General features: G+C 41.1%; 2 protein-coding genes and 1 long non-coding RNA gene across 11 annotated transcripts; all 3 read left to right on the top strand.

Moving 5' to 3' along the window:
• Positions 1-3,135: 3,135 nt before the first annotated feature.
• On the top strand, positions 3,136-6,547 carry LOC118386492 (uncharacterized). Of its 4 annotated transcripts, none has more exons than XR_004826232.2 (8): positions 3,136-3,224; positions 3,349-3,489; positions 3,594-3,686; positions 3,803-3,868; positions 3,969-3,999; positions 4,238-4,288; positions 4,405-4,514; positions 4,740-6,547. It is a non-coding gene; the product is annotated as an uncharacterized LOC118386492 (long non-coding RNA). The 4 variants fall into 4 exon arrangements; XR_004826230.2 differs by having other exon boundaries at positions 4,405-4,488; XR_004826233.2 differs by having other exon boundaries at positions 4,405-4,488; positions 4,813-6,547.
• Positions 6,548-13,448: 6,901 nt separating this feature from the next.
• On the top strand, positions 13,449-48,473 carry LOC118386114 (tissue factor pathway inhibitor-like). Of its 3 annotated transcripts, XM_035773546.2 has the most exons (6): positions 13,456-13,622; positions 39,420-39,623; positions 44,668-44,844; positions 46,497-46,553; positions 47,416-47,613; positions 47,929-48,473. In XM_035773546.2, the coding sequence occupies exons 1-6, from the start codon at positions 13,535-13,537 to the stop codon at positions 47,964-47,966; spliced, it is 762 nt and encodes a 253-aa protein (XP_035629439.1). In that variant the 5' UTR covers positions 13,456-13,534; the 3' UTR covers positions 47,967-48,473. The 3 variants fall into 3 exon arrangements, with proteins under 3 accessions (XP_035629438.1, XP_035629437.1, XP_035629439.1); XM_035773545.2 differs by having other exon boundaries at positions 13,449-13,622; positions 39,423-39,623; positions 47,416-48,473; XM_035773544.2 differs by having other exon boundaries at positions 13,454-13,622; positions 47,416-48,473.
• Positions 48,474-53,780: 5,307 nt separating this feature from the next.
• On the top strand, positions 53,781-111,895 carry LOC118386115 (calcitonin gene-related peptide type 1 receptor). 4 transcript variants are annotated; one of them, XM_035773548.2, is made up of 13 exons: positions 53,781-54,150; positions 86,845-86,951; positions 88,166-88,319; positions 96,773-96,913; positions 101,405-101,517; positions 101,829-101,920; positions 102,072-102,198; positions 102,403-102,556; positions 102,676-102,736; positions 103,040-103,106; positions 103,793-104,011; positions 104,695-104,736; positions 107,715-111,895. In XM_035773548.2, exons 2-13 carry the CDS (start codon positions 86,877-86,879, stop codon positions 107,934-107,936), a joined length of 1,467 nt encoding a protein of 488 aa, XP_035629441.1. In that variant the 5' UTR covers positions 53,781-54,150; positions 86,845-86,876; the 3' UTR covers positions 107,937-111,895. The 4 variants fall into 4 exon arrangements, with proteins under 4 accessions (XP_035629441.1, XP_035629443.1, XP_035629440.1 ...); XM_035773547.2 differs by having other exon boundaries at positions 53,782-54,150; positions 86,842-86,951; XM_035773549.2 differs by having other exon boundaries at positions 53,782-54,150; positions 86,842-86,951; positions 96,803-96,913.
• The last annotated feature ends 32,284 nt before the right edge of the window (positions 111,896-144,179 follow it).

Below are 144,179 nucleotides of genomic sequence, written 5' to 3' on the forward strand. Positions count from 1 at the left end.
CATAGATGGTGCTTGAGCGTGAACCCCCTCCAGTCTCCCTGCGCACCATCCCTCCCAATTCCATAGGTTCGGGAGAGAGGGTGCAGGAGGATGGAACAACCAGACCCCGATCTAGACGCCCACGAGTAGCCAGCATGTTGTCCACCCTGATGGACATGTCCACCAGCTGGTCAAAGGTGAGGGTGGTGTCTCTACAGGCCAGCTCCCGACGGACGTCCTCGCGTAGACTACAACGGTAATGGTCGATCAATCGCTCCATCCAGCGCCGGCAGCCAAGGTCCTAAACTCCAGAGAAAACTCCTGTGCACTCCTCGTCTCCTGCCTCAGATGATAGAGGCGCTCACCCGCCGCTTTGCCTTCGGGTGGGTGGTCGAATACTACCCGGAAATGGCGGGTGAACTCCTCAAAATGGTCCAACGCTGCATCCTCCTCTCTACACACAGCGCTGGCCCACTCCAGGACTTTCCCGGTGAGGCATGAGATGAGGGCAACAACTCTTCTCACCGTCCGATGGTACTGGGGAGACCGTGGCCAGATATAAGTTCAGTTTAAGGAGGAAACCCTGGCAGCCGGCAGTATCTCCGTTGTATCCCGTGGGTAGGGATAAATGGATCTTGTTCCGTTCAGGAGGGGAAAAGGTGTTCAAGGGAGATCCCGGTTGTGGTGGTGGAGGTGCTGGAGAAACTCCCTGTCTTTCCCAGCGGTCCATATCCTGGACAATGCGATCCATGACGGCGCTCAAACAGTCAATCTCCAGGTGTTCCTCCACCTCCATGAGCGTAGTGTCCTCTCCTGCTGACTTCATATTTTTTCGGTCAGAGATTCTGTCAGAGTAGTGTGTATAGGTGGCAGGGAAGTCAGGCGCAGGAGAGTGAAACGGAGTGTAAAATGGAGTCTTTTAATGAATGTCCACGTAACATGCTCCATAACACTAAATAAGAACAGATATAAACAAACATGGGTACGAGGACCCTTCGCGCACCTATACCACAAACAACACCAACCATAAATAATCTCTGACAAAGACATGAGGGGAAACAGAGGGATAAATACACAACAGGTAATGAATGGGATTGAAAACAGTTGTGTGGTAATACAAGACAAAACCAATGGAAAATGAAAAATGGATCAATGATGGCTAGAAGACCGGTGACGCGACCGCCGAGCACCACCCGAACAAGGAGAGGTAACGACTTCGGCAGAAGTCGTGTCTGTCTATCAGGAGTTGATGCTGTTGCTATGCAACCTCTTGCTATCTTGTTAGTGTAACAAATTACTAGCTAAACATTTTATGATTTTGGGTGGGTTTGTAAATTCAATCTGGAGTTGATTCTGCCGATAAGAATGTGGTGATTGACAGAGTTGAAAGCCTTGGCCAGGTCGATGAATACAGCTGCACAGTATTGTCTCTTATCGATGGCGGTTATGATATCGTTTAGGATCTTGAGCGTGGCTGAGGTGCACGCTTGACCAGCTCGGAAACCAGATTGCATAGAGAAGGTACGGTGGGATTCGAAATGGTCAGTGATCTGTTTGTTAACTTGGCTTTCGAAGACCTTAAAAGGGCAGGGTAGGATAGATATAGGTCTTTAGCAGTTTGGGTCTAGAGTGTCTCCCCTTTGAAGAGAGGGATGACCGCGGCAGCATTCCAATATTTGGGAATCTCAGGCGATACGAAAGAGAGGTTGAACAAGCTAGTAATAGGGGTTACAACAATTCTGGCTGATCATTTTAGGAAGAGAGGGTCCAGATTGTCTAGACCTGCTGATTTGTAGGGTTCCAGATTTTGCAGCTCTTTCAGAACATCAGCTATCTGGATTTGGGAGAAGGAGAAATGGGGGAGGTTTGGGTAAGTTGCAGTGAGGGGTGCAGAGCTGTTGATCAGGGTAGGTGTAGCCAGGTGGAAAGCATGGCCAGCCGCAGAAAAATGCTTCTTGAAATTCTCAATTATCGTGGATTTATAAGTGGTGACAGTGTTTCCTAGCAGTGCAGTGGGCAGCTGGGAGGAGGTGCTCTTATTCTCCATGGACTTTACAGAGTCCCAGAACTTGTTGGAGTTAGTGCTACAGGATGCTACAGGATGCAGTCAGGTCTGGAGTAAACCAAGGGCTATATATTTTCCTGGTTCTCATTTTTTTGAATGGGGCATGCTTATTTAAGATGGTGAGGAAGGCACTTTTAAAGAATAACCAGGCATGAGGTCAATATCCTTCCAGGATACCCCGTCCAGGTCGATTAGAAAGGCCTGCTCGCTGAAGTGTTTTAGGGAGCGTTTGACAGTGATGAGGGGTGGTCGTTTGACCGCATACCCATTATGGACGCAGGCAATGAGGCAGTGATCGCTGAGATCCTGATTGAAGACAGCAGAGGTGTATTTGGAGGGCAGGTTGGTTAGGATGATATCTATGAGGGTGCCTGTTTTTACAGATTTGGAGTTGTACCTGGTTGGTTCGTTGATAATTTGTGTGAGATTGAGAACATCAAGCTCAGATTGTAGGATGGAAAAGGTCTGTTGTGGCCCTCTCCTACTGTTACGTCAGCAGACGGATCAGCAGGGCTCCATGTGATGAACCAATCCAATTGGCAAAATAGGTATAGTGGCCAAAGAATTTGTCCGATGGGCCTCTTAAGCTAACAGTCCGATGTGCTCTAGACAGCTAGCGGGCAGCGGCAAGCAGGCCAGCGGGTGGGCATTCTGGGGACGTTGCGACGGAGGAGCCAGTTGAAAAAAAAAATTTACTTAGGAAAAAGACAGGTGCTGCTGACAATATTTCCATTGTTGTCGAGCCGAGACAGAGGACATGTCTCTGTATCTCATGTATCTGATACTGTCTGGTTGAAAGGATTATGGCATGTAATACTATTTTTGGGCAGACAGCATTAGATTCATGGAATACAAAAACTCAACAAAAAAAGAAACTTCCTTTTTTCAGGACCATATCTTTCAAAGACAATTTGTAAAAATGAAAATAACTTCACAGGTCTTCATTGTAAAGGGGTTAAACACTGTTTCCCATGCTTGTTCAATGAACCATAAACAATTAACGAACATGCACCTGTGGAACGGTCGTTAAGACACTAAGAGTTTACAGATGGTTGGCAATTAAGGTCACAGTTATAAAAACTTAGGACGCTAAAGAGGCCACAGGCCCCAGTCTGCAATGGCTCAGACTGGGGCATCCAAATCACAAAGTCCACCCCTGCCTGTGTTCAGGGACACAGTGGTAAGTAAAGGCTACATTAAAACATTACGTGATCCTCCTGCATTGATGATTGCCAACCACAACACATTTGCATTCATCAGAAGAGTTATAAACTGCAATTGTGTGTCTCTTTCTGCACGGTTAGTGTTTAAGGTGCTGGCCCTTAGCTTCTCGTCCTGCACACACTCAGACATGGTGTGGCAGACGGTGTGCTGGAAGCTGCTGGAGACCGTCCAGAGTGCTAGCTGGAGAGTGTGCTCACTGAGCTTGTGCAGGCTGTTAACATGTAAGGGAAAGGGATATAGCTAGAGGTTAGAAAAAAGTGTCAGTGTCTTTGTCCCATCTCTTTCTTTCGTATTGTAAGTATTATTTTTCCTCTTGGCCTGACAGGGCTCCAGGATCATGGGGAACCTGGTGTTGAAGAACAAAAAAGCCCAGTTTGTCGTCACCCATAAAATGCTCCTGGACCAATATAAGTATGAGGTGAGTTGGTGAACTGGGCAATCAGTCATTCATTCTGTACTATGAATCTAGTCATCCATCATGGTTGGAATTGAAAAAGGCTCTGTTTTAGCTGAAGTCTTCAAATTCATTCCCAGAATCATGTTTTGAGGGTTCTTCTGGGCTATCTGGCAGAGCACAGCGAGAGGCCACTACTTATACAGGTGAGTGTACAACAACGTATTTACTGTTGTGATGATTTATGTGTATTTATGACAATGTTGTTAACTGTGAGTGCGTGCGTGCGTGAGTGCGTGAGTCCAGGGGCTGCAGTCGCTGTGCTAGAGCTGGATAGGTAAGAGATAGTGGTATTATACTCAAACCCATAACCCTGTAATACCTCGTTATACACTACATTTATGAATAAAATGTCTGTGAGACTGAAGTTTTATATTTAATTCAATTCATTACGACTTAATTAATCTTCCCACGGGCAGTTACAAAGGCATGGTATAGTAGTGTTGTATTAACAAGGCTCTATGTTCCTGTCCTGTGTGTGTATGAACCAGTGATGATTCGCTCACCCCTTATAGATATATCAGCTGACCAGGAGACGAGCCGTGCTGTTTGGAGGGTAATATACAGTATGTACTGTAGGTCTCTCCATGGGTGGGAGATGGACATTTAAGCTTATCAACGCAATCTTTATTTTGCTGACTTGTTGAACGATTGATCAATTCACCCTTCCATCCCTCCCCAGCCTTCTTCTCCTCCTCTGAGGGTGGAGCTCAGTCTGAGAGCTGTTGAGGGACTGGTTAGGAAGAACACTTCTACACCCCGAGAGGTGAGAGGTCACACATGATTAAGATGGTAAATGTTTATATCCCCTTAGAGGTTCATCACGTAAGCAAAAGGGAATATGTTACATTATCTATGTTAATTTACATTAGCACAAATTGTCCACCGATATTCATGTAATAGCTTGCTGTATGAATGTTTATTTCCCTTCAGGCACACACATTTGTTCTTTGCTATTATAAAAGTAATTTGTGTAGAATGTCCTTTTCCCCAGTCATTCACCCCATCTCGTTACAGTGCTTATGCATATTTGGTGGCCTGACTGCATCCAGACTATGTCAAATTCCGAACACAATTCCCTCCCTGGCAGATATGAACTTAATGCGAGTACAATGTGACTTTTGTGCATCCAGACCTAATGCAGCTTGGAGTGATTGGAAGACAGAAGTCGCATTTAAGTGCTTGGTGTAACCGAGGCCATACAGCAGATGCACCATATCCATTACTTTGAGAGTTTGATTTAATATAACTGTTTGTGTTTGTATTGCAAGGCCACAAAACGTGACCACCTCGAAGCATGCCCCTGGTAGAGCCGGGGGCGCTGTTTACCAAGCCACCACCACGCGCCTTCAGCAGGCCGGAAAAGTGGGATTAATCTATTTGTCTTTGTTTGATCCATTTGTTTGTTTCAGTTTTCGTAGTTGAATACTTTGACCTAATTTTCAACAAAAATGCACTGAATTGGTAGAAAAGTGATACTAAACTTAATTACCATGCACAATTTTGACATAGTGGAAGAGAGACTATATATACAAAAGTATGTGGACACCCCTTTAAATGAGTGGATTCAGCTATTTCCTCCACAACCGTTGCTGACATAGACCAACATTGGCAGTATAATGGCCTTACTGAGGAGCTCAGGGACTTTCAACATCAAATTTCTCCCCTACTAGAGTTGCCCCGGTCAACTGTAAGTGCTGTTATTGTGAAGTGGAAACGTCTAGGAACATCAACGGTTCAGCTGCACAGTGGTAGGCCACACAAGCTCACAGAATGGGACCGGCGAGTGCTAAAGTGCGTAAAGAATTGTCTGCCCATGTTTACAACACTCAGTACCGAGTTCCAAACTGCCTCTGGAAGCAATGTCAGCACAAAAACTGTTTGTTGGGAGCTTCATGAAATGGGTTTCCGTGGCCGAGCATCCGCACACAAGCCTAAGATCACCATGCGCAATGTCAAAAGTTGGCTGGAGTGGTGTAAAGCTCACCGCTATTACACTCTGGAGCAATGGAAATGCATTCTCTGGAGTGATGAATCATTCTTTACCATCTGCCAGTCAAAAGGACAAATCTGTGTTTGGCGGTGTGGAAGAACTTGACTAACCTGCACAGAGCTCTGACCTCAAACCCATCAAACACCTTAGGTAAGAATTGAATGCCAACTGCGAGCCAAGCCTAATCGCCCGACCTCACTAATGCTCTTGTGGCTGAATGGAAGCAGGTCCTCGCAGAAATGCTCCAACATCTAGTGGAAAGCCTTCCCAGAAGAGTTGATGTCTATGATTTCTTAATGAGATGTTCGACGAGCAGGTGTCCACATACATTTGGTCATGTTGTATACATACTGAATTTATACTGTTTTTCATACTTAGATGGACAAAGATATGTGTTGCTTTTACACATATTTGTAAATAGGTTTTGTAAGATTCAGTTGATTGGTCAGTTCATTGGGTCCATTTTCTTTTGCAATATGATGACATTGGTTAAAAGAGTAAGAATTTTATATAATATAATTGTACAAAAACATTCTCAGTTGGTTGCATAAATAATGATGATTACTAAATGCTACATGAAATGGAAATATCAAAACCGAATAGAAACCTCTTTGTTAATATGTTTTGGCAATAATTAATTTAATGGTGAGGGATGGAATAATAAATGTATCTTTTGTCACGCTGGATGTTTGAAATAATAAGTAAGTATGATGATTTGAGACATGGTTCTTCAGTAGTGGAATAAAGACATTTAGCACTTAAGTGTTGTAAAGAAATACTTTTTGTAAATACTGTGGTTGTATGATTGTTAATAAAATTGTACATATAGCAATTTTAAATATTGTCTCATGTGTATAGGCTGCAAGTACATTGAAATTAAGTTGTTTTCAAGTTGTTGAAATAACAACCTGAAAAATAAATATTTTCAACTTTCAACCAAAACCAAACAGACTGGAAGTTGGGCACAATCATTTTTTCAACTACATTTTGCTTGGTGGGATATCTTGCAACTGTTCATCACATTCCAAATTATGGAGAGAGAATTTCATTTGGTTGCCAAAGAAGGCCAAATATGAAAGGTTACAACTGTGATGTGTTAAAGGTCCTGAACGGTCATTCTGAACAGTACTTTTTCTCTCATAGCAAACTACCAGGAAGTTTGGAAAGACAGGCTGAGTGGGCAGGAGGCTTATATTCATGAGGTTGCCTTGACTGACAGCTCTTCGAAACGCCTATGTCAAGAAACGTGTATGTAGGGCTGCAGGAAAATCCATCTCAAGCTAATTTGGTAATACAAAAATCAACTCGAACAACATTGAATGATCCTTCTGATGTGGTTCACAGCAGCACTGACAGATGTGTTGACGTGACAAATGTGTCTGAGTTTTGAATGACCCTCCCCCCTTTTGTTCCCTGCTGGCTGAAAACCGAGCTGGCCAGTAACTACAGTGCCTTGCGAAAGTATTCGGCCCCCTTGAACTTTGCGACCTTTTGCCACATTTCAGGCTTCAAACATAAAGATATAAAACTGTATTTTTGTGAAGAATCAACAACAAGTGGGACACAATCATAAAGTGGAATGACATTTGTTGGATATTTCAAACTTTTTTAACAAATCAAAAACTGAAAAATTGGGCGTGCAAAATTATTCAGCCCCTTTACTTTCAGTGCAGCAAACTCTCTTCAGAAGTTCAGTGAGGATCTCTGAATGATCCAATGTTGACCTAAATGACTAATGATGATAAATACAATCCACCTGTGTGTAATCAAGTCTCCGTATAAATGCACCTGCACTGTGATAGTCTCAGAGGTTCGTTAAAAGCACAGAGAGCATCATGAAGAACAAGGAACACACCAGGCAGGTCCGAGATACTGTTGTGACGAAGTTTAAAGCCGGATTTGGATACAAAAAGATTTCCCAAGCTTTAAACATCCCAAGGAGTACTGTGCAAGCGATAATATTGAAATGGAAGGAGTATCAGACCACTGCAAATCTACCAAGACAGCCACGAGTCTCTTTGAATACATCTCTACTAACTTTGCATACCTAGACTGTGCAATATTTTCCCATTATTCCTTGCAGAATTGGTCAAGCTCAGTCAAATTTCATGGTGACTGATCATGAACTGCACTCTTCAAGTCATTCCACGGATTCTCTATGGAATTTAGGTCGGGGCTCTGACTAGGCCACTCAAGGACATTCACCTTCATGTCCTTCAGCCATGTTACGGTTGCTGTGACGGTGTGCTTTGGGTCATTGTTATGTTGAAATGTGAACCATCTTCCCTGGCAGAGGGTTGCAGGTTCTCATCAAGAATCTGTCAGTAACTGGCACTGTCCATGTTCCCTTCTATCCTGACAAGTGCTCCCGTCCCCCCTGAAGATGAACACCCCCACACTACAGTGCTCTTCTGTAGGCATGGTGTTCTTTGGGTCGAAAGATGTATTGCGTTCAATACAAACATATCGTTTTGAGTTCAGGTCCAAAAAGTTACATTTTACTCTCATCTAACCGCAGCACCTTTTGCCACTTGGCCTCAGAATCTTCTATGTGCTTTTTGGCAAAGCTCAAATGAGACTTTATGTGGCTTTTTTTCTTGCCACCCTCCCGTAGGGGCCAGATTTGTGGAGCGCTTGTGATATTGTGGTCATATGCACACATTGATCAGTCTTTGCCATAAAGGCCTGACGCCCCTTCAAAGTCACCATTGGCTTCTTGGTAGCCACTCTGATCAGTCTCCTCCTTGCCAGGTGTAGGCATGGTGTTCTTTGGCCCGTTCATCCAGTTTGGAGGGACGGCCTGATCAATGCAAGGTCTGGGTAGTGCCATACGCCTTCCACTTCTTAATAACGGTATTAACTGTGTTCCGAGGGATAGACACAGCCTTTGAATTATTTTTATATCCATCCCAACTTGTACCTTTCCACAACTTTATCTCATAGATCTTTTGAAAGTACCTTTCCATAGTGGATTCTTTGCTTTAAATTGCACTACTAAGCAGTGGAGCCCTCTATGAACTGCTTTTACTCTGAAGTCGCTACAATTGATCACAGATGGAAGCCAATTAGCTTGAGTTGTGATCTGGAAGGTGGTTGGTTACACCTCAGCAAGTTTGTAATTGCAATTCTAAGGGGGGTGCTCACTTATCCAAATAGGGTATATTACTGTTATACTTAGAAAAATAATTATAAGGTTTATTTCTACATTTTTATACTTGGATATTGTGGGTCACTGTGTGTAAATAAACCCAATTGTATGTGTTTTAATCTCAGGCTGTAAGGCAACAAAAGGTGAACATTTTGAAAGGGTGTGGTGACTTTCTGTACCCACTGTATTATTCCCATGCCTCTCTATTGGTCTCTGCCTACTTACAGGAATCCTCTGAGGATCACTCACCCTGTACTCATCTTCCTCTATCACTCTCTTTACCCTTGTGCTTTGACTCAAGACAGTCAAAGAATCAAATAAAAACAGACAAAACTTTGTCTTGCCAGACCTTTCAGAAAGAAGAATTACAAGAACACTTGATTGAAAAAACTCTATATTTAAGAATTATGTTAAACATGTTTCTCACAAACAAGCATTTTCTTTCCCCAATAGGCATTTTTTGTACTTCCCAGTAACATTAACACGTAGATGTGATTTGACCCCATTGGTCAAAATTATCCCATCAGTCTTTTTCTCCACATGTTGAACACAATGTACGTGTGTGCTTTCTGCAGATGTACTTGTTGCATTCTACACAAGTGGTGCCGGTTTTACTGTCTTGGCGAGGGGGGGGGCAAGGCCCTGGAACAATTTTGATTACATTGGAAGCTGACAGTCTACCTTGACTTCGTTGTGTCCATTCTATAGTACCATCTTTAGACTTCCACGTCCTTCTTCTCTGGATGATGGCTGTTGCGTGCTCTCCCTCTCATCTGATAGACTGGATGGTATGGAAGACCCCTCCTCTGAATCCTCTTCACCAAAGAAAGATTCACAATCTGGATCATCAACAGCATTGTCCTCGATCTCTGAAACCTCTTCTCCTATTTCACTGTCACAGTCCAGAATTTGTGATAAGTCTTCATTGACTGTAAATCTTTTGGAGCTCATTTTTGACTGTCTGTCAGAGATCTGCTGCTCTCGCACTGAGAAGGAGAAGCTTGGGAAACTCCCTTTCACCCAAACATAATTATAAAAGTGCAATCAGAACCAGTCAAAGCTAAAAAATACGTCAAAGACCCTTGTTTATTTTGGACCTGTGCCAATATCGATACACATGAAAGCCTCCGGGTCAAAATGACCCACAACATATTTGTATACAAAATCTGCACAGACATTCCACAACACAACACATCAGTGTGTCCACATTTTAAAGTTAGATTCATGACCCTAAATGAGGAAAAGTTATTTAATTTAATGGAGAAAAAGAGAGTTCAACTAGAATTTTAGACAACTCAAAAGTGGAAATGGATAAAACTGACTCACAACATAACAGGAGGGTTAACTGCTTCAGCATACTACACTTTTGGTACTACTCTGACCCTGGCAACCCCAACCTGCCTTTCTCTCACCAGACACACACAACTTTCTCCACTGATACTACACATTCCTTTGTCTCTTCACTCCTATACACTGCAACATGACCATAAGCTTGGCACTTAAAACATCATAGTATTTCAGGAACAAAAAAGCTCTCACAGGAGGGTATTTAACACATCCTAACTTGACCTTGTCGGGCAAAGACTCTGCATCAATACTTAGCAGGTCCGACTGTAGCTGTGTTCGAATACTCATACTGACCACACTAACCATACTATTTGTGATTGAATTGAGTATATAGTATGCTTATTGGTCATAGTATGGGTATGGTTAACATGTCAAAAATGCCCAGATGTCGTATTAAATTCGCCAAAATACAAAGTATACATGCAGTGGACACTATTTCTGTGGTTTTAGGGCCCATAATGCAATTCTTCAGAAAATTGGGGTGGCTTCACAACATTTTCAGATTTGAAGAAAATTGCCGAAAATGTGCAAGTCCAACGAGTATGCCCAGGTCCAACGAGAGCGGATACAAATGCATTTCTTGAACTAATTATGACAAATGTTAAGCAATGTACAGTAATAAAGTAATGACTTTTCAAATAAGTTACATTTCACGTTATGTTGGCTGACAATTTGTTTAGCTACACTATCCTTACAAACCGCAAAGCATTACAGCAGTATGTACCAGTATGTTAGCTAGTTACCTAACATTAGTTGGCTACTACTACATCGAACCTGCCAGGCAGTATATTAACTATCTGCTATCTAAATCAAATCAAATCAAATTTTATTTGTCACATACACATGGTTAGCAGATGTTAATGCGAGTGTAGCGAAATGCTTGTGCTTCTAGTTCTGACAATGCAGTGATAACCAACAAGTAATCTAACTAACAATTCCAAAACTACTGTCTTATGCACAGTGTAAGGGAATATGAATATGTACATAAGGATATATGAATGAGTGATGGTACAGAACAGCATACAGTAGATGGTATCGAGTACAGTATATACATATGAGATGAGTATGTAGACAAAGTAAACAAAGTGGCATAGTTAAAGTGGCTAGTGATACATGTATTACATAAGGATGCAGTCGATGATGTAGAGTACAGTATATACGTATGCATATGAGATGAATAATATATATGCCATTTAGCAGACGCTTTTATCCAAAGCGACTTAGTCATGTGTGCATACATTCTACGTATGGGTGGTCCCGGGAATCGAACCCACTACCCTGGCGTTACAAGCGCCATGCTCTACCAACTGAGCTACAGAAGGACCACTAATAATGTAGGGTAGGTAACATTGTATAAGGACCACTAATAATGTAGGGTAAGTAACATTATATAAGGTAGCATTGTTTAAAGTGGCTAGTGATATATTTACATCATTTCCCATCAATTCCCATTATTAAAGTGGTAAAGTGGCTGGAGTTGGGTCAGTGTCAATGACAGTGTGTTGGCAGCAGCCACTCAATGTTAGTGGTGGCTGTTTAACAGTCTGATGGCCTTGAGATAGAAGCTGTTTTTCAGTCTCTCGGTCCCAGCTTTGATGCACCTGTACTGACCTCGCCTTCTGGATGATAGCGGGGTGAACAGGCAGTGGTTCGGGTGGTTGGTGTCCTTGATGATCTTTATGGCCTTCCTGTAACATCGGGTGGTGTAGGTGTCCTGGAGGGCAGGTAGTTTGCCCCCGGTGATGCGTTGTGCAGACCTCACTACCCTCTGGAGAGCCTTACGGTTGAGGGCGGAGCAGTTGCCGTACCAGGCGGTGATACAGCCCGCCAGGATGCTCTCGATTGTGCATCTGTAGAAGTTTGTGAGTGCTTTTGGTGACAAGCCAAATTTCTTCAGCCTCCTGAGGTTGAAGAGGCGCTGCTGTGCCTTCTTCACGACGCTGTCAGTGTGAGTGGACCAATTCAGTTTGTCTGTGATGTGTATGCCGAGGAACTTAAAACTTTCTACCCTCTCCACTACTGTTCCATCGATGTGGATAGGGGGGTGTTCCCTCTGCTGTTTCCTGAAGTCCACAATCATCTCCTTAGTTTTGTTGACGTTGAGTGTGAGGTTATTTTCCTGACACCACACTCCGAGGGCCCTCACCTCCTCCCTGTAGGCCGTCTCGTCGTTGTTGGTAATCAAGCCTACCACTGTTGTGTCTAACTAACTACCCAACGTTTATTGACTTGATTATTCACATCATTCTTAGCTAAGCTGTTATACTTTTCAATTAACATTGTTAGCTCTGGCTATCTACTCCGATTTCAGAGCACTCTCACTCTGAATAACTAACTGATGAATGTACCAATGCTCACCACCCGTTGCATATGGCTGTTTGTCTGTAAAAAAAACATAGTTAAATTGTTGCCAACAGCACAGTTACATTCACCGATGCCCTTGATAACATGAAAACAGCATAACCACCTCTGCTAGGGCGAATAAAATGGTCAGAGTGAGGTGTTCTCTCATCTGTGTCTGGAAGTAGCTAGCCAACGTTAGCCAGTTAGCTTTGGTGCTTGACTGCTGTTGAAAGCTCGGATCAACCCTACCCCTCGGCCAGAGCGTCTAGTGTGCGTTCAGATGCTCCGAGAAACGTACAGTGCTCTGTATTTAAGAGCCCCCCAGAGCGCACTCTGGCAGTCCAGATTGAATTTACAAACACACCCAAAATCATAAAATGTTTAGCTAGTCATTTGTTATGCTAACAAGCTAGCAAGAGGTTGCATAGCAACAGCATCAACTTTCGGTAGACAGGCAAAGCTCTAATACGCTCAACTGAAATGATACCATTCCTTTACAGAATACTAAAATGAACTAACAGTATGTAGTATATGGTCTGTTAGTATGGGTATTTGAACACAGTTATTGTCTTCTCCATTTCACCACGCTCTCCACCGAGTTTGCGTCGCACCAAACGGCGGGCGTAACATTATGAATACAATTTATTCATGTAAATGTTTTCCTAGCTATTTATATTACCTGAAGTGTAGGTTAACATTCATACACAAATTCAACACCGCAATATCATCAGTACAGTAGGAGTGAATAACAACAGTGATGATAATAATACCAGAAATTTAGTCATATATTTTAATTTCGAAAATATGAATATAAACAGTTTTAAGAATTTGTGTTCAGCTCACTATCAAGGTGAGTACATATAGCCAGTAGTCTATTATCAACCGGAAGTGCATGGGTGAACTGCTACCATCAGCCTCTTGAAAAAAAGTTCATTACTTTTCACACCACAACTTTACTGTAGTCTACTCTCCGAACCTGATATGGCTGCAATGAATAGCTGGTTGATTTCATGCATTGTTTTAGTTCATTTCGCTTATTTGGGATCTTGTGATTCGGGCTCTGAAATAGGTAAGATACGTATTTTTTACTTATTTATTAATCATTTTCTCCATTGTGTGCCCATGCAACGATCTACAGTTGTTTTGTTTTTTCAAGATATATGTTTTACAACATTTCTCCCGAATAGACTTCATGTGTCAAGAAGCCCGTGCGTAATTTGGATTTCGCAAATTCAATATCACTTGATTGCGCGTGATATCCCCACAATTGATAAACAGAAAACGGAGTTATGCTACATTCACGTTTTAGTTCGGTTATGTTGTTGCAAATAATGTACCCTCATCATTGTTAATAGTTAATCATAAGGGTTATTGGGTTTGTGCACAGATGTGCATGTCATACAATAGCATAGGCGGCGCGTGAGTTTGATAAAACATGCACCTGTAATAAAGCATTCCTTGTATCGCATTTGCAAACGTGTCTAAAATAGCATACTATTCCTAATCTGATGAGTACTGTGGATTAGATAGTTAATTATAATTTAGGCTAATAATATAACTCAATTACTTGAAAGCATGGCTGAGCGCGTAGACTTTGGGCCTATGCTCGATACATGTATTATTTCTATGCACGGGTAAAATGTTGCCTTTTATAAACACATTTCATGCAATTCTGCTACACAAATCCGACAGAAATTATATTTTAGCCAACTCTGCTGACACTGACAAACACGGCGTTATCTGATCCATATAATAGGCCCACGAGAAGAGGAGACACAAATACAATATGATGTTCATCTAACCTGGAGGAGGAAATGATTCTCTGAAAACAAACTGTCAAGTGGCACTGACCCAACAATGATCAAGAGTGAATATGTGCACTCACCAGGAATATGGCTGATGCTTTCTGCTGATGCCAATAACATAGGCTATATTGGTCACTCAATTAAGTTGAGCATTTTTTAAAACTAAAAGACAGATTCGTCTTTACACATTTACAGCATAGTACTGTAACACCTGACTACAGCAACAAACTGTATTTCCAGAATGTACACTGCATTACTGGAAGCACGGTGGTTAGATTTATAGTGCAGGCATGTATTTGAATAAGGTATGTCAATAGCGATTTTGTAACTTGTATTTCACTGGCCTAAAGTAAAATTACCGTATTTTGTAACAGTTTAATTAGAATACAATAATTTTGTATTTTCTATTACCATAATAAACTTTCAAGTTGCCCGCTTAACTTCAACAACATCCTCAGTAACGGTACCATAACATTCTTTCTGGCTATGACTGTGATATGTTCTTGTTTATCTTCTTTAGTTTAATGCTGTAAGTCACTCTGGATAAGACCGTCTGCTAAATTACCTAAATGTAAATGTGAAAATTAGCACTTGCGTAGCACTCTGCTGGGTAGGTCTGATCATTTCGTTGCAGATTTGGATGAGGGCCTCTAGCGGGTCCTTTGTGGTGTTGGTTGGTTCTCGGTTGTTCACAGCTCTTGACATGCCTACCCACTGACTGCCTGGTGGCCCCATGTATTGACTTGGAATGGGGGATGCTGAGAGTGGTGAAGACGGTTCGGAAGGTCTGGACTAAGGCTGGCTGGTTTTCTGCTGTGCGGTATCAGGAACAGGGTTGAGGCCAGGGTTCGCCGATCACCAGAACTAATTTACCATTCATGATTCATTAGACCAACACTACGATCAGACCCGGCTGCAGAAAATGATCATCTAGGTAGAATATTTTCAAAATTGTGGACGCTACTGTATAATGATATAAAATACAGGATATGCAACACATCTGCCACCAACAAGTGTCTGGTCAACAACCAATAAGCAAAGCTTACTGACAAATTACATAATGGTTTTCACTTTCAACACCGCAATCTGCACAGTTTGGTTGCTGGAATTATATTTTGGACAAATGTGTGCAGGTAGCCTACAGGAGAGTAACCTCATCAGCTTAAAAAATTGTGAATGGTTGTGTTTATGCCACACGTAAAAGGTAATACATTTTAAAAAGTGAAATTACAAATATTTAGGCTATTGAAGCATTATGGGTTCTAGGTGCTCAAGAAATAGCCACTCGGGTTGGAGAGGAGGCAGAGCATGTGTTAAGCTTTCCTGAATAACTGGGCCTGCTGGGAACATATTTGGTCCACAGGCGGCTGGTGACACCTTAATTGGGGAGGTTGGACTAATAGTAATGGCTGGAACGGAGTCAATGGAATGGTATCGAACACATCAAATACATATTTTCCATGTGTTTGATACCATTCATTTCACTCCATCCCAGCCATTATTATGCGCTGTCCTCCCCTCAGCAGCCTCCTGTGGTGTGGCCACATTATTGGGACGACTTGGGAGCATGATGATCCGCAACAGACAGTGCATCTCAGTATCAGCAATTTAAATACAGCGAGACTGGCCTGCTATTATGTCTTTCTATACCTTGTAAACTGTCAAGAGTAGACATTCAACTGATCCAAATTTTAAATAAATATTCAAATCACAGGCCTTTGTTGCTGTTATTCTAATTGCCATGTTCACTGCGGTGTAGAGTAGAATTGTGTACTAATTTGAAACAATAATGCAATTATTTTTTGCAATGTGGTGTTGGAGGCTAGTCTGGGTAGGATACTTGTATTGTCCATAAACAACATCAATAGGGGAGTTTTTTGAGCTGCATGTCTCATGTCTTCACTGTTCTTTCATTCGCAAAGACTTACCATGGCCTCTCCGCTTATATTGAAAATTGGTGCAGCTTTAGATGATTTTATGTGTGGTATAATTGCTAGTTAGCATATTGCAGATCTGGAAAAACGATCCACCCACCACTGTTCCATTATGAATGGTGGCTAAAGGGCAGGATAGACAGTTAGACTGGTAGACTGTATTGACTTGACTGGCATAGTTAGCATGCGGAAAAACGTTGCGCATAAGCAGATAAAGAAATTTGTCTAGGATGGAAGAAATTATACAGTAAAACCTGCAAAATGGTGAATGTAAACCTGGGAAAAAACACACTACTCTCCCTTGTGACCAATAAAAAAACCACACAACCCTCCCCAACGCAAAAAAGAAATACATACATAAAAGTTAGACAACCCTCAACTATTTTGGACCACCTGCCTCCGAAACTTGCCTAGTTAAATAGAGATAAAAACAGTCAGATGAACTCATTGAAACGACATAACTTCTTTCATACTGGACACAACAACATAAGAATGATATCCATGAACTCATCTGACTTTGGGTAAGTAGACAAAATCTCACACAATCCCTTTAAGGCCCCTTCAATTGTCTGGTGTGGGTGAAAAGCATAAACAATCTCACTCTCATTAATTTGAGGGGAAATTTAATTAGCTGTTCACTCAGTGTTTGATGTGGTTCGTTATGCTAAAACCCCAGGCCATATGCAAAGGGGAATTCCATAGTAGTTTGATTTCAGTAACGTCTACTGTAACTGTTGTAATGTATTGTTGTGAGTTTGAGGTAGGCTACTGTTGCTAGATCACATATTTTTCCAGGAGATCTGTAAAAGAGCAACTTTTTGGGGTGGTTCTACCAGTGAAAATGTGTTAGGATTTCAACACTTAGTCAGTGTTCGGCCCCAATTTTCTATTTTTATGGGACAGCGTCCATTTAAATTGAGCATAAATCTCACCTGCAGGCAATTTAAGCTGCAGCATGCTTCTTGGGTTTGTTTTGTCCGTAAACCATCTGGTAAACTTTTCAGACCTGCTTAACTACACTCTTAGAAAAAAGGGTTCCAAAAGGGTTATTTTGCAGAGAGATAGGGTTCAACCATAAACCATTTTGATCTGAAGAACCCTTTTTGGGAGACAAGGGTTCTTGTAAGGTAAAGGGTTCTACTTAGAACCTTTAACATCCTAAACTTTTTTGGAAGAAATGGATATTTGATGATTCTTTGGAAGGCAAGGATTCTACATAGGACCATATACAGTTGAAGTTGGAAGTTTACATACACTTAGGTTGGAGTCATTATTTTTCAACCACTCCACAAATGTCTTGTTAACAAACTATAGTTTTGGCAAGTTGGTTAGGACATCAAACTTGGTGCATGACACAAGTAATTTTCCCAACAATTATTTACAGACAGATTATTTCACTTATAATTCATTGTATCACAATTCCAGTGGGTCAGAAGTTTACATACACTAAGTTGACTGTGCCTTTTAAACAGCTTGGAAAATTCCAGAAAATCGAATGGCTTTAGAAGCTTCTGATAGGCTAAGTGACATAATTTGAGTCAATTGGAGGTGTACCTGTGGATGTATTTCAAGGCCTACCTTCAAACTCAGTGCCTCATTGCTTGACATCAAGGGAAAATCAAAATAAATCAGCCAAAACCTCAGAAAAAAAAATTGGTTCATCCTTGGGAGCAATTACCAAATGGCTGAAGGTACTACGTTCATCTGTACAAACAATAGTATGCAAGAGTATAAACACCATAGGACCACGCAGCCGTCATACCGCTCACGAAGAAGACGCGTTCTGTCTCCTCGAGATGAACGTACTTTGGTGCGAAAAGTGCAAATCAATCCCAGAACAACAGCAAAGGACCTTGTGAAGATGTTGGAGGAAACAGTTACAAAAGTATCTATATCCACAGTAAAATGAGTCCTATATCAACATAACCTGAAAGGCCTCTCAGCAATGTAGAAGCCACTGCTCCAAAACTACCATAAAAAAGCCAGGCTATGGTTTGCAACTACACATGGGGACAAAGATCACACTTTTTGGTCTGGTCTGGTCTTCTATGGTCTGATGAAACAAAAATAAAACTGTTTGGTGATAATGCCCATCGTTATGTTTGGAGGAAAAAGGGGGAGGTCTGCAAGCCGAAGAACACCATCCCAACCGTGAAACATGGGGATGGCAGCATCATGTTGTGGGGGTGCTTTGCTGCAGGAGGGACTGGTGCACTTCATAAAATAAGTGGTATCATGAGGAAGGGGAATTATGTGGATATATTGAAGTAACACCTCAAGACATCCGTCAGGAAGTTAAAGCTTGGTCGCAAATGTGTCTTCCAAATGGACAGTGACCCCAAGCATACTTCCAAAGTTGTGGCAAAATGGCTTAAGGACAACAATGTCAAGGTATTGGAGTGGCCATCACAAAGCCCTGATCTCAATCCTATAGACAATTTGTGGGCAGAACTGAAAAACCATGTGCTAGCAAGGAGGCCTACAAACCTGACTCAGTTACACCAGCTCTGTTAGGAGGAATGGGCCAAAATTCACCTAACTTATTGTGGGAAGCTTGTGGAAGGCTACCCAAAACGTTTGGGCCAAGTTAAACAATTTAAAGGCAATGCTACCAAATACTAATTGAGTGTATGTAAACTTCTGACCCACTGGGAATGTGATGAAAGAAATAGAAGCTGAAATGAATGATTCTCTCTACTATTATTCTGATTTCACATTAAGTGGTGATCCTAACTGACGTAAAACAGGGAATTTTTACTAGGAATAGTGAAAAACTGAGTTTTATATATATATATAAATGTATTTGGCTAAGGTGAATGTAAACTTCTGATTTCAACTGTATAATATTTCTGAGTATGCTCTATTGCAGGGAGATTTTCAGAATGTTTTGTTTTACTGTAATAGTGTTTTTGCGTGTACATTGATTGATTGATTAATTTTATGCTACAGAAAGATAAATAACATACCGTTTTTTTTTACTAATACAATCTGGTAGTAATTTGATTTATTGGAACCGTTACTGAGATAGTTGTTTCAGTTTAGATGAGTGAGAGAGTTTCAGTATTCAATATTTCTTACCCTTGCAGTCATTTTGAATGCAAGTTGCAGCTGAGAAACAAGTCAATTTTTGGGATATTCTAACTGGCTGGATTCCAATGGGAATTACACATCACTTTGCAAGCCAGCGTAATATGATTTGCAGGCCTGATGTGGCCTGTAAACCAGGAGTTTCCTATCACCACTGTGTTCGGGTGTAACTAGGCCCTCAAAGAAAGGCCTTATGAAGTATGTATTGTCATAAATAATTCAATGCGAAGGCTAATAAGGCTGGTGGAACTGTTCATAGATGGTTCCAGGAAGAACAGTTTAGATGATAAAATGGTTCTTGGTAGAAATCCACATAGGGTTCTACCCAACACAAAAAAGGGTTCCCCTAAGGGACAAACTGAAGAACGCTGTATGGTTCTACAGAGCACCTTTTTTTCTAAGAGTGTACAGCAATCAATTTTCTGGCCTGCTGTCGATTGAAAATTGTACTGGTCTTCTCTGCCAGGCAGCTATAAAGGCAGCATATCTGCATCCTTCGCATACAAGCAATATGAACTGATCCAAACAGGGTTGTTATTGTCATGAATGTTTTACTAAAGCTGTTTTCAAAAATAGATTGGTGTTCGTAACGGCACATTGAAATATTAATGCAGCGGAACTTGGAGCTTGTCTGTTTGTGCATGTGGTTATATCATGAAATCTGTTGACTTGGCTCAGTACATTGAACATTGAGGTAATTTTTCTCCTTGTATACATGAGACTGTTTCAATACCCTCCCCCATGATTTAAAAAAAAACTTACTGTTGCAATCGCATTCTTGCAAGTAGTAAAAAATAAAAATCCCCTGCACATGTTCTCGCCATTTTATAAGCATTCATAAAACCATTTCTAACTGGAATGAGATGGTTATTAACAGAAGGTGTCATGGTCATGATGAGTATATTATATTGCGGTGGATTCATTTTGTGGTGAATAATTTCAACAGTTAAGTAATATGCTTTTGCAACCAGAATGATACAAATTGAGAAGACATCAGAACAGTAAACCTGTAGAGTGCAAGAAGGGTCTAGGTCTTAAACACCAGCTCTGGTACTATACGGAAAGTGAAAACATTTTACAGTTAAATCAATTCCACCACAGATACTATACAGTGCATTCGGAAAGTATTCACACCCCTTGACTTTTCCCACCTTTTGTTACGTTACAACCTTATTCTAAAATTGATTAAATACATTTTTCCTCAATCTACACACAATACCCCATAATGACAAAGCAAAAACAGGTTTGAATTTATTTTGGTGCAATTGTGTGTGTATGTGTGTGTGTATATATAAAATTGAGCTCAGGTGCATCTTGTTTCCATTGATCATTCATGATGTTTCTACAACTTCTTTGGAGTCCACATAGTACATTCAGTTGATTGGACATGATTTGGAAAGGCACACACCCGTCTATATAAGGTCCCACAGTTGACAGTGCATGTCAGAGCAAAAACCAAGCCATGAAGTTGAAGGAATTGTCTGTAGAGCTCCGAGACAGGATTGTATTGAGGCATAGATCTGTGTAAGCATACCAAAAAATGTCTGCAACACTGAAGGTCCTCAAAAACACAGTGGGCTCCATCATTCTTAGATGGTGATTCCAAACTTCTTCCAAGACTCTTCCTAGAGCTGGCCGCCCGGCCAAACTAGGCAACTAGGGGAGAAGGGCCTTGGTCAGGGAGGTGACCAAGACCCCAATGGTCACTCTGAAAGACCTCCAGCGTTCCTCTGTGGATATGGTAGAACCTTCCAGAAGGACAACCATCTCTGTAGCACTCCACCAATCAGGCCTTAATGGTAGAGTGGCCAGACGGAAGTAATGCCTCAGTAAAAGGCACATGACAGTCCGCTTGGAGTTTGCCAAAGGCACCTAAAGACTCTCAGACCATGAGAAACAAGATTCTCTGGTCTGATGAAACCAAGATTGAACTCCTTGACCTAAATAATAATGTCTGAATGAGTGTTCTCCTGGCTATCCATACATTTTAAAAACAATAAATTGGTGCCGTCTGGTTTGCACATTATAAGGAATTTTTAAAGTATATTTAAGCAATTACCTTTAATTTTGATTCTTAAGTATATTTTAAACCAAATATTTTTAGACTTTTACTCAAGTAGTACTTTACTGGATGACTTACACTTTTACTTGTAACTTTCTATTCAGGAACTGTATCTTTGACTAACAGGTGCATATCTGTATTCCCAGTCATGTGAAATCCATAGATTAGAGCCTAATGAATTCATTTAAATTGACTGATTTGCTTATGTGAACTGTAACTCAGTAAAGTCTTTGAAATTGTTGCCTTTATTTTTTTGTTATTTACTTTAACTTTCCGTCACTTCTATTCCCTCAGCCAGAGTAAACAAAAAGAGAAATATCCAGTGTAAAACATTGTCATATATATTCAGCTTTATCTTCATCAGAGCGACACAGATACTCAGCAAGACTTTTCCGTCGCTGCAGGAAAAGAAATGTCTTCTCTTGGGAGTCAGTTCAATTGCACATATAAAGTCATTTTTCTCCACTTCCAGACAGGCTCTGCACTGCACAGGGACAAACAGTGGAGTATGTGAGAAAATGGCTGTGCACTTGCTTGACACAGCGTTGAAATGACAAATGTACAGTACTTGGCTGGAGCATCAGCCACAGGTTAATCCCTATGTCCTGTCCACTGTCAATTTACGATGCTATATCTGGAGTAGGGCTGGGCGGTATTTTACTATATAGCGGTATTGATGCACGGACCGGTTTGAGTTTTTACTTTACCTTCTATACCAGTATTTGAATGTTTGGTTTGTTAAAATGTGATATGTCGTGTGTAACGTCCGTTTTTATAGTTGACATTTCTACTTGAGTTCTCTCTCTCTCTCTCTCTCCATGCCGCGTTCCTCACAGACCTTCCCCCGCCCCTTATCACTCAAAGAGTGCATTTGTTGTTGCTTGACCACAAGACCATGTTCTGTCTGCATGCTGTGACGGATCAATCAGATTTAGTTGGGTAACATAGATCATTAAGATGCTTTATTTGCATAATATGGTATGTGAGATACTTGTCATTAGAATGTATCCTTTTGGACTATATTGTTGGCAGTTGCACTTTTCCCTCAGCTGGGGCTCAGTCACTTGGGACCCAGAGAGGGGAGAGGTCAGGCTTGTCTTTCACATGTCCTTGGTGCTATGTAGAATATCAGAAAGGGAAGAGGACAGAATGGGACATTGTCTTCATATGTGAATGTGTCTTTACCTATTTGTAAACCATGTGAAGGTATGGCGTGATTAATGGGGAAACAATTATTTGTCTCCACAATGTCTGTGCGCCAGTCACTCCCACCTTTTCCCATTGGGGGGAGGTGTATGGCAGTGTCTGAAAACATTGTATGTCCTCTCTGATCTTACACTTATCCTGGGATAGTGTATGACCTAGAGGCTCACTCCCCTCAGTGAGCTTGTCCAGGAGTGTGGTCAAAGAGGGAGTTTACTTGAGATGGGAGTATCTAGAGTTGATCATTGATATATGCCATTGGATGAGTTGGTGTTTTTGTATTATGAAGTACCAGGAAAGAGATTAGAACCTCATCTGAGGGACCAAACTCAACGATAATTTATAGCGGATATTATCTGGCTACGGGATACTCCTTTCAAGAAAAAGTATTTATTTGTGAACAGTTTCTGTTGTTCGTCATATAAGTTGAGAGGGGTGTATCTTGGCTATAAAATATCTTTGTACTTTTCTGTTGGTACTTTTCAATGGTTCATTATAGAGAGCGTGCATCATTGAAAGTCAAAAAGGCTATTGCAAACCTTATTATAAAAAAATATGTAGTTTAACTCATTTGTTAAAGCAGAAATATGCCACCACAATGGTCATTGCAGCACATGCAACAATGTTGATGACAACAATGTTTCCACTTTGCTATAAATATTATACTATTATTATACTATTTATGTTTCTTACATCTGAAAACAGGTATATGTAACGGCATTCGTCTGTTGAAAGAGGAGCGGACAAAAATGTGGCGTGGTGGTTACTCATGTTTAATGAAAATTTGAACAATACATGAAATAACTAAATATACAAAACAACAAACGGAACGTGAAAACCTATAGAGCCTATCTTGTGCCAACAAACACAGAGACAGGAACAATCACCCACAAACACACAGTGAAACCAGGCTACCTAAATATGGTTCCCGATCAGAGACAACGAGAATCACCTGACTCTGATTGAGAACCGCCTCAGGCAGCCATAGACTATGCTAGACAACCCTACTCAACCACAATCCCAATACCTACTAAACCCCAATACAAAAACACACCACAAAATAAACCCATGTCACACCCTGGCCTGACCAAATAAATAACGAAAACACAAAATACTAAGACCAAGGCGTGACAGTATATTGTGTTTTCTAAACTAGTTTTAGATAAATCGTGTTAATCACTAATGCTAATTGCTAGTTAATATATGCCATTTAGCTGACGCTTTTATCCAAAGCGACTTACAGTCATGTGTGCATACATTCTACGTATGGGTGGTCCCGGGAATCGAACCCACTACCCTGGCGTTACAAGCGCCATGCTCTACCAACTGAGCCACAGAAGGACAGCTAGGTAGCTAATAAATCTACAGAGTCAGAGCAAGCATAGCTAGCTAATAAAGCCTGATACCAGTGCTGTTGTAGGCCTAAATCATTGTTGTTTGTGCAACAGTATCTTCTAAGTCAAAGAGGAATTGGCAAAGCATGAACATGTTGGCTACACAGGCTGTATTCCAAACACAAAAGACAGACCCTCTCCCCGAAGCCCTCAAATTAAGTGGACACTTCTGATGATGTATCATGTCGTATGATGAGTTGACACTTGCAGGGCAAGGGGCGAGGGAAGAATGAATACAATTTAAATGGCCCGCCCTTGTCCGGAGATTTGTCAGTCGTTCATCCCACGGTTGTGTTTTCAGTCATCATGGAAGCACCGGTAGCTGTTGCACGTGCGCATGCTTTATATAAGCTACAGTCAATAATGATTTAATTTCATATATTGGCTATAAGACAACGCATCCGCAGATGTTGAATGCTAGCCATCTGACGATATCAGGTCAATTGAAAATTACAATGTATAAGTGTGATGTGTGCGCTAGCTAATGTTTCCTAAAGCTAAATAAACAAAAACATCCTTTTACTATACGTGTTAGTACCGTCATGTGCATTAGTAGCAACATTTCAAAATGATTTACATTCGTTTTTACTTACACTTGTATGTTCTTAGTGGATGTACAATCATTGTGAATTGAATTATGGGGTGTTTCAGAACTGGAGTGAACAGAATTGTACGCTTACAAATCAAATCAAATGTATTTATCACATACACATGGTTAGCAGATGTTCATGCGAGTGTAGCAAAACGCTTGTGCTTCTAGTTCCTAACAATTCCAAAACTACTACCTTATACACACAAGTGTAAAGGGATGAAGAAGAATATGTACATAAAGATATATGAATGAGTGATGGTACAGAACGGCATAGGCAAGATGCAGTAGATGGTATCGAGTGCAGTATATACATATGAGATGAGTAATGTAGGGTATGTAAACAAAGTGGCATAGTTTAAAGTGGCTAGTGATACATGTATTACATAAAGATGCAGTAGATGATATAGAGTACAGTATATACGTATACATATGAGATGACTTATGTAGGGTATGTAAACATTATATTAAGTAGCATTGTATCACTTAGAGTGTATGTGTAGCCACCCTAGGGTCACGCACTATCATAAAGCAAATTTAAAACATAAAATACTGGAAAACACTGTCAAAACTTTGAGAAATACGGTAATATGGTATCTCCAAGCCCTAATCTGGAGAAGCAATGCCTGCTCCTGTCAGCTTCTTACTAACTAGCTATCAGGCTATCCCTCACCCTCAATACAAAGTTGGTCAAGCAAAAAAAAAAGGTTGTCTCTCATAAGGGCTTCCAATACATTCCAGTATGTGATTAATAGCTTATAACGTTCAATGCTGTCTTTCAAAATCATTAAGACATGGGTTTGTGTGTATTTTAGGAGTTAAACATTAACTGAACAAAGGGGCCAAAATGCACTTTCTATAGCAGTTGCCAGGAGTAACAGACTGTATGGTGTCACTTAGAGGTTTGTGTTCAGCCATCTAATGCCCCCCTATGTGTCATTCCTCTTCCTATGAGTCAGTTCAGGCTGGTGCATGTCTGAGTTGATACTGATATATTAGTACTTGTACTGAATCTTTTGGGGGGAGTGTATGTAGGCTATTTGAGTCTGTTAGAGCTGATCAGGATTTCACTGAGCATCTGTTAGCGGATAGGATTATGTTCTTCCTGGCTGACTTACAAATGATTGCTGAAGTCGAATGCTTTATAGGGATGTGTGTCAGAAATCCATGGTATGTACATGATACTGGCTCCACGAGAGATGTGGCTTGAGTTACTGGAAGACTTGGAAACAAAAAGAGCAATGACCAAGCTGCTTTTAAGATGTGTATGTTTTCCTAGATCGACCTGATCTCCCACTGCACATTACTGACCAGTTTACATACTGCCCTCATGCCTTTTCCAATACACATTTGCCTAATTAGGCCTATAGATTTTTGGCAACATCTTCACATTTTTCTGTAGTTAAAATGTCACCCTGTATAGAATAACAAGCCACGCTGTGAGAAGTTAACTCTCATGAAAACAGCAGATCCAGGTCAAGTGTTCTTCTGATGCAGGGATAGAGAGAGATCGGTTCAGACACATGCCTTTGAGGTATATCCATGATACAATCAGCCTGACATTCTGCTAAGTGTATAGCCTGCAAAACGTTTGAGATAAACGATCTGAACTCTCACGTAACGTGGTAGGGAAAGTCATAGCAAGATGTTGCGCAATGATATACTAAGTGCTCATACAGAACAACTGATATCGGGGAGTGTACAAAAGGTGTGGAAAAGAGGCCTGGTCGAACTAAGTCGGAACTTGCCTTTCACAAGAGATCTGAACAGAGTGAGCAATACGGGCTATTAGTTGTCCTCTATGTAATGTGCTTTTAATTTGTTTCCTCATGGGGTGGGAGTGGTAGAGGTCCAATGATGTACTCTGTGTTAGGGCAAGGGTAAGAATTGATAAAGGCCCAATGCAGCTGTTTGATCTCATAATGAAATCATTTCATGGGTAACAATTAAGTACCTTACTTACCCTGGCGGTCAAAAAGAAACAATTAGCAAATAGCAATTTCTCAATCAATAATTTTTCTTGGACTGTCTGGGAGTTTTCTGAGTGTGGAAGAGAGCGAATTTGCAGTTATTGTTGGTGGAGAGGTTTTGAACTAATATAACGCTTGGTGACGTCACCAGGCAAGCCAAAACGCCATCCTACCAAAACAGACTGAAATTTCAGGCGGTCTTGTCAAACAGCTCTTACACGAAAAGGACATTATCGTAAATTACTTTGGCCAAGAAACACGAGCAAAGGACATCTGTTCTCTGTGGAAATCTGTTCTTTGGTCTGGTTCCAACCGCTGTGTCTTTGTGAGAAGCAGAATAGGTGAATAGATGATCTCTGCAAGTTTGGTTCCCACCGTGAAGCATGGAGGATGTGTGATGGTGTGGGGTCCTTTGCTGGTGACACTTTCTGGGAATGATTTAAAATTCAAGGCACACTTGACCAGCATGGCTACCACAGCATTCTCCAGTGATACGCCATCCCATCTGGTTTGCACCTAGTGGGACTATCATTTGTTTTTCAACAGGACAATGACCCAACACACCTCCAGGCTGTGTAAGGGCTATTTGACCAAGAAGGAGAGTGATGGAGTTCTGCATCAGATGACCTGGCCTCCACAATCACCCAACCTCAACCCATTTGAGATGGTTTGGGATGAGTTGGACCGCACAGTGAAGGAAAAGCAGCCAGCAAGTGCTCAGCATATGTGGGAACTCCTTCAAGACTGTTGGAAAAGCATTCCAGGTGAAGCTGATTGAGAGAATGCCAAGAGTGTACAAAGCGTCATCAAGGCAAAGGCTGGCTACTTTGAAGAATCTATCATTGCTCTTTTTGTTTCCAAGTCTTTTTTTGATTAGTTTATCACTTTTTTTGGTTGCTTCATGATTCCATATGTGTTATTTCATAATTGTATTTTCTTCACTATTATTCTACAATGTAGTAAATAGTAAAACATAAAGAAAAACCCTTGAATAGGTAGGTGTGTCCAGCCTTTAAATATATATAATGCACAGAAAAATAAGGTTTTTGACTGCACTGGGCCTTTAAAGGATTTTGCATTAAGAGGAGCTCTTTGAGTTCAACATTTATGTTAGTGACTTGGCATAGTCAACCTTTAGTTTCAGTCTGTTTCATAGGTCGTATAACTTATCCTGCTTTTATGCTTTTTTTTCATCCCTCTCTCACTTTAGTAACAATGGAAGGCCTGGCCACTTGATAGTGGCTCTGGTTTGAAAGCTTCTCTCCTGATGCCAGAACCCATTTGGAACCTACACCTTTAGCCCTTCTGGTCACACTTACTGCTCTTTTGTGTCCCTCATTGCATTTGTCTCTCCACCATCGCCCCAGTAGTCCAAATGTGTTGATGAAGGAAACCATAGTCACAGAGAAGAAATGTACATATGTACATTGCTAGATTGTCTAGTTATTGGAGAATAGTCTAACCGGAAAAACATATTGTAGGTCATGATGAGGGTTTTCTGTTTCTTCAAAACAGAAAAGGAATCTGAATCTACCCTGAAAAAATATACTTTTCACCTGCTTAAGCATATCTTTCAATATTTAGCAACTGAAAGGGATGAGTAGTGGGTGAGGAATGTGCAGGGAAAGGGCATGCTATATTGTCATATTGGATTCTGCTAATCACCTCTGTGGGGACCTCAGTAACAGTAATTAGACTGACATTGCGATGGAGCGCAGAGGTACTCTTAAAGGTGTGGGTGCGTGTGTATGCCATATTTTTTATATGGGAGCATGAAAAAGATGTACTTTAAATATAATTTTGGTGTTCTGAAGCTGGGCAAATCATACTCATTGTGGAATTCCATTCAGTTTCAGTATGTGTTAATATAGAAAAACAAGTATGTTCTCTAATCTTGGCATTGTGTCGTGTTTATCCATCTAAGGAATAGTATTGAATGCAGTTCTGAGTTCCAAAGCAGTTCAGTTCACTGCTAACAAGATACACTACATGACTAAAAGTATATGGACACCTGCTCGTTGAACATCTCATTCCAAAATAAAAGGCATTACAGTTGCGTAGGCGCGATCTTTGAAACTATAGGCTATTTTGCAAAACTCAGCACACTAACCACAAATACTTAAACCAAACCAGAAAAACATTATACACCTCGTGCAAAAGCAAACAATTCTTGCAAACAACAAAACTCTTCACTCTTTAAAAATATTAAAAATAGTGTTTTTGCGTCAATACAGTACACACAAACCATCATTTGAATAAGCACATGAAGCACCAACTACGCACAGATAGTATAAATGAAAAATACTTGTTTCTTTAGTTTTTTCTGTGTGCAGTGCAGAGCAGTTTGCAATAAAGTGTTGTCATACATGTAGTAAACACACTTACACACAGGTGTCCAAATGAGTATAGTATGGATGTGTATTCTGAACATAACACACTATCAATACAAATAAGGGGAAAAAGTTATATATTTTGTTTCTCAAAATGTTGTAACACTCCTCAAACAACAAAAGCGCAGTAGAAGAAAACAAAAACATTTGTGCTAGAAAAAAAAGAACAGAAAACATTTAGACTACATCTCGCCTTTGTGGGTCTGGCCATAAGAATTCATCCACATCACAAGCGATGTCTTGAGCTAGGCAGCGTGGAAAGTATGGCCTGGAGTGCCGTATCCAGGCCTGACATGACCCCTGATCCATGTCTCCACAAGCCTCCTCCATTGCCTGTGGAAGGGGTATGCGTTGGTGGGGCTGGCGATCATACACCTTCCAACACCATGCAGAGAAGAATTCGTCAATAGGATTCAAGAACGGAGAATATGGGGGAGATTGAGTGCGATGAAAAGTAGGTGACCTGTAAACCAATTGCGGACCACAGCAGCCCGGTGTAAACTAACATTGTCCCAGATGATAACGTACCTGGGCTGCTCTGGCCCCTGGTCATTAGGGATTAGTCTGTTGTACATAAATGTGTGCAGTGTTGTATGGGCCTAGGATTGCATGATGGTGAAGGACTCCGTTTTGACTAATAGCCGCACACATTGTTATCTTGCCACCATCTTGTCCCGGTACTTCGATGATGGCACGGTGTCCGATGATATTTCTGCTGCAGCCCCTTGTTTTTGCAAGGTTGAAACCTGCCTCGCCCACATATATTAGCTCATGATGCACTGCATCTGCTTCTAGCTCCGTGACTCTCTGAAAGAGACAAGACAACAATGTAGCACAGTACGAAAAGACAGGGATCAGTCAATATGAATGTAGCACCATACACTTGCAGATCCAGTACCAATGATAGGATAGTATAGCTTACCTGCACATATTCATATCTCGGTTGTTTTACACGGTTGGAGTTTCTTTCGAAAGGGAAACTACAGCTGCTTCATCCTAATTCTATTGTGTTTCAGTAGACGAGACAGTGCAGAGAGACTCACTCTTGACGTTTTGGAATATGGTGTTATCTGCCATTATGTGGTCCTGCACTTCTCTGAGTCTGCAGTTATTTTCAATGAACATATTTACAATGTGGGTCTCCTGCTCTGGGGTGAACAGTCAACCTCTTTCACCAGAACTGGTTTTCTTGAGGTTCTGTAAAAATATTTGAATTGTTTTAGTGATAGATTCTTCTCATTATGAAATTACAGTACATATTACTGTACCAGTAAAACTTCAGAACTTAAAGTTACTTACCGGTTCTCTTTTCGTAACATCTGGATGATACCTGCATCAGTATAGCTTGCTCAGATTTGGTTGAACCCGTTGCTCATCCTGTGGTTGTCAAAATGGTCAACCACAGTCACTCTGATTTCATCAGTTATTGTGTTCCTGTCTCCCCCTTCTCCCACGTCCTACTTTTTTTAACCTTTATTTTACGAGGCAAGTCAGTTAAGAACAAATTCTTATTTTCAATTACTGTCTAGGAACAGTGGGTTAACTGCCTGTTCAGGGGCAGAACAACAGATTTTTACCTTGTCAGCTCAGGGATTCGAACTTGCAAACTTTCAGTTACTAGTCCAACACTTTAACCAGGCTACCCTGCCTCCACTTCACCTCTTCCTTCTCCTCCTCCTCTTACTTCTTCACTTCCTCGTCCTCCTCTAGTTCTCACCCCTCTTACTCTCTGTCCAGTATTGGCCTCCATTGTTGTCCAAACCAAATGTTTACCTGTGGCCTATTTATAGTGTGCTCAAGCTCTGATTTGTAAGTGAACTCATTATCTAAAAGTGTTTTTAAATGTGTCAATATGGAAAGGCAATTGGCGAAATAGTGTAGCAATGTAGAGACCAATGTTTACAGTTTTGCTAGAAGTGTGTAATTATTTTACAAACTGAGTGTAAAGCAGTGAGTTGCGTTTACAGTTTTGAAAAAAGTGTGTTATAAAACATTGGAACATTGCTGTGGGGACTTGCTTCCATTCAGGCTCGAGCATTAGTTTTGAGAGTGCATATATTTGTCCAAGACGGCTATCAATCGAAAAAGTAGAGCAGTCTTTTCCATCACAAAACATCCGCACGAGCTCAGCCATCCGCACAAAGAGACGCGTGCCATTATTATTATTTTCACGCTGTGAGACATTTTACAACATGACGTCACGACACAGGCCAGTCAATTTCTTCCACAACGATCCTGACAAACCATTTCTGTATGGACCTCGATTTGTGCAGGGGGTATTGTCATGCAGAAACAGGAAAGGACCTTCTCCAAACTGTTGCCACAAAGTTGGAAGCACAGAGTCGTCTAGAATGTCATTGTATGTTGTAGTGTTAAGATTTCCCCTCACTGGAACTAAGGGGCCTAGCCGAACCATGAAAAACAGCCCCAGACCATTAATCTTCCTCCACCAAACTTTACAGTTGGCACTATGTATTCGGGCAGGTAGCGTTCTTCTGGCATCCGCCAAACACAGATTCGTCCATCGGACTGCCAGATGGCGAAGTGTGATTCATCACTCCAGGGAACGCGTTTCCACTGCTCCAGAGTCCATAGGCGGTGAACTTTACCCCACTCCAGCCGACGCTTGGCATTGCGCTTGGTGATCTGAGGCTTGTGTGCGGCTGCTCTGCCAACGAAACCCATTTCATGAAGCTCCTGACGAACAGTTATTGTGCTGACGTTGCTTCCAGAGGCAGTTTGGAACTCGGTAATGAGTTTTGCAACTGGGAACAGATGATTTTTACACGCTACATGATTCAATACTTGGTGGTACCGGTTGTGTGGCCTACCACATCGCGGCTGAGCAGTTGGTACTCCTAGCCATTTCCACTTCACAATAACAGCACTTACAGTTGACCGGGGCAGCTCTATCAAGGCAGAAGTTTGACAAACTAACTTGTTGGAAAGGTGGTTTCCTATGACGTTGCCACATTGAAAGTCATTGAGCTCTTCAGTAAGGCCATTCTACTGCCAATGTTTGTCAATATAGATTACATGGCGGTGTGCTCGATTTTTATACACCTGTCAGCAACGGGTGTGGGTGAAATCGCCAAATCCACTAATTTGAAGGGGTGTCCACATACCTTTTGTATATACAGTAGAAGTCGGAAGTTTGCAAACACCTTAGCCAAATACATTTAAACTCAGTTTTTCACAATTCCTGACATTTAATCCAAGTAAAAATTCCCTGTTTTAGGTCAGTTAGGATCACCACTTTATTTTAAGAATGTGAAATGTCAGAATATTAGTAGAGTGATTTATTTCAGCTTTTATTTCTTTCATCACATTCGCAGTTGGTCAGACGATTACCTACACTCAATTAGTATTTGGTAGCATTGCCTTTAAATGTTTTAACTTGGGTCAAACATTTTGGGTAGCCTTCCACAAGCTTCCAACAATAAGTTGGGTGAATTTTGGCCCATTCTTCCTGACAGAGCTGGTGTAACTGAGTCAGGTTTGTAGGCCTCCTTGCTAGCACACACTTTTTCAGTTCTGCCCACAAATCTTCTATAGGATTTTGGTCAGTTTGTGATGGCCACTTCAATACCATGACTTTGTTGTCCTTAAACCATTTTGCCACAACTTTGTATGTATGCTTGGGGTCATTGTCCATTTGGAAGACCCATTTGCGACCAAGCTTTAACTTCCTGACTGATGTCTTGAGATGTTGCTTCAATATATCCACATAGTTTTCCTGTCTCGTGATGCCATCAATTTTGTAAAGTGCACCAGTCCCTCCTGCAGCAAAGCACCCCCACAACATGATGCTGCCAACCTCGTGCTTCACGTTTGGGATGGTGTTCTTCGGCTTGCAAGCCTCCCCCTTTTTCCTCCAAACATAACGATGGTCATTATGGCCAGACAGTTCTATTTTTGTTTCATCAGACCAGAGGATATTTCTCCATAAAGTACGATCTTTGTCCCCATGTGCAGTTGCAAACCGCAGTGGCTTCTTCCTTGCTGAGCGGCCTTTCAGGTTATGTCGACATAGGACTCGTTTTACTGTGGATATAGACACTTTTGTAACTGTCTCCTCCAGCATTTCCCATGATATCAAGCAAAGAGGCACAGAGTTTGAAGGTAGGCCTTGAAATACATCCACAGGTACACCTCCATTTGACTCAAATTATGTCAATTAGCCTATCAGAAGCTTCTAAAGCCATGACATATTTTTCTGGAATTTTCCAATCTGTTTAAAGGCACAGTCAATTTAGTCTATGTAAAGTTCTGACCCCCTGGAATTGTATTACAGTGAATTATAAGTGAAATAATCTGTCTGTAAACAATTGTTGGAAGAATTACTTGTGTCATGCGCAAAGTAGATGTCCTAACCGACTTGCCAAAACTATAGTTTGTTAACAAGAAATTTGTGGAGTTGTTGAAAAAGGAGTTTTAATGACTCCAACCTAAGTGTATGTAAACTTCCGACTTCAACTGTATATTGAATGTGGAGTCCCTTTTTTCTCATTTCTATTGTTTGAATGTTGATAACCTGCTCTGCAGAAAATAAGTACATATTGATCTTACCATTTAATCAAGAGCGCACTTACAGTGTGGATCGGTCTATGGGTGACATCAGACAAAGCTCTTTTTGGTTTCCTATCTATTCCATTGCTTCTACAGTAAAATCACATCCTCTTCAAGGATGGACTCGTTGGTTTGGCAGAAACCATTTTTGCATGGATACTGGATAGTGAATTGTGTCTTTGAAACGCTCAGATATTTCAGGTGCATCTGACTTGTTTGCTTTGTACTTCAGATATTGCAGTCCAAAATCAGCACTATAACATCATAGTAACCTCAAGTATACATTGGTTTACTTTAGAGACTGTAAGCTGCACTTTTGGCTTGCTCTTTTACTTCAGGTGTCGCTTGTACACTTGTTTCAGCTTCTTTGTAACTTTTTCTTGTTGTAACTCAGGCTAAATAGCTGTGTCTATTTAGCACCTTTTTCTTAAGTTGTTAAATTCAAAGGGTTTAATGTGTAGTATTAAAGAGGGTTTAAATCATTTAAGGGATGTCCTTGGATGTGCTAGCAGAGCTAACCGCTAAAACTACTGTTACAATGTAGAGGTCCCACGATAGTCCCTCTCAGACTCACTTGGCAGATGGGAGACCTTTTTGAACAAACAAACACAAACAAGTACAAAGAGGTGATTACTCTGCTGATTGCTCAAGGTCTCCTGTGTGCATACAGTATACAAGCTTTGTGTTCTCTTGTTTTGTGAAAACACAACTATAATCCCCATGACGATACCACCATGAAACCAATAATGATTTTCCCCACACACATATTCCAATTAAATAGTGTTATGAAAGGAAAGTGGTCAATTATATGTATACAGTATACAGATAATAACTTTGCTAACTATACCAAGCTTAAAGGTGCTACACATAGGGTATTTTAGAGTTTTTGCATTGTAATTTTAAAAAAAAAGTTGTATCATTGTACCATATACATCCTTGTGAAATATATTTTGAATAACAACAAATATAATTTTACAGCATAAAACAGCTGTAAAAAACAATAATGCTTTATTATTGAAAATATATTTCACAGCGATTTAGATGGTACCATGATTCCCTACTCTCTTCAGCCTAGGTTGTGCGCTTTCTGCAAACAATGTGTCCCTTGTAAGAAGGGATCAGGAGGATACAGTTGTTGTTGGATTTACCAAATGAAGGGTGAGGGAGAGCTTTGTACGCGTCTCTGTGTGTGGAGTACAGGTGATATAGAATTTTTTTCCCTCTGATTGCACATTTAACATGTTGATGGAAATTTGGTTTAACTGATTTAAGTTTCCCTGCATTAAAGTCTGTGGCCACTAGGAGAGCCGCCTCTGGGTGAGTGGTTTCCTGTTTGCTTATTTCCTTATACAGCTGGCTGATTGCAGACTTAGTGCCAGCATCTGTCTGTGGTGGTAAATAAACAGCCACGAAAAGTATAGCTGAAAACTCTCTTGGCAAGTATGTGGCCTGCAATTTATCACAATATACTCTACTTCAGGTGAGCAAAATCTAGAGACTTCCTTAGATTTCGTGCACCAGCTGTTGTTTACAAATATGCACAGACCGCCCCCCTTGTCTTACCGGAGTGTGCTGTTCTATCTTGCCGGTGCAGCATATATCCCGCTAGCTGAATATCCATGTCATCATTCAGCCACGATTCCCTGAAACATAAAATATTACAGTTTTTGATGTCCCGTTAGTAGGATATTCGTGATCGTACCTCGTCTAGTTTATTGTCCAATGATTGCACGTTGGCGAGTAGTATTGACGGTAACGGCAGCTTTTCCACTCGCCTTTTTCAGGTCCTGACCAGGCACCTGGCTCTGTCCTCTGTACCTGCGTCACTTCCTCTTGCAAATAACGTGGATATCTGCCCTGTCGGGTGTTTGGAGGATGTTTGTTGCTTGTTGAAGAAAAATCTTTGTAAAATCTTGTTGAGTGATCGCTGTTCTGATATCCAGAAGCTCTTTTTTTGCCGTAAGATACGGTTGCCGGAAAAATATGTACAAAACATAGCACAATTAGTTGGGCGCCCGTAAAACTGCTGCCATTTCCTCTGGCGCCACGTCGACGAGTGTCATCCAAGTCCCTTCCTTTGGGCTGCACACTGGTCATCCTTGACAGCGATGCCGCAAATCACTCTTTCTGCCTCTTGTCAAGGGATGTTTCTGGAGATGCCATATCATGGTAGAGCAGTTGCACTAAAGACAACCTATATTGAATCCAAACTCAAGCCCAAATCGGTCAATTGGGATAAGTTATTGAGCGAAGTGGTTACAACATATGCGTCTGTTATTGCATCCCTAGTTGTCCCTATGGAAGAGAGAGAAACTGTCTGAGCAACACTAATACATGAAAAATATAATGGTTTTCATTGTAGATTTCTAGAAAATTAAGCAAGGCTTTGCTTGCAGTTCCAGCAAACAAGACAAAAATGAATGGGTTGAAGTTAGAGGTCACTAAGGTGTCTGCTAATGAACCTTGCTTTTCTGAAAGTCTCTTGGAGAGCCAAGCACTTAATATCAATGGAAGTGGTAACAGTGTACTCCATGTAGAAAACACTTCACCCAGGCTGCTTTGATCTGTTTTTTGGGGGGGATCTCGTTTGGAAAGTGCTTGAGGCATATTTTATCTCTAATGTCAAGTGAGATAAGCCTTCTTCTATAGCAACCACAGGATGCTTGTGATTATGAGGTCATAATTAGTCGCCTCTGAAAGGTATCCTTTAATTTGTGTGAGATTTTCTCAAGGACCCATGACTCGTGTTCTGTCATCACCGTTATCTATCAATCTCCTTGTATCATTCTGTATCATCTTCCTTTTCTAATACTCTGATTCATAGTTGAATGGTGCTTGTCACCTATTTATTTCTGAGCCTCTCTTCCTGCCTCTCCTCTGCCCATTTCTGTCTTTCTCTCACTACTTCATGGTCTCTCTCACTCTCTCTCTTCTCTCTCTCAACCTTACAGGGAAAGCAGAACCAAACTACCCCATCTTGGAAATTCATATTTCATTGGAAATTAACATGGCCTGTTGCTCTGGTATCTTTTTAGGCTTTAAGTCATATCCCACATGAGGTTGAGTCCCAAGTCAGTTTGCACAGCCAGGGATCATGTGCCCTTTACTTTATATACTGTCATTACAGTGATCACACCCAACTTAGCCTACCTTATGACTAGGATGAAAACCTCTCTTGCAACATTTGGTCACATAAATAAATGGTGTTGACACTTGAACCCTCTGTCATAAGGGTGACATAATCGCTGACTCATGTTACTATCAGTTGACCTACCCTTACTTCTTGATATTACAGTTAGACTTATCTTCATCCACACGATTCATTTTGTTTTGATAATGGTGACTAACTTGGACTTGGAACTACTTGGAACAGTCACTTGGACACACCTTTTAAACCAATCCAATTTGTCTTCTTCAATGTATCATGTTATGGGGTTATAATATAGTATGCCCTCACATTGTTGATTTTGAATGATGTTTGTTTTTCAGGCCTGACAAATGTCAAGTCTCCTATCTCAATGAAAGTAACGCTGCCTTCCCCCTGACATTTCTCTAAACAAGCTACGACTGAGCCTCTACTCGGGTCAACCTGCCCATTTTCTTCATTACCAAGAAGTTAGGCACACCACCAGTGTTGAGTAATTCAGCTCATTATCCAAATGAAGAGGCCAAAAATGCGTTGGTACATTTTGTGCCAGGCTCTACAGTACATGTATTGGGGTGAGCTGAAAAAGCTGATCTATTGGTTGGCATCAACCAGGCTTTTTTTTATGTATTGTGGGAAGATGAACATAAATAGTCCCAACTCATTGGCATTCAGTGCAAGGGCACATTGGTCTTGTCTTGAGATGCAGACATACTTTGATAGGGAGGGAGGGTGGAAGGGGAGAAATGAGAAGGGGTCTGAAAAATAACGTATGTATGCACTGTACTGTCAAATGAGGTCTTTTGGTGAAGTTTCACTTGATTTTCACGATATGTCCAATTCTGTGTTATTTCAAATAATGAATAGCTTGATTAGGTAGAACACAATTTGTTTACAGTTACTGTGCACCGAGGCTAACTTTTTTTCAAGTTTCTAAGATCACATTTTTATGGAAAATAGTCTCTGGTGCAATAACAATGATTTTCTTTTTTATTCAGATCAAGTTTTTAGTTGCCCAACATTTGAGGCGATACGGTTGTCTCTAGGTGTGTTGTATTTTTGGATGGCCCACATTAGCACGGCTGGACATTGGACAATAAGTGAAGGAAATACACACTGTCTGTTGTACATTATTTCTTTTGGCCTCACCAGGCAGATAAAATCAATAGGAACATGCTGTTTTCTCTTTCCTCTTTGGGAAGACTTCTCCTCGCTTATTACACATCTTTGAAAAAACAAGCTGTTTTCCCAGTTTCCACTTAAAAGAAGCACGGTGGAACAAATGAGCAGTCACTTTTTCCCCTCTTTTACTTTTCAAAGATCTTAGGACTGACAAGCGAAGTGACTCCTGTTGCACCCAGGGTGGTGCTGTGTGGGCTGTGAGGAAAAGACCAGGCATGAACTTGTCGTTATTGCCCTGTGCAGTTTGTTCAGGGATTCTTAAGGACAGATGCATGTTTACACAGCCAAAGAGGGCCTAGTGGTACAGAGACGAAGACAGAATGTGGATTGCCTGCCTGCTGTGTAATTATCCCCTGGAAGGGCCTCTTCTCTCTCTGGTTATCTGCCCGGACAAAGGAATGTAAATAAAAATATCTGGAGTCATACTCTAAAAACATTTAATCTCCCCTGCTAAAACGAACCGCCATAAACCCAGAGGTTTGCATTTTTGATTAGTGTTTCCGGCCTCGTTACAAGAAGGAATTGTATCCGGGGAAGAGGTGGCAGATTGGAATGCCACGCCTGTGTTCTCATTATCAGCAGGCTGGCGAGAGGGTATTTGTTAAGACAGCTGACCTGCTGTGGGCTGGCTGGGGCCTGAGCAAAATGGTGGGGTTGTGGAGTCTGCAGGTGTTGCTGGGCAGGGAATCCCGCAGCAATTAATAGTTGTCAGGGTGTTTTGCTATCAAACCCTCACAAACAAAGCGACACACGCTGGATGACTGTTGATGTTTGACAAGTTTCGATATAAGAAAGATCTTGATTGTCACGTTGCAGTTGTTTGAATCATTATATGTGTGACCACCTGTATATGATAGAAGGCAGCCATAAGCAAACAGAGGGGTCAACTAACCTGATCTACAATGTGTGGAAAAGGAAAACCCAGTCCCTTTTGGCAGATGAAGATCAGGATGTTGAAAGTTAAGTGATCCAACCACTGGAAAGCAGGCTGTCACTCAACCCCCTCCCATCCCTGATCTGAAGGAACGGTACTTTCACAGCGGGCTGAATCTAGCCCCAGACTGAGATGGTGATTTAACATCTTGATGGCTTGCTGTGAAGATGCTACAGTGTTTTGATACTATTCCAAGTCATCTGTTCCCATGTCTTGTAGAACACATGGTATATGCGTTTGGTGGAATGCATTTAAAGATCACCGTGAAAGTCACAGCTATACTGTTTAGGGTTTTGTTGTTGAGTGCACTTACTGGAAGTCCGTCTAATTAGGTGCATTTCTTGAGAATTCTGTACATGTTGAATTCTATTCAGGACTGTTACCAGCGAGGCTGTAATGTCAAATAATTTATCCGAACGCAGCGAGGGGTCTTGAACTACTAAAATTGGAGTCATTTGGAATGTACCAGAGATAAGTTCTAACCTAGTCCAAAGCCTCAGGTTAAAGCACAGCGATGACCTAAATTACACCAGAGCATTTCCATGGGATTCTGTATATCTGTGCATGGCTGTATGCCAACTTTGGCTTTCTTCCTTTCATAGCAGATGGAGCCCAGCCCGAGCTCTTCATTTTCCACGAGTTGTGTGCCCTAAAGAAGGATGAAGGGCCCTGCAAGGTGTTAAAGGAGCGCTTCTATTTCGAAATTGACACAGGCCACTGCGAGTCCTTTGAGTTCGGTGGCTGCAGAGGCAACGCCAACAATTTTGAGACCTTGGAAGCTTGTGAGGGAATGTGCCTGGTGTCTGGTGAGTTGTTGGACCTTTTCTCTGATTTCTCTGCAGGTCAAATGTGACTGTTGATATGTGAAAAATCTGAAACAAGCATACACATTTTGTTCAGATATGTACCTTTTGTAGTTTGTACTTGCTTTACTCTGTTCCCTGGTCAACTTAATCATCAGCCATGTTACCAATGTATCAAAATAGATTAGACATTATCTTTGAGGCAATAAACACAATGACATCATCGACGTAGTTGCTTTGGAATGCAGGTTTTATTGAATGATAGTAAGTAGTTCACAGTGTCCAATCATATGTTAAAATTAGCAATATAGTTTTAGTGCTTTATGGTTTTGGGAGGAACGCTATCATTGTTTTCACTTTGATAAGACTGTCAGACAAAACATTTACTCACAAACACATTCCCATAATGCGCACAGTGCCATTTCAAAGAAATGTGGATGTTTTTCTTTTAAACTATCAGCCAAATCTATTGGCAAGTGTTAAATAACACTGAAAGAGTGGGACCATATATTCCAGCGTTTCCCAAACTCGGTCCTCGGGACCCCAAGGGGTGAAAGTTTTGGTTTTTGCTAGTGATGGGGAAACTGAGCTTCCTGAAGCCCTTGAGCATTTCCAGACAATTGTGTCAAATAGGTTCATTACGCGAGGCTTTGAGCAACATTGTTTACACTAGTGGCACCTGCTGGTGAAATTAATTTAGAACAGCCAAATTATTATAGATGACATCGCACACGCAGGACAGTCTTTTTTGTCTTCTACCGAAACCCATACTAAACCAATCAGGTGGTTGTTCGACAAAATGAATCTTTGGATGTCATTGATCATATGCTTCTAATGAAGTCATATAAGCATCGGGATACCGCTTCAAATGTCGTAATTTCGACGCATGACTCATCTCTCCGGTATCAACCGTAACATCACTATTTCCCCCCCTAACACTACACAGCTGATTTAAAGTGATGAAATGCTGATGGTTAGTTGATTATTTGAATCAGCTGTGTAGTGCTAGGACAATAACCAAGACATGCACCTCTTGGGGTCCTGACGACCGAGTTTGGGAAACCCTGACATACACACTGGAACCAATGTTAAATTAACACACTACTTAGTGCAGTGGTTTCCAACTCCGGTCCTCGAGTACCCCCAACAGCACACGTTTTTGTTATATCCCCGGACAAACATACCTGATTCAACTCGTTGAGGGCCTGAGGATAAGTTGACAAGTTGAATCAGGTGTACTTGTCCAGGGCTACGATAAAAATGTGTATGCTTAGGAGTAATCAAGGACTGGAGTTGGGAACCGCTGGTTTAGTGTAAAACCGATTTGAATATTTCCTAGAGTGCCTTACCTTTGAGTCTATTGTAGAGTTTACCACCCATGTCTATTTGTTAGTGACAGAGACATGGTTGTTGCATTCATCACTTTTTGGGTCAAATGGACTTCACCAAATGAGATCCTAAGTGAACGTTATCATAAAAAATATTTAAAAAAATATAAAAAAAAAAATATATATATAATGCAACACGATACCAAAAGTGTTTCATAAGGCCTTACTTTGAAGGCCTAGTTTTACTCTAATACAAGGGTCTGAACCTCATACACAGCACATCGAACCAAAACCACTCATTGGTGTAACATAACCCCACTCTTGGTGTTAATAACCATTGTTGAATCAAAACCACACTCATCATTGTCTAATTTCTAGCATGCTCTACTGCAGATAGATTTTTTTTTTAATTGTTTTTGCAGGTATATTGATTGATTGATTTATCTTATGCTTCATAAAGATGAATAACATACCTTTTCTAAACTGATCCAATCAGTTAGATTATTTTGCATCCCTTACTGAAATGGTTGTTCCAGTTTGAAAGGTGTAACGTAAACAAACCGTTCTTTAAAATGTTATGGGTCCTGAACAGTCATTCTGAAAATTACTTTTTCTCTCATGGCTAACTACCAGGAAGTTTGAAAAGACAGGCCGTGGGTGGGGAGCTCATATTTTTGAGCTCGCCTTGACTGACAGCTCTTTGAAACGCCTATGTCAAGCAACTTGGATGCAGTGAGAAGTGTTGCAGTAATATATTCTCAATCAAAGTTGGTGATACACAAAGCAACTCAAACATCGAAATTGCATCAATGATATACAGTGAATTTGGAAAGTATTCAGACCCCTTCCCTTTTTCCACATTTTGTTACGTTACAGCCTTATTTTAAAATGGATAAAATTATATATTTTTCTTCATTAATCTACATCTGGAAGAAACCTGGCACCATCCCTACGGTGAAGCATAGTGATGGCAGGGGCATAGTGATGGCAGGGACTGGGAGACTAGTCGGGATCGAGGGAAAGATGAACGGAGCAAAGTACAGAGAGATACTTTATGAAAACCGGCTCTAGAGCGCTCAGGACCTCAGACTGGTGCGGAGGTTCACCTTCCAACAGGACACAGTGAAAGTATGTGAACCCTTTGTAAATATCTAGATTTCTGCATAAATTGGTCTTACAATTTGATCAAATCTAGGTCACAACAATAGACAAACACAGTCTGCTTAAACACACAAACAGCAATTACATGTTTTCATGTCTTTATTGAACACACCGTGTAAACATTCACAGTGCAGGGTGTAAAAAGTATGTGAACCCTTTTATTTAAATAACTGGTTGACCCTCCTTTGGCGGCAATAACCTCAAGTAAACATTTTCTATAATTGTGGATCATACCTGCACATCGGTCAGGAGGAATTTTGGACCATTCCTCTTTACAAAACCATTTCAGTTCAGCAGTATTGTTGGGATATCTGGCGTGAACTGCTCTCTTGGGGTCAAGCCACAGCATCGCAATTCTGTTGAAGCCATTCTGTTGTTGATTTACTTCTGTTTTTTTGGTTCGTTTTCCTGTTGCATCACCCAACTTCTTTTGAGCTTCAATTGGTGGACAGATAGCCTTACATTCTCCTGAAAAATGTCTTGATAAACATGGGAATTCATTTTCCCGTCAATGATAGCAAGCTGTCCTGGCCCTGAGGTAGCAAAGCAGCCCCAAACCATGATGCTCCCTCCACCTTAGTTTACAGTTGGGATGAGGTTTCTCCACAGATCCTGTTCCTTACAAACAACACAACTGTAGTTTAATATGTCCACAGAATATTTTTCCAGTAGCGCTGTGGAACATCCAGGTGTACTTTTGCAAACTTCAGATGTGCAGCAATGTTTTTTTGGATAGCAGTGGCTTCTTCCGTGGTGTCCTTCCATAAACATCATTCTTGTTTAGTATTTTACGTATCGTAGACTCATCAACAGAGATGTTAGCATGTTCTAAACATTTCTGTAAGTCTTCAGCTGATACTCTAGGATTCTTCTTAACCTCATTGAGTATGTGCTCTTGCAGTCGTCTTTGCAGGACGGCTACTCCTAGGGAGAGTAGTAACTGTGCTGAACTTTCACCATTTACAGACAATTTGTCTTATATTTGGTGGACTGATGGACTGAACATCAAGGCTTTTAGAGATACTTTTGTAACCCTTTCCAGCTTCATGCAAGCCCACAATTCTTAATCTTAGGTCTTCTGAGATCTATTTTGTTCGAGGCATGGTTCACATCAGGCAATGCTTCTTGTGAATAGCAAACTAAAAGTTTGTGAGTGTTTTTTAAAGGGCAAGGCAGCTCTTACCAACATCTCCAATCTTGTCTCATTGATTGGACTCCAGGTTAACTGACTCCAATTAGCTTTTGGAGAAGTCATTAGCCTAGGGGTTCACACATACTTTTTCCAACCTACACTGTGAATGTTTAAATTATGTATTCAATATAGACAAGAAAATACTATAATTTGTGTGTTATTAGTTTAAGCACGCTATGTTTGTCTATTGTTGTGACTTGTGATCAGATCAAATTTGATGACAAATTTATGCAGAAATCCAGGTAATTCCAAAAGGTTTCACATACTTTTTCTTGCCACCGTAGACCCTAAGCACACAGCCAAGACAACGAAAGAGTGGTTGTCAAGTCTCTGAATTTCCTTGAGTGGCCCAGCCAGAGCCTGGACATGAACCCGATCAAACATCTCTGGAGAGACCTGAAAATAGCTGTTCAGTGATGCTCCCCATCCAGCCTGACAGAGCTTGAGAGGATCTGCAGAGAAGATTGGGAGAAACTCCCCATATACAGGTGTGCCAAGCTTGTAGAGTCACAACCAAAAAGACTCGAGGAGTAATCGCTGCCAAAGATGATTCAACAAAGTACTGAGTAAAGGGTCAGAATGCTTATGTAAATTAGATATTTAAGTGTTTTATATTTTTTATCCATTTTAATTTTTTTCTTAGCCAGTTTTTCCTTTGTCATTATGGGACATTGTATGTAGATTGATGAGGGAGAAAAACTGTTTAATCCATTTTAGAATAAGGCTGTAATGTAACAAAAGGTGGAAATAGTCAAGGAGTCTGAATACTTTCCGAATGCACTGTAGCTGCTTAGTTCTCATCACATGCTTCATCGACACTAGAGCATTTGACTATGGCTCTAGTAAGATTTTCAACTCAGCATCTCTGCACCTCCATTTCTCCTCAATGTAATGTGGTGTATTTTTCTTATCTCCACTTTCACCTCTCGCTCTCTTTTTTTTTCTCCAGTCAATTCACCTTTCTCTCCACATCTATTTTACATCTATCTATTCATGACTGTGTCAGCAGCCCACGCTATCTTCCTCCATGCCTAAGTATGTATTATCTCTCTTCCTTTCTCCAGCTTTTCAGTCAGTCTCTCTAAGCACTCCAGTCTTAGTGCCACCACTTTTTTTCCTATGATTCACAATTTCCCTTTAAGTCAATTGACTGGGTACGAAGGGACCTTAGTGTAGATTTGTATTTGATTTCAGTGAACAGTATGTCTCAGTAGCCCATTCCCTATACTGCACTTTCTCACATTTCCCAGCTATCATCTTTTCAAATGACTCAGTAGCTAGTATCCATTTCTCCCCTTTTTCAGTTTCTCAATAATGTTCTCTCTCTCTCTGCCCTCTCCATCTCTCTTTGTCCATCTCCCCCCAGCTGACAAGAGTCCCTGTCACCTGGATGAGGCTCCGGGGCCATGCAGAGGTCTGGTGACGCGCTACTTCTTTGACAGCCAGAGCCAGGAGTGCAAGCACTTCTACTACGGAGGCTGCTTCGGCAACGCCAATAACTTCAAGAGTATGAAAGAGTGCCGGGCCAGGTGCCAGAACCCAGGTAGTGCATCGGCATTGAACACTGTTCTTCAAAACACTGCGTGACACCCAAGTAGTCTAAAAGGGACCAACCAATCATATGGTTTGCAAGAAAGATTTGATCAGTGAGGCTAATCAATATTTTCAAATGTAATGAAAAAGGTTTGGCCTTACGGCCATAGCAGCACTATCAAGGCTTCTTTTAATAGAAATGTGCTAGGGGAGTATATTACTTCTTCAAAGTGCATTAATGTCATTGTTGTGATGCCTGGGCTTTTAGGCAGTCATACCTCTTTAAAAGACCAAATACCCACAGGAGAGTCATTTCAATGTAGTTGCCCAGTCGATGTTGCTCTACCTTGCAAATTATCTTGTTGATGGATTTTTTTCAAACCATCAAGTCATGCTTCCTCTTCATTTTGCATTTAGATCAGGTTTTTTTGGCCTTTTGAGCATAGTTAATTATTTTAGTCCGATTTGAATAAATTTAAATTAATTTATTTACTGCATTTGTCAAAGAAAATATTGGATAAATTGTTCTACTGTGACCAAAGCTAGCTGGAAGTCTGTGTTAATATAAATGGACAAACAATGTTAAAAATGTTTTTTTTTTTATTGACGACAACTCAAAGATAATTACATTTTCATTCTGTATCAGAATCCTTAATCCATCTTCATTGGGCTCAAAATAATTGATCTCTTTAATAAATCTGAATCCATAAGTATAATAACAACTGTATGTTGTACAGTATATCATATTACTATAGTTCCTCTGTAAACAGGTTTTAACAATAGTAAACAGTTTATATTATATTACATTTCTATTACATTTCTATTACATGCTGTAACTTATTATGTAAGTAAACTCTAATGTTTTGGTTTCATGGCAGAAAACGCGTGTGGGCCCCTAAATTGGATGTGACTCCTAATTTGGAGGTCACCTTCCCAAAACCCACTAGTAAACCTAATATACAACCTGTCAAAGTAACTGCTAAGACAATGTTTATGTATTTTTATTTCTTAAACAAATGTCTAGTAATTGATTAAAGAAGACAATTAATTGTACAGTAGCACCAAAGATATTTCAGGCAGGCCTAATCTGATTTAACATAATGGATGTCTTTAAACATAACCATATATTGATCTAATGTTTCAATAATCAGACAGAAAGTAATTGTTTCATTTGTGCATTAATGTTGAATGTAGCCCTACAGTAATTCTTCATGATACTGTACATAGCCTCAGTATATTAAACTGTTTGTCCATGAAGCTTTTCATTTTCCCAGCATGCCAGTCTGCCCTTCTGTCAGCTCTTCTGATTGGCAGGGACAGGAAAGTGGGGTTGTGGGGTCTCTGAAGACTATGAACCACAGACACTAAGTGGGAGAGCTGATATCCTGTCAGCTCTGTTTAAGACAATTCTGAGGGAGAGAGGAAAAAGCTGAGGGAGAAGGTTTATAGAGAGAGTAGAAATGACAACACCATGTACCCTTGTGGAACTGTATTGCTACAGTATATATCTCTTCTGTCATGGTGAGTTGATATTAACTTCCAAGTTAACTATAGTATCACAACTTCTAATACTGATAAAAGGAAGGGGAAATGCATGCTCCACCATGCTCCAGTCTCATATTGAAAGCAGCATGTGAATATGCTTAATATTTCCTCTTTCAGATGAGTTTGCTTTAAGCACCTCCAACATGCAGCAGAATCTTCAACACCAGGCCACAGGTTAGTACTGTAACCAAGGAATGCAGTCATTTCTCATGTGTACTATTGCACACATACCATGCTGCAACTGCAATAGCTAGGTAAGAGGGACAGTCATTTTATATGCGCCATTTCAGAAGCAGTTAGGTAAACAAGCTACAACGTATAAAGCCAGCATATCCTTCTTCCATGTAACACTGATTCACTGCTATTAAAATGGGAGGGTATGGGTGTATGAGGCGTGAGTAAGTACTCATAGACCTCCACTGTCTGATACAGTCACAGCACAGTAAAAAGGGGGCACAGGGAGTCTGCCATCCCTCAGTCACAGACAAGTAGTTATGATTCATGTTACAAAATTCCACCCAGGTCAGTGAATTCAGGAAAGGAGTGTTTCTGTATTCGTATTTGTCATTCCAGTGAAGTGATATAGGATACCTACAGTACTCCCGTAACCCAAGGCTGACATCTTGTGGCTTTTCCACAGTTTGACTCTTGAGGTAGTAAAAACCATGTTTCCTTTGTTGAGATAAATTTCAAATGTAAAAGAAAAAGTAGTAGAATCAAGTATCCACTGGGTATAGATGTCAATTCAATGTCTATTCCATGTTAGTTCAGTGTAATTTCATTGAAATGGTGTGGAAATAACCTTGTTTCAGCCAGTGTGTGCCCAGTGGGTAGTCACTTTTACAGTAGACTACCATTAACCTCATTTCCATAAAGCTAAAATAAAAAAAATGCTTTTATTAAAGTATGTTCTAGCAGTTGCATTGGCGATGTAGCCTACACACTTTCTTTAGTGTTATACAATGTGTCTTTGGTATTATGGAATCATTGTTGTACGTAATTTCAGTTTACTATTGCCTTTGTGTAATTCTTTCAGACTTCAGTCCTCCAGAGTTCTGTCTCAGTACCAATGACAAGGGCACGATGTGTGACAGAGAGGAGAGGAGAACAGGAAGGAGATATGCATACAACCCCAAGACAAAGAGATGTCATTGGTTGCGTAACAGGGGCTGTGGGGGCAACAATAACAACTTTGTCCTCAAGAGACACTGCATGAAGATGTGTATGAAGCCGAGTAAGATTCAAGTTAGCGTTTTCTCCAACACCGCTCCTATAGAGCTACTGGGTGTGCAGGCTTTTGTTCCCACCCAGCATTAGCACACCTGATTCAAATGATCAACATCCAGACTGAAGACCAAGATTAATTGATTATTTGAAACAGGTGTGTTAGTGCCACACTAGTTTCACTCTTTGACCTTTCGTTTAAAAATGAGGTGTGTTTTTGCTAAATAGCATTTACCTTAAGAATGCAATGTTTCTTTCTTGACTTGTGCCATAGAGAAGTGTTTGAAAAGATTGCAACTTGTCATTTGTGTTGTGCCATTTCCAGATCCCAGTCACAAAAGGAAGACCATCAGGATAAAGTAGAACACCAACATCTTATTTCATACTGTCTAAATCAAGGCCTTGTATTAAATCATTCTTACACTACTTTTTAATTACACTTTATTTTTGAATTCTTATTTGACTGTGGTATTATGTGGTCGTCTTACAGCAATTGTATAAAAGGCTTGTTTTGGCCTATTATGTAATTTTGTTATTTTAACCTTTTAGCTCTTTGTATGAGGAGTGGTTTTGTAATATCAAAATTGTAGAATTTCTTTCCCTTGTCACATCCTAAAAAACGGTATATCATTGTAATTTTTTTCCTGAGGACACCAGACAAGTTTGTTTTTATTGACAAATGATTAACATTAAGGAACCCAATAGCACTGCACTGCTCATGAAATATAAAGCGTGATCATTTACATTATCAGTGTAAGTATTTAAGATCCTTCCTTCATGTGAGTAAACGCACATTACATTTTTTTAACATATTTGGAAAGAACATATATAATCAACCAATTGGAGCCTAAATAAAATGTTGCATAGTCATCCACATTGTATTTCTGGATATTTTCATTCTGTTCAAAGCCCCCTTTTATATTGCATTATGTATGCAATTGGAATTTGCTCCGCTGATAAGACTGTTATTCAGACACAAGGGGGCAGTGTTGTATTATCAGAATAGGCTATCATTTCCATATCGTAGACTCTATACAGGATTCTTAACCCTAACCTCAACCGTAACCCTTACCTTAAAGGTCATGAACAGTAAAAATCATGTTTTTCATCCAATTGGAGGATATTTGGATGAAACCAGATAAAAGAATGCCGACCAAAATATTAAAAAATGAATGTTGCTTCTACAAAGTTTGATCATAAAGTTACTGGTCCCCGTCCCCATGTCAAACACTTGGATTCAGGAGGCAGTTTTATTAAGGGGATAGGGTGACCTCACCCTAACTCACATTTTAAAAAAAACACTGATGGTAACATGATATTTACCTAATTTAAATAAGTACTGCCTTGTAACTAACATAGGAGAAGGTGTGCTTGCAGAGAGATATGGTTTACATAGCAAGAAAGCTATTCTACTGGTGCCAACATTTGACTGGAGGGTGTTGGCAAATATAATTAAAAGGTTACCTTATTCATCTGTGGTGAAGATCCTTATACTGTGTTTCCCCTTTCATCTGTGTCTGTTGTTAACTAGTTACTGGCTAGTTAGGTCTTCATCTGTGTCTGTTGTTAACTAGTTACTGGCTAGCTAGGTCTTCATCTGTGTCTGTTGTTAACTAGTTACTGGCTAGCTAGGTCTTCATCTGTGTCTGTTGTTAACTAGTTACTGGCTAGCTAGGTCTTCATCTGTGTCTGTTGTTAACTAGTTACTGGCTAGCTAGGTCTTCATCTGTGTCTGTTGTTAACTAGTTACTGGCTAGCTAGGTCTTCATCTGTGTCTGTTGTTAACTAGTTACTGGCTAGCTAGGTCTTCATCTGTGTCTGTTGTTAACTAGTTACTGGCTAGCTAGGTCTTCATCTGTGTCTGTTGTTAACTAGTTACTGGCCAGCTGGTCTTCAGCCAGCATGGAACGAAAGAGGGGACAGCTCGTTCAAAACTTAAATGCAGTTGTCAAGTCAGCACATCCGTCTGTGCTGCGGAAAACCACGTCACAAGAGACCTACCAAACGGGAGATGTATAAAAATATTAACATCATACTTTGATCTGGTTTCCTTCAAATATCATCCAATTTCATGATAAACAGGACCGTTTATAACTAGACTTGAGCTGAAACCACTGCCATCATTATATTTCCCAGCATGCTCTATTGCAGGTTGATTTGAGGAATTGTTTGTTTCAATATCTATGTTTTTACATGTGCATTGATTGAACAATTGAACTTATATTTATTAAATATAAATTATATAAATATGAATTTATTTAATACCTTGCTTTAAACTTTTTAACTTGAATGTCATTTTAATTATGTATGTATAACCAAATAAAATAACCTACAAATTCACAAGGTTGGACATCCCCACTCTGGCTGGATTTCAATAGGAATTGCACCTCACTTTGCAAGCCAGCATAATGTAACAGGTTCCGTAAATAACCCAACACAAGTTAGTTTTAACCATCATTTGGGTTTTCATTCATGTTGGCTTGATCAAGCAGCCGGTCCTTTTTTTAAAGGTCCCGAACAGCCATTCTGATTCCCATGTAAAATAGCCTTTTGAGTGACTAAAATATCAACCATAAAATTTGTTTTGCATATAAATGCTCAAACTTAAAGTAAAAGTATTTGTGGAAAGGTCTGGGACTTCATTGTCTGGTGGAGGGGTTGGGATTGTGGATGGAGGGGTTGGTGGTGGTGGCCCTTGCCCTGCCAGCATAGGAATTGGGGCAGGTTTTAAAGAAGTGGCCCCCTTCCCCACTCAGGTTGCAGGATCATGTTACAGATTCTGCAGACGATGGCCATGCAGGTAGCGCCCAGACGGCCAAGTTGGCCGTAGTTCCTGCATCGTTTGGGAATGCCATGTAGTGGACCGGAGCATGATGGTACTGGGAGATGTTAGACTCCACCCACTCCTGTTGGGTCTGGTTCATCTGAACCAGCCATTTTCGTGCCCCAGTCCAGACATTGTCTTCGTCCAGGACCCTCCTAGCCACTGCCTTGAGTTGCAAAATGGTGTAAACCGAACTTCTATGTCATACTCTTGGATGCTTTTGTTGTGGAATTGGACTGTATAACTATATACTTATGATTATGTGTCTGAGAGTGTAATTACTGTGAAATGGGACTTTTTGTCTTTACAATTCTGTATTTTAATCTAAACTGTTCTAGTAACTGGGGGGTCTTGAAACTGGCTTCAAATTATTCCTGGCCCTGGAGGTTTCACAAGGCAGTTCTCAAAGCCCATACCTCTCTGTAGAACTGCCCTGCTGAATTCCAGGCGGGTCATGGTTTCTGGTCTGGCGGTTGTTATTGCTGCTCAAGTTGCTCCAGCTGCTCCCCAGCGATTGGCAGCGCTCCGTCCTTGGCAGTCTCCTCGATGGGGATTAGTGCCAGCCTCACCGCGTTGTAGCTGTACATCACTCCTGGGTTCATCTCGGTCATTTTGTTCAGGTTGGGTGGGGGGGATTTGAAGAAGGATGGTGTTGATCTACTCCGGTCCTGCAGGGGGAGGAAGGACAAACCTCAGAGTGAGCAGACACACCTGGAAGCCTGTGACCTTTAGGTCAATGGAGGCACTCCCTTGTGGTCTGCTCACTCCAGGCATAGGTTGGTGTCTTTGATCCTTTCTTCATGCCTCTGGTTCTGGTGGTGATACTGTCTGGTCTTTTCTCTCTTTCTGTTGGTCTTCTGCTGGTTCTGGACAGGTCGGTGGTTGCCTAAGGAGGGCAGGTGTAAAAAAAGAAAGGCAGGGGGGGAGGGCTGCAGGCCATGGGTAGAGGGAGTAAGGCCCGCCTCGGCAGCACTCTACTCGCCTCAAGGCCTGCAGTCCGTCATTTCCTCCACAGGCAGCTGGTCTGGTGCTGGGATTTGGGGTGGTCCATGGAGTCAGGTCATGCCGCGGTCAGGCCACAGTTACATTTTTGTCTTCCCCAATTCTTCCAGGATTTCCAGCCTTGTCCGCTGGACCAGTGAGAATGCGCCAGCCGTGGTCAAGACACCGTTACCTTTGCTGCCTCCTGGTCCGTCCAAAGAAAAGGATAATGAGAGAGAGGATAGAGAGAGGGACACAACTCCAGAAAATATCAAACCAGAGTCAATTGCATCAATAATTATACATCTCCCGTTTTGCATGTTTCTTGTGATGCGTTGACTTGACAACTGTCAGAGTTTTGAACGACCCTTCACCCCTTTTTGTTCTATGCTGGCTGAAGACCTAACTAGGCAGTAACTTGCTTTTAGATAGCCATTTTTTTGCTATTTCTGTTGATTTTGTTAAGTTTGTATACTGCAATGTATAATTTTCTTTAAATATTATTGCACAATACATATTCTAGTAGAAAAATATGTACATTATCTTTTACATATTTCAACAAGGTGGGTACTATCACTTTGGGATTTGTGTAAGCTTTTAAGAACCTCATACACTTTTATACAGTTCATTAAAGCAATAAAAACAATTCAACCCTAACTAGTGATACCAGTTCAACAGAACAGATTAACCGGAATGACATTTACTCTCACAGGTGGCCAAAAAGTACTTAATTAAATCCACACCCCTACTAAGCCAAGCCTCCAGTCTTCTGATCTGATCCGTTGGGTCCTATCTCAATTACACAGCATCAACTAATCAACCTTGCTCTTTTTTTACAGATGCCTGCAACCCAGCAGCTGGGTCATCCAAACAACCCAATATTTTTTAGAGTGTAAGCCCTACAAATAAGGCCTCATGAAAAACATTGTAATGTGTCAAATATTAACATTTCCAGGACAACATATTCACATAGAATCTCACTTTTTGAATTCTGTCGGAGTGATAAGATGATGAATGCAACAACCATCTCTCTGTCACTAGCAAATTCAGTCATGTGTTGTAACAATAAAAGTCACTTGAAAGGTCAAGCACTCTGGGAAATATGCAAATGAAGCTTTACATTAAGCAGTGTGTTGATTTAGCACTGTTCAGTGTCCTATAAGGCAGTGGAGGCTGTTGAGGGGAGGACGGCTCATAATAATGTCTGGAACGGCGCAAATGGAATGGCATCAAACACATGGAAACCATCTGTTTGATGTATTTGATACCATTTAATCTATTTTGTTCCAGTTATTTCCACGAGCCCGTGCTCCCCAATTAAGGTGCCACCAACCTCCTATGCTATTCGGATCCACATTTTTGGTGTTAATTTAACACAGGGGAATTTGCTGTGTAGCTAATGGGTTCAAGGGTCAGGGTTAGTTGTAGCAAGCCTAAGGCGGTCTGGGTGCAGAACTGGGAATGTGAATTATGGGCCCACCAAGCCTGTTCCCCAGGACTACCATACCACTATCGCAACTGACTCACTCACTTACTCATACACACACACACACACAAACATTCAGTTGTTTACTTCAGATGGTGTTGTTTAGTAGTCAGACATTATTGTTTAGTTGAAAATGGCCAGTTAGTGGAGTGTAAAAATAGTAATAATATTATTTCTTCCAAACAGAATTTTAAACATGACAATGTTGTTCCCATGTTCTCAATAAAGGCTTTCAATATGTTGTTATATGTCATGATTTATGCATTTCTTTTACTTTAAAATTTCAACCCAAGCCCTATTTATACAACTGACCTCAGGGGTTTGCTGGTGGGGTAAATTGTAACATTTCACTCCTTGTATTTGAGACAAAGTCACACCTTGTCCGTTTAATTTAGAGATATATTACCTATACCAATTTGTAGAAGACCAATGTAAGTTGTTCATACCATATTTTTAATGTTGTAGCTCAAACAATCTCAGAGAAATTGATAAAAATGCAAAAAGTGCACCATCCCTAGTCTCCCCTATAGGCTACATATAAGCCTACATATTTAAATAATATTGAAATCAGTTTCATGTTCATTCAATTTAGTTTTATTTTGCTATTTGGCTACTGTAATTTCTGCCTAAATATATGTCATTATGTGAAGCCTAACATGTGCGCAATGGTATGCAAAATGTTGATTTAGTGCATTATTATAGGCTAAGCATTAGAATAAGCTGCCTGAATATTTGCAGCCAGATGTGATACTATTTCTATAGGAGCTGATCCGTCGTCAGTATTGTGGAATAATTCTAATGTTAAAATAAGATTTGGGTGGAGACAGATGACCCGAGAGCAGCGCTGCCTTTCTTTCGATCCTATCAGTATCGACGCATGCCTCAACAACGCACTTTTTAAGTTCCATCGCTATTGGGAAAACGGGCCCAACCCGCGAGACAACCAACCCGGTCTCCCCTACATGCCATCGGCGTCTGTTACGCGTGAATGATGTTAAAGCTTGGTGGGTTCTCCCGAAGCGCTGTAGGCTAATTCGTGATGTAAACGGAAGTCGGCTAACAATAGTGGGTGGCTTCCAACAACCTGACAGCAGTCCTAGTCTGACACTTTATTCATTGAGCGTTGGGATCCGTTGGGTTTGGTTCACTATCACCGCCCGGAAGGTTGCATTTGGAAAGCTGTCTCTGAAGTGTTTGGTCGGTTTATGTGACTTTCTAAGTGACGTTGTCATTGGATTTTAAGCTCTTGTCATCAGGTAAGAAATATTCGAATAGCCTATGATGGCCATATTTACAGATCTATTTTAAGATGACTATTTTCCAGTTTTATCCATGCATAGGCATTTGCATTTCTCAAATCAATAGCCCATGAATATCCAATTCAAGACCATAATAATCGGAAAGAGTCTGTTGTAATGAGTTACATTTCTGTCAGATTAATATTGTCCTGAAATCGGTGTTTGGATTTCAGTGCACTGTCTACATGGATAGACTACTGTATTTCTTGTAGCACTCAAAAATCAATTGCGCACCGCAGATAGGCTAGTCATTTGCAGTAATATTTTGCATAATTACATGGGGAAATGAGAACACAATCAAGAGAAGGCTTGGTCGATACCCCTGTGAGACAGTATTGAAGAAGATCAGGAATTAGGTCAATAACGAGGCTATAGCTTATTACTTGGAATAGCCTATGAATACTTAATCATTAGGTTATGTTAGTGTTAAACGGATTTGTTTCATCTATGACAACCTTTCCAATAAAGAGTTGTAATTTGAAAGCAATCGAAAGGATTGGAACAGAAAACATTGCAAGCCCAGTAAGCAAAATTAGTTGAAAATGTGTATTTTAGAAATATTTTCCAGACGTTGACATCACCTGCATTTCAGGTGCAGAATGAAAGGTTAGAAATGACCAAAATGTAAATGTAAAACAAACACTAGTAAAGCATGCTGGGTTTTATTTTCTAATAAACTCCACACCCAAACAAGTACAAATTGGTCGGACCAGATCCAAATTTGAACGAATCATAGACGTCTAAGCTATGTTTTACAAGTTTGAAAATCACAGTACAGTAGGGAACATTTTAGTACAGTACAGTACAGCACAGTAGAACACAATAATACAGTACAATACGGTACAGGACAGAGTTTAATTCAGGGTACAGTACATTACAGTACAGTAGAGTTTAATTCAGAGGTGTATGTTAAAGTACCATATAGTACAGTACAGTACAGTACAGTTGAGATGAATTTATTAGAGTACAGTAGAGTGCAGTAAACACAGTAAAGTACGGTACAGTAGAGTACAGTATAGTTTAATTCAGTAGAGTACAGTACAATACAGTTCAGTTTAATTCAGTACAGTACAGTAGAATGCCGTATAGTTTAATTCAGTACAGTACAGTAGAATGCCGTATAGTTTAATTCAGTAGAGTACAGTACAATACAGTTCAGTTTAATTCAGTAGAGTACAGTACAATACAGTACAGTTTAATTCAGTACAGTACAGTAGAATGCCGTATAGTTTAATTCAGTAGAGTACAGTACAATACAGTTCAGTTTAATTCAGTAGAGTACAGTACAATACAGTACAGTTTAATTCAGTACAGTAGAGTGCCGTATAGTTTAATTCAGTAGAGTACAGTCCAGTTTAGTTCAGTGAAGTACATTAGAGTAGAGTAGGGTACAATACAGTACACTAATGTAATTTTCTTTACTGTAAGTCTAGTGTACTCTGTGGTAGTGTACTGTACTTTTCTTTATCGTGAACTGTAATGTACTGTACTGTGCTGCCCAAACTGTACTGTGCTGTCCACCAGCGCTATCTCAGCCTATATTTAGGACAAACGCAGGCTGGTCCAGACATTGAAATCAAAGCCGGTCTAAATCTGAACCAAATATAGACGTCTATGATTGGTTCAGATTTGGTCCGATCCGGACCAGAAATCAACGTCCGAGGACATGACCAAAAAAAGACGTCCAAAAGATGTTGCCTGGTGGTAAATGCTTAGTGGGGGGTAGCCTATCATTAAGGTTGCACTGCAACATGCTTCATTACAGGTTTATAAGGAAGACAATCTACAATATGTAATTATTTTTTAACTCAGGCTTTATTCAAGATATGTTTTTACAACCTTGTATGGGTCCTTATATGGAACCTGTACAAACGTTATGGTGGAAGCTGCACATAAAGTGTAAGTGTTAGGCAACCAATTCGTTTTAATTTAGGCCATGATATGGTAGGTAACCTATATATCCTAAATTGTCATCATAACCATGTTATTCCTAAACAAAAAGTAATTTACTGGGCATTCCGTAAGTGTATGCATATTGCTGTTTGAGAATGAGTTGACTGGAGACTTTTTATATTTGGCCTGAACATTGAGTCAAATGAATGAGAATTATTGTGTCACAGATAGCCATCTTGGAATATCATCCACTGTCTTCAGACACAGGGAAAATTGGGTTTTCCACAGACACTGTTACATTTGAAAACAGACATGAAATGCAGACATTTATTTTTACATGGCACAGCACATACAGTTGAACTGAACTTTTACTGACAGCATTGCAGCGGTGTCATTCTTGGTGTAGCCGAACACTGTTTGGCACCAGTGCTATCTCAAGTTGTTGCTGAATCAGCTGCATTGTTATGTAAGGCACAGATTGGACATGATGAAATATTGTGGGGAAGCTAGAGGGAAGACCATGATGAAGATGATGATGCTCACATCAGATCTTGGCACAATACGATGAGAAATGCAGAGATATTACTCCTTCAAGGAGAGGATAGAGTAGACATGTAAAAACCAAGTACTATGTAATGGACACTTTAGACATTGTAAAGCCTTTCCGGATGCATTTTGCTCTGACACTGTATTCCTCACCCCCCCACCACGTCCATAATTTGCACCCTTTTAAACTCACAAGCACTCTCACAAGTCTAATTACTTATTACACATCCACAATAATCCACGAGCATGAAGAAAATAACATGACGCAAAATATTATTGCTTCTTTCAACATTTATGACATTTTTCATGATTTTTGTTGTGTTCCATTTAAAAGCGTGCTGAGGAAAATATACTGTTTCACTGCATGGACTGGGGATATAGGACAGCCGAAGAAGGTTCTTCAGTCTGAATATCTCATGAGATGCCAACTGACAGAAGTGTCTAATAAGTCTGCAAGGATTAATGGCCAAGTGTTCGCAGTAAATATACAGATGTAGGATCTTCATTTGAGCCAGTTTGCTACAGCAGGAAAAGAATCCTGCAGCAACAGGAAATTATTTTTGGGATCATAATATAATTAATGGACATTTTTTGTAGGGGTTGATATATTTTTCGTTAGGGCCAATCAAGTCTGACATTTTAAAGTGGAAATTACGAACATCAGAAGCCTTTTTTAACCTTGAATTTACTGCAAGTTATTAACATTTTCTGCTGTGCAGGAAAATGTGTAGCAAAATAAGTGTGATTAAATGAAGATCCGTCATCTGTATGAGCTCACATAGTAAAAGGGGAGTGTTTGTTTTGAACTGTAAAGCATTGGATTTGGATTCCACACCCGAGCAGTCCTGTAGAGTGGCCATTGCATGCTGCCTCGAAGTGGGATATTAAATGTCAGTGTATAATAGGTAACATTGTCTTTAGATGCTCAACCATCTCCATGGCACAGATTATGCTGAGGCATCCAAAAAAAGTCAACAAGGAGAACAGTGTTGAAGATTGAAAATGTGTCTGTTTCTCACTCTGGTCTAGCTACAGAATGGACTGTATTTCGGATAGGTTAAGATCAGTCGTTATTGTCTTACCTAGATATTCACATTACATGTGAATATGAACTCACTGCTCACAATGTTATGAAAAAGTATGCAAAAAATCCACAACATGGGAGGAATAAAAATAAGAAAATACCATTCTTTAAAGACGAATATGATGCATTATCCCAAGAGCTACCTTCGAATCTGACATTTTTCATAGTTTGATCTGCATAATAGATGAGCTTCTGAACAAATTCTCAACATAAATGTCCCCTCAACACAAATGGCCCCTTACTTTTTCCGATATCTAAACATCATTTGAACCGACAGCTGCCACACAGTTTGAGACAGCATCCTCTCTCCCAGAAGAAGTAAACACCTTCAGGCAGATATGTTAGCCAGGGTATCTTCTCAGGGAGCAGATGCTGTGGATACATGCTGCTGATCTGCAGAGATGATGCTGCTCAATGCTAAACCATCTCCAATAAATCATCTCCCATGTTTTGAAGTAGGGACACACAAACGCAAATGCATTGTGATGCTTTCATCATGCTGGAGGCCCTTTATTCTGTCTGTCTGTCTGTCTGTCTGTCTGTCTGTCTGTCTGTCTGTCTGTCTGTCTGTCTGTCTGTCTGTCTGTCTGTCTGTCTGTCTGTCTGTCTGTCCGTCTGTCCGTCTGTCCTTCTGTCCGTCCGTCCGTCCGTTCGTCCGTCTGTCTCACACATGCACACATACACTCTCTCCCCCTCTCATTGGTCTCTCTCTCTCTATCTTTCTCTCTATCTATCTCTGTCTCTCTGTCTCTCTATTTCTCACCAGCCTGTGGTTTAGTCATTAATCTGAGAGCGGGCTAATAACCCCATCATCTCACATCCTGTCTCCATATTTTATTACCCTTCGTATGCATTCAAGTGCATCGGGCCATTATTGAATCCCCCTGTTTAAACAACAACCTTGGCACACATCATATGTTTAGTGTTCCGCTCTCCCTAGGCTTCGGCTATCACATTACACTAAACTACAATGGTGCTGATATGCATCACTCTCTCAAAACTCCCTCTAGTCCTTATATTTCATTCCGAGTCGAAACCCAATGACATTAAAAAGACCCCCCCCCCAACACACATACACACTCATGTATTACAGACCATTATTTTAGTGAGTGACCGTTGATTTGAACTATGTATGTTTCACTGACAGCCCTGTCGTGTTAACTGGACATACTGTGTGATATTGCAACAGTCAGACCCTTTGGACAGCATCTTCTATGCTTGCGTGTGTGTGCTCGGGCTAACGTTTATCTGAGATTGAGGGCTTTTTGAAGAATATAGGACAGTTGAAATAATCTGTGGCCATTTCCAGGGATGTTCCATGTCGATGCGTGCTAAACAAACTGTCAGCGGCTGACACAACCTTCCTGATTTAGAGGGCGGGAGGTGGCTTCTGATGGGTCACAGAGAGAGACAAAGGGTCCCTAGGAGTTCACTGGATGGGGCGGATACACATACTATCTCACCCCTGCCCTGGGCAGTATAGCACAAGGGAAACAATTTATTGTGTCAGGCCTATTATTTCCATAAGATTCAACATATTTAGAGAGCGAGCTTGTGTGTCTGCATAGTAGATACCGTAGTCATATAATCATCTTGTTTTTATGATCTTCAATAGCTGTCCTCCCACTTAGATGTCAATATTGTGGTTTTTACATTTGCCTGTGTGCGTCACAACATCCCTGATTTTGCAATGCTCTGTACACTACTACCCTTTGTAATCCTTTGTACATTGCCTGTACATCTAATTTCCAAGTCTGTGTTTGCATACTTTAAATGTCTTGTTCTTTTCCAGTTGACATGTGAACACACTAACGCTACAGTAGCCTACATGAGTCTATCATGTGTGAGGGGAATGGTCTCAGAGGTTAAGTCTAGGGCCTATGGTGTGCACATGTGGGAGGATTCTTTGGCCCCCCAGGTCGAGTTCACAGGCCAGCTAGCCTCCATAGAGATCAGGACAGGATCTGTCAGAAAGTCTCAGATGCAACGAGAGACGAATACCCCTTTCACACTGCTGAGCCAAACCAAGCCAGGCTAGCACGAGCGATGCTGGGCTAAACATGGTTTGAATCTGCTCTATATCTGTCAGCTAAATCTGAAGCAATACATCACTTATAAGCACTCTGAGACCTTTGTTTTTGTTGTACACTGCCCCTGTCCTAACAAACGTCATAAATAGGGTGGGCTACTAAAAGTGCCCCCACCAGTTCAGTCCAGTAAGGTTGCCCTAATTCGTTTTCACAGCCACTCTCACCACCTCTAATAACTATGGTTAAGATTTGGGTAGCATGACCCTAGATCTGTAGGTCCTAGGATCAACAAGGACAGCGTCTAGCCTGACCCCATACCCTTGGAATCCCTTTTTATTGGTGTAGAATGGGGATGCTAGTCTGCGGATGGGGTTTTTGTATGCTGCTTTCATTACATTACATTTACATTTAAGTCATTTAGCAGACGCTCTTATCCAGAGCGACTTACAAATTGGTGCATTCACCTTATGACATCCAGTGGAACAGTCACTTTACAATAGTGCATCTAAATCTTAAAGGGGGGTGAGAAGGATTACTTATCCTATCCTAGGTATTCCTTAAAGAGGTGGGGTTTCAGGTGTCTCCGGAAGGTGGTGATTGACTCCGCTGTCCTGGCGTCGTGAGGGAGTTTGTTCCACCATTGGGGGCCAGAGCAGCGAACAGTTTTGACTGGGCTGAGCGGGAACTGTACTTCCTCAGTGGTAGGGAGGCGAGCAGGCCAGAGGTGGATGAACGCAGTGCCCTTGTTTGGGTGTAGGGCCTGATCAGAGCCTGGAGGTACTGAGGTGCCGTTCCCCTCACAGCTCCGTAGGCAAGCACCATGGTCTTGTAGCGGATGCGAGCTTCAACTGGAAGCCAGTGGAGAGAGCGGAGGAGCGGGGTGACGTGAGAGAACTTGGGAAGGTTGAACACCAGACGGGCTGCGGCGTTCTGGATGAGTTGTAGGGGTTTAATAAACTTTCAGGCAGTGGGGTGGATGGAGTGACGTGGTTACACTTTGATGGACATGATGAACTTCTGAGACTACAGAGGGACAAGGGATGGTCCTCTTCCAGTGGGTTGAGAGGTCCACTCACCACGGGTCTTTTCTTTCACTGACCATTATTTATAATAGAATAACGTTATATTTCCCATAGGGAACTTGGGGAATGGTATCCCATGGGAAGCCATGATGAAGGGCTACATGCCCAGTATGTAATTGATGTCTTGTGGAAGTAAACAGACCACAGATATAGAGATTAGATCATAAAGGTAAACAAACAACTTTTCCACAGTGGCTTTTGGCCTAAAAAAAAAACCCTAGGGAATGAATGTCAGTGTAATGACTAGACACACCACTACATGCGTGTGCATGTCTGCCCAATGCACTTGACTGCATTTGATCATCAACTGACCTTACAATGTGGCCTGGCCAAGTGGAAAGTATGATGGAAAAAGAACTAGTTTTCTTACATGCTACTGCTTCAGTTTCTTTAACTTATTAAACAAGTAGGCTCATGCTTGCTAGGTTAGGCTATTTAAACTAACCTATTGTGTAATTCAAGTCTACATTGAAAGCATACCCTTAATATAGAGTTGAACTTTTATTAATACTACAAGTGCTGTGTATGGTGCTACTCGTCCTTGCTGTATTTATACCTGTGTATTTTTACACATATTTTTCCAGCTGCCCAACATAGCAAACCTTTGAAACCGGATTCTTTCCTATGTGTGTGTGTGTGTGTGTGTGTGTGTGTGTGTGTGTGTGTGTGTGTGTGTGTGTGTGTGTGTGTGTGTGTGTGTGTGTGTGTGTGTGTGTGTGTGTGTGTGTGTGTGTGTGTGTGTGTGTGTGTGTGCGTGTGCGTGTTTTTCTCCCTTTTGAGCTTCCCCTTGTTTTTCATATTCGCCTGGTAAACAAATTAGATGATTACACATTGCCTTGTTCAAGGATGACATGACATTGTAGGCAGCTCACAGTCGCAGTGAGAAGATAAGTGGTTTTCAGGCAGAAATGTCTGTATTGTTTTTTTCTTAATTAAGAAAGTAACTACTGTTGTTGCATGAGTAATTTAAAACGGTCTACTCCAAGGCAATATGTGTTTAAGTTGATATTAAAACTTCAGTTTAGTCTACCAAGACACAAGGGAAACGTGTCAACTTTTCATCTATGATTTAAATACAAGACGTCAGTCTCGGTCAGAGTACGTTGTTTTAAATCTCAGAATATCAGTGCAAAATTGAGGTACAACTGGACGTTCAAGTATGAATAGAAGTAGATGCATTAGGATATATAGTTGCCATAGTGATGTTAATTATAGCAAAATCAAACTCTGACCTGTATACCTGTATTGTCTTATTATCCTGGGCCCGGTTTCCCAAAAGTATCTTAGGGCTAAGTACGTTGTAAGAACCTTCGTAGGAGTGTCGCTAAATCTCAGAGCTGTTTATCCTAAACCATCGTTATTAACGTTGCACTTGAAAACGCTCGTAATCTAACGCCTGACTTTTTTTTGTCCTGCCACCTCACTTTATACATTAAAGATCTCCGCTAAACATAGAATTACACGGTTTATCCGTCTCTCTGTGATCGCCGATAACTTCAGAATAACGTTGACGACAAATACAAATTTGCCAATGTTACAAATAAGTGACGTATACAATGTTGCTTCAAATGAAAACCGAGATGCCTGCACAAAAATATCAACAATAGGCTGTAGCCCTATTTCAATCATATTGAAATACATTTCATGTTCAATCAATTGAGTTCTATTTAGCTATTTCTGATTTGTCTCAATATACACTGTCGACAATTTTATTGAGTTACAGTTCATATATAAGGAAATCCACGATTTGCCTCATGCAGCGTGATACATCTCCTTCGCATAGAGTTGATCAGGCTGTTGATTGTGGCCTGTAGAATGCTGTCCCTCTCCTCTTCAATGGCTGTACAAATTTGCTCGATATTGGTGGGAATTGGAACACGCTGTCGATCCAGAGCATCCCAAATATGCTCAATGGGTGACATGTCTGGAATGCAGGACATGGAAGAACTGGGAAATTTTCAGCTTCCAGGAATTGTGTTCAGATCCTTGCACCATGGGGCTGTGCATTATCATGCTGATACATGAGATGATGACGGCAGATGAATGGCACGACAATGGGCCTCAGTATCTCGTCACGGTATCTCTGAGCATTCTAATGGCCATCGATAAGATGCAATTGTGTTCATTGTCCGTAGCTTATGCCTGCCCATACCATAACCACTCCGGCACCATGGGGAACTCTGCAAACCGCTCGCCCACACTATGCCATACTATCTGCCATCGGCCCGGTACTGTTGAAACTGGGATTCTTGCGTGAAGAGCACACTTCTTCAGCGTGCCAGTGGCTATCGAAGGTGAGCATTCGCCTACTGAATTCGGTTACGACACCGAACTGCAGTCACGTCAAGACCCTGGTGAGGATGGCAAGCACACAGTTGAGCTTTCCTGAGATCGTTTCTGACAGATTGTGCAGAAGTTCTTCGCTTGTGCAAACCCACAGTTTCATCAGCTGTCCAGGTGCCAGTTTTTAGAAGATCCTGCAGGTGAGGAAGCAGGATGTGGAGGCTGCTTATGGTAGAGAAATTAACATTAAATTACCTGACAACAGCTCTGGTGGACATTCATGCAGTCAGCATGCCAATTGCATACTCCCTCAAAACTTGAAACATCTACAGCATTGTGTTTTGTGACAAAACCACACATTTTAGAGTGGCCTTTTATTGACCCCCAGCACAAGGTGCACCTGTGTAATAGTCATGCTGTTTAATCAGCTTCTTGATATGCCACACCTGTCAGGGGGATGGATTATCTTGGCAAATTTGAAATGCTCACTAACAGGGATGTAAACAAATGTGATTACAACATTTTAGAGAAATAAGCTTTTGGTGAACATGCAAAAGTTCTGGGATCTTTTATTTTAGCTCATGAAACATGGACCAACACTTTACGTTTATATTTTTGTTGAATTTCATGGTATGTCAGCTTGGTGTTTGGGGAAACGCATGTTACATCTACAGCCGTTGTAGGAAAGATGCATCAATAAAACACTTGTAAGCCTAAGTTCCATCGCTATTGTGAAACCGGGCCCTGACTGTGTTGTGCCTCATTTTACTTTAGGCACAGTCCTGATATTTCTGCAAGGTACATTAAATAGTACTGTATACGTTTGCACTTTAATCTCGTCAAAATGTCAACATCTCTGTAGTTCTAACCTTCGAAGATCCCTTGCAAGTTTATACAAAAAATAAAAAATGAACTTGTTTCTCTTGACACGGAATTTGCATATTTTCCAAGGCCATTAGTATGATGTGTTTTTGAAATGCTGCCTTACTAACAGCATGCTTTACCATTGTGTGTCCAATTGTTATTTAGCAGCAGGGATACCTCATTGAGACTTCCTCATTGCCAGCAAATGTTGGGAATGCCTTCACTGGCCTTGTCTTAGTTAGCCTCTAGTGAGTAATACAATGGTGGGAAGAATCTTGACTGTGCATTCCAAGCTTTGGTAGGGTTGGCAAACCACCACGCAGGTGGTGTGGGAAGAGACAGAGGCTTTGCATCTGGGTTTGTCATTTGGGTGAAGAGGAAAGTTGACATAAGATCCTCTACTCCCCCGTGCAGTGCCAATATGAAGCATATTTTCTTCCCCCAACACAAGTGTCTGCTTCCCGCTCATCTCCAGAATTATACTGCATGTCTCTGTGGGCCAATTTAGCCAGTTTATGCGATGCATGTCCTTCCTATATTATGGTGGGTAAACATAACACTCATGCCTAAGAAGTTTGATTCCTCGCATGTCCATTTGTGAAATGGCTCCTCCCTAGCATCTGTGTGCGTTTGTTATTGTTTTCCTTGACATCTGGTAGTGCCCAAGGCGAACTGCGAGTCAACATGATGTGGTCTGTCCATTCTCATGTCCTGCTTACAGGCCAGGAACTTCCATGGTCATATGGGAGGGATTACCGATAGGGTCTGATAACACAGAGTTGCTGCACAACCAGAATGATGTTCCAAGAATGTTCCTAGAGTGTTCTGAGAACATTTTCTTGTTTCCTCCTTTGCTTCTGGGTTGGTTATGAAATAATGTTCAGAGACAATGAATGTAATTAATTAGTCAGGTATCTTGAAGAAATTAACCCTCATACTACCAACATCTTTTACACAGTACATGAATTAGCAACTGGGGTCATTGGAAAAAGCAACAATCATAGCAAAATATCAACATATTTCATATGAAAACATCATTAGAAATGCAAATAATGTTATTTGACTTTTGTTTGTTGTCAAAACAGACTGTTATTTTAGCAAAATTACAGTTACTTTGCATATTTTGTCAAATGTAATTCTAAATTGTTCCCTTAAATAATGTGGAGGTTTTTTCCAAGTGCAATCCAAATACAATCAACATACTAAAAAGCGGATTCACCATCATTTGATGTCAGTATCATTTTTAGAATTTTGAAGTAAATATACATTTTGTCGTATTTATGTGGAAAAAACAACTGCCAGGGATGCTACATCCAACATTTTAAATATACTGTACTTCATTTTATTGACAAAAAGCAATTAATCCAATGATCCTGAGAGACAATTACCAAAAATATGGTTTAGTTTTATTTGCTTACCCCACAGCCAGCTTTAGCATTACTGCTAGTGAAACAATGGCATTGGTTGGGCACATGGCAGGATGCTTAAATGTTGGAATGGAATATTGGAGATAATACAGGAATTATGGTATTTATAAAACATGTCCTGTAGAACAACTATTTTTCTGAGAATACAATACATCACTATGTGCACATTTAGGGGGTCGCTTGTTTCTGTATGACAATTCTACGAAGTATTCATGCCATTGATAGACTTGTATGAGTTGTTTTGACTGCAACTAAGCATATATGTAAGGTAATTGAGATTTTGTACATGGTCATACCTAGTTATAACCAGTTAGAAACATAGGTGAGTACATAAGGTGCTCTATCTCTGCAGGTGATCTAGGAAAATAATCGAGGAAATAACAGAAAACATAGCATCACGTAATTAATGCGCCCAACATTATAGCTTCTTTAGTCAGACCATTCTAGCTCTAGTGAAGAAGAATACTTTTTGATGACATGATGAATGAATCAAACAGACCTGGCCACGCTTAGGGCTGCAGCACACTGATACAGAACCGGCATGGACACGACATCATGACACACAGCATAAAATAATGCACTGTTTACACAATTTATGGTATCCAACACCCTTATCATATTATCACCAACAGCAACAAGAAAAGTGTCACATCAAAGGTGACAGGCTCATGGTGATGAAAGGACAGCGACCGTAATACCTGTGCACTCCATGGCGCTGAAGGGGAGCCTGTTTAGGTCAAACGCAGACACGGCTGATAGACATACGACAGCAGTCACAAACAGCATCAAATAATGTTAAAGAATAAGCAGCCCATTTTCTCCAGTAGGCCCCATGAAATCATACCAATACAAAAGCAAAACCATTTCATGTCCATGACATGAACAAACCAAATCTTACTTTCCATTGCAAATATATTTTATTACATACTTTTCAGCAACAACATCCACCTTGAAGTCGATAACAGCTGCTGCAGCCGCCATCGCCATTGACCCACTATCACAACATAAGCTACCTAACAAAGAGTGTGGTTTCATGCACACAAAAATGTGATTATTGTGCATAGTCAGATTCATATAATAGTTATATTAAAACAATGACATGCAAGAAGAACCATTTCCCTCATAACTCTGTTTACATGGACACATCTGAAATCAGGCTACCTGATGTCACAATCAAAATGAAAATTTTACCACAGTGAACATGTCATTTTTGGGAAGCATATTTGATTCTGAGTTTGGACATTTAAAGTTTTTATGTGAAAACAACTTCCAGGACACATACATTCAGTTGTTTCACTCGAAGCGAAGGAGGGAGGCTCACTTGGCTGGTGCGAGCACATGTACAGATCAAATACACCCGCTGGAACACCGGTTAAGGGGTTTATATGTCTTAATAATTTGAAAGATTGCTCAGAAAGCCAGGTGTTTTAATCAGCGTATGCTTACTTTGACCTTTACATTTACATGAATGTTTTCTCTTGCTCTGTCTTCTTCGTCTTCAAGGTTTTATGACAGACTACAACCTATTAGTGTATTGCCGCAACCTACTGTATTGGCTGTTTATCAGTATAATAGTTGACTACAAATACAAAGTTGCCAATGTTACAAACAAGTGAAGTATAAAATGTTGCTTCAAATGAAAACCGAGATGCCTGCAATAAAATATAGACAGTAGGCTGTGTAGCCCTATTTCAATCATATTGAAAAACAGTTCATGTTCAATCAGTTGAGTTCTATTTTGCTATTTGTGATTTGTCTCAATATACACTGAACAAAAATATAATATCTACAATCTACAATTGCATTTTATTGATGGTCGTTTGAATGCTCAGAGATACCGTGACGAGATCCTCTGAAGAATGCTCTGAAGGTTCCCCACTGACATTACATTATATATATATATATATATGTATATATATATATATTTATATGTATATATATATATATATATATATATATATATATATATATATATATATATATATATATATATATATATATATATATATATATATATATATATATATATATATATATATATATATATGTATATATATATATATGTATATGTATATATATATATATATATATATGTATATATATATATATATATATATATATATATATGTATATATATATATATATATGTGTATATATATATATATATATATATATATATATATATATATATATATATATGGATGTATGTATATATATAAGTATATATATACACACAGTATATTACTCACCAGGCTCTCATTTAGTCGTTTCATATGTCTCCCCCTCCCCTGTGGTCCGTTCCTGGAATGTGACCATGCTGAAAACGTCCGGAGACATTCCAGGAACCAAAGATCGTTTCCCTTCAAGAGACATTCTAGGAACTAAAGGTGATTGATTTGCTCCCCCTTTGCCATCCAAGGGTCCCATATCTCCTAGACATAGTGTTCACCATATTTCATTACAACATAGAGATGGGTCTAGCAAAAAATGGGCTTTGAACAGTGTTTCGCCAAATTCATTCCCTTGATATGACACAGGGTTTGTTAGCAGGTCTTAAAGCCAGCATGTGCATATGCAAATAAACCCAGCCCAGCTGGATGCATATTATCTGCTTTCAATGAAGCTGGACTCAAATTCATTCGTCACCTGGAATCCTTATGTCGGGTCCGTAGAAAAGTGTTTCATGGTTACAGCTGATAATGCCTATGCACTCAGCCACCTGTTTCCTTGAATAACTGCCCTGGCATGTGCTGTTTCTTGTGTAGGAAAGAGTGCCACACGTCATTCACCTGCACATTATCAGGGAAAATGAGGGGACTTTTTCATCAAGGTCCATGCTTGTGTCAAAGAGAAGGTGTCCCTTGTCTTTGTAATACAGTGAAGGAAAAGAGGATCATCTATTCTCCATTGAGCTTCTGTAATGAGTGTTTTTGTTTTGTCCTGGACCTATATTCATAAAGTGTCTCAGAGTAGCGGTGCTGATCTCAGTTCAGTTATGCCTTTTAGATTATAATTAATGAACAGGGATGGCCTGATCCTAGATCTACACTCCTACTCTGAGGCGCTTTATGAATACGGGCCCAGGAGAAGGTTTAATCTGGGTTACTCCAGGCCCAAAAGAAGCCAGACGTCAGACTGTCCTCCCTTGGCTCCCAGGTGACATCTCCCACTAGTATAATGTTTTAAAGCTGCATGTTGACTGCAACAATGACCTTAAGAAATGGGACAACGGCCTCCTTGTCTCTCCAAGGATCCTCCCTACACAGTTGTTGAACTCAATGTCCAAACTTGTAAATGGTGAAGTCGTTTTTGAAATATGTGAATTATAAAATACACCCACAGTGCTGAATACTGCATGCTTCCACAAAGAAAGATAAGCAACTTCAATATTTTGCCAGTGGACTGTTTTTTTTGTTTACAGATACACACACACACACAGCTCTTATCTAGGTGCTTCAGTAGCCTTTTGCTATTTGAATTCTTAAACAGTGTTGGGAATTATGTAAACATTGCATTGTCCAATGTTTACGGTTGTGTCCTTGCGATTGGTCTGCAGCTGGTGTGCTATTGAACGATAAGTGTAATCGCAGCAGGTCATATTGTGAGAAAAAGACTGCAATGTTTCAGAATTCTCTAAAAAGGGAAATAAATTGCTTCTCTACATGCCATACAAAGAAACTTGGGAAGGATGGTGGCGCAAACATCCTGTGCGGGCAGTAGGATGTTTACAACGCACAACTGCATCAACGGACAATGGAGTTGATAAGCCAAGACTGCTCACTCTCTGGCTCCTTCGTTCGCTTGTTGTGGCAGGCGAGAATTCACAGCTGTTCTTCATATTTCCAAGGGATCTCTCTCGGCCTTCAGATGTAGAAGAAGTAATGTTGTTCTTGTTACAAAGGCCCGTGACTAACCTCTTCCCTCCCTCCTACTCTGATGTATGGCTTGTAGAAGACCACCCACTGTCTTCCCCTTCCACAGATGTGTCTAAACAACGATAAAAGTTGTATTACCCAAATAGATCAATAACTGACCTGATACCTGCTTAGCTTATCCATGGGCTGCGTTCAGAAAGAGAAAACGTTCTGTTGTAGCTAAAAATGTAGTGGATGGAGAGGGCATGATTGGCTACTCCACGTGATGAAATAATCATATCTGTTTTGTTATATTAAAACACAATTCTACCTGCAATGCACATTTCACACTACTGAATGAGTAATTGGTGGTATCTTGTCCTGTCCAAAAATCAGAGCTATATGATAAGCGGAGTTCTCTCTTCTTGATCTCTATAAACTGTAGGTCACTTAGGAGGTAATACATGTTTTAAGTGTTCCTCCATTTGTCTTATAGCGTGCGGCCCCAGACATAGGATTTTGTGGCTATTTCCATTGTAAATAATAGCTGTAGTCCATAGCAACATGATTCACGGGGGCATTATGTGTATTAGGACAGGACAGGGTGGGACAGGGTGGTCCTCGAAAAACACTTTTACAGACACTTCTTCCTGTGAGTTGTGCTGGAAGAGTTTCATTCCAAAATGTTATACTGTATATCCACTTTCAGAAATGTTGGTAAATTATATTTTATTGTTTAAAGTTATGAAAGAGATTGGTGTGTTTTTATGACAGACATGTATTTGTTTAAAATCTTCTTGACGCTACCCATCCCTGTCACGGGATCATTTTCGTCAGCAACTGCTGAATAGCATAGCGCAACAGTCAAATAATATCACTATAAAATATTGATATTCATGAAATCACAAGTGCAATATTGCAAAACACAGCTTAGCCTTTTGTTAATCCACCTGTCGTCTCAGATTTTGAAATTATGCTTTACAGCGAAAGCAATCCACGCATTTGTGTAAGTTTATCGATAGCCTAGCATAGCATTATGTACACTTAGCATCAGGAAGCTTGGTCACAAAAATCAGAAAAGCAATCAAATTAACCGTTTACCTTTGATGATCTTCGGATGTTTTAGCTCACGAGACTCCCAATTACACAACAAATGTTCCTTTTGTTCCATAAAGATGATTTTTATACCCAAAATACCGGCATTTGTTTGTCGCGTTATGTTCAGAAATTCACAGGAAAGAGTGGTCACAACAACGCAGACGGAAATTCCAAATAGTCTTCATAATATCCACAGAAACATGTCAAACGTTTTTTAGAATCATTCCTCAGATAGGTTTTAAAATATATATTCGATAATATATCAACCGAGTGTGTAGGTTTTCAATAACAGTGGGAGGAACAATGGCGGTTTTACTCTGTAGCGCAAAAACTCATTCTGAGAGCCCCCACCTATCCACTTACTCAATGTGATCTTTCACGCTCATTTTTCAAAATAAAAGCCTGAAACTATGTCTAAAGTCTGTTGACACCTTAGGGAAGTCAGAGAAAAGGAATCTGGTTGATATCCCTTTAAATGCATGCAAAGGAACAGAAGGGTTTCAAAATAAGAGGCTCTTCCTGATTGGATTTTCCTCAGGGTTTCGCCTACAATATCAGTTCTGTTATACTCACAGACAATATTTTGACAGTTTTGGAAACTTTAGAGTGTTTTCTGTCCTAAGCTGTCAATTATATGCATATTCTAGCATCTGGTCCTGAGAAATAGGCCGTTTACTTTGGAATGTTATTTTTCCAAACATAAAAATAGTGCCCCCCTAGCTTCAAGAGTTTAACATCTACACAGTAATTTGGCCAGTGTTACCTAGTGTCTATTTGTAATTCAGGTGTTACATTATCTCTGTAAGTGTTAAATTAACACTCATCTGTGTAAAAGAACCCCAGCATTGACAATCATCGGGGTGGCAGGTAGCCTAGTGGTTAGAGCATTGGGCCAGTAACTGTAAAGGCTGCTAGATCGAATCCCCAAGCTGACAAGGTAAAAAGCTGTCATTTTGCCCCTGAACAAGGCACTGAGATGTGATTTTTAAAATAGTTTGTTTCAATATCAGTGTTTTTGCATGTACATTGACTGATTAATAAATTGTATGCTACTCAAATATACATTTTAACATTTAAACTAATCCCATTTGTTACTAGGTTATTCCAGTTTAAATGCTTTAGACCAGGGGCGGGGGACGTACGAGACTGTTTGATCAGGCTTCCGAGCCAATTCATAAATAAAACATTGTTTTTATTTTTAAAAAAGCTCTAGATGTAATTTTTCCTAAAAAAATTAAATGTAAAACATCCACCCACCCACCTCTCCCAAAAGCATTGGCACTACCAGGCAGCTCGTCATCATCGAGCACCTGTACGTCAGAAAAATGGCTACAGTAAATAAAATAAAAGTAGATGTTGAGTTTTCCAAGACAAATGGACAAATTATTTTATTTTTTGTCGAAGTGATATGCATTCCTGTATGCCTAGTTTGTGGGGATGCACTTCCAGTAATGAAAAAGGCAAATTTGGAGCGTCATTACAGCTCGAAACATGCTTAACTAAATGACTTGCGAGGACAACATCATGTGTGGATAAAGTCATTGCTCTTCAGCGGAGTTTGGGTGCCTAACAAGCCTCCTTTACGAAATATTGTTTGGATGGGGAAAGTGTTATGCATGCAAGTTTTGTGGTGAGCGAGCTTATTGCAAAGAAACTGAAGCCTCATTTGGAAGGAGAATTTGCATAAGAGTTGCTAGCACCAGACAAAGTTAAATTGTTCCAAAGCCAGCTGTGCCACCAGAGACTCTGGGTTCGCGCCCAGGCTCTGTCGTAACCGGCCGCGACCGGGAGGTCCGAGGGGCGACGCACAATTGGCCTAGCGTCGTCTGGGTTAGGGAGGGTTTGGCCGGTAAGGATGTCCTTGTCTCATCGCGCACCAGAAACTCCTGTGGAGGGCCGGGCGCAGTACACACTAACCAAGGTTGCCAGGTGCACAGTGTTTCCTCCGACACATTGGTGCGGCTGGCTTCCGGTTTGGATGCGCGCTGTGTGAAGAAGCAGTGCGGCTAGGTTGGATTGTGTATCGGAGGACGCATGACTTTCAACCTTCGTCTCTCCTGAGCCCGTACGGGAGTTGTAGCGATGAGACAAGATAGGAGCTACTAAAACAATTGGATACCACGAAATTGGGGTGAAAAAAGGGGTAAAAAATTTAAATATATATATATTATTTTTCCAAAGTGTCAGTTTGTCTCGAAGAACCGTCACGGAGCGGATAAGTGGCATGGCACAAGATATCGAAAAAACATTGAAGGACTGCAAGAAATGTCGAGTTTCCCTCTTTGTCATGTGATGATACGACTGACATCACAAATACGGCCCAATTTGCCATTTTTGTGCATGAGATTACCGCTGCGTTTGGCGCAAGGGAGGAATTGCTGTCGTTGGAAGCCAAGCATGGCACGACCAGAGATGAGAATTTGTTTGAGAGCCATGAGCAAATTTGAGCTACGGTTTGAAAAATTAAGTGGCCTTACTTCAGATGGAGCGCCAGCCATGGTTGGCTCGAAAAAGGGATTAACCAGCATGTCCAGAGATACAACCTCACTCATCATCACCCAGTGCCTGGGCTTACCTCCGCTGTACCCGCACCCCACCATACCCCTGTCTGCGCATTATGCCCTGAATATATTCTACCATGCCCAGAAACCTGCTCCTCTTATCCTCTGCCCCCAACGCTCTAGGCGACCAGTTTTGATAGCCTTTAGCCGCACCCTCATACTACTCCTTCTCTGTTCCGCGGGTGATGTGGAGGTAAACCCAGGCCCTGCATGTCCCCAGGTACCCTCATTTGTTGACTTCTGTGATCGAAAAGTCTTGGTTTTATGCATGTCAACATCAGAAGCCTCCTCCCTAAGTTTGTTTTACTCACTGCTTTAGCACACTCTGCTAACCCTGATGTCCTTGCCGTGTCTGAATCCTGGCTCAGGAAGGCCACCAAAAATTCAGAGATTTCCATACCCAACTATAACATCTTCCGTCAAGATAGAACTGCCAAAGGGGGCGGAGTCGCAGTCTACTGCAGAGATAGCCTGCAAAGTAATGTCATACTTTCCAGGTCCATACCCAAACAGTTTGAACTACTAATTTTGAAAATTACTCTCTCCAGAAACAAGTCTCTCACTGTTGCCGCCTGCTACCGACCCCCGTCAGCTCCCAGCTGTGCCCTGGACACCATTTGTGAATTGATCGCCCCCATCTAGCTTCAGAGTTTGTCCTGTTAGGTGACCTAAACTGGGATATGCTTAACACCCCGGCAGTCCTACAATCTAAGCTAGATGCCCTCAATCTCACGCAAATCATCAAGGAACCCACCAGGTACAACCCTAACTCTGTAAACAAGGGCACCCTCATAGACGTCATCCTGACCAACTGGCCCTCCAAATATACCTCCGCTGTCTTCAACCAGGATCTCAGCGATCACTGCCTCATCGCCTGTATCCGCCACGGAGCCGCAGTCAAACGACCACCCCTCATCACTGTCAAACGCTCCCTAAAACACTTCTGTGAGCAGGCCTTTCTAATCGACCTGGCCCGTGTATCCTGGAAGGACATTGACCTCATCCCGTCAGTTGAGGATGCCTGGTCATTCTTTAAAAGTAACTTCCTCACCATTTTGGATAAGCATGCTCCGTTCAAAAAATGCAGAACCAAGAACAGATACAGCCCTTGGTTCACCCCAGACCTGACTGCCCTCGACCAGCACAAAAACATCCTGTGGCGGACTGCAATAGCATCGAATAGCCCCGTGATATGCAACTGTTCAGGGAAGTCAGGAACCAATACACGCAGTCAGTCAGGAAAGCTAAGGCCAGCTTCTTCAGGCAAAAGTTTGCATCCTGTAGCTCCAACTCCAAAAGTTCTGGGACACTGTGAAGTCCATGGAGAACAAGAGCACCTCCTCCCAGCTGCCCACTGCACTGAGGCTAGGAAACACGGTCTCCACCGATAAATCCATGATTATCGAAAACTTCAATAAGCACTTCTCAACGGCTGGCCATGCCTTCCGCCTGGCTACTCCAACCTCGGCCAACAGCTCCGCCCCCCGTAGTTCCTCACCCAAGCCTCTCCAGGTTCTCCTTTACCCAAATCCAGATAGCAGATGTTCTGAAAGAGCTGCAAAACCTGGACCCGTACAAATCAGCTGGGCTTGACAATCTGGACCCGCTATTTCTGAAACTATCTGCCGCCATTGTCGCAACCCCTATCACCAGCCTGTTCAACCTCTCTTTCATATCGTCTGAGATCCCCAAGGATTGGAAAGCTGCCGCAGTCATCCCCCTCTTCAAAGGAGGAGACACCCTGGACCCAAACTGCTATAGACCTATATCCATCCTGCCCTGCCTATCTAAGGTCTTCGAAAGCCAAGTCAACAAACAGGTCACTGACCATCTCGAATCCCACCGTACCTTCTCCGCTGTGCAATCTGGTTTCCGAGCCGGTCACGGGTGCACCTCAGCCACACTCAAGGTACTAAATGATATCATAACCGCCATCGATAAAAGACAGTACTGTGCAGCCGTCTTCATCGACCTCGCCAAGGCTTTCGACTCTGTCAATCACCAAATTCTTATCGGCAGACTCAACAGCCTCGGCTTTTCGGATGACTGCCTTGCCTGGTTCACCAATTACTTTGCAGACAGAGTTCAGTGTGTCAAATCAGAGGGCATGCTGTCCGGTCCTCTGGCAGTCTCTATGGGGTGCCACAGGGTTCAATTCTCGGGCCGACTCTTTTCTCTGTATATATCAATGATGTTGCTCTTGCTGCGGGCGATTCCCTGATCCACCTCTACGCAGACGACACCATTCTATATAATTTCGGCCCGTCATTGGACACTGTGCTATCAAACCTCCAAACGAGCTTCAATGCCATACAGCACTCCTTCCGTGGCCTCCAACTGCTCTTAAACGCGAGTAAAACCAAATGCATGCTTTTCAACCGATCGCTGCCTGCACCCGCATGCCCGACTAGCATCACCACCCTGGATGGTTCCAACCTTGAATATGTGGACATCTATAAGTACCTAGGTGTCTGGCTAGACTGCAAACTCTCCTTCCAGACTCACATCAAACATCTCCAATCAAAAATCAAATCCAGAGTCGGCTTTCTATTCCGCAACAAAGCCTCCTTCACTCACGCTGCCAAGCTTACCCTAGTAAAACTGACTATCCTACCGATCCTCGACTTCGGCGATGTCATCTACAAAATGGCTTCCAACACTCTACTCAGCAAACTGGATGCAGTCTATCACAGTGCCATCCGTTTTGTCACTAAAGCACCTTATACCACCCACCACTGCGACTTGTATGCTCTAGTCGGCTGGCCCTCACTACATATTCGTCGCCAGACCCACTGGCTCCAGGTCATTTACAAGTCCATGCTAGGTAAAGCTCCGCCTTATCTCAGTTCACTGGTCACGATGGCAACACCCATCCGTAGCACGCGCTCCAGCAGGTGTATCTCACTGATCATCCCTAAAGCCAACACCTCATTTGGCCGCCTTTCGTTCCAGTACTCTGCTGCCTGTGACTGGAACGAATTGCAAAAATCGCTGAAGTTGGAGACTTTTATCTCCCTCACCAACTTCAAACATCAGCTATCCGAGCAGCTAACCGATCGCTGCAGCTGTACATAGTCTATAGGTAAATAGCTCACCCTTTTTCACCTGCCTCATTCCCATACTGTTTTTATACTGTTTTTATTTATTTACTTTTCTGCTCTTTTGCACACCAATATCACCAATATCTCTACCTGTACATGCCCATCTGATCATTTATCACTCCAGTGTTAATCTGCAAAATTGTATTATTCGCCTACCTCCTCATGCCTTTTGCACACATTGTATATAGATTGCCCATTTTTTTCTACTGTGTTATTGACTTGCTAATTGTTTACTCCATGTGTAACTCTGTTGTCTGTTCACACTGCTATGCTTTATCTTGGCCAGGTCGCAGTTGCAAATGAGAACTTGTTCTCAACTAGCCTACCTGGTTAAATAAAGGTGAAATAAAAATTAAAAAAAATAAAAAACTGCATTAGTGAAAAAATAAATGAGTTGTCTCAGTCCAAGTGATTTAATTGAATGCAATTGCATCATTTGAAGCAAAATTAAAGCTGTGGCAAGTCCAACTAGAAAGGGGTTATTTTCCTACTCTGCAAGAACAAGAGCCTGAAATTACGTTGGAATATGACGGTAAGTGTGGAAAGCTCGCCAAGGCATTTTGTGAGCGGTTTAAGGATGTGAAAAGTAAACAACTGGAGTTGAACATATTTGCAAACCCGTTTATTGTTGAATCAGCGGATGTGCCGGATGGCCTACAACATGAAGTCATTGAGCTGCAAAGCAATGACGAGTTCAATGCCAGGTACAACAATCTCCCTCTTCTTGAGTTCTACAAAATGTACTTTAGCGATGAGCATTTTTTCTGTTCTGATGAGACATGCAATTAAATGTGCATCTGTGTTCGGGACGACCTACTGCTGTGAGCAGTTCTTTTCCAAACCGACTCTTGTAAAAACTCGATTCTGCTCAAGACTGACTGGAACCTGGGAAAACCTGGAAAACCAGCTGCGAGTAGCGTCATCTTCACTGCCAGCTGACAGCAAATGCCTCTTCAAGGATAAGCAGTTTCAGCCATCGCATTAGAGTTTGAACAATTAATCATAAAAACAACAACAACATTATTTACAATACTAACTTTTATTTAAATAGGACTAGCACTTTTCTAAATACTCAAGGACACAAGAAACATACAAGTCATATATAAACTGAAAAACCAATGTCAGTGATTAAAGTCACATTAAAACATGAATAAAGCAGAAAATAGCATAATATGGCCCCCAAATTAATTTATAAATATCCAAATGGCGCTTGATGGCAAAAATGTTCCCCACCCATGCTTTAGGCAGTTTCATATCTTAGTCCTTCCAACCTTGCAGTCATTCTGAATGCATGTTGTGGGTGAATAAAATGTCAAATGTTGGATATCCCCACTCTGGCTGAATTCTAATAGGATTTACACATCACTTTGCAAGCCATTATAATGTGAGTTTCATGCCTGAAAACTAGGCCCCCAAAATAAGGCCTAATTGTCACGCCTTGGTCATTGTATTTTGTGTTTTCGTTATATTTGTGGTCAGGCCAGGGTGTGACGGGTTTATGTTGTTGTATTTCGTATTGGGGTTTTTGTATTATTGGGATTGCGGCTGAGTAGGGGTGTTGTATGGGCTTGGCTGTATTTAGGTAGCCTGGGTTTCGCTGTGTATTTCGTGGGTGATTGTTCCTGTCTTTGTGTAGTTTCACCAGATAGGCTGTAATTAGGTTTCACGTTCCGTTTGTTGTTTTTGTATTTATGAGTTATTTCATGTATCGTTCCGTTTTCCTTCAATAAAGTCATGAGTAACTACCACGCTGCATTTCGGTCCGACTCTCTTTCGACAAACGAAGAACGACGTTACACTAATTAAGTACTTGTTATATTGTTATTTAATTTTAAAGATGACATATTAGTTTAAGATCACACTTGGTGAAGGACACAGGACTGAAAATTGACGAATGCAACAACCATGTCTCTTTCACTAACAAATACAGTCATGGGGGGTAACTCTACAATTCACTGAAAAGTCAAGGCACTGGGAAAAATGCAAATAAGACTTTACACTAATAAGTGTGTTTAATTTTACACTGAGAAGTGTGGACACGTATAGATACTGGACCAGTGTTACATTTAACACTCGAAAATGTACAGTTTATCACTTGATGGTTTCATTTCAGAGACACAAATAATCATGTTTTATTTGCAAAATGCTATATATCCACCTCACATTCAGAGAAATAAGAGAACATAAAGAGAAAGAGAAATACTGCTAGATTTTCCACAGTCAAATGTAACAAATAACTAGATTATTAATAACTATATTATTTATCAATATTTAAAAAATGTTTTTTAAAAATGACTTAATACAGTGTAATAAGATCTGTATGTAAAACATTTACATTTTAGTCATTTAACATTTTAGTCATTTAGCAGATGCTCTAATCCAGAGCGATTTACAGTAAGTGCATTCATCTTAAAATAGCTAGGTGAGACACCCACATATCACAGTCAAATAATCAGGATTTCAACATTTTTATTATGCAGAGCAATGGATACACTAAAATCTATTAATAAAAAGTCTGAGAACAGTACTATTTTACAAACACTTGAAGGTACCCATAACCAATCATTTCTGATAAAGAAAATAGACAAATGGGAAAAATTGGTGAACCTAGCGTGGTCCCGCTTCAAATTACATTCAGCTCATAAATGCTTCATAAAGACTCCATAAGAGCTACATCAATGTGTTACAATGCATCTGTGACCGTATGTCATGTTCTATAAAGGGTTCATAAATGTGGAGTAACTGTGTGACATAACCACCATTGTCAAGTGTGACATATCCCACCTATGTCAAATATGAGATAAACCTGTGCTTTATAAAGGGTGTCATATGTGCCTCTTAATAAAGGCTTTAGAAATCATATTAAATTGAGGCTTCACAAAGCATTTATAACCCTGTTATGCATCTTGATAGAGCATTGCAACACCAGGACGGTGTGTTAACACATAACTATTAGTCACTTTGGATAAATTGTACACATTCCATTACTCTAAGCCCTTTCTAGGATGGCCCAACCTCTTTCCCTCATGGGTGCCCAGCCAATATTGGACCTGACCTCAGCTTGACCCAAAATGCTGTGCTGCAGGATGACATACTCTAAAGTGCAATCATGCACAGCCAAAAAAACATTGGTTGGGCCCTTTAAAATCAGTATGTTTTGGGGGGGCCTAATTATGTGCAAGAGTGTGCAAAGCTGTCATCAAGGCAAAGGGTGGCTACTTTTAAGAATCTCAAATATACAATATATATATATATAATATATTTGCTTAATACTTTTTTGGTTACTGCATAATTCCATATGTCTTATTTCATAGTTATCCTACAATGTAGACAATTGTTTCTTTTTCATTAAGAAAAACCCTGGAATGAGCAGTTGTGTCCAAACTATTGACTGGTACTGTATGTGTTATGAATGACCAAAGATATCTGACTTTAAAATTAGTACAGTGTCATGTGATATAAAGTATTTATGGATGTGTTATGAATGACCAAAGGTGTCTCAATTCAAACAAAGTATTACAGGACACTACATAAAGTGTGAATAAATTAGTGAAAAACTGTTTGCTGAATTATGAATGTTCTCATGATCCACATATTACTGTAGGGTATGAGAGGTACTTAGATGGATTGATGGACCTGCAACGTGTGTGTGTGTGTGTGTGTGTGTGTGTGTGTGTGTGTGTGTGTGTGTGTGTGTGTGTGTGTGTGTGTGTGTGTGCGTGCGTGCGTGCGTGCGTGCGTGCGTGCATGTGCGCGTGCGCGTGTGTGTGTGTGTGTGTGTCAGAGCCGAGATGATTTGGAGAAGTCCAACCTGAGACTACCGCACCAGGTATACCTTTTCTGTTCTCATACTGGAGACCAGGGCTTGATTACAACCTGTTACAATGGTGCCAACATTTTGTGGCTGACCTTTCAGCGGTGGAGTGAGTGAATCATTTACATTTAAGTCATTTAGCAGACGCTCTTATCCAGAGCGACTTACAAATTGGTGCATTCACCTTATGAGATCCAGTGGAACAGTAACTTTACAATAGTGCATCTAAATCTTAAAAGGGGGGTGAGAAGGATTACTTATCCTATCCTAGGTATTCCTTAAAGAGGTGGGGTTTCAGGTGTCTCCGGAAGGTGGTGATTGACTCCAATGTCCTGGCGTCGTGAGGGAGTTTGTTCTGGAATGTGACTGGACCCAGCATCTCATGGTATGGCTTGTTATGTCAAAGACCTGACTGGGTCCAGCACCCCACGGTATGGCTTGTTATATTGTTATGTCAAAGACCTGACTGGGTCCAGCACCCCACGGTATGACTAGTTATATTGTTATGTCAAAGACCTGACTGGGTCCAGCACCCCACGGTATGACTAGTTATATTGTTATGTCAAAGACCTGACTGGGTCCAGAACCCCACGGTATGGCTTGTTATATTGTTTTGTCAAAGACCTGACTGGGTCCAGCACCCCACGGTATGGCTTGTTATATTGTTTTGTCAAAGACCTGACTGGGTCCAGCACCCCACGGTATGGCTTGTTATATTGTTATGTCAAAGACCTGACTGGGTCCAGCACCCCACGGTATGGCTTGTTATATTGTTATGTCAAAGACCTGACTGGGTCCAGCACCCCACGGTATGGCTTGTTATATTGTTATGTCAAAGACCTGACTGGGTCCAGCACCCCACGGTATGGCTTGTTATATTGTTATGTCAAAGACCTGACTGGGTCCAGCACCCCACGGTATGACTAGTTATATTGTTATGTCAAAGACCTGACTGGGTCCAGCACCCCACGGTATGGCTTGTTATATTGTTATGTCAAAGACCTGACTGGGTCCAGCACCCTGCGGTATGGCTAGTTATATTGTTGTGTGCGTGTTTGTGTACTGAGGAACATGTAACTTGGTTCCAGAAGAAAGACACTTTCAATTTCCTGATGTTGGGGACTTTCATTGGGGTAATTGGTGCCTGGTGTAATGTGACTAACATGACTTCTCTTTAGAGCAGGGGTGGGCGTCACAGTTTTGCCTCAGTCCCAGCTAACACACCTCTCCAATAATCACCTAATCATGATCTTAAGTTTAGAATAACATTTGATTAATCAGCTGTGTTTGTTAGGGATGGGGAAAACCATGTGACACCAATCAGGCCCTCCAGGACTGGAGTTGCCCACCCTTACTTTAGAGCCTATGTCATCTTGTAGCACAACATGTCACCATTTATAAAGCACATGTTTATGTCATATTCAACATAGTGGGTTATGTCATCTTTGTCATTGGTGATTATGACACAGGTATGGCACATTTATGAACGCTTTAAAAAGCATCATTCTAAATTGGTGCCGAATATATCCCTCTTCTCAATCTCAAACAGTCCTTTGAATGTCTTACGAAGGGATATATTGTTAGAATTGTTGGAGTCCGGGTTGGGAGGATGCGGGGGGAATGGGATGGGGAGTTGGGGGTGTAGGCCTATCTCTTTTTGTTTATTTTTCTTTACATGCCAAATTTCTTATTACAAAATCCTGTTTGATTAATGTGATAGTTTCTCTGTATGTATTTCTTACTTTTGTTTTATTTTGAGTGGCTGCTAACGGGTACATGTTATATAAAATGAAAATATGATTTGATATTGATATTGTACCTGTAAACCCCCCAACAATAACATTTTTTTTAAATGAATTGTTTGAGTCATGGTTATTCGTCTTGAAAACATACGACAACTGAATATTTATTTAGAATGTCCAACAATGATTTAATCATCCAAATGGCTTTTGCAGATAGTCTTTAACATAAAGCTAAGCATTTCACTCTTGGTATCTTAAGCTGGTTTGCTGATTAGATAACATGTTTCTGCAAACCTCTCAGTCTATACCCCAGCGGGCAGTTTTACCCTCAGAGATGTGTCATGAAGTAGCACTGCATATCTGAATCTAATCCAAGTTAACCATGGATGCATTCTGTAATCTCAGATAGAGTTCAGTGTGTCAAATCGGAGGGCCTGTAGTCCGGACCTCTGGCATTCTCTATGGGGGTGCCACAGGGTTCAATTCCCGGGTCGACTCTTTTCTCTGTATATATCAATGATGTTGCTCTTGCTGCTGGTGATTCTCTGATACACCTCTACGCAGACGACACCATTTTGCATACTTCTGGCTCTTCTTTGGACACTGTGCTAACAAACCTCCAAACGAGCTTCAACGCCATACAACACTCCTTCCGTGGCCTCCAACTGCTTTTAAATGCTAGTAAAACTAAGTGCATGCTTCAACCGTCCGCTGCCTGCATCCTCCCGCCTGACTGGCATCACTACTCTGGACGGTTCTGACTTAGAATATGTGGACAACTACAAATACCTAGGTGTCTGGTTAGACTGCAATCTCTCCTTCCAGACTCACATTACGCATATCCTATCCCAAATTAAATCTAGAATCGACTTCCTATTTCAAAACAAAGCCTCCTTCACTCATGCTGCCAAACAAACCCTCATAAAACGGACTATCCTACAGATCCTTGACTTCGGTGATGTCATTTACAAAATAGCCCCCAACACTCTACTCAGCAAACTGGATGTAGTCTATCACAGTGTCACCAAAGCCCCATATACTACCCACCACTGCGACATGTATGCTCTCGTTGGCTGGCCCTCATGTTCATCGCCAAACCCACTGGCTCCAGGTCATCTACAAGTATTTTCTTGGTAAAGCCCCGCATTATCTCAGCTCACTGGTCACCATAGCAACACCCACCCGTAGCACATGCTCCAGCAGGTATATTTCACTGGTCATCCCCAAAGCCAACACTTCCTTTGGCCGCCTTTCCATCCAGTTCTCTGCTACCAATGACTGGAACGAATTGCAAAAATCACTGAAGATGGAGTCTTATATCTCCCTCTCTCACTTTAAGCAACAGCTGTCAGAGCAGCTTACCGATCACCTGTACACAGCCAATATGTAGATAGCACACCCAACTACCTCATCCCCATATTATTACTTACCTTCTTGCTCTTTTGCACCCCAGAATCTCTACTTGCACATCATCATCTGCACATCTATCACTCCAGTGTTAATTCTAAATTATAATTATTTAGCCTTTATGGCCTATTTATTGCCTTACCTCCCTACTCTTTTACATTTGCACACACTGTACATAGATTTTCTATTGTGTTATTGACTGTACGTTTCCACAACTCTGTGTTGTTGTTTTTGTCGCACTGCTTTGCTTTATCTTGGCCAGGTTGCAGTTGTAAATGAGACCTTGTCTCAACTGGCCTACCTGGTTAAATAAAGATGAAATAAAATAAATAAATAAAACATCTGTAATGTATGTTTTATATTGTCATTGGACAGATCCATCCTTGGCTTTAGTCTCAGTTTGTAAAAGGTTGGAGTCAGCCCTTCCAGTACAGCTGGGGGATTTGGCACAGAGGACCATTAGTGTGTGACAGTGCAGCTGATAGTTTCCTGTCTGTTTCCAATTTGCACTTAGCCATAATTTTTTTTACAATCCCAGTTCCAGCATTTCCCTGGTGTAATGGCGTTTTAATTCCTAGCAGACTTGGGAGGCGGGCATCCATTCCCCTGGCTTGGATTTAGGGTCTCTAGAATAGTAGATAGCACAGCGCAGGATTAAGTGAAGTTTCCCATGACCATGTTTGTTGGGCTTTGAGTCGGAAGTAGGCCTTGGATATATTTTTGTTGGGAATTCTTTATGAAAGTGATTTTCTTTCTGTGCACACCGAGTTTATTGAGCATGCGTAGTGGTCACTGACCTCTGTCGTATTGTGAACAAAAACATTGAATTGTTTGCTGGATGTTGTTGAATACAAACAGCAGTTCTTGAATTCAAAACAGCAATTTTCTCCCAGTTATATTTCCGATTATCCTGGGTCAATTGCATTACAGTTTAATATAATTAGCCATGCAACTTGAAGTATAAAAATGTCCTACTCCTTTAGGCCATTAAGGGTATTTCTGCTCATTTACCCCTGCCACTCAAGTATAGCACTTCTCCCTTCCCATAGCACTTGAGGCTAAATAGGCATATTTAGCTAACATATTGTGATATAACAGTTGTATACACAATGGTGGCATGTGTGTCAGGAATGCTCACTCTTCCCTACTGTCTCACTAGAAAAGTCTGTTCCGGCTAAAAGCTAGCAACATTACTGCAAGGTTCAGCCAATGCATCATGCAGAACTCTGACTCTGCAAACATATCTGTACATCTATGTCTTGTTAATCGGATGGATTATTGCTTACAAGTGCTAGATGGGCTCCCCTCGGGTCTATGCATTAGACTCTGAATCCAGAGCAGACGTTTGTACAGACATTTCTTCTTGGCAACCACATTTGGTTAAGATTGAAATTCCCTCATCTTCCCTTGATTTTGAAAAGCACATTTGTTCGACCTGAGGGGCATGTGAACGTTTGAATTTGGTCTCTTAAACTATGCATCAGCCATGCTGCAACCCTTGAAGCATTACCATGTAGCTTTTAATATAAACTGCTCAAAAAAATAAAGGGAACACTAAAATAACACATCCTAGATCTGAATGAATGAAATATTCTTATTAAATACTTTTTTCTTTACATAGTTGAATGTGCTGACAACAAAATCACACAAAAATGATCAATGGAAATCAAATGTATCAATCCATGGAGGTCTGGATTTGGAGTCACACTCAAAATTAAAGTGGAAAACCACACTACAGGCTGATCCAACTTTGATGTCCTTACAACAAGTCAAAATGAGGCTCAGTAGTGTGTGTGGCCTTCACGTGCCTGTATGACCTCCCTACAATGCCTGGGCATGCCACTGATGAGGTGGGGGATGGTCTCCTGAGGGATCTCCTCCCAGACCTGACTAAAGCATCCGCCAACTCCTGGACAGTCTGTGATGCAACATGGCGTTTGTGGATTGAGCGAGACATGATATCCCAGATGTGCTCAATTGGATTCTTGTCTGGGGAACGGGCAGGCCAGTCTATAACATCAATGCCTTCCTCTTGCAGGAACTGTTGACACACTCCAGCCACATGAGGTCTAGCATTGTCTTGCATTAGGAGGAACCCAGGAGGAACCCAGGGCCAACCGCACCAGCATATGTTCTCACAAGGGGTCTGAGGATCTCATCTCGGTACCTAATGGCAGTCAGGCTACCTCTGGCGAGCACATGGGGGGATGTGTGGCCCCCCAAAGAAATGCCACCCCACACCATGACTGACCCACGGCCAAACCGGTCATGCTGGAGGATGTTGCAGGCAGCAGAACTTTCTCCACAGCGTCTCCAGACTCTGTCACGTCTGTCACGTGCTCAGTATGAACCTGCTTTCATCTGTGAAGAACACAGGGCGCCAGTGGCGAATTTGCCAATCTTGGTGTTCTCTGGCAAATGCCAAACGTCCTGCATGGTGTTGGACATCGGGCCCTCATACCACCCTCATGGAGTCTGTTTCTGACCGTTTGAGCAGACACATGCACATTTGTGGCCTGCTGGAGGTCATTTTTCAGGGCTCTGGCAGTGCTCCTCCTGCTCCTCCTTGCACAAAGGCGGAGGTAGCGGGCCTGCTGCTGGGTTGTTCCCCTCCTACGGCCTCCTCCACGTCTCCTGATGTACTGTCTCCTGGTAGCGTCTCCATGCTTTGGACACTACGCTGACAGACACAGCAAACCTTCTTGCCACAGCTCGCATTGATGTGCCATCCTGGATGAGCTGCACTACCTGAGCCACTTGTGTGGGTTGTAGACTTCGTCTCATGCTACCACTAGAGTGAAAGCACCACCAGCATTCAAAAGTGACCAAAACATCAGCCAGGAAGCATAGGAACTGAGAAGTGGTCTGTGGTCCCCACCTGCAGAACCACTCCTTTATTGGGGGTGTCTTGCCAATTGCCTGTAATTTCCAGCTGTTGTCTATTCCATTTGCACAACAGCATGTGCAATTTATTGTCAATCAGTGTTGCTTCCTAAGTGGACAGTTTGATTTCACAGAAGTGTGATTGACTTGGAGTTACATTGTGTTGTTTAAGTGTTCCCTTTATTTTTTTGAGCAGTGTAGTATTTCGTGGTCCTGACAAGACCCAATTCTACAAACACTTACATTATGTGTGCAGTACGTGGGATGTCCTGTCCAAACAAAGTGTCCGGGCAACGCTTCTAGATACTGATTGACATAGCATCCAAGACTCTGTGTTCTGATCCACCTGACAAAGCATTGTGTCCACTGTATGCATTGTGAATTTCAAAATGTAATTTACATGCAAACGATCTATGTGAATTTCAAAATACAAATAGAGCAATATAAAGACTTTTCTCAAAAATTGTTTGGAGTAGAAAATGTATTTAGCTGTTTATATATTTACAATATACAAATACATCAGGACTACAGGATCAGGACTAGAGGAGCAAATGGCAGCTGTACAAGAAATACGCCTCCAAGCCTGTAACGTCTGAACATATTAGAGATCAGGTGTTTCTTCACTCTTCCCCAGTCTCCTCTGGTCATCCTCTGGGATTGTGTTGACCTCGCTACTATCCACACTGGCCAATTTGAACTGAACTGGAGTACATGTGCATGCTCTGTGGCCATAAATACTGGTGATGGCACAGCACAGTCCACAGCTGCACTAAGGAGCCGATGTGATGTCCGTGGTTGGAAATAATCCCGTGAAGGCGCTCAATCGATTGCATAGGATTTAGGTAGAGCGCAGCAAATGGGTGTACATCTTCATATTGGAGGGAATGAGTGATGAATGAGGGATGGAGATGGAGGGATGATGTTGATTGCTGAAGTGAGAAAATGTGGATCGGTATTTTAATGGGCTTTTTTCCTCTTAGCAGCTCGATAGCCATTAAAGAGTGAATCGTCTGACATGCCGAAAAATAAGATGGACGGTTTCGGCTGGTGTTGGATGGTCATCTGTCTCCTACTGTGCACTCCCACTGATGTAAGAATTGACTCTCTTTACTCTCTCTTTTTCTTTCTCTCTGTGTCTGTCTGTGTTTCTGTCGCTTTCTCTGTCCCTCACACACACACACATACAAACGCACGCACACACATATGTGCAGGACCACATAAGTGCAGAGAAATGCTCTTTTCATGTCGACTGTCTCATTGGTGGGTTAATACACCGTATAAGATACTGTGTATGTTTACATTTTTAAAAGGCATGCCCACTAATAGAACGCCACCATTTGCTGGGAAAAAATGGTGTTTGTATCCTTTTTAATTCTAGTGAATTATCTATGCAGAAAATCTCAATAACTTAGGTGAACGTTTATATTGATGAATATTCAATAAAGTGCATGTGAGATTGGCAAGGGGTCAATATGATGGCATATAGGTCCAGACACTGGTAGGTTAACATGCATTAACTTGTTAACTGATTCTTGTCACTATTGTCCCCATCCATTTATCCCTCTCTGGGGGACTGATCTGTACAACAAAGAGCAGGACAAACTTAAAATCATTGAATACAAAGCAGTGTATCCTGCTTTTGCGTCCAGTGATCACCTCATGATTCAGCAATAGAACACCCACAATTTTGTTATTTTGGCATGACATTTTGTTAAGACTTGCAATTTTACATTGCCCCATGGTATTTGGGTTCACATTGGGTGATTTGACATGTCTTTGTACACCATTTACTTTGTTTAATTTTCCATGGAGCTCACATGGATTTAAAGGGAGTCTCTCGGCTCTACATTACGGCCTCTTCCTGTGTCCTAAATGAAGATATGGTGACTGAGCGTTTTTTAATCGGTCCCCCGTTGAGTTCAAATATAGAATTCAGACACAACCCTGTGTGTAGACACATTTAAAAAATATACTGTGTTGTTTAGCTATTTGCTTACAGCCAAATGAGTCGACAAACTAATGATGGAGATGACAGACAATCTATATACAGTCCAGTTAATTTAGCTTAAGATGACTTCTATCAAATATGAATGAGGCCTTTTTGATTTTGTGATTAGCAAAAATGTTAAATTAATAATGTTTATTAATTCCACTTAAGCTTTGCATTTATATGATTCATATGATTTTCTGCTATTAACTTGATACTGTTCCCTTGGATATTCTATATTTATTCTGTCGTGTGATGCCATGTAATGCTATGTGGGATGTTATGTTATGTAATGCACTGGGTTCTCTTACTTGTAGATCTTTGTTGTGGCTAGCCCAGAGGTGAACGAGACCCAGGAGTACGTACCGGTGAATGTCTACCACGACACAGACGTCACCAGGAAAAAGATTGTGACCGCCCAGTTTGAGTGCTACCAGAAAATCATGAAAGATAACGACCACAACAAAATAGGTAAAATGATCAAAAATGCATGACCTGTGTACAGGCACCACTGTCATTGGCATAGTGGGTCATGGTAAATTATTATTTGTGTGAGGGAAATTGATCGTCTGAATCCCAAATAGGGAAAAGTTGTCTTATAGCAAAATGAGGTTGCTACATTGACATACTTATTTTTTATTTATTGTAGAAAATTCTGAAGCTAGTACCACTCATTGTGAATGACAACATCCTCAACCGATTAGGTAGGATAACTTGATTATCGAGTGCTTGTGCTCTTGTATGAGTTTGAATCCTAAGTGGGTTCGATTCATGTTACACAAGCACTCGAGCTGAGCAACTGATGTCCAACGAGGAGGTATTTCATAGGGAGAAAAAAAGTGTGTGTAGTTCATGGCTGACAAGGTTTGATAATCCCACCAGTCTTATTTGTATCCAGGGAATTAACATGAGCCAATCGGACGGTGAGGAGAGAAAAGGTGCTGAGGGACTGAGAGGAATGCCAATATATCAGTGCTGCAGTAATTTGGTGTCATTTACACAAGGGGCTTTAATCAGCCTCTTATTTGGATGCTAATCTGCTAGTGTTGTGTCTGATTAGCTTTAGGCTTGAGTGATATACCATTTATACCATATACCTGGGTATTTAAAGATACCGACTGTATGATTTTCAATACATTTTCATTTTATTTAACCTTTATTTAACTAGGCTATGTACAGGTGCAGTGATCTGTGAGTTGCTCTGACAGCTTGTGCTTAAAGTTAGTGAGGGAGATATGAGTCTCCAGCGTCAGTGATTTTAGCAGTTCATTCCAGTCATTGGCAGCAGAGAACTGGAAGGAAAGGTGGCCAAATTAGGATTTGGCTTTGGGGGATGACCAGTGAAATATACCTGCTAGAGCATCCAATTTGCTGAGTAGAGTGTTGGAGGCTATTTTGTAAATGACGTCGCCGAAGTCAAGGATCGGTAGGATAGTCAGTTTTACAAGGGTATGTTTGGCAACATGAGTGAAGGATGCTTTGTTTGAGAAATAGGAAGCCGATTCTAGATTGTTTATTGGAGATGCTTAATGTGAGTCTGGAAGGACAGTTTACAGTCTAGCCAGACACCTAGGTATTTATAGATGTCCACATATTCTAAGTCAGAACCGTCCAAAGTAGTGATGCTGAACAGGCGGGCAGGTGTTGGAAGCAATTGGTTGAAGAGCATGCATTTAGTTTTCCTTGCATTTTAGAGCAGTTGGAGGCCAGGGAAGGAGAGTTGTATGGCATTGAAGCTCGTCTGGCGGTTAGTTAACACAGTGTCCAAAGAAGGGCCAGAAGTATACAGAATGGTATCGTCTGCGTAGAGGTGGATCAGAGAATCACCAGCAGCAAGAGAGACATCATTGATGTTTACAGAGAAAAGTGTCAGCCCAAGAATTGAACCCTGTGGCACCCCCATAGAGACTGCCAGAGGTCCGGACAATAGGCCCTCCAATTTGACACACTGAACTCTGTCTGAGAAGTAGTTGGTGTACCAGGCCAGGCAGTCATTTGAGAAACCAAGGCTGTTGAGTCTGGCGATAAGAATGTGGTGATTGACAGAGTCGAAAGCCTTGGCCAGGTTTATGAATACAGCTGCACACTATTGTCTCTTATCGATGGAGTTTATGATACTGTTTAGGACCTTGAGCTTGGCTGTGGTGCACCCATGACCAGCTCGGAAACCAGACTGCATAGCGGAGAAGGTACGATGGGATTGGAAATGGTTGGTGATCTGTTTGTTAACTTGGCTTTCGAAGACCTTAGAAGACCTTAGAAATGCAGGACAGGATAGATATAGGTCTGTTGCAGTTTGGGTCTAGAGCATCTCTCCCTTTGAAGAGGGGGATGACCGTGGCAGCTTTCCAATCTTTGAGGATCTCAGGAACGAAAGAGAGGTTGAACAGGCTAGTAATTGGAGTTGCAGCAATTTCGGATGATCATTTTAGAAAGAGAGGTTCCAGAGTTTCTAGCCCTACTTATTTGTAGGGGTCCAGATTTTTCAGCTCTTTCAGAACATCAGCTATCTGGATTTGCGTGAAGGAGAAATGGGGGAGGCTTGGGCAAGTTGCTGTGGGCGGTGCAGGGCTGTTGACCAGGGTAGGGGTGGCCAGGTGGAAAGCATGGCCATCCGTAGAAAAATGCTTCTTGAAATTCTCAATTATCGTGGATTTATCAGTGGTGACATTGTTTCCTAGCCTCAGTGCAGTGGGCAGCTGGGAGGAGGTGCTCTTATTCTCTATGGACTTTACAGTGTCCCAGAGTTTACGTCTCTACAATCTAGCATGGGTAGGATGGTCATCTGAATCAGGGTTAGTTTGGCAGCTGGGGTGAAAGAGGAGCGATTACAATAGGGGAAACCAAGTCTGGACTTAGTTTTAGCCTGCAGCTTTGATATGTGCTGAGAGAAAGACAGTGTACCGTCTAGCCATACTCCCAAACACTTGTATGAGGTGACTACCTCAAGCTCTAAACCCTCAGAGGTAGTAATCACACAAGTGTGGAGAGGGGCATTCTTTTTACCAAACCACATGACCATTGTTTTGTAGGTGTTCAGAACAAGGTTAAGGGCAGAGAAAACCTGTTGGACACTAAGCAAGCTTTGTTGTAGAGCGTTTAACACAACATCCGGGGAGGGGTTAGCTGAGTATGTTATATCTAAGTCAGGGCTCCAGCTATGCATCTGGTTTGCTAACTTGCCAGCTAAGTGGCGAGATGTCAAGATCAACAGCAGAGACATTCAACCCCCTCCTGATCCCTGGTGCAGTGGTGTAAAGTACTTAAGTAAAATACTCTTAAGTACTATTCAAGTAGCGTTTTGGGTTTTCTGCACCTTACTCAAAAAATGTTTTTATTACTTTTACTTTTACTTCACTACATTCCTAAAGAAAATAATCAACATTTTACTCCATACATGTTCCCTGACACCCAAAAGTACTCCTTACATTTTGAATACTGAGCAGGACAGGAAAATTGTTAAATTCACACACTTATCAAGAGAATACGTGGTCATCCCTACTGCCTCTGATCTGGCGGACTCACTAAACACAAATGCAAAATTGGTAGATTTATGTCTCAGTGTTGGAGTGTGCCCCTGGCTATCCTTTAATTTGAAAAACATTAAAATGGTGCTGCCAGCTTTGCTTAATATAAGGAATTTGAAGTGATTTATATTTTCTTTTACTTTTGATACTGAAGTAAATTTGGGCAATTACATCTACTTTTGATACTTAAGTATATTTAGAACCAAATACTTTTAGACTTTTACTCAAATAGTATTTTACTGGGTGAATTTAACTTTTACTTGAGTAACTTTCTATAAAGGTATCAGTACTTTTACATAAGTATCCCAATTTTGTACTTTTTCCACTACTGCCCTGGGGCCGAAATTATATATATTTTTAAAATAGTGCCCCTTGTCTACACTTCCGGTAATACTGTATACTGTACAGAAATGGTATGACGGTAGGGTCATCTGGATACTGCCCAATCCTAATTAGCATTCAGTCACACCAGCAATCAGCTAGGGGATGTTCGCTTGGAGTCTTGGCTAATTAGCAGTCCTATCACACTTATAATCAGTATTTAATTTTAGGGTAACCCTACAGGTGTAATACCAAAACTTTTTAAAGACCCTAAACATACTTAACTGACTATTTCAAACAAAACGTTTGGAGATATTTGGGGAAGTATATTTGCCACTTTTCTTTTTTCAATAATGCTTTTGACTTTAGTGTTATATTGATTTATTAAAATGTTTGTGTGGGTGGATGCTACAGTAGGAGGTATGACACATTTTCTTCAGTAGAAGGCCCAATCTTTGTCAGGGAAATGTTTTCTAAAATAAGTCTCCCCATCAAGAGCAACGTCTAGCTCTTCTATTATTTCAAGCGTTATTGTCACCACATGCCAGGGGATTGTGAATTTCAATCCAAAGCTTTAAAACCCACATCCCACCCTGTTGTCAAAAACAAAGTCTGAAACTCCCGACTATTAGATAAAAGTGAAGAAAAGTAAATAGTGAGACAAGCAGGGGTATTTTTGTTTTTTCAAATTCAAACCCAAGAAAGGGCATTTGTATTCCTTTCTGATTCAATGTTGTTCCCTAAGATTGATTTTAGTCAACTGGACTTTTTGGTGGATGGAAGACAGTATCAGGAAGCAGTTCTATATTTAGAAATCAGTCTGATGTGAGATGTTTCATTATCTGGGTTTTCCACAGTAATATCTCATTGCCACCATACAATTAGGGGCTTAGTCAGAATCAATAGTTGTTAATGCGTTCGTTTTGTACATAACAAACTGATAAGTAGACAAAAAACCACAAAGACATTAGCAAAAAGATATGTCAGAAGATGTCTCCAATAACATCCTTATTTAATGTCAACAAACAACATTAAAAGATTTCATATACACATATACAGCCTGAATTCAAAATGTATTAAATATATGTATTGTGTCGCCAATGTACACACAATAGCCCATAATGAAAAAGTGAAACATAACATAACACATAACACAGTTAATTGCTTTGGCACATTTTTTACAGTATTACTTAATTAAGTGCCTTGTTGAAAACAGGATATTTGGAATATTTTTTTTTATTATGCTTCCTTCATTTTACTGTCAATTAGGTTATTATTGTGGAGTAACTACAATATTGTTGATCCATCCTCAGTTTCCTCCTGTCATTAAACTCTGTAAATGTTCTAAAGTCACTATTGGGTGGTTTCCTTCCTCTCCGGGAACTGAGTGAAAGGATGCCTGTATCTTTGTAGTGACCGGGAGTATTGATACACCATCCAAAGTGTAATTAATAACTTCACCATGCTCAAAGGGGATTTACTGTATACTTTTTTTTACCCATCCAATAGGTTCCCTTTTTTGCGATCCATTGGAAAATCTTGTTGATCTTTGTGGTTAAATCTACGTTTGAAATTCACTGCTCGACTGAGAGACCTTCAAAACAAATCCAATTGTATTAGTCACATGCACCGAATACGAGCCCCTAACCAACAATGCATTTTTAAAAAAGATGGATAAGAAAAATAAATAAAAGTACAAGTAATTAAAGAGCAGCAGTAAAATACCAATAGCGAGACTATATATTGTAACAGAGGGGGTACCGGTTCAGAGTCAATGTGCGGAGGGGGGGTGGTTAGTTGGGGTAATATGTAAAGTGACTATGCATAGATGGTAACAACAGAGAGTAGCAGCAGTGTAAAAGAAGGGGGGACAATGCAAATAATCTGGGATGCCATTTGATTAGATGTTCAGGAGTCTTATGGCTTGGGGATAGAAGCCTCTTGGACCTAGACTTGGCACTCCGGTATCGCTTGCCATGCGGTAGCAGAGAGAACAGTCTATGACTAGGGTGGCTGGAGTCTTTGACAATCTGTAGGGCCTTCCTCTGACACCGCCTGGTATAGAGGTCCTGGATGGCAGGAAGCTTGGCCCCAGTGATGTAGTGGGCCGTTTGTACTACACTCTGTCGTGCCTTGTGGTCGGAGCCGAGCAGTTGCCATACCAGGCAGTGATGCAACCAGTCAGGATGCTCTCGATGGTCCAGCTGTAGAACCTTTTGAGGATCTCAGGACCCATGCCAAAACTTTTCAGTCTCCTGAGGGGGAATAGGTTTTTTTGTGCCTGTTGAGGGAGAGATTGTTGTCCTGGCACCACACGGCCAGGTCTCTGACCTCCTCCTCGTCGTTGTCTGTGATCACTGTTGCGTCATCGGCAAACTTGATGATGGTGTTGGAGTCATGCCTGGCCATGCAGTCATGAGTGAACATGGAGTACAGGAGGAGACTGAGCACACACCCCTGAGGGGCCCCTGTGTTGAGGATCAGCGTGGAAGATGTGTTGTTACCTATCCTTACCACCTGTGGGCGGCCCGTCAGCAAGTCCAGGATCCAGTTGCAGAGGGAGGTGTTTAGTCCCAGGATCCTTAGTTTATTGATGAGCTTTGAGGGCACCATGGTCTTGAACACTGAGCTGTAGTTAATGAATAGCATTCTCACATAGGTGTTCCTTTTGTCCAGGTGTGAAAAGGCAGTGTGGAGTGCAATGGAGATTGCATTATCTGTGGATCTGTTATTGCGGCATGAAAACTGGAGTGGGTCTAGGGTTTCTGGGACAATGGTATTGATGTGAGCCATGGGCAGCCTTTCAAAGCACTTCATAGCTACAGATGTGAGTGCTACGGGTCAATAGTCATTTAAGCAGTTCCTGGGCACAGGCACTATGGTGTTCTGCTAAAAACATCTTGGTATTACAAACTTGGACAGGGAAAGGTTGAAAATGTCAGTGAAAACACTTGCCAGTTGGTAAGAGCATGCTCGCAGTAGACGTCCTGGTAATCCGTCTTGCCCCGCGGCCTTGTGAATGTTGACCTGTTTAAAGGTCTTACTCACATCGGCTGCGGAGAGCGTGATGACACAGTCTTCCAGAACAGCTGGTGCTCTCATGCATGTTTCAGTGTTCTTTGTCTCGAATCGTGCATAGAAGTAGTTTAGTTCATCTGGTTGGCTTGTGTCACTGGGCAGCTCTCGGCTGTGCTTCCCTTTGTAGTCTTGAATGGTTTGCAAGCCCTGCCACATCCGACGAGCATCAGAGCCGGTTGAGTGTGATTCGATCTTAGTCCTGTATTGATTCTTTGCCTGTCTGATGGTTCGTCGCAGGGCATAGCAATATTTCTTATAAGCTTAGGGGTTGGAGTCCCGTTCCTTGAAAGCGGCAGCTCTAGCCTTTAGCTCAGTGCGGATGTTGCCTGTAATCCATGGCTTCTGGTTGAGGTATGTACGTACGGTCACTGTGGGGACGACATCATCGATGCACTTATTGATGAAGCCAATGACAGATGTGATGTACTCCTCAATGTCATTGGAGGAATCCCGGAACATATTCCAGTCTGTGCTAGCAAAACAGTCCTGTATCTTAGCATCTGCTTCATCTGACCACTTTTTTATTGATCTAGTCACTGGTGTTTCCTGATTTAATTTTTGCTTGTAATCAGGAGGATAGAATTATGGTCAGATTTGCCAAATGGAGGGTGAGGGAAAGCTTTGTATGCACCTCTGTGTGTGGAGTAAAGGTGGTCCAGAGATGTATTCCCTCTGGTTGCACATTTAACATGCTAATAGAAATTTGGTAAAACGGATTTAAGTTTCCCTGCATTAAAGTCCCCTGCTACTAGGAGTGCCGCCTCTGGGTGAGCGTTTTCTTGTTTGCTTATGGGGGAATACAGCTCATTCAATGCTGTCTTAGTGCCCTTGATGGTATGTAAACATCTACGAAAAATACAGATGAAATCTCTAGGTAGATAGTGTGGTCTACAGCTTATCATGAGATATTCTACCTCAGACGAGCAATAGCTTGAGACTTCCTTAGATATTGTGCACCAGACGTTATTTATAAAAATCCATAGTCTGCCGCACTTTGTCTTACCAGACGCCGCTGTTCTATCCTGCTTGTACATCGTATAACCAGCCAGCAACATGTTGATAGTGTCGTCGTTCAGCCACGACTCCGTGAAGCATAAGATACCACAGTTTTGAATGTCCCGTTGGTAGCTTAATCTTCCGCATAGATCATATATTTTACTCTCCAAAGATTGCACGTTTGCTAGCAGAATGGAAGGAAGTGGAGGTTCGCCTACGAATTCTCAGAAGGGAGCCCGCCTTCTGGCCCTTTTTTCTCTGCCTCCTCTTCACACAAGTCACGAGGATCTGGGCCTGTTCCCGAGAAAGCAGTATGTAATTCGCGTTGGCCTCGTCAGACTCGTTAAAGGAGAAAAAGGATTATGCCGGCCAGTGTTGAGTAATCGCAGTCCTGATGTCCAGAATTTCTTTTCGGTCATAAGAGACGGTAGCGGTACAAAATAAGTAAAAAAATAAGTTACAAAAACATCACCAATAAACAAACAAAAAACATAATCAGTTGGGGACATGTAAAACTTCAGCCTTCTTCTCCGGCGCCATTGTTGACCTTACAAATAATCCTATGTGTGGGGTACAGAGATGAGGCAGTCATGGAAAAATCATGTTAAACACTTTTATTGCACACGGATTGAGTCCATGCAATTTATTAGGTGACTTGTTAAGCAAATTATTACTCCTGAACTTATGTTTGCCAAAACAAAATGGTTGAATAGTTATTGACTCAAGATATTTCAGCTTTTCATTTTTTATTCCACTTTGACATTATGGGGAATTGTCTGTAGGCCAGTGACAAAAACAATCCAAATTTAATTGATTTTTAATTCAGACTGTAACACAACAACATGTTGAAAAAGTCCAGGGATGTGAATTGTATGTACTTACATCACATATTGATTTAAACTGCGTATTGGGTTGACCTGCTTCGGTGAACCACAGTGTTGATTAGTGTAACAGACAGTGTCAGTGACCTCACCTCTCAGTGCTCCTGCTTTATTTGAACAGGTTTCTTCTCTGATGGTTTCTATGCTGCAGGACCAGTGTGTAACCGGACTTGGGATGGGTGGCTGTGCTGGGACGACACAGAGGCAGGCTTCACTTCAGAGCAGTACTGCCCTGACTACTTCCAGGACTTTGACCCCTCAGGTAACCTCCGAAGCCCACGGATGGCTGCTATCAATGTAATTGTATGCATCATTTCCAATTTCCCATATATAGTTTTTTGTAAATATGTATTAATTAAAGATATTTTCCTTTTTTATTATTTTCCTCTAACCCTACCACCCCTCCCCTGATTGGAGTAAACTAATGGACAACAATACTTAGGCGTCCACTTCCAGCGTATACATACTACATACATTTCACGGACAGTATATTTTACATTAGTTATCTTTTGTTTGTTTTTAGTCCCAGCCTACAGCTACCCTCAACCCCTCCCATCTATCTCTGAAGACCATCCATTTTTCCATTGTGCTGTGATGTTTCATAGAAGTTCTGAAGCTTGTATTTCTCATAGTTTCTACAGATTGTAAATTTAAGATAAACACCTTTGCTAAGAGTATTATTATATTACTGATCGATTGACTATTATTATCAAATCACCCAGCAGTGCTATTTGCAGAGTTGGCTAAATGTTTATTTTTGTCAGCTATTCCTGAACCTGCGATCAAAAACAAGTTACATATGAGCAGTACCGAAACAAGTGATCTAATGATTCTGTCTCTTCTTTTTTATTTATCACAATTGTGACCGACCTGCTTTGATTAGGTCTAATGTAGCAAAATTTGAAATTGTGTTATATCATACACTGCATTTGAGAAACAATGGGAAAGTAATTCGGCTTTGAAAGTTGATAAACTTGTAACCTCACTTTTGAGAAAATGGCCTTTGAATGATTTCGTACCTACAGGAGAGGTCTTTGTCTACACCCATTCAGCATCGTTCACACCCTCTTAAGCTTTATACCCACCCATCTCTTTAAGGGTTAATCTGAGCGTTCTGTCCCAACAACAACAGTCAAGCACCCAAGCTAACTGGCTAATGTTAGCTAGCTTACTAGCAACTTCCAGACACAAATAAGAGAACAGCTCACTGACCATTTTACTCGCCCTAGCAGAGCTGGTTAGGCTGTTTTTGTGGTATCCACAACATTGGTGACTGCAACTGTGCTGCTGGCAACAATTTTTATTTTGCCAATGTTTACTGCCACCGACCATATTCAACGGGTATTTGAGCTTTCATAAATTCCTCAGTTATTCTGCACTCTGGCAGTCAGACGACAGTGCTCTGAAAAATCAGAGTACATAGCCAGAGCGAATTTACCAGCTGGCTGTCAACAGTTGTCGCAGTGACATTCTAATGAAATGGTTACTTGCATAGTGGAGTCTTTTGTTAAGACATGTAGCGAGCTAGGTAAACAACAAACCATAATCCCAACTCATGACGTTACAGCCCTGTATGAATCTGCAGGGAGCTAACCAATCAGGTTCAATATTAGCTAGCTAAAATTAGGCTGTAACTAGCAAAAGCAAATTGTGCTGAGATACGAATAATAAGATCATACACGTAATTTTAGCCAGTGAGCCAGCCAGCTAACTTTAGCTAACTAGCTAACTGTACAATTTAACTTGAAATGAAAATTGCTTTCTGTTAAAATTAGAAATTTGCAATATCTGAAAATGTAGCTCTCTAGACTATTTTACCCGTGCCCTGAAATCGGAGTAGATAGCCAGAGCGAATTTACCAGCTATGTAGACAGGTCTGGTAGCGTAAATCATATCTAATTTGGCTAACTTTCTATTAAAATATATTGTAGTGAAATCATTTCTTTCTTTCGGTATATATATACTGAGTACTTCACAGTTGGAACATTTGATTGGTAAACTACACGGTAATGTAAAGGTTGTATTCTTTTTTTATTGTATTGTATTTCAAAATGTTGTTTGGTGAATCATGGATGACTCCATCATTTGTAACAAGTTTCTGTAAATAGTTTTCCGTTCGATGTTGAAGAGAAAAAAATATTGGTGCATTTTTCCCTATTTTCCACCCAGTTGGCTTTATTTTTAGAATATATTACACTTGATCTTTCATGAATAAATTGCTCCATTTCTTTTAGTTTTTCCTCAAACTTATTCTGTGCCTTCTGCGTCATGTTCTGTCTTACAATACTTCTAAAATTGCAGACTCAGGGTGTTCCAGTTCAGTGGTACCAAGTAGATATGCTGTACTAATAAACCTCAGGATTTTGTTCTAGCCCAGCACTAGCACATCTGTTTCAAATTATAATCTAATCATGGTCATAAATCTGGATCACGACCAGTTTTAATCAGTGTGTTAGTGCTGGGCTGGAACAAAGGCCTGCACACCATGTCAAATCAAATCACATTTTATTTGTCACATGCTTTGTAATCCACAGGTGTAGACGAACAATGAAAGGCTTACTTACAGGTCCTTTTCCAACAATGCAGGGTTAAAGATAAAGATAAAAATAAATACATTGAAATAGTGACGCAAGGAATAAATACACAGTGAATAACGAATACCAATAAAGAGTAAAAATAAAGAGTAAATCTAACATGGCTATATACTGGGATTACTCGTACCGAGTTAATTTGCAGAGGTACCATCACTCATTCATATCCTTATGTACATATTCTTTATCCCCTTACACTGTGTATAAGACAGTAGTTTTGGAATTGTTAGTTAGATTACTTGTTGGTTATCACTGCATTGTCGGAACTAGAAGCACAAGCATTTCGCTACACTCGCATTAACATCTGCTAACCATGTGTATGTGACAAATAAAATTTGATTTGATTTGATTTAGTATACTTTGGAGTGGTGTGCGATGTGCACGTCTACAGAGCCTGGCCAGGTGGCCGCTTCATCGGCCACTTCTGTGGCATCATTGTTTTGGATCACCTACTGGAATTAGCTCCATTGTCCTGGGTGGTGGTCCGAACAGAGGATCTACTTCGGGAAAGTCGTATTCCTGGTCGTAATGTTGGTAAATTGACGTTGCTCTTATATCCAATAGTTATTCCCGGCTGTATGTAATAAGACTTAAGACTTCCTGGGGTAACAATGTAAGAAGTAATAGATAAAAATAACTAAATATTGCCTAGGTTCCTAAGAACTCGAAGTGTGTGTACATAGAGTCAGTGCAGGAGAGTTTGTGCAAAAAAAAGTGTATGTGTGTGTTGGAGTGTCAGTGTAGTATGTGTGAGTGTGTGGGTCGAGTCCAGTGTGTGTGCATAGAGTCAATGCCAGAGAGTTAGTGCAAGAACGGGTCAATGCAGGTAGTCTGTGTAGCCATCTGATTAGCTATTTAGCAGTGGGTGTAGAAACTGTTCACAGTCCCAGACTTGGTGCACTGTTTTTTAAATTTAACTAGGCAGTTCAAACAAGAACACATTCTTATTTACAATGTCGGCCTACCCCGGCCAAACCCTAACTACGCTGGGCCAATTGGGTGTCGCCCTATTGAACTCCCAATCACAGCCGGTTGTGATACAGCCTGGAATCGTACCAGGGTCTATAGTGAAACTTCTAGCACTGAGATGCAGTGCCTTAGACCGCTGCATCACTCTGGAGCCCAAGTTGTGCATTCTGTGTGGTAGCAGAAAGAACAGTCAATGGCTTGAGTAGCTGGAGTCTTTGAACATTTTTGGGGTCTTCCTCTGACGCCTGGTACAGAGGTCCTGGATGGCAGGGAGCTTGGCCCCAGTGATGTACTGGGGCGTACTCACCACCCTCTGTAGAGCCTTGCAGTTTCCATACCAAGGGTGATGCAGCCAGTCAAGATGCTCTCAATGGTGCAGCTCTAGAACTTTTTGAGGATCTAAGGGTCCATGCCAAATCTTTTCAGCCTCCCACACAGTTGGCCCAATCACAACTGTATAGGTGTGTGTTGACCATGTTAATTCCTTAGTGATGTGGACACCAAGGAACTTGAAGCTCTCGACCCGCTCCACTACAGCCCCATCGATGTGGATGGGGGCGTGCTCGCCCCTCCATTTCCTGTAGTCCACGATCAGCTCCTTGGTCTTGCTGACAATGAGGGAGAGGTTGTTGTCCTGGCACCACACTGCCAGGTCCCTAACCTCCTCCCTATAGGCTGCCTCTCCAGGACGGGAGTAGGAGACCCTTGGTCTAATTGAGTGACATCAGTGGTAGTGAAATTCAACCTACAGTGGGTCCCCCAGGATCAACATTGAAAAACACTGGGTTTAAGGCAGATCAAATGCCTTTTCCAATGTACTCCTTTGTAATCAAGCCCTAGAGCAGGGATGCCCAACCGTCTTCCTGGAGATCTACTGTCCTGTAGGTTTTCAGTCCAACCCTAATTTAGCGTATCTGATTCAGCTAGTTATTAAGGTCTTGTTGAGCAGCTAATAAGTAGAATCAGGTGTGTTTAAATTAGGGTTGGACTGAAAACCCACAGGACGGTAGATCTCCAGGAAGAGGTTTGGGCATCCCTGCCAGAAGCCTTGTTGCTTTAAAAGCACTTGCAAATTATATTACTTCGAGGAAAGATGACTTCAGAAAAAGCAACTTCAAGTCTCTGCATTTTGAAGACTGTATTTGATGTGTTTATAGATTCATCTACTTACATTTTGATGTAATGCTCTACAGAATTGGTGACAAAAATATGCAGTGACAACGGCCACTGGTTTCTGCATCCCGAGAGCAACCGAACATGGACCAACTACACACGATGCAACGAGCATACTAATGAAGGCAGAATGGTACGTTGCGACCCAAAAAACAACAACTCTCAAATGGATGTTCCGTTAATTCAAACGCAAGTGCTTGCTGCATGTGAGGAATGTCACTTTGACCTCCTGCAGAAACTTCCAGATGGCTATTTTGATTGAATGGACATTAAGTACTTGAAAATACTCTTTGCTCTTTGATTATCAGGGCTATGGGACTTGCATTATAATTTTGTATTGATTCATCAATGCATTGCCATTATATAGCTGGGTTTAGGGAGTTCAGAACACATACAGTAATATGCTAGGGCAATATGATGCTTATTGTGTCTATTCTCTTTCAGACTGCCATGAATTTATTCTACTTGGCCCTCATCGGTCATGGCTTATCACTGACATCCCTATTAATTTCCCTGGGAATATTTTTCTATTTCAAGTGAGTATAAATGAACCAAACAATAGAACTAATTGAATATTCAAAGGTTTTGTTCCTGGATCTGTTATTAGACACGGACAGTTGATGCCAAATTACTTTCGGTTTTTAACGCCACAATGAAAAAGTCTACACCTTTTCCCCTTTCGTGTAGGAGTTTAAGTTGTCAGCGAATCACTCTCCACAAAAACCTCTTCTTCTCCTTTGTATTGAACTCGGTCATTACCATCATCTGGCTGACCGCTGTGGCGAATAACCAGGAGCTAGTACAAAGAAACCCTGTAAGTGGATGGGTGGGTGGGTGGATGGATGGATATTATGTGATTGATCATTTTATATGTGTATTATGATATGTACATTTTACAGCCACACACCAATGCAATGGCAGTATACACACGGCTAATTTGCTGCTGCCTTTAGAGATATTCAAAGAGTAAAGCACAGAAGAACTGCATGTGCAACATCCTTATTTTCTTTTTTTCCAGACAAGCTGTAAAGTGTCCCAGTTTATCCATCTTTATCTTTTTGGTTGCAACTATTTCTGGATGCTTTGTGAAGGGATATACCTGCACACCCTCATCGTTGTTGCTGTGTTTGCTGAGAAACAGCACTTGATGTGGTACTATCTTCTCGGCTGGGGTAGGTTTTTGGGGATACCCCCGTATACCCGTATATGATTTTGATGTGAAGTTTGGATGTTATCCATACATGGAAGTAACACTGTTTGTCACGGACAATGGATGTCTGTTGTTTTTCAGGCTTTCCTCTAATTCCAGCATCTATACATGCAATCGCTCGCAGTTACTACTACAATGACAAGTGAGTTACGTTCAGATACTGTATTTTGTACCACAATTGTTTTCAGTGAATTTATCATTTCTTCAACTACAAGCTATTCATACAGCATAATACATCTTGCTGTAATTAGTTTCTATTACAGCTACAAGTATTCCCTACCATGTACCCATTGCCTATTAGAATCCTGTTGGCACACTTCTAGAGCTTTCAATCCAATTTTATGAATATGTTTCCTGTAAGCAGCTCTTGTAAAAAAAATCTAATTTAAACCATAAAAGAAGGCGGCAGACCCTGAATGCTAATTTGTCTCTTCCCCTCCTACAGTTGTTGGATAAGCTCCAACACTTCACTCCTCTACATAATCCATGGGCCCATCTGTGCTGCTCTGTTGGTAAGTCTGTAGTACATTTAGGTACATGCAAATACGATCTATATTCCTGCTTCTCTTGAGTGCAAACTTAAGTGGAATGGGGTTGCCGTGTTCAAGGATATTGTCTATGGACAAAAAGAAACCACACTTTGTTTCTGTTCAACTAGCACAGGAAACAAATATCTAGATAAGTAATTTCACAGAACTATCCTGTAGGTTGATAGATTAGTGACCCGCCCATTAGTCATTCGGCAGAACCACGTGCCTTTGGCATTCTAGGAATGACCTGATAAAACCATTGGTCTGACTTCAAAGGAAACTGGACAATCAAGCATCCTCTTGTAGTTTGCAATTATTTTCTTTTGGTCCAATCTGCTATAGAGCTGCATGTCTTATCAGATGTGCTGATGTTTCATTATTTTGAGGAATTCTGCCTGATTTCTCCTTGTTTAGTCAATTTGAGAACTATAATGAATGTTATGTTAATCTGCTCTCCAGTAATACACTTATCCGTGGTTCAGAAACGCATGTATTACCCATAATGCACCATTTTATGACATCAAGAAGTAAACCCACTATTGCTTACAGTCGTGAACAGTATTCCTTGTTTTTTATGTATGGTGATTGAGGGTTCTTGGGATAAACATATCCTCTCAATGGCTATATTCTGACAAATGTGGCCTTTTCCTCTCTCTATATCCTCCAAGGTGAACCTGTTCTTCCTGTTGAACATTGTGCGTGTCCTGATCACCAAGCTGAAGGTGACCCACCAGGCTGAGTCCAGTCTCTACATGAAGGCGGTGCGCGCCACCTTGATTCTGGTACCTCTCCTGGGGATCCAGTACGTCCTGTTGCCCTACAAACCAGAGGGACGGGTCTCCTCTGAGATCTACGACTACATCATGCACATCTTAATGCATTATCAGGTAAGACTATCTACTCTCTGCTAGTTACCCTAGCTCACATATGACTATAACATTATGCATTTCTAGGCTTACAGTAATGTATCTTTCATGTTTCCAACCAAGGTTAGGGTGACTTTCGTGTATGTTGTGGTGGTAATTTGGCAGATGTTCTTGTCCAGACTGACGTACTGTCGGTAAGTGCATACTAAGGTGTCTGGGGGAGAAAAAGAGAACCATACCCCTTCTGAAGTAAGCAGCAGTAACGTTCCCATTGCCACAATAAAACTGAAGTAGTCATCTGCAGCCACCGTCTCTTATTATTGGATTAAGACCAGGTCGGCGCCTTATTAGCCTTTGACTCCTGTGTCTTTATCTCTTGGCCTGTGGAAGAAAGTATATGTCATTGTCTGGCAGGGGAGGAGGAGGGTTGAATGCTGCAACTCATGATGAGGTACTGTCAGTGCCTTCTGGTGCCAGGCTGAATCAGCTCAATAAATAATACATTACAACGCCTTTCTCTGTTCTCGTTTTACATGCTCCTCGAAAGGTCCGATGCCAAAATGCATCAAAGTTGGCAAAATCAGCCCCACGGCTCGACTGTTTTGGGTGTTTGAGAGCTTGAGACATTCTCCCAGGGCGTTAAAGCGATGGGTTTATAACCGATATGCACTGACTGGGCTCCTTTGTTTGCTTTATTTTCTCAGGGTCTGCTGGTAGCCACCATCTTCTGCTTCTTCAACGGAGAGGTAAGATTCTGACCCACATTCATTTATCAGGTTTTCTGAAATCCCAGATATAGAATTTTAGGTCGGAGGATTCCCTTGCAGCTTATTCACAGGACATTTTGGGACCTTTTCAGAAATATTGCGACCCTCTCCTCTCCTGTACATTTGAGTCCTCAGTTCCCTGTGCGATCAAGCCAAGGTTAGGCAACTTCCTCTGTGCAAACCCTCCCCGAGAGGTGATCTGACCTGGGGATGCATCTGGGGAAGTTGACCTTCCAGAGCATTTCATGGGAGCTTGTGGGCCTCTGGTGATGATTCTCTCAGATTGAAGATCATTAAAGCATTGGCAGGCATCCAGAGACAGTCACGGGACAGTCCATAGAGTGGTATGAGCAGTGCTGATTTGATTTATTAGGATCCCCATTAGCTGATAGCCAATAGCGATAGCTCGTCTTCCTGGGGTCTGACGTATAACAAAAAAGACATTACAGACAAAATACTTAACAATTTACATACATTTAAAAACATTAACATGTAGTGTGTGTATGCATCTGTCAGTTACACATACAGTTGAAGTCGGACGTTTACATACACATTGAGGGGGGGGGTCCGGTTACCGTTCAGTCTTCTCCAATCCTTCCAGCGATTGTCCGCTGAGAGAGACAGGGCCATTCGCGGTCAGGCCACTATAACCATTGCAGACTCCTGGTCCATCCATTCAAAAAACAAGGATAGAGAAAGGAACACCATCCCAGAAAATCTCCACCAAGCAGAGATATACATAATGAAGAGAAACCATTTACGGTTTGAGACATGTTGTAAATCTGATTTGTCCCCTATATACAGTTGAAGTCAGAAGTTTACATACACCTTAGTCAAATAATTCCAACTCAGCTTTTCACAATTCCTGACATTTAATCCTAGTAAAAATTCCCTGTCTCAGGTCAGTCAGGATCACCACTTTATTTTAAGAATGTTAAATGTCAGAATAATAGTAGAGAGAATTATTTATTTCAGCTTCACATTCCCACATTCCCAGTGGGTCAGAAGTTTACATACACTCTATTAGTATTTGATAGGATTGCCTTTAAATTGTTGAACTTCCACAAGCTTCCCACAAAAAGTTGGGTGAATTTTGGCCATTCCTCCTGACAGAGCTGGTGTATCTGAGTCAGGTTTGTAGGCTTTGCTCGCACATGCTTTTTCAGTTCTGCCCACACATTTTCTATGTGATTGAGGTCAGGGCTTTGTGAGGGCCACTCCAATACCTTGACTTTGTTGTCCTTAAGCCATTTTGCCACAACTTTGGAAGTATGCTTGGGGTCATTGTCCATTTGGAAGACCCATTTGTGACCAAGCTTTAACTTCCTGACTGATGTCTTGAGATGTTGCTTCAATATATCCACATAATTTTCCTGACTCATGATGCCATCTATTTTTTGAAGTGCACCAGTCCCTCCTGCAGCAAAGCACCCCCACAACATGATATTGCCACCCCCGTAATTTACGGTTGGGATGGTGTTCTTCGGCTTGCAAGCCTCCCCCTTTTTTCTCCAAACATAACGATGGTCAGTCATTATGGCCAAGCAGTTCTATTTTTGTTTCATCAGACCAGAGAAAATGTTCTGGGATTGATTTGCACTTTTCGCAGCAAAGTACATCTCTAGGAGACAGAACGTGTCTCCTTCTTGAGCGGTATTTGTTTATTTTTTTTGTATTTTTTTTTTTTAAACTTTATTTAACCAGGCAAGTCAGTTAAGAACACATTCTTATTTTCAATGACGGCCTGGGTTAACTGCCTGTTCAGGGGCAGAACGACAGATTTGTACCTTGTCAGCTCGGGGGTTTGAACTCACAACCTTCCGGTTACTAGTCCAACACTCTAACCACTAGGCTACGCTGCCGCCCCATTGTATGACGGCTGGGTGGTCCCATGGTGTTTATACTTGCATACTATTGTTTGTACAGATGAACGTGGTACCTTCAGGCGTTTGGAAATTGCTCCCAAGGATGAACCAGACTTGTGGAGGTCTACAATTTGTTTGGGCTGATTTATTTGGATTTTCCCATAATGTCAAGCAAAGAGGCACTGAGTTTGAAGGTAGGCCTCAAAATACTTCCACAGGTACACCTCCAATTCACTCAAATGATGTCAATTAGCCTATCAGAAGCTTCTAAAGCCATGACATGATTTTCTGGAATTTTCCAAGCTGTTTCAAGGCACAGTCAACTTAGTGTATGTATGTATATCTTCTGACACACTGGAATTGTGATGCAGTGAATTATAAGTGAAATAATCTGTCTGTAAACAATTGTTGAAAAAATTACTTGTGTCATGCACAAAGTAGATGTCCTAACCGACTTGCCAAAACTATAGTTTGTTAACAAGAAATTTGTGGGGAGGTTGAAAAACCAGTTTTAATGACTCCAACCTAAGTGTATGTAAACTTCCGACTTCAACTGTACTTGTCAGTACATACACACAACAAGTAGGTCACATTGGGGAGAGGCTGTGTTGCTTTATTTGTTTTTTGAAACCAGGTTTGCTGTTCACTTACACTATGTGGTCCTTCTGTAGCTCAGTTGGTAGAGCATGGCGCTTGTAACGCCAGGGTAGTGGGTTCGATCCCTGGGACCACCCATACGTAGAATGACACATGACTGTAAGTCGCTTTGGATAAAAGCGTCTGCTAAATGGCATATATTATATAAGATGGAAGGGAGTTCTATGCACTCATGACTGCGTAATACTATACGTTTCCTTGAATTGAGAGGGTTTCTTACCAAATGCGTTATTTGTGTTTTGATTGGGGTTGCTTTATGTAACAGATGAAGTAGTCAAGGGTTAATATGGTAATTGTGAATGCCTGGGAGATGGCCAGGAAAACACTGTGTACAGTCTTGCAATTAGGGTTCATTCATTACTAGTAATTTATTACTAAATGTATTGATTTATTTTCTGTGTGCTGAATCTTATGGTCGACATCGTGTCTTGGTAGGTGCAAGGGGTTCTGAGGAGACATTGGAACCAGTACCGTATCCAGTTTGGAAGCACCTTCGCCCACTCAGATGCCATGCGGTCTGCCTCGTACACTGCTTCGTCCATCACCGAGGTCCAGGGCTGCTACAGCATCGACAGCCACACAGAACACTTGAACGGAAAGGGGGCCTGCCTTGACATCGAGACCTCCATCTTAAAATCAGAGAACCCGTTCACCTGAGGATAGGATGACTCTTTTTCGGAATGGTGGGGAAGGGGAGGCTGCAGTTTGTTACTAGGTTTCCTGGGTTAACCGAGGGAGGGGAGGAAGAAGGGATAAACAACGGAAACGTTCGGACACTTGTATACATACGCACTGAACAAAACAAATGTTTCTGCTACCTTCGATTAACACATTGAAATGGGCACTTAATCGTTTTATCAGCTTAGTGAGAATAACTTTTTGCCAACCTTTTTCAAGTATCCATGTATGAAGCTTCCTTGCTGCTTTTCAGAGGAAGCCAAATGTTTATATTCTGATAATTTATCTTAAAGCATTCAAATGTTACGCAGTCCTTTTAACATGACTGTACATAAACATTTAAAAAAGGAGGTTTGACAATCCAAATTAAGATATTATCAGTTCAGATAAAGCCTGGGTGTTTGCCTAAAAGTATTATTTGTGATATGCCAAGCCAAGAACCACCCTTGTCGGCTATTTTTATACACAACAATCTATGCCACTAAGAACTAGGCTCTCTGAGGCTATTATCTGTGTTTCTCTAGCTGAATTTAAGCTCAAGTTAAGGGCAAAGTTACACAGATATACAGTACAGTCCCTAGTTGGTAGTTAATAACTTTTGAAAAGGTACATGCTTTACCATTATCAACTATTGTCATTTATGCCAATATCTGTCCTGTACAACTGAATGTTACTTCAATTATGAAGTTTGGTTCTGGCACTGTTTTAAATCTATGGAATAAATATTTCTAGGTTAAACCTAACATTCCCCTCAGTGGCAAACGGTATGCCTATAAAACATTGTGTTCTCTATTGGTCTGGCACATACTGTATGTTCATATATTCTAAATTCCATATAATTGCCACTGTTCACTATTGGAATCATTCATGTGAATTTCACTACTTTTTAAATGATTGTTTTCATCCAAATGCTGGAAACGACTCACAATCAGATTATGTAAAGTATGTGGACACCCCTTCAAAATGAGTGGATTTGGCTATTTCAGCCACAGCTGTTGCTGACAGGTGTATACAATCGAGCATACAACCATGCAATCTCCATAGACAAACATTGGCAGTAGAATGGCTGAAGAACTCAGTGACTTACAGCGTCACACCGTCACAAGTTGCCACCTTTTCAAAAAGTCAGTTCGTCAAATGTCTGCCCTGCTTGAGCTGCCCCGGTCAACTGTAAGTGCTGTTATTGTGAAGTGGAAGTGTCTCGGAGCAACAGCGGCTCAGTCACGAAGTGGTAGGCCACACAAGCTCACAGAACGGGACTGCCGAGTGCTGAAGCTCTTTGTGAGTAAAAATTGTCTGTCCTCGGCTGTAACACTCACAACCGAGTTCCAAACTACCTCTGGAAGCAATGTCAGCACAAGATCTGTTCGTCGGGAGCTTCGTGAAATGAGTTTCTATGGCTGAGCAGACGCAAACAAGCCTAAGATCACCATGTGCAATGCCAAGCGTCAGCTGGAGTGGTGTAAAGCTCGCCACCATTGGACACTGGAGCAGTGGAAACACGTTCCCTGGAGTGATAAATCACACTTCACCATCTGGCAGTACGACGGACAAATCTGGGTTTTGTGGATGCCAGCAGAACGCCACCTGCCAGAATGCATAGTGCCAACTGTGAAGTTAGATGGCGAAGGAACCATGTTTTTCATGGTTCGGGCGAGGCCCCTTAGTTCCAGTGAAGGGAAATCTTAACACTACAGCATACAATGACATTCTAGACAAATCTGTGCTTCCTACTTTATGTCAACAGCTTCGGGAAGGCCCTTTCCTGCTTCAACATGACAATGCCCCTGAGCACAAAGTCATACAGAAAAGGTTTATCGAGATCAATGTGGAAGAACTTGACTGGCCTGCACCTTGCCCTGACTTCAACCGCATTGAACACCTTTGGGATGAATTGGAACGCCAACTTCGAGCCAGGCCTAATCGCCCAACATCCGTGCCCAACCTCACTAATGCTCTTGTGGCTGAATGGGAGCAAGTCCCCACAGCAATGTTCCAACATCTAGTGGTAAGCCTTCCCAGGAGAGTGCAGGGTGGACCAGCTACATATTAATGCCCATGATTTTGGAATGAGATGTTTGACAAGCAGGGGTCCACATATTTGTGTATGTTGTAAATCTTGCAGTGCAGAAATGCAATTAAGGTGAGTGCTTTATGTACATATACTGTATATATTTACGCTGTATTTACGGGTGTATACGAGGCATTCAACTATGAAGCAGCTGTCATATAGAAGTGTGTGGGAGGTTGTCAGCAGGAAGTTGTTTTTTACAATTTTGATGCTTTTACTGATCATTAGCCATCGGACTGACATTCAAATGAATTGTCTCTGCCATTTCTGCTAGCTTTCCACAAGGGTACAAACAAAGCCATTCCTCAATTTTGCAATTGCACTCTGATAGAGGGTGAATGATGCCTGAATTGCATCTGTAAATTCCTAACAAGGAAAGTTGTTTTGGCCGTCCCAGGCATCTACCACTTGAACATTATAATCATAATCATACAGTGACCGTTTGTAACTAAACAGATACTATTACACAGCACAAGTGTGTGTGTGTGTGTGTGTGTGTGTGTGTGTGTGTGTGTGTGTGTGTGTGTGTGTGTGTGTGTGTGTGTGTGTGTGTGTGTGTGTGTGTGTGTGTGTGTGTGTGTGTGTGTGTGTGTGTGTGTGTGTGTGTGTGTGTGTGTGTGTGTGTGTGTGTGTGTGTAGTGTGGCATGGAGACAAGAAGAGATGTCGATACCAACTCTCAGATACATCTCTATATTAGCTGCCAGTACTTCTGGCAAGTAAATTCCATGTATCCTGTTTCGTAACATTTGTTAGAATGTGACGTGGACTGCAGGACAGTTTCTTATTAAAGAACTTAATGATATCTTAAAACTGTATTCAGAGGTGTTTTCATATTAGACGACTTTGACATTTGAAGTAGCACTTACTACAAAGAAAAGTATTTTCAAGGATAATGTCTGTATTGTATGTTAAAAATGTACTGTGTATATATATTTGGAAGTCTACACACCCTGACTCCACTTGACTTGTATGGGTGTAATTTGTATGTGTTTATTCTTTGGATGTGAAAATATATATTTGTGAAACATTTATTTTTCTTTGTTATTTTTTATATTCTCTATTTCAACGGAAAAAAGAAAATACACTGACGTTTTTAAATTTAATAGGAAAGTCACGTAATGTCAGGGTATTGTGACGTGGAATCTACGTGAAAAATACATTGGATTTTAAAAAATGTATCAATGTTAACTAATGTTTTGACATTTGAACATAGACAAACCCTGTATAAAATATGTTGAATTTGTATCTTTAAAACAATGTCAAATTTTCAATGTTTTATCCACTATCAGAAAAAGAAAGGGTTGGGTAGCATTGTTGGGCACTATTCAAACCAATGAGGGTTCTGAACTTTAAAGCCATTTGTCTCAGAATCATCTTAATATCCTAAACTCTCGAAGTATCAATGTTTTGAAGGAGAGGTATCTTCTGCTTGGATAGTTCCAACTGTTCCACTGACGTCGTCTGTCTTTAATTCCAGTTTGACTACAAATGAATAATTCATTTGTTGGATTCACGTCTCCATCTCAACAAAAAATGTAAGTAAATGAATAGGACTAAATCAAATTCAACTTTATTTAAAGTTCATTTAAAGTTTGATTTGATTTAGTCCTATTCTTTAACTTAGTTGTTTGTTTCAGATGGATTATTCTTATAATAATCCTGTCATGACCACACTGTTTATGAGTTCCCTATAGATTGTTTTAGAAACCAACAAAAAAGCTGAAAAATTCACTTAACAGATGGGTGTTCATGGGAAATTGAAATTAAATTACTGTTTGGGTTTTTAAGCTGGGTTTCTGTATAGCACTTTTTGTCATCGGCTGATGTAAAAAGGGCTTCATAAATACATTTGATTGATTGACTCTAGTTCTGCAGTCCTGCTGGTTTCAGTTACGTCCTCTGCACTCAATTGATCAATTAATTTTATTGATTGGCTGGAGAGTGCATGCTGGTGTGGGCATTGAGGACTGGAGCTGTGTACTGCTGGTTTACACAATGATTGGTAACTGACTGTCAGTCACATCATAGCTCTCATGAGCAGCTCTGCCTCTGTAGAGGGGAATTGATTGGTACAGATTTGGGGTCTTAACTTGAGCAAGTTTTCTACAGCAGGTAAATAATCCTGCTGCAACAGGAAATGTATGTTTTTTGTTAGAGTAAATCAAGTATTTTTAAAGTGGACATTGTGGAAATTACAAACTTTAAAAGCATTTTTAAATCTCAAATACACTACAAGTTTGCATTTCCTGCTGTGCAGAAAATTCTCAGCAACAAAATAGTGGTACAATTAAGATCCGACATCTGTAGTAACACATACTCAAGCTAGATGTACAGTAACGTACCAGCTTCCCACTTTCTTTATCAACAATGTGGATAGCCATTTTTGAAAGAATGGAACACTTGAACAGGTGATGTGACAGAGAGTGCTTGACAAATGGAGAACAAGTGCCTGTCCTGCTACCCACAGGCTATTGTTTCACCGTATGTTTTATTGTAACCAGAGGAGTTGTGGGGGCTTCAACAACTTGGGCATGCGTCATTCTCTCTTTTTATGCCTACGGTAAAAATGGACTATTATGTGCTATTGGCGGTTTTGAGCTTGTCAGTATTGGATTGTGCCAAAGGCAATAGGTAGATTTGAAGCATCACACTAACCAATCCAATCCAGTACTTGATGCAACTTTATTCCATTTTTATTAGCATTAGCCTAGTAAGTCATTGAGGACACATTTCATTTCCCAATAACTTACTGGTTGTTATTTCAGTTATTTGCAAATGGGATATGAATACAAGCCAAATGGAAGTCTAACAGTCAACTTAATATACCTCATGAGTTACAAAATGGTTCTCTGAACCTTATTTCTGGGGCAGACGATGCACTTGCTACAAATTATTGTAATTAGCTTTTTGAAACACTGTCATCAATGTAAGTTCCAGATGAAATCACTCTGCATAAGCACTGAGCATTGTCAAGCCGTTTCCTTGTACTGTATGTGCTCTCTCTTTCCATGCCTCGGGTATAATCAATCAAGCGTGGAAAGAGAAGATAATACACATTGTCATATACAATACAAAACCTGAATGATAATTAATGTTATGATCAATTGAACTTCACTGTGTGTGTGTGTGTGTGTGTGTGTGTGTGTGTGTGTGTGTGTGTGTGTGTGTGTGTGTGTGTGTGTGTGTGTGTGTGTGTGTGTGTGTGTGTGTGTGTGTGTGTGTGTGTGTGTGTGTGTGTGTGTGTGTGTGTGTGTGTGTGTGCAGGATAGCAAACCAATTAAAATTCTGATAATGTAGGATATTTTAAATGTCATCACTTGAAAAAAGGCTAATTTAGATTTAGCGGTTAGGTTTATGTTTTGGGTTAGGGTTAGAATTAGGTTTAGGGTTAGAATCACTGCTAGAAAGGGTTCATCTTCATTACACAAATAGTTCTCTGAGGAGTTCAACAGTTCAACACCTTCCTACACAGACCTGGGTTCAAACACCATTTTGAATCATTTCAAATACTATAGCTGGGCTTGATTTGAGCTTGCCTGGTGCAGTGGGACCAATAGAATAGTCACAAAAATGCAAACACCGCCTATCTGGCTCTCACGGCAGGCTAAAGCAAGTGCTGCAATTATTTGAAAGATTTCAAATAGTATTTAAACCCATGTCTGCTACTACACTAGCTTGAAGTTATTCTTCCAAAATGGCAAAAGAGATGTATTCACCACCAATCCCTTTCTATATCACACGTTATCCAATTATAACTCCCCTGTACAGCTAGGTTACTGCTGCTTGACTGGCCACGACTAGCTGGAGTTGACGGCTGTAATTTCAAATGACCGTTTGTGAGATTTTTGCATGGGAGGGGAAACTCAGATATTATTCGACACTTCCTTATGTGTTCACACCAGTCCAAAATTGAAGGTTTTTAGACCTTCATTTTAAATGGCCGCATAAAGCAAAAAGTTCTACAGTATATTTATTGCTTGAGAGAGAATACTTTCATGTCAGGTCAATGCTCCTGCTGCTAACTTGTCTTCCTGCAGAATGAGCTGAATATAGCAGGACTGCCACACCGATGGTTGGTTATAGCAGGACAAGGTTGACTTTGGGCCACTGTCACCTGCGCTTAGCTTCAAAATGTGATGGTAACAGGCGTTACACAAACCACAACTACAGGCTCAGTGTAGATGTCTCCCTGCTCTTCAAACCACATAGGTACATACAGTACACATCGTTTTGCTCTTAAATAGTTCTCCAAATGTTCTGTTTAACTCAGCAAATTCTGTTTCAGTGACTCAGATACCCACAGACAGGGCGATGCGTGGGATGAGATTTGGTACAACAAACACAGTTCTCAGCGCCCCATTCTTTTGTTTCATGTTTGCTCTACCTCATGTCATTGCAAATGTGTTCCTCTTGCAAGAGATAATTTCCCTGTATTAACACTCGGGGTGAACAAAACGATGTGTCCTCCAACAGCCCCATTTTAAGCCGCAACATCAAGAAATTGGTTGAGACCCATCTACAGGTCTTCAGCCACCGCGTGGGATATAAGTAGGCTTGCTTTTGATAGGTACAGCTTTTGATAGGTACAGTGCAGTAAAGGGAGGAGATGCACCTTTGACTGTATTGTTAGTGATAGCCGACAAGTTTAAAACAGACACAAAGCATGTGTCGCACTGCTGCTGAAACAGCCAAAAAACCACATGTGCCCAATGCAACCAAATGGCAAAATGCTGCCCTCATCCCATCCAACTTCCTATTGTTCTCAGTGCACTCCATTTGGAGGCTGTTTTCATCCTGCTATGAAACGCCAGTGAAACGTGTCAAAGAGCCACGGTTCTCCCCTCGTGGATCAGTGCTCTGATTCTCCCACGGCTCCCTAACAAGCCTTGATCGCTGGGTGCAATGAGTGAAAGGGGGAAAAGAGAGACATCCAGAGGTGTGGAAAAGTGCCAAGAGAGAAATGTCTGTAGAGCTGTGCATTGGAGACTGTCTCTGACCTTTATGGTACCACTGACATATCTGTTAAATATTGCCCCCCGATTAAGAGTATGAATTTGGGGCCTTTGGAGATGACGGGACAAGAGGAAATAGTATTGACAGATTGTGTGGTTCATTCTTGAATATCAAATAAATCCATTGCAGTTAATGGGGAACTTGAGATGTTGATTGCTTTAGAGACCTTTTATTTTCAAGTTGAAAGTAGTGCAAAACCTGTTTTGATGACTTGCGTCCTTATGTATAATTTTAACATAAACAAACATTCTATTTTAGAAAATGATGTTTAACTGAAAGACAAGCCGAAACAAATGTCAAAAAATGCAGGACCGTATATAAAACAAGATGCCTGGGTACAAGTCAGTGAGGAAATGATCTAACTAGGCATGGCCTCTCCATGTGCATGGTGTTTGATTAGTAGTTAATGATAGACTGACCTTCCTATATACTCTGGCCTGACAGAGATTAACCTATCGACGATTGGCCAAACCAAACACATGATCTCATGAGAAAACCAACTGCCGGTGTCCTCCATCAACAATCGGGCAACACCATAATGGCGGTGCCAGGAAAACCCAGTGTTTATGGTCTGGCCGCCACTTAAGTGAGGATAACGGAGAGTGGTCCAACCCTACTGAGACTCAGGATGACATCATCTATTGAAGAGTGGTGAAACGTGTTCAGTAAAATGCCATCAATCACATTTGACACACCATAAGGAGGATGGCTTTAAAACCCTAGAAGTAGAGACATTTTCCTTGTGTTGCTTTGTCTAATTTTGGAAAATATATTATTTTGTACATGGACACAGTGGAACACAGAGGACAAACCATGAGTTTGATTTTATGCAACACATCTAAGAAGGTCCTGACCTGCTCAGGCTCTTGAGAGCTGCAAGGCAGGAAACACAGGATAGGAAGGAGCCAACTTGTATGCTTTTCCTATCTAATCACCCCCTCTCTATGATAGAAGAGGAAATGGGGTGAAGGGAGAATCTCTGCTCAATAAGAATAATTACAAAGGCTTGTGCTGATAGCTCCAATGTATCCTTAGGAACTGAGCCAACTTGTTATTGAGAGAAAGGTCTGTTTACTTGCGGAACTTTGGAAATGGTTATATGCAAAGTGAACAAGACTTTTTTGAGCAAGAACAGCAATCGCCGGCTTGGGTGCAACTGGACTTCAGCAACTGTTAGACTAATGATTGGACTCTTTTGATTGGCTGATCTAGCCATTATGTAAGCAGGGTTGAGATGTTTTGTAAGGACACATTAAACCCCCCCAAAGGTTGATGTCTGCACCCCTGCAGAAATCGAATTAGCATAATTATTTTTTAAAGCATAGAAATCTGTCAGTTTAAGCTACAGATGTCTGTTTTTTTTGCATTAGATGCATCTCAACCCACCGTCTATGTAACACTTCCGTGGTGAAAGGTGACAGAGCTAGAGGATGTTTGTCAGACCATGAGACATCCCGAAAATCGGTCTACTCACAAAATCGTCTGCATCATTCGAACAGTTTGGCCTACAAAAGTACCCCCACAAGCGTCTTGGGACTTCTATGAAGTCGGTAATGCCGATCTGCCAACTTCTGTATGTAGCATCCCAAAAATTGGGCTACACACTAATATGAGCCCTCTGTGTGAAGGTTAGACTCTCTCGAACACGTATATGTCAGTTGTTTTGCTCTAGCATGCCCACAGGCCTCGTAAGACTTGTCTAAAGGACCTCCGGTACCAGTTGAAAACATTTATGGAAGTATACAGTATATGGAGACTGTTAACTGACAAAAAATAAGGGGTTAAATGTAAAATGCTAAATAATGATAAAACTAATATACCAAATGTTTCCTGGTCTTTCATATATCTTTCAGATATACTTTTGGGGGGACTGTTGTTCCATGTAGTGAATCTATTGTTTTGAGCATTTGTATGGGCTAATAGCAGTAAGGCCAAAAATAATTTTTCATCAAATAATTTGTACAGATTTTTATACTTCAAGGGATATTAACATTCAAAATCAAATAGCTAAATGATCCTTGGTATGACCTTCTTTAAAAAATCCATATAGTACTCCCCCCTCCTCTGGCTAAGACAGGGCTTAGACTCGTATGGGTTAATGGACTCAATAGCTCTCCCTCTTTAATTGGTTGTGTCTGGAATAGTATAGAAGAGAGCGAATGGTATAGATCAGAATCCTCACAAACCAAATCAATGACCAATTGGCTGATAATATATCTCCTTAAGTGTGCGACCTTTTGAAGTAAACCAAACAGAGATGGTAACCCTGAACCTAGTAAGAGAAGTTGCTGTACTCCGAATACATTTACTTTCAAATTACAATCCACCTCACACATTTCTGAACCACATCTCTTGGGGAGGATGGTTTTGTCAATGTAGGTTCCTTGTTATTTCCACCTGCTTTATCAATGCAGTTGGATCAACGTGGGGGCACTCTTGGTGGTCGTGGTGTTGTTTACTGGTTGACCATGGTTTTCTGGGAAGAGTAGGACTCTCCTCTCTCTCTCTCTTTCTCTGCCTCTCCCTCTCCCTCTCTCTTTCTCGTTACTCCCCTCACAGCTCCACCCCCTCCCTCCGGAAACACAACAGGGACAGGAGCTGATATTTGAGAGGGTGTCCGGTCGTTACCCCTCTGTCCCTTTGCAGGGGTCACAGCTGCGAAGAAGAGTCAGGTTGGTCGGATTTGTCTTTCCGTGCCTTGGGAAATACCCAAGTGGGATTTGGCATGAGGTGACCACGGCAATGCACTCTTTGTTTGTCATTTCACAGAGCAGGTATACTAACCCTGTATGTTATCTGAATCAGTGTGCAGGTCACATACATGTATTATAGATGGTTCTCAAATTAATCAGGTCTCTGCATATAAATACTTAGGGATATGGTTGGATGATATACTGTCTTTTAAAATGCATATTGACGAACTTTGTAAACGGCAAAAAAATCAAGCTCGGCTTCCTCTATAGAAACAGGACATGTTTGTCCTCTATAAATAGAAGACAAATTGTGCAAGCTACTTTTATGTCTGTTATAGATCATGGGGATATTATCTACATGCATGCTACGGCATCAACACTTAAATCGCTGGATGCTACTTATCATTGCGCACTTAGGTTTATTACGGGTACTAGCTACAGAACTCACCGTTGTGTTTCGTATCAAAATGTGGGTTGGACTTCGCAGTCCATGAGACGAGGACAACATGCGTGTTTGTCTATAAAGCACTTCTGAATAAGCTACCTTCTTATTTATCATCACTCATCAACATTATAATTATAATTCCTACAACCAGGTCTCAAGCATGGATTACACTTGAGGCCCATGCGATTTCCACAGAGTTGGGTATGGCTGCCTTTTCCTGTTACGCTCCTTGCCTATGGAATAGCCTGCAGACTAAACTTAAACATGAGACTCTTGTCTAATTTTATTTTTTGTATTTCTTGTAACTGTTTCGGGTAATGCAAGTTATTGTGCTGTTAGGGGAATAACCTGTTAGGGGAATAACCTGTGTGTAAATGTAATCTGTTGCTCTATTTCTTTTGTGTTATCTGTGATCGTTTTGTTTGTCTTGTGTAGTTTCTTAATCATTGTACCTAAACTGTATGTGTAAACACGTGTACGCAGGGCCCAGCTGTAAAAGAGACCTTGGTCTCAGTATATGTTCCTTGTTGAAATAAAGGTAGAATTTTTTAAATATTTGTTTTTATGCCCTTATAAAAGAGGTAATGACATAAACAAAAGTGTTGTCATATCACAAGAGTTGTGCTTTCGTGTGTTATTGTGATGGCTGTTGCACATTTCTAACATGCCACAGATTGTTAAAGCAGGTGTCATCTGCCTTGTATGTCCCTCTGGGTTGAGTGTCTGCTAAATGTAACGTAAATTAAACACGATAAGGACATATTCACCCAGGCACAGTTGAAATAAATTGAAGAGCATCAGTTCATCCCCTGAAATAAATAATAATTTGAAATGTCAAGATCAGGCCTGGATGCTTCCCTCATCCCCAGAAGTCGGACCAGCTCCATGAATAGATAAAAGCACAAGCAAGAGCATTATCTTTGTGAGCATGCTCCGAAAGCTGGAGCCTAGTGAGGCTGTTTGCTGAGCAATCAATGGCAATTCTTCTAATGGCTTCGGTTGCCAAACAACACGCTGCCCATTTGTCCTCTTAAAAAGGAAAAAGGAATGAGAATGGTAATGAAATATCAGTAGAGGATTACACTTGAAAGCCCAACAATTAGAGTGCCCAAAATAGTTGTGTCCCCCAACCAGTATGTTTGACCTGCACACCCACGGTAATAATTCATGCCTAACGAGACCCTTTATTATCACGTCCAATGCTATTTGTGTAAACCACCTGATGGTGCCAACCATCTGTTGAGATTTGACCAAGAGAAGTTCTGAAGCAGCGGCCGACCTGCGTCAGCCCGAAAGTTTCTTGAGGACTGTAAGTCTTAAGAGCCTAGGGCGCTAAGACAGGTGTGTCATAACGGAGGCCCCGTTAACAGAAAATGAGAATTGAAGGATAAAGTATTGCCTTTTATTGTGTTACAAAAATGGATTTAATTGTAATTTGTTCGTCAACCATCTACACAAAACAGTCTGTAATGTCAAAATGCAAGAAGAAAAAAATCATAAATCAAATAGAGACGTTGCATAAGAATTCGACCCCTTTGTTTAGACAATCCTACATTTAGGCCAGTGGTGGAAAAAGTACGTAATACTTGTCATACTTGAGTAAAAGTAAAGATATAGTAAAAGTCCCCCAGCAAAATACTACCTGAGTAAAAATATACAAAAATAAATGTATTTGCTAAAATATACTTAAGTATCAAAAGTAAAAGTGTAAATCATTTCAAATTCCTTATGTTAAGCAAACCAGACAGCACCATTTTCTTGTTTACTATTTTATTGACGGATAGTCAGGGGCACACTCCAACACCCAGACATGATCTACAAACGAAGCATGTGTGTTTGGTGAGTCTGCCAGATCAGAGGCAGTAGGGGCGACCAGGAATGTTCTCTTGATAAGTGCATGAATTAGACCATTTCCCTGTCCTGCTAAGCATTTAAAGTGTAACGAGTACTTTTGGGTGTCAGGGAAAATGTATAAAGTACATTATTTTCATTAGGAATGTAGTGAAATAAAAATAAAATCTGTCAACAAATATAAATAGTAAAGTTAAGTACAGATACCGCTGAAACTACTTGAGTAGTACTTTAAAGTTTTTTTACTTACGTACTTTACACCAATGAATTTGTCTTAACAAATCACACAATACGTTACATGGACACACTCTGTGTGAAATAATAGGGGTTGATGTGATGTTTGAGTGACTAACCCTTCCTCTGTCCCCCATACATCCAACATGTGTAAGGTTCCACAGTCTAGTATGGAATTTCAATCACAGATTCAAGTACAATGACCAGGGAACTTTTCGAAAGCCTCACAAAGAAGGGCAGTGATTGGTAGATGGGCAACAATAACAAATCAATAACAAATCAGGGATGTTACCATGAGGACATTGATGATTTTAAAACAGCTACAGAGTTCAATGTCAACAACATTGTAGTGACTCCACAATAATGACCTAAATGACAGAGTGGAAAGAACAATACCATTTTTTGGGGAATTTAAAAAACATTTCCTGTGATTTTTTAAAATGTTTTTTTTTATTTGACCTTTATTTAACCAGGTAGGCTAGTTGAGAACAAGTTCTCATTTGCAACTGCGACCTGGCCAAGATAAAGCATAGCAGTGTGAACAGACAACACAGAGTTACACATGGAGTAAACAATTAACAAGTCAATAACACAGTAGAAAAAAGGGGAATCTATATATAATGTGTGCAAAAGGAATGAGGAGGTAGGCAAATAATTACAATATTGCAGATTAACACTGGAGTGATAAATGATCAGATGATCATGTACAGGTGGAGATATTGGTGTGCAAAAGAGCAGAAAAGTAAATAAATAAAAACTGTGGGGATGAGGTAGGTGAAAATGGGTGGGCTATTTACCAATAGATTATGTACAGCTGCAGCGATCGGTTAGCTGCTCAGATAGCTGATGTTTGAAGTTGGTGAGGGAGATAAAAGTCTCCAACTTCAGCGATTTTTGCAATTCGTTCCAGTCACAGGCAGCAGAGTACTGGAACGAAAGGTGGCCGAATGAGGTGTTGGCTTTAGGGATGATCAGTGAGATACACTTGCTGGAGCGCGTGCTACGGATGGGTGTTGCCATCGTGACCAGTGAACTGAGATAAGGCGGAGCTTTACCTAGCATGGCCTTGTAGATGACCTGGAGCCAGTGGGTCTGGCGACGAATATGTAGCGAGGGCCAGCCAACTAGAGCATACAAGTCGCAGTGGTGGGTAGTATAAGGTGCTTTAGTGACAAAACGGATGGCACTGTGATAAACTGCATCCAGTTTGCTGAGTAGAGTGTTGGAAGCGATTTTGTAGATGACATCGCCGAAGTCGAGGATCGGTAAGATAGTCAGTTTTACTAGGGTAAGCTTGGCAGCGTGAGTGAAGGAGGCTTTGTTGCGGAGTAGAAAGCAGACTCTTGATTTGATTTTCGATTTGAGATGTTTGATATGGGTCTGGAAGGAGAGTTTGCAGTCTAGCCAGACACCTAGGTACTTATAGGTGTCCACATATTCAAGGTCGGAACCATCCAGTGTGGTGATGCTAGTCGGGCATGCGGGTGCAGGCAGCGATCGGTTGAAAAGCATGCATTTGGTTTTACTAGCGTTTAAGAGCAGTTGGAGGCCACGGAAGGAGTGTTGTATGGCATTGAAGCTCGTTTGGAGGTTAGATAGCACAGTGTCCAATGACGGGCCGAAAGTATATAGAATGGTGTCGTCTGCGTAGAGGTGGATCAGGGAATCGCCCGCAGCAAGACCAACATCATTGATATATACAGAGAAAAGAGTCGGCCCGAGAATTGAACCCTGTGGCACCCCCATAGAGACTGCCAGAGGACCGGACAGCATGCCCTCCGATTTGACACACTGAACTCTGTCTGCAAAGTAATTGGTGAACCAGGCAAGGCAGTCATCCGAAAAACCGAGGCTACTGAGTCTGCCGATAAGAATCTGGTGATTGACAGAGTCGAAAGCCTTGGCAAGGTCGATGAAGACGGCTGCACAGTACTGTCTTTTATCGATGGCGGTTATGATGTCGTTTAGTACCTTGAGTGTGGCTGAGGTGCACCCGTGACCGGCTCGGAAACCAGATTGCATAGCGGAGAAGGTACGGTGTGATTCGAGATGGTCAGTGACCTGTTTGTTGACTTGGCTTTCGAAGACCTTAGATAGGCAGGGCAGAATGGATATTGATGATTCAACAGCAAGTTACTGGCTAATGTGCTGCCAATTTACTGTAATTCAGTACCACCCCCACAGAATACAATATAACATTTTATTTTTTTTGCGCCAAAAACCTTTTGTGGGTGCATGGTGTTGTTGTGGCTCATTAACACATTTTGAGGCGTGCCTTGTTGGAGGCTGTACTTGTTGCACCCGTTAGTGAGAGTGCTGTACCAATTTAAGTGATATGTGGTAGTAGATGCCCAGAAATCAAATGTATATAGGGGACAAATCAGAGTGCTAATAAGTCTCAAACCGTAAATGGTTTCTCTTTATGCATATCTCTGCTTGGTGGAGATTTTCTGGGTTGGTGTCCCTTTCTCTATCCTTGTCTTTGGAATGGATGGACCAGGAGTCTGCAACGGTAATAGTGGCATTCAGAACTAGCCCTGGACCAGCTGCCTGAGGAAAAGACAATGGACGGCTGCCTAGATGAGCCTTACTCCCCCACCTTTCTTTTTCTCCATCTACCCTGCTCAGGCCACCACCAACTAGACCAGGACCAGCAGACCGCCAACCCCCGGGAGCAGACCAGACAGTATTAGCACCAGAACAAGAGGCACGGAGGAAGGAGATCACAGGGGAGTGCCTCCATTGACCTACTGGTCACAGGTTTCCAGGTGTGTCTGCTCACTGCTCACACTTCCTCCCCTTCCAGGACCGGAACAGAACAACGACCAGACTAGACAACACCAAGACCAGAACAAGGAACTATTCATCACCATACCAGAACAGGCGTGGCGGAAAGACCAATGATCTAGACCTACTCCCAGAGCGAGCAGGCCAGAGAAGAGTACAATCACTGGTCAGGAACCGGATCAGTACCCGGAGGTCAGTGATGGTGCTCCTCTCTGGCCTGCTTGCTCTGGGCGTAGGTCTAGATCTTTGGTCCTTCCACCACGCCTGTTCTGGTGTTGTGGACCAGCAGGCCAGAAAGGTGTGGTGGACCAGCAGGCCAGAGAGGAGTACCATCACTGACCTCCGGGAGGCTAATATGGTGCTAATACTGTCTGGTCTGCTCCGGGGGGGTGGCGGTCTGCTGGTCCTGGTATAGTTACAACAAACCCGATCCCGGTTTCCAGCACCAGACCACCAGACAAGGCACGGCAGAGGGACCAGATCACACTTTCACCTAGAGCTGGCAGTCCACAGTAGAGTACTACCACTGACCCCTGGGGCTCCCTTATGTGTCGGCTTGCTCCTCAGGTTGTCCTTCCTCTCCACTACAGATCCCGACCCAGAACCTGCAGCAGCCCCAGTTCCCAGTTCTCTCTTCCCGGTTCCTGTTTCCCGGTCCACAGTACCAGCACCAGACCCAGCACCAACCCCTGGTCTCCAGTCCCGGTACTACCATGATTTCCAGTCCCGAACCAAGCACCAGCATCAACTCAACCCAGTTTTCTCCCTGCCCCAGCCCCAACACCAGCACAAACCTTGGACACAGTGCCGACCAACCACAAGTGCCACCTTCATCCAGCAACTGCCAGCCCAGATCCCACCCCAAAGACACAGACACATTGTGGACTGACTGACTGACAGACTGATTGACTGACGGAATTATTCTCCAGATTGTTTTGTTTTTTGATTGTTATGTTTTTGCTTTTGTTTGATTAGATGACCATTTGGTTTGCCTAATTTGAATTGATTGCTTATTGTTTTGAAATGTTTATTATTTTGAATGTTAAAATAATGTTGATAGAATTTTAAGTTTACATTTTATCTGTAAAGATTTTTTTTACCAAATAAAAGGTAATGAACAGTCAAAATAAAAAATCAATCTTGCGCTTCAAGGCACAGAGCAGAGCTGTTGTGAAGGAAGTTGTCAACGAAGTGAGTTTGTGTTTATACAAGACCGACCGACCGCCTGCCCCAACCTACAGTCAATCAATCATGTCAATGTGGAGCTACACGGAGTCCTCTGCATTGTTACAAAAAATTGGGAGGCGTACAATTGCATCACATCCTCCATATGGAGCTTCCAGACGGAGCCTCCGGAAAGCATTTCCGGATCAAGCATAAATCAGCTATGAGTCTCTCTGGACAAGAGCGTCTCCTAAATGACCAAAATGTAAATGTTAAAAATGAACATTTGCAAAGCACACTGCTGGGTATTATTCAAATGAGCTCTGCCCTCAAACTATTTGCATTTTGATCAAATCTGGCTGTCACGACTTCCGCCGAAGTTGGTCCCTCTCCTTGTTCGGGTGGCGGTCGAAGTCACCGACCTTCTAGCCATCGCTGATCCTCTTTTCATTTTCCTTTGGTTTTGTCTGGTCTTCCATCACACCTGGTTCCAATCCCATCAATTACACATTATGTATTTAACCCTCTGTTCCCCCTCATGTCCTTGTGGGTGATTGTTTGTTGTAAGTGCTTGTGCACGTCTGTCCTGGTGTGCGTTGGGTTATGTACCCATTTATTTTATTATTCTGTTTTCCGGTGGGTTTTGTTAATAAACTGCGCCGTTGGAAACACAGTTATTTCTCTCCTGCGTCTGACTTCTCTGCCGCCAGTTCGCACCCCTCACACTGGCCTTGTTTGGGGGCAGAGTTCATTAGAATAATACCCGGAAGTGTGCGTTGCAAGTGTTCATTTTTACATTTACATTTAAATTTTGGTAATTTAGCAGACACTCTTATCCAGAGAAACTTACAGTCAATGTATTAAACTAAGGTAAATAAGAATGTACTGTACCACAGTCATAGTAAGTTAAAAGGAAACACAATATCGTTACCGAGAGGATTTTAGTGCTACTTGCAAGTATATTTGTATTCGAAAATACAAAATACATGTGTTCTAATTCAACTCTTACGAAGTAGACTTCATGAATTATAGTTCAGGCCAGTAACAAACAGATGACAAAACAGGTATAGAAACACCTAGTGATGGCTAACCAAGGCATTCTGAAGGTTTTCGGTGCTTTCGTCAAATTATTCTGGAACACTCTGTGATGCTACGAAGATTTGTTGGCTTTAGTAGCCTATAATCAGTTGGAATACCAGGTTTACATCTTACATCATACTTCCCTATTTTGCATTCAAGTTTACTGCTTACTGAATCTATGGCGTTATTTAGGATGCGAAACAAGGGGGCAGTATTTTGATGTTTGGATAGAAACTGTTCCCAAAGTAAACTGCCTAATTCTCAGGCCCAGAAGCTAGAATATGCATATAATTGGCAAAATATTGTGTGTGAGTATAACAGAACTGATATTGCAGGTGAAAACCTGAGGAAAATCTAAAGTGCTATGTTTCTGAAACTACTCTGTTCCTTTGCAAGCCTATCCTCCATTTAAAGGGATATCAACCAGATTCCTTTCCCTATGGCGTCCACAGGGTGTGAACAGTCTTTAGACATAATTTCAGGCTTTTATTCTAAAATGAGCGAGAATAATCACATCACGTCAGTGGATAGCTAGGTGTTCCCAGATTTGTGCATGTGCGAGCGCCTGGAACGAGACCTTTTCTCTCTCTCTCCTATTGAAAAGGCTACCGATTGATTATAGAAAATGTTTGACATGTTTCTACAAACTTTCCGGATACTATTTGGAATTTTCGTCTGGACGTTTTTGGATATAAAGAGAATATTTATGGAACAAAACAAACATTTATTGTGTAACTGGGAGTCTCGTGAGTGCAAACATACGAAGATCATCAAAGGTAAGTGATTCATTTTATTGCTTTTCTGACTTTCGTGACCAATCTACTGCTGAAAGTTGTCCTCACATAATCGCAAGGTTTGCTTTCACCGTAAATCTGACACGCCAGGTGGATTAACAACAAGCTAAGCTGTGTTTTGGTATATTGCACTTGTGATTTCATGAAAATTTTATATTTTTAGTAATTTAATATGAATTTGGAATTTGGCACTCTGCAATTCACAGGTTGTTGACAAAAATTATCCCGCTAAAGGGATTGGTGCGCCAAGAGGTTTTAAGACAGAAGCTTATACTTTTACTAAATTATTTGAGCAACAGTGCAGAAGGATCAAACAATTATAATTCACAACAGTGTCTTCAATGGTTTTTAACCTCATACCCTCAAGACCCTGATTGTTCTGTAGTTCCCAACTCTACCTGTCAGGTTAAACTATATGTACAAAATCCTAACTATATTAGGTATAGTACGGTGTCCAGTAGAGGTCAGCTTGGAATCGAAGAAAGCCCTGGAATCACGGTGAAATCAGTGGGATCTCGTATTTGCAACACACGGTATTATTATTATATTATAAAAAGCACGTGATCAGATGATGCTTCAGATGTCATTGATGACGTACTTCTGATAAAGGGAAACACATACCGGCACACTGCTTTGAAGTTAGCTGCTTAGCGATTTAAAAGCATGCCTCGGAGTTCCGGTATCAAACGTAATATCAAGAGAAATACCTGTATCAAATACATGTAACAGAAATACTGCCCGTCGTTGGCACTAGCTACCTGAATTTTAAATCTGCAACTGTTTACTAACCACTGTGTTTCCAGTAATGTACTGTAAATTCTAGAAATACAGCATGTTACAGTAGTCACATGTTCCCGGTAATATGCTGTATAGTTGTGTTACAGTAAAGGTCCTGTACATTTACAGTAATATTGATAGAGCTTGAAGAATTAAAACAAAAAAATAATCTGCAAATATTGCACAATCCAGGTGTGCAAAACACATAGATTTACCCAATAAGACTCACAGCTCCATTCGATGCCAAAGGTTGTTCTAACATTGATTATTGACCCAGGGAGCTGAATACTTATGCAACGACTATATTCTATATTTATTTAATGTCTATTCGTCTTTTTTTTATTGAATCTTTCTTCCACTTTAACATTACAGACTATTTTGTGTAGATTGTTGACCAAAAAAAAATACAATTAAATCAATTGTAATCCCACTTTGTAACAATAAAATCCGAAGAAATCCAAAGGGCCTGAATACTTTTGAAAGGCACTGTAGCTCTCGTGTGTGGGTAACCAGAGCTCTCTGTGTGTGTGTGTGTGTGTGTGTGTGTGTGTGTGTGTGTGTGTGTGTGTGTGTGTGTGTGTGTGTGTGTGTGTGTGTGTGTGTGTGTGTGTGTGTGTGTGTGTGTGTGTGTGTGTGTGTGTGTGTGTGTGTCCCAGATCAGTAACTACAGACTTCTCAGTTGTTGAGATAATATACATGTATGTCCTTGACATGGATTGCTTGGATTGCTCCCAGCTAAAACCACCCACTGGCATCAGGAACAGAGCATTGGGTCAAGTTAACAATGTAGAAAGAATATCAGATTTTTTCTTCTTTTTTGTTCATCCTCCAAAAGGAAACGGTCATTGAGACAGCCACTGAGTATACGTTGTTGAGTTAAAGCTAAGTGAAAGATGATCTTAAAGTGGCAGTGCAGTCAAAAACGAGGTTCTCCTGGTCTATGTCTTTCAACACTGAGGTTGGAAAAATACTGTGAAATTGTGAAAATCAGCATAATCCCCTTTTAGTCTAATAGTTGTTTGAAAAGACAGACAATTGTCAGGTCGTTTTGCATGGGTGGGGTTTTGGACCACCTGGTGAAGTTAATAGACCAATAACAAAGAGAGTTTAGAACCTCTCTCCCAATAACAAAGAGAGTTTAGAATCTCTCTCCCAATAACAAAGAGAGTTTAGAACCACTCTCCCAATAACAAAGCGAGTTTAGAACCTCTCCCCCAATAACAAAGAGAGTTTAGAACCTCTCTCCCAATAACAAAGAGAGTTTAGAACCTCTCTCCCAATAACAAAGAGAGTTTAGAACCTCTCTCCCAATAACAAAGAGAGTTTAGAACCTCTCTCCCAATAACAAAGAGAGTTTAGAACCTCTCTGCCAATAACAGCTTGTTTTCAGGTTAAATACAGAACACTCCCAGACAGTCCTGGTGACATTTTAGTTCGAGAAATTGCTTTTTGCTAAGAAGCATTTTTTCTCCCTTTTTGACCATGTTAATTGAACAAAAATCACAGCAGGGTACTTTATTGTTACCCAGAAAGGATTTGATATTGAGATTTTTTTAAATGGCTGCATTGAACCTGTAAGTGTTTCAATTGACCAAGCACATTTCAGCGAGAGAAAAAACTACTGTAAATTTTTAAAAATTAACTGAGAGAAATGATCAACATATTTAAATCCACTTTAACTAACATGGATCATCCCACTTCATTTTACAAAGTTACTAACTTAGTTGTAATATAAGACTTTGCCCAAGGAAATCAGAGAGCTTATTGAGCTTGACACCCAAGGGTCTTGTTCCATTTCTTGCGTCAGTCTTTTACCAAACAATAATTTGCAGGTCTTCGCCTCTGTGTCAGGCATCTATCGGAATATCTGGATAATCCCCCTTCGGATCTGTCAGCGAGTCATATATCAATGTGTGACTTCTTCTCCCTGGGTATGTACACTGAACAAAAATATAAACGCAACATGCAACAATTTCAAAGATTGCACTGAGATACAGTTCATATACAGAAATCACTCAATTGAAATCAATTAATTAGGCCCTAATCTATGGATTTCACATGACTGGGAATACAGATATGTATCTGTTGGTCACAGATATAGTACCTTAAAAAAACGTAGGAGCGTGGACCAGAAAACTAGTCAGTATCTGTGACAACCGTTTGCCTCATGCAGCGTGACACATCTCCTTCACATAGAGTTGATCAGGCTGTTGATTGTAGCCTGTGGAATGTTGTCCCACTCCTCTTCAATGGCTGTGTGAAGTTGCTGGATATCGGCGAGAACTGGAACACCGCTGTCGTACATGTCGATCCAGAGCATCCCAAACGTGCTTAATAGTTGGTGACATGTTTGGTGAGTATGCAAGAACAGGGACATTTTCAGCTTCCAGGAATTGTGCACAGATCCTTGCGACATGGGGCTGTGATTATCATGCTGAAACATGTGGTGTCGGTTGCGGATGAATGGCACGACAAGGGGCTTCGGGATCTCGTCACAGCATCTCTCTACATTCAAATTGCCATTGATCAAACATTTTCATTGTCCATAGCTTATGCCTGCCCATACCTTAACCCCACTGCCACCATGGGGCACTCTGTTCCCAATGTGGACATCAGTAAACAGCTCGCCCACACGATTCCATATACGCTGTCTGCCATCTGCCCGGTATAGTTGAAACCGGGATTCATTGGTGAAGAGCACACTTCTCTAGTGTGCCAATGGCCATCAAAGGTGAGCATTTGTCCACTAAGATCAGTTACGACGCCGAACTGCAGTTAGGTAAAGACCCTGGTGAGGATGAAGAGCATGCAGATGAGCTTCCCTGAGACAGTTTCTGACAGTTTGTCAAAAAAGTATTTGCTTGTGTAAACCCTCAGTTTCATCAGCTGTCCATTTGGCTGGTCTCAGACGATCCCACAGGTGAAGAAGCCAGATGTGGAGGTCCTGGGCAGGAGTGGTTACACGTGGTCTCCTGTCTCAGCCTCCAGTATTTATGCTGCAGTAGTTTATGTGTCGGGGGGCTAGGGTCAGTTTGTTATATCTGGAGTACTTCTCCTGTCCTATTCGGTGTCCTGTGTGAATCTAAGTGTGCATTCTCTCCTTCTCTCTTTCTTTCTCTCTCTCGGAGGACCTGAGCCCTAGGACCATGTCCCAGGACTACCTGACATGATGACTCCTTGCTGTCCCCAGTCCACCTGGCCATGCTGCTGCTCCAGTTTCAACTGGCCTGGGCCCTAGGACCATGTCCCAGGACTACCTGACATGAGGACTCCTTGCTGTCCCCAGTCCACCTGGCCATGCTCCTGCTCCAGTTTCAACTGTTCTGCCTTACTATTATTCAACCATGCTGGTCATTTATGAACATTTGAACATCTTGGCCACGTTCTGTTATAATCTCCACCCGGCACAGCCAGAAGAGGACTGGCCACCCCACATATGCTCTCTCTAATTCTCTCTTTCTTTCTCTCTCTCGGAGGACCTGAGCCCTAGGACCGTGCCCCAGGACTACCTGACATGATGGCTCCTTGCTGTCCCCAGTCCACCTGACTGCTGCTGCTCCAGTTTCAACTGTTCTGCCTTATTATTATTCGACCATGCTGGTCATTTATGAACATTTGAACATCTTGGTCATGTTCTTTTATAATCTCTACCCGGCACAGCCAGAAGAGGACTGGCCACCCCACATAGCCCGGTTCCTCTCTAGGTTTCTTCCTAGGTTTTGGCCTTTCTAGGGAGTTTTTCCTAGCCACCGTGCTTTTACACCTGCATTGTTTGCTGTTTGGGGTTTTAGGCTGGGTTTCTGTACAGCACTTTGAGATATCAGCTGATGTACGAAGGGCTATATAAATACATTTGATTTGATTTGATTTGATTTGATTTGATTTGGTCTGCGGTTGTGAGGCCGGTTGGACTTACTGTCAAATTCTCCGAAACGATGTTGGAGGCGGTTTATGGTAGACAAATGAAGATGAAATTCTCTGGCAACAGCTCTGGTGGACGTTGATACAGTCAGCATGCCAATTGCACACTCCCTCAAAACTTGAGTCATTTGTGGCTTTTTGTTGTGTAACCAAACTGCACATTTCAGAGAGGCCTTTTATTGTCCCTAGCACAAGGTGCACCTGTGCAATGATCATGCTGTTTCATCAGCTTCTTGATATGCCACAGTTGTCAGGTGGATTGATTATCTTGGCAATGTGGAAATGCTCACTAACAGGGATATAAACACATTTCTGCAGAGTAGATTACTCCCTGATAGGTCAGAGAGCATGGTTTATTTGTCAAGTTTCACAAAGACAAGGAAAGCTTTGGATTGTAAAGTGGCACCGTTTGCAGCGATTACTCTAAGAAAACCAGGGAAGAGTCTGTAGACGACATGTTTGCGGAGCCAGTAGACTGATGACCACTAACAATGGTAACTACTACTACTAGAGTAACTCCTCTATCAGATTAGGAAATATCTGTTCAGGTCACTCCACACTATCATGTAAGAGGGTCAAGAGCACTATATGCAGCTTTCCTGTGATTGTAAGAAATCACCGGTGAGATTTTTTTGTTGTTGTCACTACTTGTGGTCATCAGGCTACGTAAGTATGTCAACCTTATGGACTCCCATAAAGGTCAATCATATCTTGTGCATAGATTATATAAGCAACTGCTAATGGAAATTGACCCCGATAGAGAGTTAAATTCTTCAGCTGTCTAACATTGCTTTCCAATGTAATCACATAGGCATAATCCTGATTTGAGAAGCATGCAATTCAAATGTTCATATAAATCCTAAATCAATAGGATGTGGTTCAAGTGAGACCTCCCTTTCTATTGTGCTGTGAAGAGAAACTAGTGCAGTGCTTTGAAGAACTAGTTTAAACTTGGCATGCCAATGCAAATCAAACAATCTATCATTAATCAAATAGTTGCTTGGATAAAGTTGGTTTATATTCTATGTTTATAAACCGACAAGGAGACAGCTGACATTTATTTAACTTAAGGTATTGTATGTTCCCTTGGACATGCCAACAACAACAAATGGGTTTAATATGCAATCTCGTGCATGTATTTAGATAAGAGCGCTCCATAAACAAGGGAGGGATTATTTACAAATGTCCCCTTGCTCCTCTGCCCTTAGCTCGGAAATGAAGGCAATTAAGATAGTAATGTCAGATTAATGCAGATTGAGACTGCAGCTGTTGGTCCGCATAGAACCTTACCAAGCTTGAGGACATACCTAGCAAGCTGGTGGAGAGACCTACCAAGCTTGAGGAGAGACCTACCAATCTTGAACAATGGAAATGACTGAATCACGTGTCAGTTCACCTTCTCCCATAGCTATTCCAAAGGTCAGATGGTGATGTGCCTTGAATGATCTTCCCCTCTAGGAACATTTTCATGGCTTTCATTAAATGTAGTATTACGTCTGATTGTGTAACAATTCCTCAATAATTCTAGAGAGACAGAGATTTGAAATGGGTGTCCCTCAGCTGGGTTATTCTTGACCGAGCAGTTGGGTCACTTAGTTGAGTTATTGAGCTATGACCAGTTGGCCATGTATTTGAAATATGTATTTTAATTGCATCTGAGTATTTTGAATTATAATGGGCTAAACTGCACTCCAATGTATTTTGTATGAAGATACTTTCGAAAGCTGTCATTTGTATTTTCAAAATACAAAATACTTTCCTATGCCATTTCTTTATAGTGGTTCACCATTTTGTGGCCTCCTTTCATCCCACACTCACCGGACATTATATCAGCTACACCATCATGATCACGAAATAGATCGCTCCTACAGCCACTGAGTCACATGGCCGTGACTTGCTATGCAAAGCAGGCAGACAGGCATCAAAGCATTCAGTTACTGTTCGATTGAGCATTAGACTTAATTCTTAACATATTGCTTTGCAAATTCGCAACACATAATACAAATTGTAATTTGTAACATATCATACGAAATGGGTGACTTCCACAGATGAATACAAACCAAATTAAACATATAATATCATACGAAATGGAGGGTCCCGGATTTACGTACAGAATAATACGAAATGCTCTGAGTCCAGGTTGGTTTGTGACCAGCAGCAATTCTAACCATTCTACTTACACCTCTCTCATCAAAGATCTGTTTTAGCAAACAGGGCTGCCACTGACTGGATGTTTTTTGTTTGTTGCACCATTCTCGGTAAACCCCAGACACTGTTGTGCGGGTGGCCATTTCTGAGATCCTGGATCCGGCACGCATGGCACCGAATATCATACCATGCTCAAAGTCTAGCTGGGTGGCTAATTTTAGCTAACTGGCTAACATTAAATAGGCTAGTGGTTAGGGGTTAGCCTTAAGGTCAGTGGTTCAGTTTAGGAGTTAGGTTAAAGGGTTAAGGTTAGGGTTAGGTTTAGGGGAAGGGTTAGCTTAAAGGGTCGTTTGATCTAACATAGGCTAATGCGATTAGCATGAGGTTGTAAGTAGCAAGAAAATTTCCCAGGACATAGACATATCTGATATTGGCAGAAAGTATACATTGTTGTTAATCTAACTGCACTGTCCAAATTACAGCAGCTATTACAGTGAAATAATACCATGCTATTGTTTGAGGAGAGTGCACAGTTGGGAACATGAAAAGTTATTAAAAATCTAATTAGACACACAACGTAACCACACGAGGCGGCTATAACAGACTTCCTCCGTTGCGACGTCCCTCTAAGGCCCTTCTGCTAGCTTGCTAGCCCCTGCCTGCTAGCTGTCTGAATCGCTGTGTCTCCAGCCCGCCTAACTACTCACTGGACCCCTATGATTACTTGGCTTTGCATGCATCTCCCTAATGTTAATAAGCCTTGTCCATTGCTGTTCTGGTTAGTGATTTTTGTCTTATTTCACTGTAGAGCCTCTAGCCCTGCTCAATATGCCTTAGCCAACCCTTTAGTTACACCTCCCACACATGCGGTGACATCAGCTGGTTTAAATGTCTCTAGAGACAATACCTCTCTCATCATCATTCAATGCCTTGGTTTACCTCCAATGTATTCACATCCTACCATACCTTTGTCTGTCTATTATGCATTGAATCGATTCTATCGCACCCAGAAACCTGCTCCTTTTACTCTCTGTTCCGAACGTATTAGACGGCCAGTACTTATAGCCTTTAGCCGTACCTTTATCCTACTCCTCCTCTGTTCCTCTGGTGATGTAGAGGGTAATCCAGGCCCTGCAGTGCCTAGCTCCACCCCTATTCTCCAGGCGCTCTCATTTGTTGACTTCTGTAACCGTAAAAGCCTTGGTTTCATGGATGTTAACATTAGAAGCCTCCTCCATAAGTATGTTTAATTCACTGCTTTAGCACACTCTGCCAACCCGGATGTCCTAGCCGTGTCTGAATCCTGGCTTAAGAAGACCACCAAAACCCCTGAAATTTCCATCCCTAACTATAACATTTAGTTAGCCTGCAGAGTTCTGTTTTACTATCCATGTCTGTACCCAAACAATACAAGCTTCTACTTTTAAAAAATCCACCGGTGCCGCTTGCTATAGACCACCTTCTGCCCCCAGCTGTGCCCTGGACACCATATGTGAATTGATTGCCCCCCATCTATCTTCAGAGCTCGTGCTGCTAGGTGACCTAAACTGGGACATGCTTAACACCCCGGCCATCCTACATTAGGCCAAATTTCACAGGTGGCCAAAAATAACTACCTTAAAGCCACACTCCAGCAAACCACACCTCCAGTCTTCTGATCTGTCCCAGTGGATCATAGCTCAATAACCCAGTATTAATAACCCAACTTAGAGAAAACAATGGGTTGTTTGTGACCCAACTGCCTGGGTCAAAATAACCCAATATGTTTCTGTCCAATATTTAACCAAATTGGGTTGTTTTTAACCCAGCATTTAGTGTACGATGGGGATGAGTCATAGAAACAATGACTAACCTGGCCTACGAAGCCACTTCAAGCTGCAGTCAACAGAAGTGGCATAGAATAAGGTTTAAAGTAATGTGGTTGGATCAAAATGACTGGTCCTGTCTCCCACATTTAGAAGCAGTATTTGTAGATTTTGATGTCTTTCAGAAATAGCTCACCCCCAAAAACCCTTTTGCAAGTTGAATGCATACACATCTGGAGAAAGGTTCAAACGCTTGGTTTTGGCCTTTTAACTGAACTGAGTAAATGAAATAATGTATGTGTTTTCAGTGGTGGAAAAGGTATCACATTTTCATACTTGAGTAAAAGTAAAGATACCTTAGTAGAAAATTACTCAAGTAAAAGTGAAAGTCACCCAGTAAAATACTACTTGAGTAAAAGTCTAAAAGTATTTGGTTTTAAATATTCCTAAGTGTCAAAAGTGAAAGTATAAATGATTTAGAATTCCTTATATTAAGCAAACCAGATCAGATTATTTTCTTGTAAAAATTTTTTTTTACTGATAGCTAAGGGTACACCCCAACACTCAGACAGAATTTACAAACAAAGCATGAAACATGAGTCCACCAGATCAACGTATCAAAGATAAGTCCTTCTGCGGTCCTTCTGTAGCTCAGTTGGTAGAGCATGGCGCTTGTAACGCCAGGGTAGTGGGTTCGATCCCCGGGACCACCCATACGTAGAATGTATGCACACATGGACTGTAAGTCGCTTTGGATAAAAGCGTCTGCTAAATGGCATATATATAAGTATGTGAATTTGACTATTTTCCTGTCCTGCTAAGCATTCAAAATATAATAAGTACTTTTGCGTGTCAAGGAAGATGTATGGAGTAAAAGGTACATCATTTTCTTCAGGGATGTAGTGAAGTAAAAGTAAAATTGTCAAAAATATAAATAGTAAAGTAAAGTACAGATAACCCCAAAAACCACTTAAGTAGTAATGTATTGTTGCTTAAGTATTTTACACCACTGTGTATTTTTAGAGCATAAGTATTTTGTATAATTGATCTTTTCTGGATCTGTGGCTGGGTGTTGGCTCAACCCTGGACATTCCCTAAAATACAGGATATATTGGATATTACATGAAACGTAATATAGCTGCTCTATAGCTACAGATTGATTTAAAAAATATCTATAAAGATATGATTGGTTGATGCGTCAGATTATATTAATATTAATGCATTAATGCAAATAGGTTCAATATACATAAAAGGATGTGTATTATGTCATATGTTCAGCATTTACCTATTTACCTAGTATTTACCTTCATTACTGCATTATAAAACCCGCAATAAAGGTTAAAGAAACATTTAGTCTTTAAACCTTTACATTTGTTGAAATTACAATTATGCTCAGTGTGAAGATGGGCGTCCAACATGACACCCGTACATGGGAGTCAGCATCCACTAGGATAACTAGATCTGCTGGCTCACTGTGAAGCCTGACAAAAACCACACATCACTGATGTGCAAGTTCAACAGAGTATACAACATTTTAAAAATGCAACGACTATCCAATCCAGCAGCCTGTGGGATTTGCATCATCAGAACTGAGGGATCATAAAAGTTTTATTACCCTGTTTGTGAAGCATAGTCCCCTGCCAAACATTTTAAAGGGTGCCAACGGACAAGGTTTCTTTGGTTACCGTTACCCAGACTCCTGCTAAGGGAGAGTAATAATAATAATAATATGCCATTTAGCAGACGCTTTTATCCAAAGCGACTTACAGTCATGTGTGCATACATTCTACATATGGGTGGTCCCGGGAATCGAACCCACTACCCTGGCGTTACAAGCGCCATGCTCTACCAACTGAGCTACAGAAGAATGTATGTGTGGCTCAGCAGTTGTCTTTAGTCCCAGTGGTGTTCGAGTGTTATATTCCCAAGACAAAGGGTAACTTATGAAATGCATCCATAAATAATACATTGATCATCTTTGAGGTAAGTGCCTTTGTAAAAGAACAGGGAAAGCAGTTCAAATCAGTAATAGATTATTTGACCTTTGTCATAATCTCTGTAGCACTATCCAAACAAGATTGGTTTGCACTGTCATATTAATGGTAACACATCTGTCGAAGCGTTTAAATGGCAGCATACTGTATTCTCCACTCATGACAACTGACACTTTCACATTTCCATGCTACGAAACAGTGACATGTCAACAAAGTACTATCAATAGTGGCATCTATTTCAGCGTCAAACATAACGTCTGTGATCTCTGGTTTCATAAGGGAACAGAAATGACCTTGGTCAATACCCGATCTGCTTGACACAGGAGGTTGGTAGCACCTTAATTGGGGAAAACAGACTGGCGGTAGTGACTGGAACGGAATTAGTGGAATGGTATCAAATACATCAAACACATGGTCTCCAAGTGTTTGATGCCATCCCATTTGCTCCGTTTTGGCTATTATTATGAGCCGTTCTCCCCTCAGCAGCCTCCTGTGCTGCTTGAGTATCATATATTTCCACTCAGGACTGACGTAGAGCATGCATAGGAAAGATGAACCTAGCCCTTGTAAAGCTGCAAAAATCTCAGCCACTGTCTCTGCAATGTTCACCGCAGATAATAAATTATAGTCAATTATGACGCAAAGAACACAAAGTTGCAAGATTGAAGACCTAGGACTCTAGGGAAAAATGTAATAACCTTTTTTGCTATAGGAATGGGGTGCTGAGGAATGACACGGCAGGTCAAGAACTCGGAATCCCGGTTGCTATGGCAACCTGGTTTTGGGTGGCGCTGCAGGAAGTGTCGGAATCATTATGCCGCAAGGATTCACAGGGCAATAAATTCTAATTCTTCCCATTACAGCATGAGATGACATCAACCCTCCTCTTTGCAGCTCCATTGAATGCATGTTTGTCTGAACTCAGGTTGAAAGAGAATGCAATAATCCTTTTCATACTTCTTATAACAATGGATTTACGATGAGAACAGGGTATTTTAATATGCTGACACTAAAATGAACTTGGCTTGAGCCAGTTGAAATGGTTCCTTTTGACAATATCATCAGAAAACATGCATATTATAATTTGTTTATGCAACAACTGCGCTACTAGTGCTGTTTAGCCATATCGATATACCCATATTTACTTCCATGTTGGTCAAAAGCAAGCCGAGGTTTGCCATAATAGGCAGGTCATGGGTGTTGTTCTGACATTAGAGCTTTATCAAATGAATGGGGACGTGTGTGCTACATTCTTAGAAAAAAAGGGTTCTTAAAGGGTTCTTCGGCTGTCTTCGTAGGAGAACCCTTTTTGGTTACTGGTAAAAACACTTCTTTGGTCCCCAATAGAACAACTTTGGGTTACATGTAGAAATCTCTGTGGATCTCTGTTATTCATTGAATGCAAAACGGTTCTACTTGGAACCAAAAGGGTTCTACTTGGAACGAACATGTTTCTTCGAAGGGTTCTCCTATCTATGGGGACAGCCGAACAACCCTTTTAAGTTCTAGATAGCACTTTCTTTTTCTGAGTGTAGGTCAAAGTTGCATCTCAGTAGTCTTCAAATCCGAGGCTCCCCTTTTCCCAATATTCCTGGTAGGCATCCTCCATATTGCTTTCCTTGATTTCAGATGTTTTTAGATGCACACTGGGAGTGTGTAGTAATGAATCATCCATTTAATCAAATGCTCATCTGGCCCACCGTTGGCTTTAGGTCAATCTGGTTGCCTCACATTCTGGGCTTGATTTGAGTGGCAGCCCTGTTCAGTTATGTGTGCCTCTGAAGAAGGTTCCACCTCTAGGAACGAAGTGTTATCTTTCTCTGTTTCCTGCCATTGTTCTGCCCCTGCCCCAAATGCCTAAGGCTCTGGGAAAAGGTGGGATGTGGGAGCACAGTTTCCTGTCTGGTTATGGATTGCCTGCCAAACATCATAGAGGCCCTTAAAGAAAAACCACATGAATTTCACGTGAACACATTCAATCCCGTGTGATCACGTGATTTAATGTGAAGTTAATGCGATAACATGTGTCAACATGTGAAGCAACATGTGCCAACATGTGATGCCAACATGTCAAAACATAAAACTACACGTGACCATATGATCTCATGTGAAATAAATGTGACAACATGTGGATGCAAAATTTCAACATATGATAACATGAAACTTCACTTGCAACATGTGAGTACATGAAAACACGATCTCATGTGAAATAAATGACAGCATGGGGATGCAAAATCTCAACATGTGATACCATGACACTACACGTGACAAACTTTGAAAACCCAAGCGCCAAATGTAATTTGAATATTTTACATTGAAAGGCATCATTTATATTAATTCCATTTAAACAGTTCTGGTCCCCTGCAGGATTTGTCTAGCTCCCGGTTTGTTCCAGGAAACTAGACAAAACATTGTCCCCTGGAGGATTTTGTCTAGTTGCGGTAAAAAAAAGACATTAAATCTACAACTAGTTACTCCATGTTAGAGGACAATATGCTGCTGCATACTTGAGACTCAATCTCTCTTGGGATTTGAACTCAGAACCTATAGGTTGCTAGATACCTGACGTTCCTACTGTGCCACCAGGTCTGTGGACATAATAGATATTGGCAATAAAACATTTATTTGCCTAAAATTGCAGTAAAAATCTGTTAAATACTGTATATACAACAACTTGGTATTATTTCTATAAAATGACAGTATGCTGCTGTATTATGATTTAAATTAGTGTAAATAAACTTGTATAATTTTGTACTGTGACCACACTTGGGACTCAACTACACCACCAGATCTGTGAGCGTGAAAGAGATATGGCCACAGACTGCTCTTTGTTAAAAGCTGCCCAGAAGTAAATATGTGTTCAATTATCACCACCAACGTAAAATCAACATAAATCGAGCAGTGCTCAAGGACACTTGACGTAGAGTATTGTCGTGACTTTACTTTCATTCATCTGATGACTGTTATTTATCAAATCAACTATGTATAATTGTTTATTTATTTTTAAAAAAAAAGTTATATATAGGACAAATATATATATATATATATATATATACACACATTTTACAGCTTTTCTGCTGCATATACATTACATACATTTTACTTATACATTTCACATATACATTTTACATACATGGTACTTTTATATAAAGCAGTCATATAACAATAACACATTACCAAACATAAGCTCTTTAATCCCAATTCCGATTAAATGTATCATAACAATTAACTCATTTGGAATTTGGGGCACCACAAGAGTGGTTGTTTAAAGAGTTACCATCTCCCGAACTAAAGTCTAAAGGTCTTTACCTATCACTTCCATAAAACAGTCAACGTATTAATCATAATCTCGTATCATATCATCATTCTGAACAGTCATAACTTCCTGTATCTGCAAAACCCTGAGCCTTACTTATGACTCAGTACTACTCGTGCTTCTAATCAAATCAAATCAAATCAAATTTATTTATATAGCCCTTCGTACATCAGCTGATATCTCAAAGTGCTGTACAGAAACCCAGCCTAAAACCCCAAACAGCAAACAATGCAGCTGCATTGCTTGCTGTTTGGGATTTTAGGCTGGGTTTCTGTACAGCACTTTGAGATATCAGCTGATGTAAGAAGGGCTATATAAATACATTTGATTTGATGTGATACACAAATTGGTTTAATTATTTATTTACTAGCTAACTAAATGATAACACAGGATAAACATACACACTTAATACATTAGGAAAAGGTCCCTAGCGGACTGACACAATCTATGGCAACTTGTTACAAAGGAGATGGATAGGAAGGGAGAGAGAGAGGGGAAAAGAGACACTTATCGTTGATACATTTTAGGAACTACTCTCACAGTAATCATATACTTTTCACATGAACTGCCGCCCGTTTGGAGTAAGAAATCATTAATGCATTTACGTGTGAATGCCTTCGTTCGCCTTTTATCTCTGTCGGAACCAGGTCTTTTTAGGAAGGCTGTTGGGCTTTTCATCTGCAAACTTGTAAGGCTATGATTGTCCAAAGGGTGTTTCTCTGTTATTCTCCTCTCATTCGCTCATGAAACGTCTTTGAAGATAGGCTAGCCAACCGTGTCAATGGTTCCAGTGAGGTGATGAGAGTAGCGTACTACAGTGATTTGACAGAGTAGTAGAATGGTCCAACTTAAATTCACTTTCGAAGAGATTTGACTTATGACAGCCAATCAGCCGTACCAGTGAGTGTCCGGGAGGTGACGTTATTATCTCAACCTCGTGTTGAGATTCAGGGTTCAAACCACTTGGTCTGCAACTCCCTATCTTTCCTGGTCTAAATGTTAATTCCTTTACCAATCCATTTATGCACTCTGGTCGAAAGGGACAGTTCCATCAAGCTGACATGCTCTCTGACCTCACTAGGGGAGTGGCTACTTACTGTGCAAAGTTTATAGGAGACAATTTTCTCTTATGGCTCCTAAAATCACATTCCTATCTTAACAAATTAACATTCTTATCTACTTTCATCAACATTCATATTTCATGCACAACGTAAAGGATGGAGACGTCGTACATGGACTGTATATATTTTCAAGTTACAGTATTTCCTTAATAACACTTTTAATGACATCACAAAATAACAACCCATATGACAGTATTATTCTTTAGCTCGCCTCTGACCATTCCCCATGTTCTCTGTTAGGAATATTTGTCCAGCTTTTGCTTTAGAACGTGTTAGAGTTTCAGCGGGAAAAGTCTCTGGAATCAAAGGAACATTCCTGTGTTAATTTGGAGAGGGATGTTCTCTGGAGCTCCTCTCCTTTAACTTACGACAGGGCGTGATCTGTCAACCCCCGACCAGGTCCCTCCTCTCCCCTCTGTGGGTGAGTCTGGTTACTATCATCCATTGACAAAATGATCTGACCCATTTGGATCCTCACAGGACAGCCATGACAGTATATACAGTACTATTCAAAAGTTTGGACACACCTACTCATTCAAGGGTTTTTATTTATTTGTACTATTTTCTACATTGTAGAATAATAATGAAGACATCAAAACTATGAAATGACACATATGGAAACATGTAGTAACCAAAAAAGTGATAAACAAATCAAAATATATTTTATATTCGAGATTCTTCAAAGTAGCCACCCTCTGACTTAATGACAGCTTTGCACACTCTATGCATTCTTTCAACCAGCTTCACCTGGAATGTTTTTTCAACAGTCTTGAAGGAGTTCCTACATATCCTGAGCACGTGTTCAAAATCAAATTGATTTATATAGCCCTTCTTACATCAGCTGATTTATCAAAGTGCTGTACAGAAACCCAGCCTAAAACCCCAAACAGCAAGCAATGAAGGTGTGGAAGCACGTTGGCTGCTTTTCCTTCACTCTGCGGTCCAACTCATCCCAAACCATGTCAATTGGGTTGAGGTTGGGTGACTGTGGCCAGGTCATCTGATGCAAAACTCCATCACTCTCCTTCTTGGTCAAATAGCCCCTACACAGCCTGGAGGTGTGTTGGGTCATTGTCCTGTTGAAAAACAAATGATAGTCCCACAAAGCGCAAATCAGATGGGATGGTGTATCGCTGCAGAATGCTGTGGTAGCCATGCTCGTTAAGTGTGCCTTGAATTCTAAATAAATCACTGACAGTGTCAACAGCAAAGCACCCTCACACCATCACACCTCTTCCCTCATGCTTCATGGTGGGAACCACACATGCAGTGATCACACGTCCACCTACTCTGCGTCTCACAAAGACACAGCGGTTAGAAGGAAACATCTCCTCCAGTCCAATTTCCATTGGTCGTGTTTCTTGGCCAAAGCAAGTCTCTTCTTCTTATTGGTGTCCTTTAGTAGTGGCTTATTTTGCAGCAATTCGACCATGAAGGCCTGACTCATGCAGTCTTCTCTGAACAGTTGATGTTGAGATGTGTCTGTGTCTGTGTCTTGAACTCTGTGAAGCATTTATTTGAGATGCAATTTCGGAGGCTGGTAAAGGTAAAGACGTTATCCTCTGCAGCAGAGGTAACTCTGGGTCTTCCTTTCCTGTGGTGGTCCTAATGAGAGCCAGTTTCATCATAGCGCTTGATGGTGTTTGCGACTGCACTTCCAAATTCTTAAAATTGTCCACATTGACTGACCATCATGTCTTAAAGTAATGATAGACTGTTGTTTATGTTTGCTTATTTGAACTCTTCTTACCATAATATGGTATTTTACAAAATAAGAGTATCTTCTGTATACAACCCCTACCTTGTCACAAAACAACTGATTGGCTCAAATGCATTGGAAGGAAAGAAATTCCACAAAGTATATTTTAACAAGGCATACCTCAAAAGCCAAGATAACAAACAGTTAACCAACCATTTCCAATCACACCGTACCTTCTCTGCAATGCAATCTGGTTTCCGACCTGGTCATGGATGCACCTCAGTCATGCTCAAGGTCCTAAACGATATCATAACCACAAAATACAATACTGTGTAGCCTTCTTCACCGACTTGGCCAAGGCTTTCGACTCTGTCAATCACCGCATTCTTATCGGCAGACTCAACGGCCTTGGTTTCTCAAATGATTGCCTCGCCTGGTTCACCAACTACTTCTCAGATAGAGTTCAGTGTTTCAAATCGGAGTGCCTGATGTCCGGACCTCTGGCAGTCACTATGGGGGTGCCACAGGGTTCAATTCTAGGGCCTACTCTCTTCTCTGTATACATCAATGATGTCGCTCTTGCTGCTGGTGATTCTCTGATCCACCTCTACGCAGACGACACCATTCTGTATACTTCTGGCCCTTCTTTGGACACTTTGTTAACAACCCTCCAGACGAACTTCAATGCCATACAACACTCCTCCCGTGGCCTCTAATTGCTCTTAAATGCAAGTAAAACTAAATGCATGCTCTTCAACCGATTGCTGCCCACACCCGCCCGTCCAGCATAGCATCACTACTCTGGACGATTCTAACTTAGAATATTTGGACAACTACAAATACCTAGGTGTCTGGTTAGGCTGTAAACTCTCCTTGCAGACTCATATTAAGCATCTCCAAGCCACAATTAAATCTAGAATTGGCTTCCTATTTAGCAGCAAAGCATCCTTCACTCACGCTGCCAAACATACCCTCATAAAAATGACTATCCTCGACTTCGGCGATGTCATTTACAAAATAGCCTCCAACACTCTACTCAGCTAACTGGATGTGGTCTACCACAGTGCCACCAGTTTTGCCACCAAAGCCCCATATACAGTTGAAGTCGGAAGTTTGCATACACTTAGGTTGGATTCATTAAAAAAACGTTTTCCAACCACTCCACACTTTTCTTGTTAAAAAACGATAGTTTTGGCAAGTCGGTTAGGACATCTACTTTGTGCATGATACAAGTAATTTTTCCAACGAGTACTTACAAACAGAATATTTCCCTTATAATTCACTTTATCATAATTCCAGTGGGTCAGA

Source organism: Oncorhynchus keta, chromosome 7 (genome assembly GCF_023373465.1).
Source record: "Oncorhynchus keta strain PuntledgeMale-10-30-2019 chromosome 7, Oket_V2, whole genome shotgun sequence".
In the NCBI taxonomy this organism is placed as follows: domain Eukaryota; kingdom Metazoa; phylum Chordata; class Actinopteri; order Salmoniformes; family Salmonidae; genus Oncorhynchus; species Oncorhynchus keta.

Coding starts and splice junctions, on each gene's coding strand:
- LOC118386114 (XM_035773544.2), top strand. CDS start 13,535: ATGGCTGCAATGAATAGCTGGTTGATTTCATGCATTGTTTTAGTTCAT. Junction 13,623..39,419: donor TGATTCGGGCTCTGAAATAG/GTAAGATACGTA, acceptor TTCCTTTCATAG/CAGATGGAGCCCAGCCCGAG. Junction 44,845..46,496: donor GGCCAGGTGCCAGAACCCAG/GTAGTGCATCGG, acceptor TTCCTCTTTCAG/ATGAGTTTGCTTTAAGCACC.
- LOC118386115 (XM_035773548.2), top strand. CDS start 86,877: ATGCCGAAAAATAAGATGGACGGTTTCGGCTGGTGTTGGATGGTCATC. Junction 101,921..102,071: donor GGAATATTTTTCTATTTCAA/GTGAGTATAAAT, acceptor CCTTTCGTGTAG/GAGTTTAAGTTGTCAGCGAA. Junction 103,107..103,792: donor CCATCTGTGCTGCTCTGTTG/GTAAGTCTGTAG, acceptor ATATCCTCCAAG/GTGAACCTGTTCTTCCTGTT.